Source organism: Ictalurus furcatus, chromosome 7, assembly GCF_023375685.1.
Source record: "Ictalurus furcatus strain D&B chromosome 7, Billie_1.0, whole genome shotgun sequence".
NCBI lineage: Eukaryota > Metazoa > Chordata > Actinopteri > Siluriformes > Ictaluridae > Ictalurus > Ictalurus furcatus.
In genome coordinates this window covers 22851576-22984075 of record NC_071261.1, presented here as the reverse complement: position 1 = coordinate 22984075, position 132500 = coordinate 22851576, and the positions used below count along the sequence as shown (strand labels likewise).

Sequence of the window (132500 nt, the reverse complement as noted above, 5' to 3'; positions counted from 1 at the left end):
CCGCTCTCTCTCTTCACCATTCTCTCTATCTCTCTTCATCTCCGTCTTTATCTCTTTGATTTCTCTTCTTCTCATCAATTACGCTAATCCAGTAAAATAATAACAAATGCAATTGCTTAATTTTTCCCAGCTCTTTGCTTATTCTGCCAAAACCACTTTCTAAAATATAGTTTTATTCCTATAATTTCCAAACTCCTCTCCTGGTCTAGTGCATAAATCAAAAAGTATGGCCAAGTGCAGTGCAAGAGATTAGCTTTCCACCAAGCAGCTTTCTAAAACATGTGGGGAATCAGGTATGCATTTATATATGGAGTCTGTTTAGAGACTATTATGAGTGTAATTGTGCTGTGTCTGGGGGTCTTAGGTCTGTGAACTGGAAAGAAAGGCGGGAAAGAGAGAACCTCAGAAAAAAAGATAGAAAAAAAGTCTCACTGTCTCACTGAACATTCACAGGGGTACACCTACCGAAAAACCTACAGAAAACTACTTCATAACTGACATAAACCTAAACATTAATAAATTATATTCCAATAGACAAGTATCACCTGTCATAAAGACCGATTATGGCCATTTTACATCATAGCTTTATGTTATGACACTTTCCAGACTGGCTTAAGTTCAAACATCATGACAGCTGACTTTCTAGGTTAGTACATTTACATTTATTCATTTACATTTCCATTTATTCATTTAACAGACGCTTTTATCCATAGTGACTTACAAATGAGGAAATTCAAGCAAAGCGATGTATCAAGCGGAGAACAATACAAGTAGTGCTACCATACAAGATTTTTTAATTGACTTCTAGAAAAGCAAAGTGTACAGAGTAGAGGTATAAGAGCGAGAGAAGGTTTTTATTATTTATTTATTTATTTATTTATTTTTTTTTAGGATAATGTGGGGTTGGCATGTTAGGGATTAGTTAAGTGTTCAAGGAAGAGGTGGGTTTTTAGCTGTTTTTTGAAGATAGTGACAGATTCTGCAGTCTGGAGTGAGGAGTGAGGTGTGAGGTTGGAAGTTCATTCCACCACTGAGGGACAGTTAGTGTGAAGGTTCTGGAAAGGGATCTTGAGCCACGCTGATTAGGCACTACTAAGCGTCGGTTGTTAACCAATCGCAGATTGCGTGAGGGAACGTAACCTTCAGGAGCGTGTTGAGTATACTTTAGATTATACTTTAGATTTATGAGTCACATAATGATTATAAAGTGACAAAGCTTGCCATTTTGAGGTAAATTGGAAAAATGAACAAAAGCAACATCACCAAATTATTCCTCACTTGGCAGTAATATAATATTATTCGTCACTTCCTCACTTGGCAATAATATAAACATGAAACCAGATGTATTGACAGAGTATTGCAGAGTAATGACAATGAGTTATGTATTTTTATCTGGCTCTTAATTAGAGGAGTTTATTCTACTATTTATAATAATAATTACTAATGACTAGATCATGATACACTAATGACACTTAGATATATTTCCCGTAACTAAAATGACTTTATTTTTACTATTTCTAAAATGTTTATAATAACTCATGACCACACCATGACACCATAACGACAGAGTTATCTATATTTCCTCTGAGCCTAAATTAGAGTGAGTTTGATTTTGACTTGTGCCACATGTCTCATCATCTCTATTATGTGACATACCAGAAATACACAAAGTTAGCTGTCATGACGCTCTATGAATGTCAATGAAAATTATGATGTCAAATTGGCAGCAAACTTAAAGTGCACCTATTATGGTTTTTCAAATATTACCTTTCTTGTAGTGTGTTATAGAGCTGTTTGTGAATGTAAAAACGTCTGCAAAAGAAGGAACCAATTCTGAACGGCTGAAATGAGACGTTAGTGATTCTAGACTTACTCCCTGTACTAACCTATGCAGGTTTCTAACAAAAAGCCCCACCTCTGGTCTTCATTGGCTGCTCACGAACAGATGGAACTGAAATCGTTATGGCAATAGGTGTTTCCTTTTCGACACACACTGACAGCGGTAGACCAATCACAACAGACTGGGACCTCTGACCAATCAGAGCAGAGTATGCTCTCTGAAAGGAGGAGTTTAGAATGAATCCTTTAGAACGGATCATTTAAGGAGTCGTTTGTGACACTGAGGGGGAAAAGATAATGCTGCAATTTAAATTATAAGCACATTAAAGTGTTTTTTGTACTTGGATGCATGTAAATCTATTGTATGAGACCTGTAAAACAAAATTAGGCACGTTTCAATACCATAATAGGTGCACTTTAACACAAGCAGGCTTTATGACTGGTGATGTCTGTTAGAATAAGCCTTTATTAATGTCGAGAGAGATAATTGTTCCACTTTACAGTCCTGTTGTCATGTATATGTATATTTATTCATTTAGCAGATGGTTTTATCCAAAAGCGACTTACAAATGAGGACGTACAAGCAAAGTGATATATCAAGCAGAGAACAATACAAGTAGTGCTAACATACAAGATCTTTAATTGAGTTCTAGAGAAGCAAAGTGCGCAGAGTAGAGGTGTAAGAGCCAGTGTACTTTTTTTTTTTTTTTAAATAACTTTAAGGGTTAGTTATTTGCTCATGGTAGAGTGGGTCTTTAGTTGTCTTGTGAAAATAGTGACAGGACTACATAAAGTATCTGCACTTTATGTAGTCCTATGTACTGTCCTATAGCATTGTTATGTGTTGCACCATGGTCCTGGAGAGACGACATTTCGTTCCAATGTTTACATGGAGGAATACAGCAGAATGACAATAAAAACCCACATGTAGCCTTATGAACACCACGCTAAGGTCAATACGAAATCTAATTGATTCTTTTGAATGAATGGCTATACCTGTTAGGTAACATACTTTAGATGTTGCTGTGTGTGTCTTCATAGTTTTCTCTATAGTTTCTCTGGTTTGCTGATTCTCAGGAACGAATGATGATGAGCGACACTCTTCTGCCGTATTTAAAACACACAAACATTAAAACACACAAACTGCTGCAGGCTTTAAAATCCAACACCATCGTCAAAAGTTCACTGTTCAAACCTACTTTCAGAAATGGGTGATTTTTACTGAGATAACATTACTCAGTAAAAGTTATACACACACACGCACATGTATGCATGCACACACTGCATTGCTTACCCTAATTCTGTTACTCTAACCACTTCACCCTGACCTACAGCTAATGGAGAGCCTGCTGAGTGATGCCTTAAAGAACTGTGTGTGTGTGTGTGTGTGTGTGTGTGTTTCTTTCAATGTCAAGCCTCTGGGCAAAGACTGTAGCCTATCCCACAATGCCTCTCTCTACCCATACACCCACCCATATAACCCTCTGCTCTGTCACCACAGTTAAATCTGCTACAGATCAGTTTGTCTGCATAAGAGAGTGTGGGGAAGAGAGAAAAAATGAGAGGAGAGAGTGGCAGCACTAGAGAGGCAGTGAATAAAATGATGAGGTCCCACTTTATATAACCGAGATAGTAGTGTAATATTTATATTATAGTGAAACTGGGAATTAAACATTATAAAAGATTGAGAGTGGGTGAAAATAATTCATCTCTTGTTTAATGTAGTAAGCAGATATGAAGGATGACCCGATGCACTCTGCATGTCATATTTTACAAACGGAATGCATTTGTTTGTATTTGTGCGTGCTCTTTATCTAAAAATAGATTAGATTTGCGATCAGATATAGTAACGCTATTTTCTGCCCAGATGCTTTAGAGTCCTCTACTGGAGCTGCCATCTACTGTACCACAGGCTATAAGAAACTCCTGCATTAAAGCAGCAGTTTGTAATTGTTTAGCACCATCTGCTGCCTGTGAGGTGAACTGCAATTGCAATGAAAACATTTACAAACTTTTACCTCGATCAACCCCGGCCGCTCTGTTGAGTGCTCTACACATGTCATGTAAGGGGGCAGTGCAGAGACGTTCAGGGCGGAGTGCATTTCAAAGCTAGAGAAATGTAAACAGAAGCCTGAAACAGTTAAAGGAACTAGTCATTGCCCAGCGATATTCTGAATCATAGTTGTTAAGTATTTTTGGAATTATATGATTATATTATGTATCTCTAGAATCACTTAAACACTACAACGTGCATATTTTAAACAATACCCACTGAATCCCATTTCCTAACTGCAGTCTTGTGACATCACATTTCTGAAAAATAATATGGCATTAAATAGTGAAAAACATGTTGACTACAGGCCCAGCTCTGCTAAGACCTGGGTCCTTAATATTAATAGACTATTTATAATTTATCTTCAGTAACAGCTTTATCCTAGGCAAGGTTATGGTGGATCCTGAGCCTATCCGGGGAATCCACAGGTGGGAATACACTCTGGATGGGTGCCAGTCCATCGCAGGGAACCATGTGAACACACACATTCACACATTCATTCACACTAGTGGCAATTTTGAGTTGCCAATCCAACTACATGCATGTTTTAGTAGGTTGGTGGAAATCAGAGAACTCGTAGGAACGCAGAGAGAAACCTGAGGTCAGGATTGAACTGGGGACCCCGGAACTGTGAGGCGGCAATGCTATGAACAATCTTGATACTGATAATAGATTTTATTCTGTGTGGATTGTGGTTGCAGATAAATTAATAATAGGTATATTTACCAAAAGACCAGTGTTCTGACATACCAATCAGAACATATAGCAATGTGACATGTTATTGCTTCTTAGACGAAGAAATCAGGCAGCAAAAGTAAAGTATCTACTGTAGGCAAAAGTAGCAGGGTATCTACTGCATTACTAACAGCTATTCTAAAAGCTTCTTTAGCAGGCAGTGAGTGTCGTGGGCACAGTTGCTCTTCCACAGCTGTGTTCACATTCTCACCCACTTAGGTTTGGTTATTTGCTGATGTACATCAAAACTGTAGATAAGGTGCAGTTTATAATGTTTTGTAGACTTGTAAATAAATAAATCTTTCTAAACCTATACTAATCATTTGCAATAATGGATTTATTCTGTTTACATTTTTACAAACCTAAAATTAGCTCTACCTCAGCTGGAACAGGTAAACTCTGCCTGTATTGGTTTATACTATTACTACTACTACTACTATTAGCCTACTACTACTACTACTACTACTACTACTACAATTAGTCTACTACTACTACTACTACTAGCCTACTACTACTACTGCTGCTGCTATTAGCCTACTACTACTACTACTATTAGCCTACTACTACTACTACTACTACTACTACTACTACTACTACTACTGCTGCTGCTATTAGTCCACTACTACTAGCCTACTACTACTACTACTACTACTATTAGCCTACTACTACTACTACTATTAGCCTACTACTACTACTACTACTATTAGCCTACTACTAGTACTATTACTATTACTACTACCACTACTACTATGACTACTTTTAGCCTACTACTACTACTACTACCTACTACTACTATTAGCGTACTACTACTACAACTACTACTACTGCTATTAGACTACTACTACTACTACTGCTATTAGCCTACTACTACTACTACTACTAGCCTACTACTACTATTAGCCTGCTACTACTACTACTATTAGCCTGCTACTACTACTACTGCTATTAGCCTACTACTACTACTACTACTACTATTAGCCTAGTACTACTACTACTACTACTACTGCTGCTGCTATTAGCCTACTACTAGCCTACTACTACTACTACTACTATTAGCCTACTACTACTACTACTATTAGCCTACTACTACTACTACTATTAGCCTACTACTAGTACTATTACTATTACTACTACTACAACTACTACTATGACTACTTTTAGCCTACTTCTACTACTACTACCTACTACTACTATTAGTGTACTACTACTACAACTACTACTACTGCTATTAGACTACTACTACTACTACTGCTATTAGCCTACTACTACTACTACTACTAGCCTACTACTACTATTAGCCTGCTACTACTACTACTATTAGCCTGCTACTACTACTACTGCTATTAGCCTACTACTACTACTACTACTACTACTGCTGCTGCTGCTGCTATTAGCCTACTACTACTAGCCTACTACTACTACTACTACTACTATTAGCCTACTACTACTACTACTATTAGCCTACTACTACTACTACTACTATTAGCCTACTACTAGTACTACTACTATTACTACCACTACCACTACGACTACTTTTAGCCTACTACTACTACTACTACTATTAGACTACTACTACTACTACTGCTATTAGCCTACTACTACTACTACTAGCCTACTACTACTACTACTACTACTATTAGCCTGCTACTGCTACTACTAATATTAGCCTACTACTACTACTACAAATATTAGCCTACTACTACTACTACTACTACTACTACTACTACTATTAGCCTGCTACTACTACTACTACTACTACTACTACTACTACTACTACTATTAGCCTACTACTACTACTACTACTGCTATTAGCCTACTACTACTACTAGTATTAGCCTACTACTACTACTACTACTACTACTACTATTAGCCTACTACTACTAATACCAATACTAATACTGCTATTAGCCTACTACTACTACTACTACTACTATTAGCCTACTACTACTGCTACTATTAGCCTACTACTACTACTACTGCTACTATTAGCCTACTAGTACTACTACTATTAGCCTGCTACTACTACTACTACTACTATTAGCCTACTACTACTACTACTATTAGCCTACTACTACTACTACTATTAGCCTGCTACTACTACTACTACTACTACTACTACTATTAGCCTACTACTACTACTACTACTACTATTAGCCTACTACTACAACTACTACTATTAGCCTACTACTACTACTACTACTACTACTATTACTGCTATTAGCCTACTACTACTACTACAAGTATTAGCCTGCTACTACTACTACTACTACTATTAGCCTACTACTACTACTACTACTACTACTAATAATAATATTAGCCTACAACTACTACTACTACTGCTATTAGCCTACTACTATTACTATTACTAACCTACTACTACTACTACTACTACTACTATTAGCCTGCTACTACTACTACTACTATTAGCCTGCTACTACTACTACTACTATTAGCCTGCTACTAATACTACTACTATTAGTCTACTACTACTACTACTAGCCTACTACTACTACTACTAGCCTATTACTACTACTAGTAGTAGTAGTAGTAGTATTAGCCTGCTACTACTACTACTACTACCACTACTACTACTAATATTAGCCTACTACTACTACTACTGCTATTAGCCTACTACTATTATTACTACTACTACTAGCCTACTACTACTACTACTACTACTACTACTACTATTAGCCTACTACTACTACTACTACTACCACTACTACTAGCCTACTACTACTACTGCTATTAGCCGCCTACTACTACTACTACTACTACTACTGCTACTATTAGCCTACTACTACTACTACTACTAATATTAGCCTACTACTACTACTACTACTGCTATTAGCCTACTACTACTACTACTACTACTACTACTACTAGCCTACTACTACTACTATTAACCTACTAATACTACTACTATTACTATTAGCCTACTACTACCGCTATTAGCCTACTACTACTACTACTACTAGCCTACTACTACTTCTACTAGCCTACTACTACTACTACTGCTATTAGCCTACTACTACTACTACTACTACTCCTATTAGCCTACTACTACTACTACTACTACTACTACTACTTGCCTATTACTACTACTACTACTACTAGCCTACTACTAATACTACTAGCACTAGCCTACTACTACTACTACTACTACTAATATATAATCATATACAAACAATCATCATCATCATCATAATAGTGAAGCATCATGAGAAAATAAGAGAAAGAATCAATAAAATCCAGAGGAAATTCCATAAAATTAGGCATGAGGGACGTACGTTCGGCGATGATGGTGAGGTAAATTGCCACTTCATTTTTTTTTTTTTCAATTCACCTCAAAGCGAACACAAGGTTCTAAAAATTATAAACTGCTCCTTTACATACTGACATTAGCAGAGGTTGAAGTGAAAATATTGGTTGGTGTATACTGATAGTTCTACACACACACACACACACACACACACACATTTAATCACTCACCATTACCACTGAGAATAACTACTACAACTATAACAGTATTACCAAACCTGAGTAGTAGGTCCAATCTGGTAAACCACAGCTGAAGTTTCATTTAACTGAAGGTGGATTAAACAAATGAACTGCTCAAACTGGCCTTAAAGCAGTCGTTTACAGGACCACTGCAAATTAGAGCATGATGGAAGGTCCAACAGCAAATCATGAAGCAATAGAGGAAGTAATAGAGGAATAAGATTGCTCTATGATGTGAGCTGTGTTCTTGGCAGGCGGGTTCCTTTTACCACATGGTTACATAAGCAGGCAGGGCTGCGGCCTCTCTGTAGCACTGTGAGGTGTGTGTGGTCAGCGGAGAGACTCCTAATGTGGGCCTGCAGCATCCAAGATCCGAGTTCATGCCAGAACAAGCAGCCGTCGCCAGAACACACGCACTACAAAGGGCAAGTGGAATGTGCAGAACAGCATTTAGGTGCAAAACACGGGTTACGCAAACATGCAGAAAAGAGTAGTGCTGTATTTATATTAAATAAATAAAATAATTTTTAAAAAAACACAAGCACAGGCACATGGTCAACCAAAGAATCACAAACCTCACTAGCTAGGGCTGAATAAACGTAGGTGAAGTATGCATCTCATTGACAGTATGAGCTAGCACAACAATGTGGCCAGTTTAAATCCTCTGGAACAGTTCAAAGTGCTCTGGAAGATAGAGTGTTTTCCACAGGCCTGCACCACTGGCAGACATCCACAGTCTGTAAAACTTCACTCGATCTTAACCGAGACCTGATTTCCGTATTATTGCTGTAAAGATGCAGCGTGTTAAGATGAAGACAAAAATGCTCCCAGATAGCAATGGCACCAGAGACAGCCTGTAAACATAAACCAAACTCTCTGAGTATGTAAACAAGACTAATGTGGAGGAAACAGTCTGGCTTGTTAAAGATGATGAAATATGGTTGAAGAGCTGCAGGCCCAGAGGTCTTCTATATTCTAAAGAGGATGAAGGCAATCTTGCAGACAATTCTACACAATAATGTGGTCCGTAAATTCAAAAATATATATATATAATTTTCTGAACACTTTTTTAAATTCTCCTCATTCTAGCAGCTGTCAGTACAATCTGATAAGAGGAAATACTCCAGTCTCTGTGGTACCCCAGGCTCTGTAAACAGGAGAAAACAGCAACTGACATGGACCACCAATGTCCAACCAATCAGGACAAGGATGTGTGATTGTCAATTTAGAAAGCTCTGTGTCTTGCACTAGCATTCTGACATTGTAGCATGTGAGGATATGGCTTCATTCAAAACAGCTAACCTCTGCCAAAGTTCCTCAGGCCGGCCTCTGGCTGCTCTTGAAGACTCATTTCGCGCTGGAGTAACTTTCAGGCAAATGGAGAAAGGAGTATTCTCTTAGTGCAGAGGGGGTTTGGAGAGTATTGTATGAAAAATAAAACAGAAAATGTTGGTTTGGAAGAATGAACAGAGATTACAATCATTTCGGTACAAACCGGAAATGGAAATACAGGTGGAGAGAAGGAAGGAGTGAAGAAACTCTAAGAAAACTGCATTGCTCACTGATGGGTCACATGACTGTATATTAATAAGAGAAGGGAGAGTGGAAAACATCTGCTGAGAATTATGGGCCACTTGGGGAGATCTCACACTTCTCACCTCAGGGAATGACAAACACCCCCCCCCCCCCCGCCCAAATCCTGTCCCCAACACCACACCACCCACCACCGCACCCTTCACACACACACACACACACACACATACACACACACATACGCACACGCACACGCACATGCACCAGTCAGCACAATACTCATTTCCTCTACTAAGGAGCAAAGTTGGGCCATCAGCACCATTCCTTAACTTCTCCTCACCTCACTCTTGCTCAACCCCTCTGCTTTTCTCCCTCCATATTTCACACCCTTATACGTGCAGGAAAGCTAAATAAAAAACAGAACCACAGTGAGTTGACCATGGTGGAAAACTATAAGGTTTTCATAATACGATGAGATAACCCGAACCGCTCTCATCAAATACATTTAAACCAGCGCTCCGATCAATACGAACTCAGAAAGATGGTCAGTACAAATGGTTTACGTGAAGAGGAGCGATGACATCACACCACATGGGGAAAGGAAGACAAGCAGCAGACCAGAAAAGTGCTTTACAGCTCTCATTACAGCTGTGAGACCATCATAAAAATCTGATTAGGGAGAGATTAAAATGTACAGTGAGACACCAATCACTCTGCTGATCACAGGACTGGATAGGAAGTGTAAGGTGTTTTCACTACTTCAGAAACATAAGTGGACCTCACTGATCATCTAACACATATTGAAAATTTAAAGGGATAATCCAGCACCTTTTTACCATAATCCATATTTATTGCATCTGCAGTCTACATGTGATAATGGCTGTTCAGATCGTTTGACACATTTCCCTGTAAAGAGAGAAGAACAAAAACATGTTTACTTTAAACTCACTTATAATAGAAGACTCAGAGCAGTTCTTGAGTTCCACCAATAAGCAAATATGCTTATACGCACTTAGACTTCTATTAATAGTGAATTTTAAGTAAACTAAAACATGTCAAATCCTTGTCCATGATAATCAGACATAAACTACACATTCGGTGGATAAAGACTGGGGTGAAAAACACTGACGTATTCCATATAATAGTCATCGTTCTTAATATTTAATACATTTCTTATGACCTTGCCATTGAATCCCTCTGAGCAGATTATTAGTCACCAGCCTCGGTTGGCATTTCCTGCAGTGAGTCCCTACAGAGCGGGAACAAGAGCCATCCAACTACGAAGCCTAGTTCAGGAACTGCAGGACACAAGCTGCCCTTTCTCACAAGCTAACACCACACCATAAATCCTCACCTTCATTATTATTAGAGAAACCTCACAGCACGATCAGGGGAATTTTATTAACATGGATACAAAAACTATTGGCAGGGTCGAAGGTGCAGCTCTCCCAGTATGCGCCTGGCACGACTCCTGTCCCCAGGAGCAAAACCACGTCGCTGAGAGAGCAGAACAAAACCTGCGCATGCAGAGTTACCTTCTCAGCAATCCGTGCTAAAAATAACACCGATAAACAAACAAACACAGAGCGAGCGGTCAGGTGAATCTGCCAAGTATGAGCTAATGTCACCACGCAGGAGGGCAAAAATCCTCAAACACACTTAGCATATAACATCAGGAGGTGTATATGAGTAATGCAAAATGTGTGGGTCCTTAAACTGATCCTTATGCAACGCGAACATTACAAAGATTTGGGCAGTGAGTGAAGCCGGACACCTCTGTGAAACAGGCAGAGCTCGAATCATTTAAAGCCTTTATATGAAACAGTTCCGTAACCAGAAACAAACTTTTAGTGAGGTCCACATTACAGAAATGTGTCATAGTTAATATATCACTATGCTGAATGCATACTACATCAACTGCTGTTTTTTAATCAATGTTATGCTATCCTTCTACCAATTGCTCTGACTCATCTTAGACCATATCATTTTATTGAGATAAATATTTTGGTTTACAAGCAGTTACTAAGTTACCAACATCTTAGAGCTTTTTACTGAGTTTTGCTTTCATATTTCTTATAAATAACCCAATGAATTGACTTCATATTAAAGGAACACAGAATAAGAGGTCCTTTCGATAGTAGACCATTTATGTCTAATTATTAAAAATGTGCTTTTTAATCAACCTAGAAATGGAAGATGTATCATTAATTCTTTCTTGCATATTTTACAAAATGTCACAGCAAACTGATTTCATATTAAAAGAACAGACTATTTAATCTAGTTATTGTAATAATAATAATAACAATAACATAACTGAGATGTTCTTTATTTTTTATATATATATATATATATATATATATATATATATATATATATAACTACCGGTCAAAAGTTTAGATACAATCATTCTTTATTTTTATTTTTTATTTTACACATTTAATTATAAAGTCATCTAAACTCTGGAATAACAAAAATGGAACTATGTGAATTATGTTGTTATAAAAATAAATACATAATAATAAATAAATAAAAATTAGTTAGTATTTTAGCATCTTCAAAGTAGACCCCTTTTTTGCCTAGAATTTCCAGAAATGTATTCTTGACATTTTCTCAACCGATTTCTTGAGGAATTTCCCTGAGATGCTTTTTAACCAGTATTAAAGGAGTTCCCACCTATTCTGGACACTTATTGGCTGCTTTTCAGAATATTTCTCTCCAAGTCGTCCATTTAAAAAAGATTTCTAATGAAAGAAATGAATACGTTGGGACAATTATATTTTTGTCTACAACACCGATTTCAAACAATTAATCATACACCTTCAGATCAGAACGTTTTTAAGATCATGAGAAACATTTCAGTCAAGTGTCTCCAAACTTTTGACCAGTAGTGTAAATAAAAAAAAGTGTAAAACAACTATTCTAGTGTCTATATTTTAACTAAAACAGAGCTGTATTTTTTTTCCCCCAAAGCACCTTAGTGGCTACTGTTAAACGATATATACGATCGCAAAAAATACCACAACATTCAGAAACTACCACAGTACAGACCTCTGTGTCCTCATAGCTAGTTATGGCCATGATATGAAATAATAGTTCACTGTTTAAACCATTGCGTTTCCCATTAATCTGTTCCAGCAGTGGAAACAGAAGAAGTGAAAGCATCAAAGAAGAGCTCAGTTGTAACACTGAAGACTAGTCCCTTGGACCACTATCAGACACATCCAAGAACCAAGTTTCATGAAATATGGATCAAGTGAAACACTTGCACTCCACCCAGGGACCCAGAAACATCCTGTTTTCAAAGAGCATTCGTTTACTAATGAATTAAAGGCTTCAGTGCTACAGTACAAGAATATTATTTTATCTAGACACTGCTAATACTCTTGTTTGCTTATTTGCAAATAAATAATACGTGTCACAAAAAAATTGAGCCACAAATAAATTGTAAGTCATTCACAAAACAAAATGAGATCCACAAATATTTTCATGTTTTACAAATATGTTTGGAATCCACAAACACGTTCGCCTATTATTTATTTGTACAGTGGCTGTATTTTTGTGTATTTTGGACGCATTTCTCATGTCAAATTGTACAAATCTGTCTATGAATATATGCTTTTTCAATTTAAACTTCACAGGTTCGCAAGGCTTGGTTGCCAGGCCAGGGAGAACATGCAAACTCCATGCACAGGGTGTAGGTGGGGTTCAAATCCCCAACCCCGGAGGTGCGAGGCAAGCATGCTAACCACTAAGCGACTGTGCACCCCAATTTATTTGCATATTATGCAACACAAATACTTACCTTACAGTCACATGAGTTATAGGAAAACCTACTCTATAAAGTAGAACATGTTTATTTTAAAATGAATAAAGATGAATACCTAGACATCCTTTTCAGCAGTGAAGGCGGAAGAATTCATAATATTCTGCTTAATGAAACATAACCTTTAAGTCTGGCCCTGTCATGTGATGACAGAAACAGAGCGACTCCATGCCCATAGGCCAAACGGCATGGCTGAATGGCTGAATGTCTTATTCTTCCATCCTCTCTTTCCAAAAAGAAGTGCAGATGTTGACTCAGAGTGCAGGCATGCAGGAAGACAGCACACACAGCTGAGTGTAAGGCAGGCATAAAGTTCAACAGTAACAAACACATCAGCTCAGCTGAAGATTCCTTCTGCGCTGGCATTCAACCAATTCAGCTAGAGTGTAAGCAGCACACCGCTTTACAATTCATATCACCACTTTCAGGAGACATGAGCCAGTTAACAACTATACCATGAAACTCAATATTTAATGTCCATATCTAACTATCTCCATTCCTCCAGTAGCCATACAGAAGGCAGCTGTATAGAAGCCTGTAGGTTGTCAGTAAACAGATATCACAGGGAACAGTTTGAAATTACAATACCAGTCAAAAGTTTATACACAATAAATATGTTTCAGTCATTTAAATATATGTAAAGATATTCTGAACTAAATTATGGTTGGAATTTTTACAAGACAAATGCATATAGTGAAGTTAAGGGCCAATGTATAAAGTGATTTCTGAATCAATATGTATATATATATATATTTTTTTTTTTTACTTAAAACAAATACAGTGCATCCAGAAATTATTCACAGCGCTTCAATTTTTCCACATTTTGCTCTCTTACAGCCTTATTCTAAAATGGATTAAATTAATTATTTTCCTCAAAATTCTACAATCAATACCCCATAATGACAACGTGAAAGAAGTTTGTATGAAATCTTTGCAAATTTATTAAAAATAAAAAACAAAAAAAGCACATGTACATAAGTATTCGAAGCCTTTGCTCAATACTTTGTTGAAGCACCTTTGGCACCAACTACAGCCTCAAGTCTTTTTGAGTATGATGCTACAAGCTTGGCACACCTATTTCTGGGCAGTTTCTCCCAGTCTTCTTTGCAGGACCTCTCAAGCTCCATAAGGTTGGATGGGGAGCGTCGGTGCACAGCCATTTTCAGATCTCTCCAGAGATGTACAATCGGGTTCAAGTCTGGGCTCTGGCTGGGCCACTCAAGGACATTCACAGAGTTGTCCTGTAGCCACTCCTTTGTTATCTTGGCTGTGTGCTTAGGCTCGTTGTCCTGTTGGAAGATGAACCTTCGCCCTAGTCTGAGTTCCAGAGCGCTCTGGTGCAGGTTTTCATCAAGGATGTCTCTGTACATTGCTGCATTCATCTTTCCCTCGATCCTGACTAGTCTCCCAGTTCCTGCCGCTGAAAAACATCCCCACAGCATGATGCTGCCACCACCATGTTTCGCTGTAGGGATGGTATTGGCCAGGTGATGAGTGGTGCCTGGTTTCCTCCAGACATGACGCTTGCCATTTAGGCCAAAGAGTTCAATCTTTTTGTTTCTCATGGTTTGAGAGTCCTTCAGGTGCCTTTTGGCAAACTCCAGGTGGGCTGTCATGTGCATTTCACTGAGGAGTGTCTTCCATCTGGCCACTCTACCATTCAGGCCTGATGGAGTTCTGCAGAGATGGTTGTTCTTCTGGAAGGTTCTCCTCTCTCCACAGAGACACGCTGGAGCTCTGTCAGAGTGACCATCGGGTTTTTGGTCATCTCCCTGACTAAGGCCCTTCTCCTCCGATTGCTCAGTTTGGCCAGGCGGCCAGCTTTAGGAAGAGTCCGGCTGGTTCCAAACTTCTTCCATTTATGGATGATGGAGGCCACTGTTCTCATTGGGACCTTCAATGCTGCAGAAATGTTTCTGTACCCTTCCCCAGATCTGTGCCTCAATACAATCCTGTCTCGGAGGTCTACAGACAATTCCTTGGACTTCATGGCTTGGTTTGTACTCTGACATGCATTGTTAACTGTGGGACCTTATATAGACAGGTGTGTGTCTTTCCAAATCATGTCCAATCAACTGAATGTACCACAGTTGGACTCCAATCGAGTTGTAGAAACATCTCAAGGATGATCAGTGGAAACAGGATACACCTGAGCTCAATTTTGAGTGTCATGGCAAAGGCTGTGAATACTTATGTACATGTGCTTTTGTTGTTTTTTATTTTTAAGATTTCAAACAGACTTCTTTCATGTTGTCATTATGGGGTATTGTTTGTAGAATTTTGAGGAAAATAATGAATTTAATCCATTTTGGAATAAGTCTGTAGCATAAAAAAATGCGGAAAAAGTGAAGCGCTGTGAATACTTTCCGATTGCACTGTAGGTTTTAATTAAAAAATAAATTGCATTCCCAAATGAGTAGTTTCAATTTACATCTGGGAAGAAGTTAAGAAGTGCTGAGCCTACTTGGGAACTTTACGAAAAAACATCATCATACAGCTGGTTGAGAAGATGCAAAGAGTGTGCAAAGCTTCCTTATGATTACTGTAAATTATCCATCCAACCATTTTCTGTACCACTTATACTACTATACACTTATACCACTTATACTACCCCTGGATGGGGTTCCAACCTTATCGCAAGGCACAATCACACACAGTGGACAATTTGGAAAAGCCAGTCAGCCTACAACGCACGTATTTGGACTGAGAGAGGAAACTGGAGTACCCAGAGGAAACCGCCAAAGCACAGGGAACCTGGAGTCTTTCAAAGGGAGCATCAGGCACAAGGCGTGCTACACCCTGGATGGGGTACCCATCTCAGGGCACGCTCAGGGTGGAGACAGGATTCAATCCTCCAACCCTGTAGATGTGAGGCAAATGTGCCAACTACTAAGCCAGTACACTTTGATATACAAATCAATATGTGCCATTTCATAGTGTTAATGCCTTTATTATAATTCTAAAATAGTATAAAAAAGTTATACTATGGATAATGGCACTGAAACATGTCTCAAATGTGACAGGTAAACACATTTGAAAAACAATGATTTTGTAATATTATAAACAGTGATAAAATGTTAGGCTGTGCATATATTAAAATGTCAATACACTCAAAAAACATAGACTTTCAATGGACTCATTTTACAATCACTATGATTACACAATTCATGTATTCTCAGATGCTGTACTGTGTGTGTGTGTGTGTGTGTGTGTGTGTGTGTGTGTGTGTATCATGGAACATGGGGCTGGATCATGGAACCTGCAACCTTTTTTAATCATAGTCCCATGTTTCCACTCATTTAACAGCTGAACTGTTTCATCATCAGATGTGCAAGTTTCCTAACGCACAGTGTAAAAATAACAACTGTGGAGGAGTTCACAAGTCATACGTTTGGCTTTGAGAACAGATTTTACCATCCACAGTCCAATCGTTCACCATCTACACACAGCACAGCGATCTCATCATAGACAATTATTACTGCCGAACTACAGGCTTTTAGCTAATGCTAGTAGTAGATTAGAACTCATGGCAATGAAATTATGAACTATGCTGGATTATTTGTTATTTCTTGAATACAAACGCTTTATTCATCTGGCCAGTCTACCAAAAATGGTCAACCATCATCCATTAATGACATCACAACCAATATGTCTACTAGCGATTACATTTCAGTCCCATTAACATATTTTTACAAATTAAAATATGGTCAGTGTCAATATTAGGTTCACACTCTATTAATTCTGAGTGTGTTACTGCGCAAACAAACTTTTGTTAGCATTGCTATTCAGTCATTTTCCTTTCTTCTTTAGACTGCTGATTCCTCACAACGGTTGATTCGTGTGTATATAAAATAATACAACTATGTTATTTTTAAGGAACCCTTAGAATACCTGTGACCCATAATATGCCAAGTAATGAATCGCACTAGCATCTTTATTTGAGGCTTCTGTTCGAATTAAACGAGCTGAGCTATGCCCATGGACACCCCCCCCCGCCCCCCCCGCCCCCCCCCCCCACACACAAACACACACAAAACCCCACCCACACAGAACAGCTGCTCAGTCCTACCCCCTTTTTTTAAAAAAATGCCATAACCATATGCAGCTGGTGGAGGCGGTGAGGGGAAGTAGTGAATGTCAATGTTTAATTGCAATTGTAAACTGAAAATTGCGCACTGCTCCTTTACTGAAGGTCATGTAGAGGTGTGAATACGTAAAATACTTCACGAGTCACACGTTCAACAGGAAGCTGTATCATCCAAATTTCCTCAAGATCATGTGAAGAAGAAAAGTAAATTCCCTCATTCTTTTTCTCTTTTTTTCAGAGATTCTTTGATATTGCCTGAAGAGGGCCCTTTCAACACACAACCTACTACACACATTATAGACTGAAAGTAAATCATTCATTTAAAAATCATTAGCATGTTTCTAATGCTAATTAACCACAATCTATATATTTAATCATTCCATGCTAAAACTCATTATTGCTATGCAGCTGTTGAACCTTGTAGAACATGAGATCGTTGTCTGAGATTAAATGCATATTTAAATGAGTTACATGGGTTAAATAACATCCAATTGTGGAATAGTCGGTTCCAGATCAGCAATGTTGGGGTTTTGGGATTTTTATTTATTTATTTATTTATTTATTTATTTATTTATTTTTTGGAGAATTAGCCATTTTGTGCTTGGAAAGTGTGATAAGAGCACCAGCAACAGTAGGGGTGTGTGTGTGTGTTTGTGTGTGTGTGTGTGTGTTGTGTGAATGATTGATCACCACTAGTACTTTGAATGAGCAGTGTCTACTCTTGAGACAACACATCAGTCACCACAGTGATATTAGTTACCACTTACAGAATACACACACACACACTCTAGCAAAAGCGCAGTAGTCAAAGCTATGAATCACTCATTTATGTTCTCACATGGATGCAACTACAGAATACCACCAGCTTTTTCTATATCAAACATCTCAATCATACACACTGGGACTAACATGTTACCTCTGAAGAATGGTGCGGTGAATGAAGAATTCGAACTCTTTGCTTCCACCTGCCTCCCCTGACCTGGAGATCTCCTCCGCTTCCACCGCATGGCTGTATGCATCCGAAAGCACACGCACGCTCACTCACAGCCTCGTTCACAGACAGAAACACATACTCACACACTAACACTGGCAGTTCATTTCCAATCTGCTCGATGTGTAGTCGGAAAAGAGTGTTTTATTTCCTCCTTTTTGCTCTGCAAAATAACAGAGTTTAAGTCACACAGCGAGGATGCTGCTGCATGCATCTCCCTCCATCCCGTTCCATCTCTCTCTCTCTCTCTCTCTCTCTGTCTCTCTCTCTCTCTCACTCACTCACTCAGATCAGCTTCATGCCTATACATACACACTGCAGCAAATTCTGCAGTATCAGTTCGTTGCCACATCTCTCTCACACATACACACACTCGATCACTAGTAAAGGCTGGGACTCTACTCCATCCTACAGCAATTTACAATCCAGTACAAAAGGCAAATATGCCTAAAGCTTCCATAAACACACACCAAGAGTAATTGCAAGGGTGCTTAGGGTCAGTGTAAAAAAGCTGACTCTCTCTCTCTATAGTATTATTCGCTACACCAAAGGCATATTGCTGCAAACTCTTGGTTTATATTAGGATATCTTACAAACATATACAGAGAAAAACAGATGATAACAGTTCTCAAGCTCTCGAATTTTTTCTTCCCCACTTTCCCTCCCCGAACACCCCAGAGACTGTAAATCAGCAGGGCAGGAGCGATTTACAGGGAACAAATTTATAGGCTCCAGCAGTGAGTGATTTTTAGTTTGAGGTTACGCTTCTCTTCTAGAGGGTAATTCTTAATGAAAACAACGAAATGACAAGGCATTAACAAACCAAAAGCTGAGCAGCGCTCGTGTCTTTGAGATGTTTACCAACAGATTTAGAAGGGGAATGTGGAGCTATGAGTGTGTCCATACGCCAGGTCCAGGCAGGGTGGGGCTGGGAGGCCTGGGGCGTGCTGGAATGCAGGGGTGCCTTCACACATACGGTCCCCATCATGCGAGCAGAATTAAAACTCAGCGTGAGCTTCAGAGGCGGCACTGTTTGTTCTCTTATTGCCCACTCACACCTCACTTCTCGTGCTGAGTAATGAAATCTGCCAACTCTGTGCAGCACCATAACCGCATCCATTCCATATTACGTCTAGTGTATAGAGACACGTTCCAAGGTATTCTCAGAGGTGTTTTCTCATAAAACACAGTCAGAGCATAAGATAAAATGGAATAACGCAGGTATATTAAATCAGAGCACCATAAAAAAGACATGGCTTCTATTTAAAGTACCAAATGCAGGCACTCATATAGGACTAATCAGAGATCAGACTGACCATGTTCCTCATCTCTCCTCTATTCTCCTCTCCTCTCCATGTTTCATCTTTGTTTTGATTTCTTACTCCTCCCTCCTCCCTTCAAACCATTCCTCTCTGAGTCCACAACCATCTGGAAATAATTCCCCAAATATTACAACAGGCAGACTTGGCCTGTTTGTTGATCTTGACAAGGAGTTATTCTCTAATTAAATATAAATTTCTTTCCCTGTTAATGGTATATTGATAAAAACACCCCCCCACAACCCCAACCCCACAACACACACATGCACAATCATGTCCAGTCATAAAAAAAAACCCTTTAATACTGAGTATTCCTTGATGGTTCTTTGAAAAGATCATGGATCTAGATTTCTAAAGCATGATATACTTGGAAACTTTTCAAGATGGGAAACCCTCTGCTGTTCATCTGTTCATCTATTCAATCAACTTCTAATCAATGTCTCATCCTCCAGACAGACTACTGAGCATTCGGAACGGTACGCATTATTTCAGACATCCTGCTAACAAAAGTGTTTTGGAAGTGAAATCACACTGAAGCTCTTTTTGCAGTTCAGGCATTTCAACTGCCATTCGATGGTCTATTTCCACTATAGATACAGGCATGTCGAGGTGAGCATGGCTGTTTTTTCATTCTACATAAAACCTGCTCAGCAGTTATTTCTGTTTGTACCCATGTGAGATATTTTCTTGTAAGCTTAAGGCCAACATTTCAATCTAGAAACCAACATTTTCTGAATATAGATAAATCTGTAGGAAATCTAACTATACTTGTAACTATATTTCACACGGCAATGGTGCTGCCTCTTGGTGGAGCAGCTTCTCCAGGGACAGGATTCGAGAAAATCTTCTTAAGGAAGGTGTTAAGAAAGTTCTTAAGATAAATTCTAAGACGACTGTAAGAATGTTCCTAAGTGCAAGTCTTGAAAAAAAATCTTAGGAAGTTCTCAAATATTTTCTTGAACACACAATTTTTTTTTCTTAAAAACAAATTCAATACTGCCAAATAATAAATATCAATTTATTTATCTTTTTTTTTTTTAAGTAGCAATCACTCCCTGATTATATAGTCGAATGTACAGGGTTTAAGATGTGTTCATTTAATGATATTAACCGTTATATTAGAATTTACTTGCCGTAAAGTGGAATTTGTCTAATCTGACATGGAGGAGAAGCAAATAAATAAAAACTTCAGTAGGCAAGAGCTAAAATTTTGTAGTAGTTATACATTATTTATTATATTGTATGTTACAAGTTTTATCATTTTGTAATGTTTAATATTTGAAAAAAACAATAAATTAATTTAAAATCTTACATTTTGGGGGATCTACTTTAAGAAGTTATTTACGAAAAAAAATAAGTACATTCTTAAGAAGAATTTTTGGGAGCACAAAAAATAATGAAGTTTTTTCTTAAGTTTGAAAATAAGAAGAAAATGGTGGTTAAGAATAATTTTTTTTTCTAAAGAATGTTTTGTGAATCTGGTTGCAGATTGTGCCATTGAATTGAAAGTATTTGATATGTTTCTCATTAGATGACGTGATTCTACATAGGCTTCCTTGTTTGAGACCACAACAAAAAATGTCAAATGCCAAAGCAATGCCATTTTATTTAAACGTACAACAATAAATGTGCACTTTTGCATATTACAGATTCTTGTTTACGACCGCTACATTGTTTGATGGACAGATAAGGTCCTCCTGTTCTGAAGGACTATGAAATCTTGGGCTTTCAAAAGTTTGTTTCTGTCAGCTTTCAGTAGCAGCTCTGGAGCGAGCCCTTTCATTGGTTCTTTTTCCCCAAAATATAACTGTAACCATACCATGAGATCCCAATGCACACATCTTCAGGCATGTACCAATAGTAAATTGTCTAAACATTTACTAAGGTTTATATTATCACAATATTTCTTTTAAAAAGTGATAATCATGTTGGGACAGCCTTGCCAAGCTTTTCATTCAGATGCCTTTCCTTGTCTTTACAGATGACGTCTTATCTTAAGTAAACATGTATAAATATGGTTTCTCTTATATTAAAGAGTAAGCTAACTAATGTGTCTATTGTGTCACATGATACTTGCCAACACAAACATGACTGTTAATCAAAACAGTAAAGGCAATATATACATGCTGTTCAGTTAATTAAGAAACATGCTTCAATTTGACAAATGACAAATGGCAAATTTGACATTTCTGTCCACCCAGAACATTTCCGTTTTCAAGAAATCCAGGAATTGCTTGTAAAGTGAACAGAATTATGGGCTTGTCTTCGCTGAGAAGACTACAGGAATGACTGCTTTCACAGTTTGCCAAAATAAAGTACAGCTGTCTTATGTTACATTCTAAATGAGATGGCCTTGATCTCAGAAGTGTATAATAATACTCTCTGAATAAAGCATGGTGATATTTTGTTAATATTTCATGATATTGTTACTGTGGATGAGACTGTAATTGGTGAAATGATGAATGTTCACAATAAGCGCATTATGCTTGGTGTCATGTCACGGCAAACTAGGACTCCGTTTCCCAGAATGCACCACAAACTATAGTCTGCACTTATACAGCGCTTTTTTAACCCTAGCGGTTCCAAAGCGCTTTTACACTGACTCTCATTCACCTATTCACACATACACACACTTGCAGAGCTGTCATGCAAGGCGCTAGCTTGCCATCGGGAGCAATTTGGGGTTCAGTGTCTTGCCCAAGGACACTTCGGCATGTGGAGTCATGCGGGCCGGGAATCAAACCACCAACCCTACGATTAGTGGACAACGCACTCTACCACCTGAACCACAGCTACTACAAACATGGCCGCCAACAACTACAACTCCCAAACTAACACACAGACTCTTTCACCTTCCCCAGAATACTAATCACACACACCTGTTCCCAATCACACCACACTTTAAAAGAGACTGATCATTCACTAAACCTTTGCGAAGTAAACGCTCAGTTGATCTGGTCTCTGTCTTTATCAAGCCATTCTATTGTGTTGTGATTCTGGTACTGATTCTGTTTTGCCCTTGACTCTGATTATCTGCCTTTACCTGCTCTAGTCTGTTTGCCTGATCATTTGACCTCTGCCTGTCCTTGTTGCCTTGCCCTTTGGATTATATTCTCTTCAATAAAAGCTCTTAACCGCACTTGCATCCATCCTAAACCTCATTACATGACACATGGTGACAGGGCGTGCTTGTTAAAGTGAAATAATCAACAACAGGGTGGCATGATATGTTACCACCTCAAAGTTTTATTTTCCTATAACAGTGTGCAATGAAGTGTTTTATTCTTCTTACACAACAGCAATTTACCAACGAGTACTAGTTAGCTCCTGTTATTGCTTATGTTATAATAGCTATAATCTGCCATCCCTTACATTAAATAAGTTAATAAAAGAAAATTATGTGACTGACTGCCAGCACTATTGTCATAGAAAATGACTCAACACATTCAAACCAATCAGATTTAGGAAATGTAGTGTTATATATTTAATATACTATGCCTCATGTTCAGCAGACGCCTTGTCAATACACACATTTTAAGAGCTAAGGCCAAAATAATACAGTTCACTGAGAAATGTGTACAGCATAGCACTTAATCTAATAGAATGTATCAACTTAAATCTAAGACATGTTTACGCAGAACCTCCTTTTAAAATCGATTTCTTTTTGTCTTTCCAAACCTATCAGCATGATGATATACATTACACATCTTCGTGCATCTTGCAGATGAACACTATATTAACACAATGGAGAAAACTCTGTGTTGGGGGGGAGGGGGTGTTGGGGGGTTCCTAAAGGAAGCATAAGTCTCATTCTGATGATAGAAATCTGAGGAGTGGACAGAGTAAACACTGAGCAGGATCCAATGTGTGAAAGTATGAGGTTTTCCAAAGTACTGTCAAAATATGTAGAAGGGAAAAATAAAGGAAACAGTATTTGGGAAAGTAACGGAAAATCTGATACAGAGATATATGGAAAGTACGCAAAACATTCCCGTCCACCTGACTGTTCTGTCCGCCATGTATTTTACGGTATGCGTAGTAAGACAGGACTAGAGCTGCTAGTCAACTAATCAACAAAGTAAATTTTGATTAAAAATAGTTACCAATTAATTATAAATATAAACAAATAAATGCCATTTGCTCCATGTTATGAATCACGTTATTGTGCATGCTATGTCAGTTCACACCATAAGTACTGAACCTAATTGAATCAATTAGTTTAAGTATCAAGTAGTTGAACCAATTGATTCAATTTTTTTCAGATTTTTTCTACTCAGTAGAAATATATTTTTTTATAAACAGTATGTTGTATGTCAAGACAACAAGTCACCAGCCTCAGGTTACTGGAAGTCGAACTTACAATTCCAAGCAGTGAAAACTTTAGAGCTAGCCAGTGAAGTTTGGTCTTTTTGAATCCATTATTTTTCTTTTGAATACAGGATCCAATAAATATGTTTGGTATACTAATGGATTATTCATTCGGAAATGTTCAGGGTTTCAGACAAAGTTTGACAGGGGTGCTGTAGTTTGTCTCAGACCCAACAGCTACTTCTATCTTTAAGACTGTATATTACAAGAGCATAACGGCAGTCTGTTACATTGTTATAGCAATGTGTCAGAGTGCGAGTGGGAAGACGGCTGTGTTACAGAACTACATGGTCTGTGTCATAATATGCAGAGCCAAAAACTGAGCAGCCAAGAGAATCTGAGGTACTGCCCAGAGCAGGAACAGGAAAACCAATCACATACTGCACATGTTTAACATAAAACACACACATGGTCTCCCGTCTGTAAAAACGCTTGCGATTGGGTGAATACAAGCTCACAAAGACTGGACTGGACACTGCCAAGAGAAGCGTGTGTTGTTATGAAACTGGTCCCTGAGGCGAAATGACTTCATGATCACACTAATGTGGTTACTGCTATAGTCAACATGAGAGTGCAGCCATGAAAAACCTACTCCCATCGTTCAATCCCAGACATGACTTTCCCACGGGATGCCTGAGAGAGAGAGAGAGAGAGAGAGAGAGAGATGTGAACCTGTTGCGTAACTGTTTCTTTTCATTTCAGCTTACAAATTGATTCCTTTTGTGCTTGCATCTTGTATCTTTGAACTGGACATCAGGAGAAGGGGAAATCCAAAATCACAGAATAGAGTAGCTGGGAGAGTTTAATGTAGCACTGCATTAACTTGTTCTTGAGACATTCCTGTGCACATGATGCCTCAGTTCAGCTTGACTGGGTTTCTCTTGGCAGCTGGAACTTTGCCACGACAACTAAACTCCCAGCCAAGAGAGCAACAGAGGCGCAAAAAATGATTTAAATTATAGAAAAACGTTCTGTGGCGCACAAGAGGGGACTCAGGCACACGGCCAAGGCAGGAAGTTGTTAATAGTTTCTTCTGGATTTCACCTGAATTTATCTTTCCCACTAGAATGATTTCCCTCACTCTATTCAGACGCTGCCTAATTTTCCCCTCTCTCCCTCCCTCTCTACCACTCCCACTGTCTCTCCTAGTCTCCTAGTCTTTCTTTCTCACTCTACTCTTTTGCTTCTCCTCTACTTTGCTCCATCTAGTATTTTAAAAGAATAGTCCCATTTTAAAACCTCAAAACCATATTCTATTGAGCGTTCAGAGTTGTTTTTCTTTTTCGCATTTTTAGTCAAATTCGTCAACAAATTATTTCCAGTAGACTCTAATAAATCATATATTAGTCGCATTTTTTCATTCATATCTTCCACCACTTTCTGGGAACCATCATCAACCAGGACCTCAACTGAGAACTGAACATCAGTTCTTTGCCTAAAAAAGCGCACCAGAGGATGTACTTCCTGCGGCAGCTGAAGTTCAACCTACCAAAGATAATGATGGTGCACTTCTACACCTCCATCATTGAGTCCATACTCACTTTCTCCATCACCATCTGGTACGCTGCTGCCATTGCCAAGGACAAGGGCAGACTGCAGCATGTCATTCGCTCTGCTGAGAAAGTGATTGGCTGCAATCTGCCACCCCTTCATGACCTGTACACGTCCAGGACCCTGAAGCGGGTAGTTAAGATTGTGGCTGACCCCTCTCACCCTGGACACAAGCTATTTGAATATAATAACTATTCGAGGCACTCCCCTCCAGCAGGAGGCTGAGGTCCATCGGACCAAACCCTCATGTCACAGGCGCAACTGGCCTCATTAACAATACTCAGGACCCACCATGGTCTCTTATCCACCTCCACAGACATTACACATTACATTAATGAACATCCCGACACTGTTGTTCCATATGCTTTACATTAACGCACACAACTCAGACTGCTATACTTTTTACTACAACTCTGAGCATTTGCACTGGCGCACTTTTGCACGTCTTGTACTAATGTACAGTTAATGTCTTTATTTTTATTGTCCTAAATCTTTATATTTTTATATTTATGCTCAGTTTACATAGTTTTTAATCCTTCTCATTTTCATAACTTTCTCTCTTGGTTATTCTATTAATATTATTTTATTTCTTGTATTTTACTATTATTGTTAAGCACCAGTACACCAAGAGAAATTCCTTGTACATGTAAATCACTGTACTTGTCAATAAAGGTGATTCTGATTCTGACATTAAGTTAAGCTAGTTCACATATTTAGAGAAAAGTGATGACATGCAGAAACATGCAGGTGCACAGCAGTACAACAATTCCAGGTAAATTTGTAGAATTTAGAACCATGAAATTAATAGCACAACTTTGGTATGTATTATGTGTATTACGTAGTTGCATTACCAATATCTTGAAATTTCGTCTGTGGTGGTGAACGAGAGGTCATTTCTGTTTTGTCTGTAACTCTAGAACATCATACTGGATTATTTTTCTTATTTTAAATACAGGAATACACTAAAGATTTCCTGACTACTGTATACATATATATATATACACACACACACACACACACACACACACACACACACACACACATAAACCACCAGAAACTCTGCTTAGCCAGACAAAAGTTATAGTAACACGTCTACATTATGTCCAGGCCTCCTGTCACATTTTAGGCCTTTTACTCCATGCATTATTAATCTCAAGGCTAGACTCTCTTTAAGCATGAATGGACTAAAAACTGTAAGTGCTTCAGTGTAATTATTCAAGGGAGAAAAACAATTTTTTTCTAAATTTCTAAATGTTACACTATAAGAATAATGAAGGCTTGCGCTGGTCATGGGACACTAGCACAAAGATATACTTTAGTACATGAAGAACAAATTTTCATATTAAAAGGGCATCTGCAATGGGTTGGCACCCCATCCACTGTGTCCCTTGCCTTGTGTCCCGAGTCCCCTGGGATAGTTTCCAGGCTTCCCGTAACCCTGTATAGGATAAGCAGTATAGAAAATGGATGGATGGATGTTATGGATGGATTAAAAGGGCATCTATATGGGTCAAAAATATAGTCCTGAGTCCATGATCTCGCAGTCATCTCTGCATGTACTGTATATATGGTTTGTTGGCATGATTTGGCTCCATTTGTCCCCTTAGAGCGAAGACTCACTGCAAATCATATAAAGTTCTTCAGCTTTATCCTATGAGGAAACATTTCTATCCTGATGGAACAGAGTCTTTCAGGTTGACTCCACCCCATCAACAGTGCACGAAGGCTCACTGAATGGTTTGATGAGGATGAAAATGACTTACATCATTTAAGCTATGACCAGTTCACAGTCACCAGAACTGGTCGAACCAATTCAATGCCTAATGGAGATTTTGGACAGAAGGGTTAGACAGTACTCTCCACCACCATCATTAAAACAATAACTGAGGAAATATCTTTTGGAAGAATGGCATTCATCGTTCCAGTATAGATCCAGAGATTTGTAGAGAATCTACCAAGAAGCTACGCCTTATTCTGGTTCACATTCCCTCTCAACTGCAACATGTTAAATGTAGTTTCACTACCACATGCCTTGCGAGGATACCTGATTCCAAAAAAAAATGCTCTTTTAAAATTGAAGACTGGAATGGTAAGAAAAATTCATGGTATGATAACAGTTGATTCATGGTATGATGACAACAGTTGATACATCAAGTTATTTCACAAAGAGGATTACATAAAATGACAAAAGACTGCTGCTGTAAAAGAATTCAAATTTTTTTGCCATGGGAAGTTGCTGAAATATTTTTAAGCAGTTAAAATATTTTTCTTAAAATGGTCGCTCTTCAGTAGTGAATGTATCAAAACAATATAGAAATACTTGTCCTGAAAAGAATGAAGGAAAACCATTTAATAAATCCTGGCGTTCATTTCAAAACGATTCTTTGACTCTGTCATCTGTACCATTATAGTGTAAGATTATTATTATTATTATTATTATTATTATTATTATTATTAATATCAACAAATATCAACACACCAGGAGCCCATCACACTCATAATAGTATCTGCTTGTTGCCACCCAAATAGTTCCTCCATGAATAAGCAAATGTCCCTAATATAGAAAGTGTTTTGCATCAACGTCAATGGCTAATCCTAGTCTAATAACACAATGTAAAAAGTTGGTTAATATTAAGAGTCTATCAGTTTGATAATGTCTGATATATTCAGTCAATTCAGCGAAAATGATTCTGCAGCTCTGCTCAAGGCTAAAGATTTCAACACAAGGCATATCATAAAAGCTTGCTCTATCAAGCATGATCTGTGTTGTGGTTGTGACACAAACATTTATTTGTGCACTTGGGAGCCATCTACCAAACACACATTAATCCTTATTTGAATCCCTGCCTCATTTTTTTTCCTATCATGCCCTACGTGGCTGTTTTTCTAGAAGGAATGACCAGCATCCGTAAAGAAGTACATTTCAGAGCCGTGTTTTTGTGTGTATGTTAAGGCTAAGTATAACATGAAGGGATAACTGGCTGAATTTAAGCTGCTCCTTCACCCCATGTCCTCGTCAAATGCTGACACGCACTCTCCAGTGGGACCTGAACTCCAGTTACCATGCTCTGATGAAAACAAATGTCCCTGCCAAATAATCTGCTGCCTTTCAGGAACTGCTTCAGTTATCTTGAACTTGTCAGAGCAAGGGAATTATCGCACAATTAGGCCACGATCCTAAGCAAATACAGGTGGGTTATATATTAACAAACCTAGTCTAGGCCTATGTACTAGAGAAGTTCGATAAGCTCATGGCGGGATTAAGGGCAAAGTTGGGGAGCTGCTTCCTCTGCTAAAACAAAAGGAAGTGGATAGAGGAAATATTCTGCTCTTCTTCAGCTTAGCAACACAAAGTAGCGTAGGAGGCGTCGTAGTGATTGCATGCCAAAACTGTGGAGCAGGAAAAGAAAAGAAGAATAAGCGCATGATTGATTTGACAGATGATCCTGATGAAGATGAATACATTACAAGGAACATCCCCGTGCAGTTTGTTTGCTGTTGATTATTATCTGACAAGAGTCCATTCAGCATGATTTCTGGATAGCTGTCCAGTGACCTCGCTGGCCACACAGATTTGTCTTGTTCATCTGGGTGAATCTCTTGCTTGTACTGAACTCTACTCCTATTCTAGGTCTAAATCTTTTGTGGACTCATAATACAGCCTTGTGGCATTTCACTCTCTTGGCCTGGAGATTAGTTACAATGGAAATCCCACTGGAGCCAATACATGTAAACAGTACAGCTCTTCATTTTCATTAACACCACTCTGTGACTGGACTCACCAGGTTGTTAGGACACTATTCATTCTGCTTATACCTCTTATATATATATATATATATATATATATATATATATATATATATATATATATATATATATATATATAAAGTGTGCCACAGAAGTAAAGCAGAGATACTTAGAACCATGGTTGTGAAAGAGGGGGGTCCTGCAATCTACTAATATTGTTAGTCAGAGGAAAGCCGTAATGAACAGTCATTATGCCTATAAATAATGTCAACTGTCAATGTCTAATGCCAATCTAAATGTAAAAAATGGGTTGTTTGTGGGGAAAGTACCAAAAGGTTGAGCTATTAGGGGTCCCTGACTGTAAAAGATTTGAGAACGCCTGACCTAGAGAGTGAGCTTAGTAGTCTTATTTAAGGGGAAAGAAACTATTCTGGTGCGCTCACGTGTAAAAATCTGTTTGAGGCAATAGAAGCACATACACACCCCTGTTAGTCTCCTTTATGAGTTCCCTTTCTCAACAGCTGTGTGAACAGTCTATAATAGATCAACTTGTTGGGGTAAGAGAGATAGTTATGTACTGCATATGAGTGCAACACAGCCCTGCTGAAAGAAAAAAACAAACAAACAAAAAAACAATAGAAACCCTCATCAATTCATTAAAAAGGGCTTTAATTGTTATAATAGGAAGTGTATTGGTTTTAATCGGAACTGTAATGGTCCCTATTGGTTTCTACTGGTAATTTGTTGCCTTCTATTGGTGGCGTGTTATGTCTAGTGGATACCATTAAGGACCAGTTTAATGGTTAGCTGATGGTTTATAAAGGTATTTGTAGTGGAAACCATTACAATTTCTGTAATGGTTTCTGTTGTTGTTTTTTTCCAGCAGGGAGACTACAACGCAACAGGCTCATTCTGTAAACAACAATTTGTAAACAGCAGTCATGCTGTACTGCCATAAAAGTCACGCGCACGCATACTTCTCCTATCTCACACGCCTGTGAAGGGAAGACATTTGACCAAGACAAAACCAACACCGACCTTGAACTCGGTTTAACGGCGTAACAAGTGATCCATCAGAGCTCAGAGGCGTCCGCAAACGCAAAGTAACAGAGCGCGGCTTACTTTGTAGCGGCGGCTTGCTGGCTGCGAGAACCGAGACGTGTCTTTGCAAGCTGAGAACTTTGTTCTCCAGTGTTCCCGAGCGATGGCAAATGGAGACGATCTCTCCTTCGAGTTCCTCCAGGATGCTGACGGACTGCCTGCATAAATCGGAGAGCTGTCTGAGGATGGAGCACAGGCTGAAGCCGCACACGTCCGCCAGGTCGGTGAACGGCGCTCCGCCGCTCCTCAGCGCGCTTTTGCACACGTCCTTGGGCGCGACGACGCGCTTGCAAAACGGCATCTTGTTTTCTTTGTGTTTACTGAACTGTTTTCAGTTTGTTGGAGGTCCGATCAGCGCGCGCTTTCCCCGCGCTCAACTCCGTGGCTGGCTCGCGAGTACAGTGCGGGCATCTTTCTTTCTTTTTTCTTTTTTTCGCGCGTTGCTGCTGATTGTCCACTGCGCGGAGCTCTGTTCAGCCTGCATGAGTCCAGAGAGGGAGAGAGAGAGAGGGAGAGAGAGAGGGAGAGGATTCAGAAGTCAGCGGCTTTACAGGAGGATGCAGTCCAGCTACAGGTACATGAGCTGCGGCCAAAAAACGCATACTACTAAACTAAATAGCATGTCAGGTTTCTGACCTCTGTAGTAGGGTATTACGCGGTTTTGGACAGCCACTGGAGCTGCTGTATTATTTTGACACTGTTTAATACGGTAGTGTGCGGTTTGGATGCACACACACACACACACACACATCTGAAACTGTGCAATAGTCCTCGGCTGCTTTTCATGCCCAATTGAACTTTGACTTTTTGCGCGCCGACTTTACGCATGCGCGAATCCAGGCTAAGGTGACTGCTACGTTGTCTTTCTGCTTCGTGCTTAAGACTGTAGATGTATTGTGGCTTACAAACACCACAAAGCAAACGTTATCCTGATTGTAAAGCAGATGTGCAGCCACAGCAGTGCTGTAAAGTGATGAGTCCTAGGGCCATGATGAAGGATTGTCAAAGAGAACAACAATGATCCAGAATGAGGAACCTGGTGCTTTTTTTTTATTAGATGGTCCACAATTCTTCCTGGCGCTCCTGGTTCAGACAGAAGAGTCCACATCTGCAATTTCACTCACACCTGAACAATTCTTTTTGAAGATCAGAAGAGTTTTTATTTTGGAACATTTTGCAGCACTCAATCTCAAGTTCGAGGAAAAAGTACGCTTTGGCGACTTTACGTTTTCACAGCTGGACTCCAAGAGTGTGAGTTCTAACACTGGTGGGGGAAAAATGCACCCAGGTTCAGCAGTAGGGGGAAAAAACAACAACCTACAATCCTTGCACTCCTTCCTCCAGTCCAGATGTTGGCCCCTCCCAAAGCTCACATCTGCTGCATGTGTGCACCCCCACCCAAAACCATAACTTGGCTCACCTACATGTTTTGTTCATCTATTCTTACATTTCCTAGACCTGAAGGCTGCAAAACGAGTTAAGCTAAACAGCACTGAAGAAGAAGAAGAAGAAGAAGTGGTGAAGGTAGGTGAGCAGCATATCATCCAGGTCCACTCAACTCATCAGACGTTTCCATCCATGCATGACTTTATGGAAGTCCGTCATGCAGCACTATTGATCAGAAACATGTGGGGGAACCATGTCTGGCTCCTAGTAAAACATGACTGTCTCCATTGTTCCAGGTCTCTCCACCCTATTACACACAGGCCAATCACGCAGGCAGAAATACTCCTAGAGGACCTTGATATTGACCCCCCCTCCCCTCCCCCGTTTCACTGAAATGTTTTCCCTCTCATCTGGTTTGTCCAACCTTTTTCTTCTTCACTCTGTTTGTGTGCACACTGGCCAAATATGATTCTGAAACCATAGAGCTCTTGTGTAATCAGATCAAAGTGCTGTGTTTTATTTTGCACCAAGGGGAGATGTGAGCGGTGCAGGGGCAGTGCTGGAGTCTGGCAAGCTTCATGTTTCATTTTTAAAGGGCGCCATTGCAAAAATAAATAAATAAAAAGACCACAGACTTGCTACAAAAAGCGTGTCAGGTCCATTTTGAAATTCTGCTCTCATAACAGATTACATCAATAATAATGATTACACATTTAGGACACAACATCCCAAGAGTAAATGTAAATGTGGTTGTGAGAACAAAGTATTGTTAAAGAATGAAACAAAAAGCCACCTAGAAGCAGAAGCATATACTGTATATGAAACTCAAGGACACGAGACACTGTGTAGGTGTGTGTCTTATTCTGGACACGAGCCCCAGCAGTGTGTTGGAGTGGGCTGATCCGAGCCATGCTGCAGCGCTGTGGACCATCAGGCCAAAGGCTGCAGGACAAACAGGTTGAAACCCAGCAGGACCCATATGGCCTGGAGAATAGCCACAGCCAAGTGGAACACACACATTCAGATGCAAGTATACATTCCTCCTGTGACGTAGCTCCTCGTGACTCGTTAACTTGGCACATACTGGGTCTTATCCAAAATAGCGTAGTAATAGTTCTCCATGGAATACGTAACGTGCATCCCCACTGATCTCGGAGAAATAAACACACCTAGATTCTAACTGACTCATACATTTTATGGTTCCATAAACCCATATATAATACATCAGTGTCCCTCTTCATCTGTTTGGGTCTACAGCGGGTCACATCGAAGTTCCAATGGAACATCACCTTAGAAAATGGAGTCTCTATGTGCATTTCATTCATTGTTGCCATGTTACCTTACCTTGTCTCACTTCCTAGCTGCTTGCTCTGAGGAAATGAAACGGACAAGAAGAATTGAGAACAAACATATCTGCTTTGTTCCCTGGAGCTGTTCAGTCATTCTAATGTGCCTCCACTTATTGATGTAACATATCTGCACTTCTGGGCCACAGGCTGAGGGATGTAGGATCGATGAGCCGAGGATTCAAATAAGCATGAGGGTTATTGTGAAACAGCCACTCATTACGCCCTATTCAGACTCGATCACTCGTCTGTGAGCAACTGCACTTGGTGATACCAGCACACATGAGCTATTATGTCCAAAACAAGATTCTGTATCATGTTGGGAATGGATGGTTGAGCTTCATTTACTCTGGCTAGTTTTACAGCTTTCAAGATGATGCCACTCTCTTGAGCACATTTAAACACCATTTACACCTCTCCAGATGTGCTCTCGACCTCTCAAGTGTTATGGTGACCCATTACTTTTTTTTTTTGCTTAATTGTAAAGTGATGTTATTGTAATTTAATTTTCAACTTATTGCACAATAGCAGTACAACTGTTTAATTGTGAGCATGACTTTTGGACTAACTTAAAATGTTGCTAACATTGATCTTGCTATCTTACCCAATTTTTTACTGCCATATTAAAGCACAAGCTCTTAATACTTTTTTCCAGGTCTATTCGGTTTATACTGTAGTGGTGGTGTATATACACACACATTTAAAGTTTGTTTTTATTTGAGAAATATATATTTTATAAATCCACTCAACATGACAGTAATTTAAGTGATCATATTAGCCACTACTATACAGCTCTAACTACTACTACACCATCCCCAAGTTTAGCTATGGCTCCATGTTGTGCACGCATCCTGCATGTAATGCAGTTAATCAATTTCAACAAGGAGCTTATTAAAATGAAATAATTGGTGGGTTATCCATCACTAGGAGATAATTAAACATGATTGACTACATTTACATGGACAGCAGTAATCTAATTATTGACCTTACTCTGAGTAAGACAATATTGTGATTAAGGTGTTTACATGAGTCGCTTTTAGAATACTCCTTTAAATGTACCCGTTCTACATGTCATAGAAACATAGTTCGATTAACAGCACACGTCATTACGTCACCGCGCCACACCGTCCCTCCAGAATTTCACATATCAATATACAGTTTTGGGTGTGTTTATAAAAAAAAATAATTTTTACGAACGCTTCAAGTGCGGTTAATTATTTGTCATGCTATATGTGCTAATAGACAACTGCTTGAAGCTGTGGGCTGCATCCCAAACTGTGTACTTACCGTCTAAATAGTAGCCGTGATGCATGTATTTCGCCTGCTATGGGCCTATAGTAGGCAAGTATTAGGTTTGGGACGCAGCCGAGCTCTCGTTTGACAGTTCGTAAAACAGTTGAGCACTGCCATGTGTGTACGTGTCCTGCCGCAAAATGCGGTCAAAACTCACACACGACGTTAATAATGTGATTAAGGTGTTTACATGTTTGTAATACACCTCGATAATGCGATAAAACAGGAGTAACCCACAGGTCTTAATTCGATTTGTGTTTAATTCAAGTATGACTTTAATTGGATTAGGGTAGGTAAAAATTGCTGTTTACCTGGTAGTTTCTTAATCAGAGTATCGTCTTAACCGGGTTAATATTGGATTATTGTTGTCCATGTAAATGTACTGATTGTGTCTATGAAGTTCCTTTAGTTACTCCTGGCTCGAGACAAACAACAACTCTCAAACTATTTAGAAAATAATGCTTATTAAATGAGACAAATTTTAATTACTCAAGTCTTCACACATTTAATGTTAAATAGCCAAACATTTGTGTTTTTAAGTCATTTTGTACTTAACTTCAAATACTAATCACAATTTAATCTGTAAACTATTATTGTTCGTTTCCCCTCTATTCCATGACTAAGCTGACTGGAGCACTAAACAGGAATAATAAAATGACCCTTTAAGAGAAATATAAACTCGTTTAACCGGTGTAGATCAAATGTACATACTTTCAAAATGACTGTACCTGCAATATGTTGACTCAAACAATTAAATTAAGTTTCATGGACCAAAACTATCACTACTGGATGCAATTTGACTTCAATTAATCTGGAAAGACTATGGCATATACAAGAGCCGTGTACAAGTCAGACTGGAAATTGCACAAATGCTTAATTTGAATGGCTTTTCCAGCCAGCTTTCAACATGTTCCTTGTCACCAGCACTAAAAGAAATGTGAATAATGCAATCTTGTGCCATTATTGTTGTAAATATTTTTTTTTATTTGAAACCAGGGTTTGGGGGAGCCAGTCCTAAGTGGACTTAACTGCTGCTCTGCTTGGCAGCCAGTCTCTTGTCTCTCTCCTCGGCAATGGTCAGACGGATACCCTTTCCACGAGGAATGGACACCCATGCCTTGTTACCCTGGTTAAGTGAACAACCACACAAAAGACATCATGTTTAAATCAGCATCAAGAGTTCATTGTTCACAGGGCTGTAGATACTAATAAGGTACTAGTTTGACATCACAACTGAACCTGGTTCTTTCATTTAATATTTATATATACACACATATGAGCCTTTTTCATGCAGGTCCTTAAAGTTGCTGAGTAGGATTACCCGTGATTGATTCTACTTTGAGAGTTGTTTACATTTTGATACCGCAAATATCAGCTCTTTTGCAAGTTTTAAAGTCTGATTAAAATCCATGCAGTGAAGGACATTAGACCAATGGGAAATCCACCAGCCAACAATAAGAATTTACAAGAAAGGATTCATGTTTCACTCTCCATCTGAAGTCCTTACTGAGCCAATTTTGTACAAGAGCAAATGTAAGCAATAAAATAAATCTCGAGTGTGACTACAGAGCATTAAGTAGCTAGGAGCAGAAGACGTGTCCGTTTCTTACTCACCTTGCCAATGACAAAGATGTTGGAGAGCCTGGTGGCGAAGCTGTTGCCCGTGCTATCCTTGACGTGCACCACATCAAAGGAGCCAGGGTGCCTCTCTCGGTTAGTGATGACACCAATACGACCCAAGTTAGCACCGCCTGTCACCATGCACAGGTTACCTACACACAGGAAGAGAGTTAGTACATGTGTCACTCAAGTAGAACATCAATGCATATTAAAGCTCTGTGGCTTTTACAGGCAAAGTTCACATCGAATAATTCTAACAGTGATTACAGTGCAACTGGTTGCTGCCACTTTGCACAAGTTTCCATTGGCTACCTGTATCGCTACTGTTCGGCTGCAGCACCCTGGGGGTTGGGGTTTAGGGAGAAACAAAATAGCTGTACTGACCGGTGTCAAACTTGATGAATTCTGTGATTTTGCCAGTCTCCAGGTCAATGCGGACCGTGTCGTTGGCCTTGATCATGGGATCAGGGTAGCGGATGGTGCGAGCATCGTGGGTCACCAGGTGAGGGATTCCCTTAGTGCCAATGAGGATTTTCTTCACCTTGCACAGCTTGTACTACACACACAGCGGGGAAGAAGGATTTTAATGCAAAATCAGAAACAAAAAGGTGGAAATGGTGGATCAGCTGTTAAGAGCAGTCAAGCTGCTTGTTGCCACTGTGGTGTCTTTTAGCAGGACCTTTAACTCTTAACTACTTAGTTGTATCCTGTCTCAACTGTAAGTCAAATTAGCAAAACGTTTATAAAAAAAAAAAAAACAACCAAAAAAAACAAGAAAGGAACTTGTAGGACCTCACGAAAAAAGTCAGCATGAGTTTACTTCCAAACCAGTTGTCAGAACTCAAGGCTGACATTAGAAGTGCAATTGGCTGTGTGATTAAGTTGAATAGCTCAACTGACAGGCAAATTCAATAAACACATTAGGCCTGAACACCCGACATGTTAAAGCTTTAACCCAGTTATATCCACACTTATAGCACTTAGTCTAAATGCTGTAAATGAAAACCAGGTTTGGGTTTACAGACACCCACAGTTGGCTAATGTTACACTAAACTAACTCAGAGCAGGGCTAATTGACAACACAACTGTCATCAGCATGGCTTAGTGTCAGTCAGGACTCGATTTCATGACCTTTCAATAAAGTAACCTCTTAAATAAGTCCCCGAAAGAGACCTTTTACCTCAATTATAAACAGCATCTTCCCCAATTTTGTTTCCCCCTCCAACATGAGAAACAGAGACTGCTCACCTTGGCCTCCTCGTTGGTGATGCGGTGGACGGTGAAACGGCCCTTCACATCATAAATCAAGCGGAAGTTCTCTCCAGTCTTCTCAATGCTGATCACATCTGCAACCCAGAATACAATACTGTAACAGTGTCTCAGCTGTTCATACAACCTGCTCAAAGTCCCCCACAATCAGCCCAGGCCTTATAGAGCAACGAGCTGGTTGCTGTTTCACAAAGCTTGGCATCGTGCTACATCACCAGGTTTTGACAATGAATCAGATCAGATTTAATATCCTCTTGGCAAATTTATCTGAACTCCCACTAGGTGAATGACGATGGCTCCATTAAAACACTCCAACATGTGCCAGCCTTGGAGGAAGGACAGCTAACAGCTCATCCATCTGTTAAACTGTGCTCTCAAACTCAAGCATTACACACAAACCATTGATTTCAACATGGCACCAACACATTGCTAAAATGTGTAAACGACTGCGAATGGATTATAAGTAAGAGTAAAACAGTAATCCTGGATCTGCAGTATCATAAAGCTACTCCACACCTCACTAATCATTAAACACCAACAGAGACTGGACAAATTTCAGACACCACTGCTGCACATATCATTTTTAATCACGGACGGATGCAAAAGTACTGCTATTTTAAATGAAACACCACACCCTCAACTACACGTTTACCTAATCAACTGCAAAATTAACTGATAAATATATTTAAACATCTATATGTAATACTTGAACTCTATTTGTTTCTTTTTCGCACTGCATTTTTGCTATGTTTATCATCGTTTGAATTGGATTTTTTTTTATGTTAATTCCCCCGCACACACCACTGGTTTGGGATTTCGCCAACAGAATTTCATCAAGTCAAACACAATGACAAAACTCTGAATCCAATAAGAAAGAACTAATGTTTCTGGGAGGATCTGAAGAATAAGAACAAAACCTCGTTTCCCGAAAGGACATTACATTATCTTTACCAACACCTCAATTCAGTAGGACATGCGTTGCCTGGGATAACTTCATCGGTCATTTTAAAGAAGACAAAACAGGACTTAAAAGTTTCCAAAGGAGTGCATGCATAGTCCTTTACTTCAGACAAGACTAAATTCTCAGACTCTTCAGTAATAATTACGATACCTCACCTCCACATGTAAAACTAGTCCAATCTGAATAAGTCTAATGACTTCTAGAGCAAATCTGAGATCTGACCTGTACATAACCACATAGAAGTTCAACTCTTCACAACTTCTACGATCTTACGAGACCGTAAGGTTCTTAAGGATACCATGGTTGGGCAATGAATTTAAATGAGTGCCTATCGCAATCCAAAGGGTGCTACTTGGATAATAAGTGAGGGATAGTCCACAGCAAGGTGTGCAATACATGATTTTAATGCATGACCTGGAGGCAGAGAACCACTTGCTGTGAAGCGGAGTGCATTAAAATCATGTAACGGAGTATCCTGCTTTTACCGCGGCCACCTGCCAGCATGGACTATGCTCACATGGACAGCAATAATCTAATTACTGACCTGATTCTAAATAAGACAATAATGTGATTACAATGTTTACATGAGTTGCTTTTAGAATATTCCTATCATGTTCAGGTTTTACATGTTAAAAAACATAGATCGATTAACGACACGTCATCATGTCCCCATGCCACCCAACGTTCCCTCCAGAATTTCACGCATCAACATACATTTCATCTTCGTTATGGTACCGTATGCAGTTTTGGGCGTTTCATTTTTAATTTTACAAAAGCTTCAAGTGCAGTTAATTATTTGTCATGCTATACGTGCTAACAGACATCTACTTGAAGCCATGGGCTGCGTCCGAAACCGAAACATACATGTAGATCTCCTACTATATAGTAGGCAAGTACACGCTTTTGGACGCAGCCATGCTCTCGTTTGCGGTTAAACGGTTCAGCACTGCCGTATGCGTACGTGTCCTGTCATAAACTGTGGTGAACTCCCACACAACATTAACAGTGTGATTAAGGTGTGTACATGTCTGTAACGCAATTCGATAATGCGACTAAAACAGGAATACTCCACGTGTCTTAATTCAATTTGTTTACTTCGAGTATGATTTTAGTCGGATTAAGGTAATCAATAATCGCTGTTTACATGCTAGTTTCTTAATCAGAGTATTGTCTTAATCGGGTTAATATCTGAATATTGTTGTCAATGAACGTACTGATTGACGAGTTAAAGCAGTCTTTGACGCTTGCAGTGAAAAATTTGACTGAAAGGATAAAAACAGTTCATTTTCATTGGTTATTTTATATACGGGGAAATCATACACAGAGATAAAGTAAAGTAGTGCAGCAAGACCGTTTACTTGAATTAATTATATTATATAGTTATTAAAGACAGATTGTGTGTGAGAGTGAATTACCGTTGTCTGTGCCCCGTCTCTGCTAATAAAGGTGAGAGTTTAACTACTGTATGTTACTACGGTTACAGCTGTTTATATACAGTGTGTTAATTTAGAACAGCGATTAAACTAACTGGAACTACAAACACCTTCCAGCCAATAAAACAAGTATTCAGACAGACCATGGAACACCACCAGAGATCAGGTACTTAAACTCTACACTTTTATTACCACCACCGCACCGACTCACCCATAAATCCAGCAGGGTAGGTGATGTCGGTGCGGACCTTGCCATCAACCTTGATGAACCTCTGCATGCAGATCTTCTTGACCTCGTCTCCGGTCAGCGCGTACTTGAGCCGGTTCCTCAGGAAGATGATGAGGGGCAGGCACTCCCTCAGCTTGTGGGGACCGGTGGAGGGCCGAGGAGCCTGGGAGTGACAAAACACAGCACCACATCACAGCCAGCTCATATTCCCTGCCCCGTTCAACCATACACACATCAATATGGTCCTGTAGAGCCGTGTGTGTGAGATGGGGAGACGAGAAAACTCACAAACACTCCAGTAAGTTTGTCGAGCATCCAGTGCTTGGGCGCTGCGACGCGCTTCAGGTGCTTCTTCGGTCCACGGGCCTTAAACACAAAAAACAAACATTTAATTTGCGTTTAATTTTCCAAAAGAATCTTACACAGAGAAAACCCCGGCTAACATGCTTAGCTCTCTTAGCACTACAAAGCTAATCTATTAGCTTCACACACACTAGCCGAGGCCTTCAGTGACAGACCAGAGCAACGCTCAGTACAATTACACTACATTCAATAATGGCTCGGGGTTTCTCTTCTTTACAGCAAGAACACAACTATTAAAACTCTCAAAAGTAACAAAATAAAACAAACAAATAACCGAGTTAAGGGTCTAAAACCCGTCTTAACGCGCCATGTAACGCCACGGCGGCGGCAGCAGCAAAGAGAGCGACTGTACACTGAACCCGAGCACTTTCCCCAAACATCTTTAATAGACCAATCTAACTAAACCACAATAATATAAGGATTTCTAAACACACGGCGAGTGAGAGTGGGATATTTTAGTGCTTTGATTGATTAATAAGGTGTAAAAAGTCTGATGATTGCGGATGAACTCTGAAGAGAATCGCTAAAAGAAATCTGCTCACCATGTTGGAGTCTGCGGAAAAGGGCCACCTACTTCCGGGGAAAGAAAGATATGTTGCGCTACGGCTAGTAAAGAGGGACAGATAGAGCGCAATGTGAGGACTGTACGCGCTTCTGCCCTCTAGTGGCTGGACTCAGAATCACACGCAAACTCAACCCACTTTTAATGAAGGATACAGTACTGTTTAAAAACGAAACAAACCGACAACGGAAATAAAAACACTCGTGGCTTCAACCTAAATTCGAAAAAAATATATATATATACATATATATACATGTGAAAAAAATAGTAATAACAACTGCCTCCTCTTGAATGAATCACAGGTGAAGTGTGTAGGAAATATTGTGATATTTTGCATAACTTACTTGACTCAAAAAAGACCAAAAAAAAAAAACAACTTTGTCTGATGTCAGTTGTCAGTGAGAGTGTAAAAAAATGAGGAAGAGTGTTGAATTCTAATATGGGATTTTAAAAATATGTATATTTATGGCATCTTGCCTCAGATATGTCAAGCAAGTGGTTTAACGTGTAATAGGTTTTATTTTTAGTCAGATATCTCTTCTTCATGAATGACAATCTCATTCAGGAAATACCAGGCAGTGGGACAGAACAGCTTTGTGTTTATGATAGAAGATAAAGTGGGTCAGTGACTTATCTGTTAACGATGGCCTGCACGTTTGACTACTTTCCTCATAGCTAATATGAGTTTTGTGTTTGTCTTCAGTGCTTCATGTGAAAGCTGACAATGCCACAATGCCACACACTTATATTCAGTATGTTATATACTGGGAGGTTATGTACTGTCATTTATGTAGCCTATACAGGTGAGGTCATAAGTTTATATACACATTGTAGAATTTGTAAAATGTTAATAATTTTAAAATATTTTTTTTTACTACTGCCCTGCCCTGTATAAGCTATTTCACATAATAGATGTTTACATAAAGTCCACAAGAAACAGTAATAACTGAAATTACGATTTGTGATAGTTGTTCATGAGTCCCTTGTTTGTCCTGAGCAGTTAAAGTGCCCACTGTTCTTCAGAAAAATCCTCCAGATCCTGCATATTATTTGCTTTTCCAGCATCTTCTACATATTTGAGCACTTTCCAACAGCGGCTGTATGATGTTGAGATCCATCTTTTCACACTGAGGACAACTAAGGGACGCATACACAACTATTACAGAAGGTGCAAACATTCACTGATGCACACAAAAAACAACATGATACAGAGGCAGGGAGGTGTAAACTTTTGAACAGGATGATTAGTGTAATTTATTTTGTTTAAAGATTTTTTTTTTTCATTTAGTACTGCCCGTCAGAAGCCACATATTTACACGTTTCCCAGAAGACAAAATAATAATGTGAAATCTGTTATGTGACATAACTTATTCAGGAAGTACTAAATAAATTACATATATATAGAGAGAGAGAGAGAGAGAGAGAGAGAGAGGAGATATTGTAGATTCTGCAAGGCGTATGTAAACTTAAAACCTCAACAGTATGTATGTATTTATATATAATATATTTTCAGTGGGTGAACTGCTAAATGTTTTCTTCTTCTTGCTTTTATTTATTTATTTATTTTAAACACAGCCTAGCGTGTGAGTGGGTGGCTAGTTTCCCTACAGTACACGACTAGATACAAAGCTAAAAATGTGCCATTTTCACTTTGCACTGAGATTGGACGTAGAAGATTCATTAATGTCCACTAGATGGCGCTATACAGTTTAACTTGAAATTTGTGAACGATTTAACTCGGGGTGGAACCGAGTAAAAATTTCCTGCATGATCATTAGTGCCTTAGTTCGTGGCAGGTATGATGCAGGATAGCTTTTTCAATGAGCTTGATAAATAAAACACTTTTAAAGCAGCATAAGTGGTCATTTGTGTTATTTTTATTTTAAGTATTGTTTCAAATTCAGACCAAGCTTTCAGCACTTTATCAAAAACAATTCAGAAACTCTAATTGGACTTCTTGACAATTCAGACATCATCTTTAGCTATAACAGTAAAGATTTCATATTTTATCATGGTATACCATAAAACTGGTACATCATTAAACCCATAATCTCACCAGAGGGGGATTCACCAATAGTGGTTCTCCAATTAGGCCGTGAGGAGTTTCATCAGTAGTGTGTGTTGTTTATTTTGCCGTTTTGTGCTGGGCCTCATTTTGGGTTCCATCCCATTATTATTTTTAGAAACAATAGAAATTACAGCAGGTGGAGTAAAAGGTTTGAATTCTGTACTTTTTATTTACGTATATTTTGCAAAACAAAAATAGCAGAGTACACTCACTTAAATATAACAGTAATCACATCTTTTGTAGAAAAATACACAAGACGGAAGGAAAGTGCTAAACAAAAACAAACAAACAAAAAAGCACAATCACCACTTATGATTCATTCAGGACTATTAAACCAAAATAAAGAGGAGATTACTCCATTATTTTATCAACACAGGTCTGCATTAGTCAATGCTAAAGACAGCCACAACAATAGAGTCTTTTAGATCGTTCTAGAAAGGTTTCTATTCTTATACAAGACAAAAACAGACACTTGATTAAACATGTACAAATATAGTGCTTTTGTAATAGGGTTCATATTCGAAAGTATTTAGTTTGCTTGAAATAATCCATCAAATTTCTGCTGCTGTTCACAATCTTTCTAGACTTAAAGTGGGGCTACCAGTGGACGAAATGGACACGTCCATCATTAATATATTTAACCATGGAAAACTGTCTGATGGATCAAATTACCCCAGTGGAAAGCAGTCTTGCGATGACATGCATTTTGGAAAAGACTAGCCTATGCTGGTTTCAGGATCACCTTCCATTACAGAACAGAAACACCACCCGGCTGCTCGTGTGGACAGAACCCACAGATGGCAGGTAGCAATAGATGAAGTCGATCCACTAGAGACTGCATGAATATCTTGTCTTTCAAAAGAAATGTATTGTGGAGTCACACAACTTTTATTGTAGCTTGGATTTCAGGTGGTGAAAATGACCACTGAAGTCAAAAAAGGAAAGAAAAAAAAAAAAAAAAAAGAAAAAAAAAAAGTCACATATCCATCCAACAATGTTACAAAAAATTGGCCAGTTCTGTAGTAGACATGAAGAAAATAAAAAAAACCCATGTCTGGTAGTGCTCGTGCAGGAGGTCTACTCCATATGTGAAGCTTATGACTTAACTCCATGTCTGGTGACTTGTGAGAAATTCTTGCACCACTTTGAAACCAGAGCTTGGAAAGGATTATAACAAGCAAGACCTCAGTGTGAATAGAGAGAGTTACCGACTTTTAGTTTCAAGAGAGCCTCTCTGCTAGAGTTGTCCAAGTAGTCTTTTGATTGTGAGAGTACATAGTCACCTATACTTCTGCAGCTTGAACTAGAAGAGTCTTTACACATGAAAAAGTGTCTTAAAAAAAAAAATTCTCACATGTTTCATGAGCCATCCAACAGTGTCTCAGGTGCAAAAAAAAAAAAAAGGAGGCAGCCAAAAAGTGATCGGGGATTTTCTTTTAGGAGGTCAGCACCCAGCAGGTACATCTGATATGAAGTCAAATTCATTCTGGCCCAGCCAAAGCTCAGGAAGTTCATTAGCCCTGTCCAAACCGAGCTCCACTACCAGAGACATCAGGACGTCCTCGTCCACCGGATCAGAATCTATGATTCCAGACCCTGGAGCATTCCCGGGGCCAGAGATTTGTGCTGGACTCATTGAAGCACTGCTGAAGCCCCTGTTGGGTCCAGAAGAGACCGTAGAAGAGGCGGTCAGGGTCTGATAGTGACTGTTGAGTTTCTGCAGCTGCATGGAGGCTATGAGGTGCTGGCTGGACTGCAGACAGAAGGGCTGGGACTTGGTGAGGCCTGGGGAGGGACAGTGGAGATTGGGAGGGGGGTACTGCGGGCCTGTTTTGCCAGAGTTTGTGTAGTGCAGGAGGGTCAGAGAGTCACGGTCCTTCATGCTTGAGCTGGAGAGCAGCAGTAAGCTCATTACCTGGTGACACCTGTGACACACAAAAAAGAAGTTGTGCAAATAGTGAACCAGGCAGTGTAACTTTTCTCAACACAGATTAACCCTAAACCAGAACTTTCAACATAGAATACTGGTTAACGCTGATATTTAGTCCATCACTAGACCAAGGTGACCAGAAATATGTCTCTTTTTTTAAATCCCAAAATGCGTTTGCTAACCAACAAGAACACCTAGCTGGTCAGTCGAGTCATTTTATTATAAATCATGCTTCATCAACTAATTTACAAATCACTCGGTCAACTCTGGTAATTACTAAGCTGCACCTGTACATCCTTAATGGCCAGCAAATTATAAGTCCCAATCAGAGAGATACAAAAAGGAGTATTAGGTAGAAATAACATTATTAGCACACCAATTAGATTTTTTTTATATACATTGTAGCACACTTTCTAGTACAGCTGTCATTTTTGAACAGGCTACCTATTAACATGTACAACCTGTACCATGTAGTGTGTTCATAGTCATGAGGCAGTCATGAAGCTGTTCAGGTAAACCCTTAAGAATCAGTCCCCTAACAATTCGATAGTATTATAGAACAGAATATGCTGGTGGACCATTTATGAGCCTGTGAATGTGGTAGTGAAGTCATGTGACCCTGTATCACTCAGTGTGAGAGTCATGAGGCTGACTTTGAGGCACTTAATCATTTAATCATTCACACTGCCCCATTTCCCTGCATTCCTCTTTAGGCTCATGTTTAGTGGAAAGGCATAATTGCAAAAGGCTGGCATGCAGCTGTAACAGGCCTCTAGCAAGGAGTGAAACACACAAGCACATCTCATCAGCCCTCCCTGATGCCGACAGCTGTGGGGCATTCAGCTTAGGATCTTCATGATAGAACATTGTGTGCATTATTCATTGCCTGGAAGCAATTACATATACGTTTAAGCCTACAACTTCATTAGCATTGCCCAAATAGACGTGTTGGTCCAGAGGGAAAATTTTTTTGGTCACTTGTCTGTCAAAGTCCTAAAATATTGCCTTCATTATAAAGCATAACATATAACCTTACTGTCAATTTCATGTATGTTAACATAATATTATTTTACTTCAGCACAGGTGTAGATTAATTGTGATGAGGGCTGACAAAACAATGCGCAATTAACTCCTAATTGCATTTCTTGTAGTCTTTTCCCGAAGGAAACAATTCATAGTGTCACAAGCAAGACATTGTTTTAAGAACTACTCTACTACAAGCCAAGTCTCAGAGTCAGTCTCTCTCTCTCTCTGTATCAATAGCCAATGAGATGGTTGGGATTAGCCAGTCATTAGTGGTGTCTATTACAAAACTAATTATGTTACAAGTTAGTTGAAGTTTGTTTCATTCACCCAACTGAGATGGATACTATTTTTGACCAATGGATTATGCAGTGAAAATTGAGAAGACCTACTAAGGAGGAGCAGTCTAAAAATTACACATGTAGTAAAATGAAACGTCATGACTTTTCTAACATATTCTTTCATCACCAGAAAACTTTTGCAAAAGACACTCTTGCATTTTCCAGCATCTTAACCTCTCTGCTTAGAGGAAACATCCTGATAAGATAAAGCTGAAAATTCCAACTGGCAAATATCTACAAACATAGAAAAGGTGTTAGATAAAAAAGTCAGCGCTTCCTCACAGTTTATTTCTATTTGTGAGAATTTACCTTTGAGAAAGTCAGCAGTGTCTCGTTTGCGCTTGTGGGTTCAATATCACGCCGGGTTCAAGGCTGGCTGCTGGTCATTAAATGATTAAATATCTGCTGGATAAAGAAATAAATGATGGTGGGAAATGCGTTGACAAGTTCATGTGAAAGATGCAAAGCGCGGTATGTAATCTCCTGAAGACTTGTCTCTCTTCCCTCAGCACGATCAGTGAGTCCTGCTCCTCAATCAAACGCACTAAGCCTAAATACACACACACACAGGGAGCGCATTCAGTTTAGTCGGCTCATTAATGCGGAGCGGATTCTTGGGACTGGACTGAAACCCCATGAACAGTTTAATTAGATTTAAACGGTTGAGCATATTGTTACTGAGTGCAGCCTATTTGGTTGATATTTGCTATAATTCTATCATTTAAATGATCAGTAAAACAGACTACATTTTCCATCCATCCATTTTCTGTCCCACTTATACTACACAGGAGCCTATCCCAGGGGACTCGGGCACAAGGCGAGGGACACCCTGGCTGGGGTGCCAACCCCTTCACAGTGTGTGATAGATGTAAATGCCTGCATGTCTTTGGATTGGAGGAGGAAACTGGAGTACCCGGAGGAAATCCTTGAAGCACAGGAAGTACATGGAGGCTCCACGTAGAGAGGGCCGAGGCAGGATTTGAACCCCAACCCTGGAGGTACAAGGCAAACATGCTAAATACTAAGCCTCCAGGCTACATGTGTGTACATGTAGCCTATTGAATTAAAGCGTATTCTATAGGCTAGTGGTTAGAAGCTAAATAGGCTACTCTGATTTCCATACTATATATTGTATCCAGGGCTCACGGTGCCTTAGTGGTTAGCACGTTCGCCTCACACCACCAGGGTCAGGGGTTCGATTCCCGTGGCACTGTGTGTGCAGAATTTGCATGTTCTCCCCATGCTGTGGGGGTTTTCTCCGGGTACTCCAGTTTCCTCCCCCAGTCCAAAGACATGCATTGTAGGCTGATTGGCATGTCCAATGTGTCCGTAGTGTATGAATGGGTGTGTGAATGTGTAAGTGATTGTGCCCTGTGATGCTCCCTGGGATAAGCTCCAGGTTTCCCCGTGACCCTGAAAAAGATAAGCGGTATAGAAGATGGATGGATGGATGGATGGATATTATATCCACCAGGGATATATCCAGTATCAATATATCCACTAGGGAATCATTGATGTAATCTTGTAGCTTTAAAACGTTGTTTGTTTGTTTTTTTGTTTTTTTTAATATTGCAGCCTTCTGGAATATAAATGCATATTGCAAAGGGCAACATTGCTATTACAATGTATGTGCGGCCTGTATGTGGTCCTAATTCTGATAGATGTTTGTGTATGTGTGCTTTAGGTTTATTTTTAATGATTGTTTTCATAGGAAAGATCGACTTTACAATATTAAATAGTATGACGTTGAAATAGTAATCCATGCCAATACAGATGTAAAACACTACTACATCTGACTTCAGGTTCAAAGTCCAATCCAGTGCTCTCTCCGTGTTTTCTCCTCGGCCGCTGTGAAAGCGAGCTAAGTGGACAGATGCTGGCTATTCACACACACACACACACACTCTCACTCCAGCAACGGCTCCAATAATAACCCAGTCAATAACTATAAATTCTCGAGCGACAAAACAAAAAAAATCTTCCGAACAATTCACACTGATTATACACTCATGCACTGTTTTGATGCACAAAACACTTTATAACGGTGGATTGTTTTCCCTCTCTCATTTGTATGCCTTGTTTATATCACTGTAACAAATACCCTACTCCACTAGAGCACTGGACTAGATAATGGGGTTGCAAAAATTAATGCAGCATCTATTTATGCATTATTTGCAAAATAGCTCCTAAACATATGATTATGTCACATCAAGGCATTGCTGTATTACTGTATTATAATGATTTTAAACAACTTGGTGAACTGGAACCTAACAGATTAGAGGTTATTATTGGGGTGGCAATCAGGGTGGCAAGGCTTATTTTACACTGTGGACACGCCCCTTGGACACAGTCTGATATCCAGAGTTTGAGGTAATCTGATGAGGATGCAGTTTATAGGTAGCTACATTTATTCCAAACTGATGAGAGACAAAAAAATTTTAAAAGAGGACGGCATATTTTTCTATTTAGAATTGTTGCTAAAGTTTAGTTTAGTTTAGTAAAGTTAGTCCTTTAGGCTCTGTCCCAGTTGCTGTGTAATGTATGTCAAGATAGTGTTATTATTAGAAACATTTAAAGTCAGATCTAAACTGCATAAAATCAGCTCTTGGTCGTTTTGTTTTCCCATAATGCATTGCATAACGGCTGTTTTGACCCAAACGGCACGTGCTTTTAATTGTTCTGAACAACCGTTAACTTGAATCAATCCTAATAGGGATTTCCCTAACCAACACTGTGTTTGGGATCCATCCTGCAGCTTGCACTTTGACTCCTGTAGTCCACACAGTTCACATGTAGATTAGGAGCAGAATGGGGTCTCCTTTAGGCTACTCCTAGGGGAAATGGGATGCAAATAAGAGAGACATTTTACCGTTTGTTTGTAAACGCCCAAGACGTGAGGAGACACACAGGACACTGGGCATAAAATCAGGACAGATTCTAGGAGAATTCATTTGTTTTAATCTTTAAAGCAAACTTCAGAGAAAAGAAAACAGGGTGTATGTGTTGTAATTGTTCTTGATTGGGCATAACTGAGCCTGTGTGTGAGAGAGAAACAGTTGATATGTGTGGGAGTAAGAGGCTGTTGCCCTGTAATAGAGCCAGATGAGCACTTTGCATAAACCCGTTGGGAAGTCAAAAGAAGAGCGCGAGCAGGTGCGCACAAATTGGTGTGTGTGTGTGTGTGTGTGTGTGTGTGTACAAAAAAAGAACAATGCAAACCTGCAAAATAAATTGCCATTAGGCAATGGGCTCATGCATATGTGGAAATTTAAGAGAGGGGGAGGACAAAAGCAAATAATATTTCAAAAAAATAAAATAAAACAAAGGCAATAAAGTATTTCAATTTAGTAACAGAGACAAATTTAGCATTCATTCCTTAACTGTCTCCATTTCATTTTCGTCATGACAAAATTAGGTCCTACTTCTTCATAGAAGTCATTACATTACTTCTGCTGTCTCTGTTTTCTGTAATATCTACTTTATTCAATTAGTGTCATGTCGTCGGGTTTATTCCAGTGAAAAGCACGTGAATTATGAGAAGTTGTTTAAAATTAGGATGGCATGGTAGTGCAGCAGGTAGCGCTGCCATCTCACAGTGGCCAGGGTCTCCGGGTTGAGACTGATCTCAGGTTGCTGTCGAGTGTGGCGTTTCACATGTTCTCCTCTTATCCATGTGGGTTTCCTTGGGGTTCTCCCATTTCCTTCAACTGTCCATAAACATGTTGTTGGGTGGATTGGCTATTCTTAATTGCCGCTATGTGTGATTGAGTATGGCTGGTATATCTTGGGTATATTCTGGCATTGGATCCTGAACAACTGCAACCCTTACTAGGATATAGATGTTACTGAAGAAAAATGAAATGAATGTTTGAAAACTGATTACACAGGTAGATGTTGACCTGCTGTGACATTACTGCCTGTCACACCTCCTCCTGTGCCCGCTCTTCCTTCAGCCTTGTCACCATGCCTAATGCAACCTAATACAGGCCTCCCCAGTGACTAAGGCTGTAGTGAGCCCCACTGGCAGCGTTAATGCATACTCAGTGCCACTGGTTCCATATGGTTTCCTCCTGTTATGCCTAATACCACTCAGACATGCTTGCCTAACACAACCAGAGCCATACAGACCTTCTCAGTGACAAAGGCTGTGACAATCCCTACTGGCACCATTAATACATGCTCAGTGCCACTGGTTCCATATGGCATAGGTCAGCTGCAGGGTCGTCAGCCGGTGTTTCGCTCAACAGTGTTTCGCTCCTTTAACCCCAGAACGTCTCCTGGTGGCGGAGCAGTGGCAGGGATGTCTCTCTGCGACCCCCTGCAACTAGACATTGGTTAGATGTTACTACCCCAACACTTCTCCTCTGAAATTAAGTAGTGGGTAGCACAGCTGCCTCACAGCTCCAGGGTCCCTGGCTGAAACTCAGGTTACTGTCTGTGCAGACTTTCACATGGTTTCTCACTGTCCAAAAACATGCGGTTAGGTGAATTGGTGACCCTAAAATGCCCCTAGATGAGAATGTGTGTGTGCATGGTGCCCTGTGATTGACTGGTGCCCCATCCAAGGTGTATTCCCACCCAGCACACAGTGTTCTCAGGATAGGCTCCAGATCCAACACAACTCTTAGGGTGAAGCAGCGGTTACTTAAAATGATCAAAGTGAGACCAGGGAAAAAAGAGATTTTTTAAAAATGGCCTTCCTTTGCTTTTTTTATTTTTATTTATTTTTTTTACACCATATGGTAAAACCGACTCAGTTAAAAAGGTCGAGAAAGTTAGGCTATTTTGCAGTGTAACAGCGAACTAGCTTCTGCACAATTCTGTGACGGTGAAAAATAACCTATCCCTCAGCAGGGAATGCTGACAGACATTTGTCCAAGATAATATGTCTGTAGACAGCAGACTGGTGGGTGAGTCTTCAAGCTGGACTGATGGGCATGAACCCATACATGAACTCATAGGCACACCCTTCATCTGTTTCTCTTTCATGAAGCACCCAGGCCTCAAAAGGAATTTTGTAAATGCTTTCAAAAGGGAATGTTTTCTCAAATATCCTGTCACGTTTGTTTAAAGGCGTGTGTCAGTTGCATTAATTTATATTAAAACAATCTAAAAGTGGCCAAAAGTATGTGGGCACCTGACCATCACACTCATTTATGCCTAATCCAAAGCCATGGGCATTAACAATGTTGGCAATCAATCAGGTGACACTTAAATGGAACTGCTAACAAGATGCTGGCACACTTTCTCCAGCTGGGAATGAATAAAGTCATTTCATTTCCTCCACAGTCCTTTTGCAGTTTAAGACCTTGAATATCAATGTATAATGAACAATGGTGCTTGTCGTACACTCTCAGAAATAAAAGGTACAAGCTGTACCTTGTCACTGTGGTGGTACCATCAGTGATACATCATTTGTACCTTTTGTGTTTATCTTTTCCCTAAAAATGTGAATATAATTTAAGGTACCTGGAGCTTAAGGACCATTCATGCACCTTCTTAGATAAAGATACACAATAAAGGTACAAAGCACGTACTCTTGATGGTACCACCATGTTGTAGGCTTTCATCATTTAATAGACAGACAATGTTAATTTTCTGCTATACATATAAATTACATACCTCCATAGTATTTTGGTAGTAGTTTGTATGTTAGTATGTTGTTTTTGAAAAAGGTTACTATATACATTTCCAGTACATAACTATCTTTGTATCGTTCCTCCTTTCAACCCAATGCCTCTTTGTCTTTCTTTTAATCCTAAAAAGTTGACCATCTAAAGTTGAATGTAATTCCATTTGTAGACTGTTTTCCTTGTGGTATTTCTAAAAGCAAAGATCCCAGAGGCAGCGAGTTGTAGTCTGCTCTTTTTAGCTGTTGATTCATTTACAGCATTGAAATGGAATAACGTTTCTCAGTGCTAATAAACAAGTTAATGAATCACACTTGCAGTGCCATTAAATGAAACCACAGCCACTGAGAAAACTATAAAGATTATAGGTGAGGAAAAGCAGTGCTGTTCCACATATGGCCATACCAGACTAACACACACAACGCTATGAGACAGAGAGGACGGTCGGACAGACAGACAGACACACACACTTAAGATTTTATTAGGAAAGGAATATTTACACTGCAATGTTAAAATCCACAGAAAATAATTCTTAAATGGGGACGACAGCATCAAACAGAATAACCACGTTTCATTGACCTACCCTCTTCAACCTCATCACTCTATCCTTTCTGTCTGTCTTCCAGTTTCTGTGAGTATGTTGGGTGGAGCAGTTTGTTGTGTTTTTGGAGAGTATGAGTGTGTGTTGGCAGCATTATATCTCAATGACTTCATTTCATCAGGGACCACTGAGAGGCATACCACTTAAAATAATACATAGAATACAAAAACAAGAGAATATCTTTGACAACAGCTTCACATACTAAACATGTCTTCCAACCTGAAGCACATTTCGGACGTGGATCCATGACGGTAACAAGTCCTGACGTTCTTTCTTTTAGCCTAAGTGTATAGGATTGGCCAGGTCTTGGTCAGGTTTTGTTTTGCAATTCAAAATATCAATGGAATTTTAAAAATATGATAAAACCCTGTGGACTGTTCACCCTGTGACCCACTCTGATTATGAGCTTCTCGCATGGGGCAACTCTGTCCAGTTCATTTTCCCATTAAACAAAAGTTCCTCGGAAACATTCGAGTAATGTTTTCCGATGCTCCGCTCCGTTCCGTTGATGGCTCCCACATACTGTCTTCATTAGGAGAGCAGGGTCTGATTTGGAAACATGAGCTTAGAGCCCACTGCTTAAACAACATTCTTCAGATTCCCTGCAAACAAGCAACAACAAAAAAATGAGATGGAGGATAAAGCAAAGTTACTGTAGAAAACAATGAACATGATCATGATTTGTTTTAATGTCACACCAACAGTGGTGGAATAGTCGTGAAAACACACACACACAAACGTTTTGTAACATAAGTACTTATTTCAGTTCAAACAACCTCTGAGGAGTTGACTCTTTGACTCCGTTTTTCTCCCCAAATGGAAAAAAACCCCATCTCATTCCAATGCTTTAATCCCAATGAAAGACAGACCAGTTCAATCATAAAGTAGGTTAATAATAGTTTTAAAGGTTACAGTGCTGATCTGTTACTTACAAGAATTACAGTATATAAGGAAAGACTATATGGTGACATTCTAGTTAAGCATGTAAACTGCAGTTGATCTTCCCTTATCTCACACCGACACTGTTTCAGAGCCAAAGTTCACACCTTGTCAGAATGGAAATATCCGGGTTATTACATTTCCTGGGGAGGCAAAAAGGCATGCAAATATGACTGCATGTAAATCGACACTGTTTGAGCCTCCTGTTTTGATTTGCATGATAACACGTATTGAAAAGGACATCCCTGTTGCCCTGGTCCGCTGGTGTTTTCATAACATTATGCCTGTCTAAGCAATGAAAGGCAGCTAACGAAGCTAATATGAAGTCCTGTGTTTAAAAAAAAAAAAAGGGAGAACACTTCCACATTTCTGACTGTGCATCAGAGGTGATTGGCACATCCTGTTTCCTATTACTCACAAGTCATCTTTGTGTAAATTTTTCAGGCGGCTGTTTAAGGCTACATGACATTATTGGTTACGCATGAGACCACAAATTCCTTCAGCTTGGATGTAACATTGTTAAAAGTGTTTAAAGTGTGCTAACCACACACTTACTTTGGTTTGGGTTTTCATTAGTTAGCTCAGTGGGGCTTTTAGTTCTTTGATTTGTCTGAGCCAATATCAGCTAAAAAAAAAAAAAGAAAAAAGTTTGGATTGATTTTTCATCTCAACTGCTTTCTGAATACTACAAGGAGTTTGTGTGCTTTAGTTGTTTTCTTCATTGTAAGTACAACACACTATGGATCAATTTAACTGTGGGAATAGACTGTTAAAAAAGGAAAGCCATAGAATTATAGTTTCATGTTTTTTTATTGGACACATTATTTCATGTTTGTTTTGCACAGCCAACATATCATTGGTCAGTCTTGTTGTTCTAGCTTATGCAAGGCCACAGTCAATAGGGATTTCAATTGCTCTAGCAATGCACTAACTGCGGATTAGCAATAATCAACCATGTGTGGTGTTTAAACGCTTTTTTGTTCCCTTCTCTCCCCCACCTCTCTCTCTCTCATATAGTGGAGGGCTCAGAATCTCATAAAAACGTTCCCCAGATGTGCTCGGAATCCCTGCTAATGCGTAGGGGCTGACGGCCGAGCCATTTATTACTGGTGTTAATCAATTGCAGTTTTTAAAGAATTGTTTGGCTATGTACAAAACCACTTAGTACCACACTAAATACATGTAGTTTGCCCAAAAATAGCACCAGAAGCATACTGTTTTGACATTTGTATAGTGGTTTTGCATTATTGGCCCCTTGGATGAATGAATAGCCTGTTTGCAGAGCATGTGGGCTAGTGGTTATCTCGTGCTGCCCTGCTGCGTGCACTAATCTCACGGGTTTATTTTCTCCTTCGCACTCCAGGAGGTGGTATTTCACGCCACCTTTGTGAATACAGCACACGCAAAATAAATGAGATAATAGATAATAAATAAATAAAAATTAAAAAATAAAATCCTTCTGTAGCAGAGGCAAATCACTTACAGATCTTTGTTTTCCCAAGAAGTGGTCATGGGACAGGCAGATGGAGTGATACAGAAGTTGGTAAAAACATGTACAAGTCAAAGTTTATTTATAAAGCCTGGAATCAAAGGCGATGGTGTTGCAATGCTGCCACCTCCAAGGCAACACCTTACACCACCCATGACAGGAAAAAGAAATAAATAAATTCACAAAAACATTTAGTGGAAGAAATGTTATGGAAGAAACTTTGGGAGGGGCAAACAGTACACCACAAACTGCTAGGCTCCAACCCTGACACTAACTCAAACTTCCATTTACTCCATGATCTCATTAAGCACACTCAACCACGTAATCCATTTCATTTTCTCCCCGACACAGTGTAGATTCCACTGCCATGCCCAGCACTGGCCAAGCAGCAGTCCATTATTCTTTAGAAAAGCTCTCAGTCTTGTTTGAGGTTTCTAAGGGCGGGGAGGCTCAAACACTGGCATGCGATATTGCCAACCTACTCTTAGCAGGGACACAGAGGCCAGCTGTTACACCACATTCTGCTTGCCTGGCACAGGAGATGTGTGAGAAACCCGGGTCCATACCCACATGGTGCAAACTGCATGACCTGTACAATCGCTTAGCCAATCAAGCTCTTCCACTCAGACTCACTCATTCAAACCTGTTAGGTGTTTCCCTCCCACACATAATCCGAGTATGTACTTCATCACTGAGGAAACTCACTGAGAAAATCTCATTAATAGCTTTGTATTTGACACTCTTCATATGCTCCATTTAAAGCTATCTAAATGGATAGATCCTACAATCAATGTATACATCTATCTATAGATACCCTGGTTAATTCAAAGCAGCCACAAACAGTCTAAATAGAAGACATGACGGCATCTGACTAAAGCTAGAACATGGCAATACTGCAGGGGCGTGCCCCAAAACAGACCAAAGATCAGCATCCAGATCTGTTCATATAGGATATGCACAACATGCCATTTCTAAAGCTTAAGAAAGAAACTGGAAAGTCTGCAGCTTAAGCCCTTTTTAATTAGTCTCTGGTGGCACGGCAGGGAGGGAGCACAGCCGCTACATTGTACACAAACCACATGGGTACTAAATATAAGCAGAGGCTGGCACTGATGAAAATTGGCTTTTTTTTTTCTTTCCTGATCGGAGTTTATTTTTGCTGTCTAATAATGCTCAAGCTTAGGAGCTAAAGTAGTAACTTCATCCATAGTGGATCCAGCTGTCTGAAATGTAAACCATACAACTGTTGATTCTACAACTTTTAGTTTCAGTTATAAGATTTTAAACAAAGCTTAAAAAAAAACAACAACAACAACAAAAAAAAACAGCTTAAAGTGATCTAAAAAATTCCGACAGTAATAAAACGGAGAGATTTGCCCCTTAGAGTTTGGTCAATGTCATTGTGGACTAAAAATAGCTGGGCCCAAAACATAATGCATAGATGTGTAACATACAAACATATCAATAATGCTAGTCATCACACAGGTCCAAGTGGTAATCTACTGCAAGTTCTTGAAGGTCAGCTGAAGTTTTAAGTGTGCCTGTGACCTCTGCATGACCTTTAGCTTAATAAGTTTAAGTAAGATCTAACCTGTGGGCAGACATTAGCCAGAAGTGAGCTGTGAGTGAGAGACAGAAATACAAAGGCATACAGTGTTTGGTTAAAGATGGGTCAAATGAAATCTATACTGAAGGTAAAGCAGATGATACCGTCACTGCTGAAGTTTGTTCTCAAATTGACTTTTACTGGCATAGACAGCCTTTCATTTCCATTTTCAGGCAGTTCAGATTCAAAGCCTGAACCCAGGCTACAGTCCAGAGTGGTTTAATTCCAGTCAGGCTGGTCCCATAGGGAGTGATGTGTTCAAGACAAAAAAGCATAATGATGTTTGTCACCCATCACACACACACACACACACACAAACATACACACACATTCCACAGGAGAAGACAAGCTGGAGCAGGCATTCCTTTCTCCTTTCTCACAAGTTAACCACAGAGCAGTGGTTCAAACCCAGCTTGGTTTTATACACCCAAAACACTCGTTCATGGAAACAGAAAATATCACGGTTTCAATTCTAAACATACACAACAACTATGCTGACCTTAAAGAAAGAAAGAGAACAAAAGAGATTTAAAAAGGAGTGCTTATGTTTGAATACCCTACTCTCTCTCTCTTGGTATCCTTAGGGTCTCACTAAGGGTAACATCAAGCCTAGATATTCAATTTATTTCCTTGATTGACCGACACCGATGGTCGTAATTGTGTGGGTGGCCATGGTTAGTTCAGGAGATTTAGAACAGGGTGGAGGATTTTTGAGTCAGAAGGGACAGCTGAATGAATGAATGGCATATGGAAACCGGCATTACACCGTTCAACCGAGCATCAGTGACCGTCCACATAAACAGAACAAACGTTCTGGACTTTAAAACCAATTCCTTTGAAGAGGCCAAAGTAATACCATCTGTAGAAATGGCACTGCTCTGAGGTGTGCAGCAGGGGTGTAGGGTGGGTCCAGAATAGTTGTGTTTGGTGCCATTCTGGTCGTCATCACAACAATTACCTTTGATAGTGCTGATGACCCGCTCCAACTGCTGGCTCTCGTTGCGGTCGGGTCGGCAGCTCGGGCTTATCTCCAGAGTATAATCCGGACCGTATTCCGTAAAGAACTGCATAAGGAGGGAAGAAACAAACAAACCAACAACTGTTGCTCAGAAAGCAGAACATTCAGTCTGAAAATCCGCTTACATGTTCATTCAAAAACCGTTATTTTATAAACGCTTCAGTATGACTGATCTGAGATCTTCACTGATGCTTTTCATGCTCCTCATAGCAGCAAGTATAAATGCCTCATGTATCTGGGGTCCATGTGTCTGTCAGTAACCCAATAGATACAAGCGTCTGCTTATATCTCCATTTCAGTTTTAATTTAAATATAAACTCTGTCTAAAATGATAACTTGTTACTAATAAAATCCAACTCTGGCAAAGTTGAACTAAACAATGGGAAGGAGTTAAGCAAACAATTATCCAACGGGTACCGAGATTTACATGTTAGAGTGTGTATTTCAATACCAGCCTTTTAATGGGATTTACGAAAAATAAACTCTTTTTTTTTTTTTTCCTTCAGATATCCCTTTGCACACAGATACCGAGAAACACGCACACATTCCAAATGGCCCGTAGATGGCTGTGCTCTTTGTCCGCTTTGTCTTGGAGATATATTTGGCATTTGTATTGGACTAGCAGCAAAGGTTGTGTGTTAGTTCAACTCTGCTTTCAATTATCTCCTGCTTGTTTATCCGGCTTACCTCCGATCCCAAGGCGCTTCGACATGCAAGGGATTATAGAACCTCAACAACGCACATACACTCACACAAAAGGTATGCACATACATGTGCAGACACACACACACATCATAATGTGCATACAAATCCACATTTTTATGAACACATACACACTTAAAATATCAAAAGCATGTTAATTTACATATATTGTAGCTATCCCCATTGCCACTTGCTAAACATGCACGTACACACACACACACTCTTGTATTTTCCCATGAACTCAAGCTTTCCCATGTAGATCAAGCTGAGACAACTCTGTCCACTTCACCGCTGGACTGTTTGGTTTGGACCACATCAAGACCACTTTAAAGAACAAGCCGAAGCACAACAAACACACATAGTATTTGCAGTATTTTTGAGTGAGAGTTACATTTGCTCCGTATTTGTGTCTGGTATTGTCTTTAATTGAGAAAGGCCTACAAAAGCAATAGCGAAAAATCAGTCATTTCTATCCATCTGTAAACCTTGACGGAGAAAAAAAACTTTCGACATGCTTCACAGGACACAGGTTCACGGAACACAACAAAGGTCAAGTTTCTCTTTTCAACAGGACGAGTCACACAGGAACAGCTATGGGGAAACCCACACAGAACCCAAGAACAATACATTTAGCATAGAGGTCAAAACCCTGCTCAAAATCTCATTGTCCCTCATACACTTGTGCAACGTGAAAGCTGATTTAATTATCAGCTCTTGGCTTTGGACCTCTAACCCTCGTATCACAACACCAGTCCTGCTCTGTAACTGACTTCCTCTAGACTAGTTTCCTGCATTTATCCCACTCCAGGAATTGTAGGAGCCAGCCATTTCCCTAACGGGATGGCAGAGCTTTCCAAGCCACACAGACCTGTGTGCAGATCTGAGGTCAGATGGTGAGCTACAGTGCCTTTTCTATTAACAGATGCGAATGGATTTACACATAACAGGTATTAAACACTTTAATGTACAGTCAAAGTTTACAGTGGAAACAAACACCTCAAACAAAAAAGCCTTGGAGGTGATCACATGGGTGTGATGAACATCACAATGTGTCAAGCTTCCTCTCTCCAGACAAGACCGGAAGGGGATTCAGAGAGCTGATTCTGACTGTCTGTTTCTTAGAGTTTCTTGTAGTTATCTAGTATTCACACTGCACGCGATACACGTAAAAATGTCTGAATAACCTAAGCAACTTGTGCTCCTTAAGTGCTTCCACCACAATTATGATTTAAGTAAACTTATGCCTGTACAAACTAGAACATCACTGAAGCATGGGTGGTGGGGACAACTTAAGTTGGGCCAGCTGTAATTGCAACACAGTTCACTTGAAAACGTGACACACAAGACAGTGGGACAAACAGAACCAACCGATTATGTGTCTTTATTCTAGTTATCCAGGATGGTCTAATGCAGGGGTGTCCAATCTTATCCAGAAAGGGCCGGTGTGGGTGCGGGTTTTCACTCCAACCAAGCAGAAGCCACACCTGAGTCTACTGAAAGCCAAGATCAACTGATTAAACAGGTGGAATCAGGTGTGCCTTCTGCTTGGTTGGAATGAAAACCTGCACCCACACCGGCCCTTTGGACAAGATAAGATTGGACACCCCTGGTCTAATGACTACTATTACTGTACACACTTTTCTCATAACACTGCAGTAGATTATGACTATTTAACACTACCACACTACTGGGGCGGCTGTGGTTCAGGTGGTAGAGCGGGTTGTCCACTAATCGTAGGGTTGGCGGTTTGATTCCACGCCAACATGACTCCACATACCGAAGTGTCCTTGGGCAAGACACTGAACCCCAAGTAGCTCCTGGTGGCAAGTTAGCGCCTTGCATGGCAGCAGTGTGAGAATGGGTGAATGAGACACAGTGTGAAGCCCTTTGGATAAAAGCGCTTTATAAGTGCAGACCATTTTCTGAATTCTCGATTCTGATTGATCAGAAGGTGTTGACTGATTTTCTATAGCAGCAACTCTTGACAGTAGTGCCAGCTATAAGGCAAATTACAGGTTTATTTTACTGCGTTCGCTCGAATAGGTTATTGTTTCAACATGAACAGGGATTTGGTGTACACAGGTGTATAGTGAACACTCCATATAAACATCAAACGTCACGTGCAGTTATTAATATGGTGACGTTTTCTGTAACGTGACTTTTATTTAAGATTTTTGGAAGGAGTCTCTAGTGTCGATGCTTTTCAGACACACAAAGTTTTCAGGACAGAGAACACTGCTTTCTGGTTTCTTGACAAGCTGCATTTCTTTGTCTTATTAACATCAAGTGAGGGGGAAGAAAAAAAAAAAGAGATGCTGGTGAGGCAATGGTGTGATAAACTAAGTAATAAGAGGAACTAATTTGTTTCAGTCATTCCACAACATTAAACATTACAGTAAATGGATAAAAAAAAATACGACATGTCATTCTTTAATAAATTAATGATTAGCGTTGGCAAAGTGCTGTGCTTATAAGCGGAATAAAACACTTCAGGAGATGTCGTCACTGATTATTTTCCTAGTACAGCGTTCTCCATTCTGTACAAATAAAGTTCATGTGTGTGACGTAAATCGATCTCTATGAAGAGAAAGACAACATAGTGAAAAAAATTAAATACACAGATTATCATTTTGAGGGCCACGTGGAGTCACGTGGACTGAAACACTGGTTGAATTGAAAGGCTAGCTGCTATGCGAGACAACTGCAAATGCTTGAGAAGTGAATTAGCGTTTACAACTGAATACAGATTCATGATGAAATGATATAACTATGTTCATGCCCATACCTTCCTGACTACAGAGAGAACGCGACACATTTCATCCTCACACCTGCAATTAGACCTGTTAAAATACGCTTTAAACTACTGCTGCACAGTACACTGTTTGTATTCGGCATATCCCACAGGTTTCAGATAATGTTTCTCTGGGTGTTACAATAAACCTCTAAAAACCAATAGATAGAAACGAATTATGATCAAATTATCACTGGCTAATCTTTGACTGTTGAGAGGCATATTGCAATAGCGATGTATGACATTACATTCATAGTATGCAATTCTTTTCCAGCTCTACTTTCTACATAAACCGAAAAACAGGAACTCAAACCATGTTTAAAGGGCTCCGACAAACGCAAAAACATCATGTCGTCTAGTCTTACCGCCTTCCTCTACAGCACCACCTCTGTGTGGCTGGCTGCGTGTTTGTGCGAGTGTGAATTGGCATGTGTACGACAATACTGTGTGGAGACAGACTGGGAGGTGGAGGAGCGGTGGAACCGTCACCAGAGCTTGGTGGAGCTCAGAAAAGACCAACCGCTGACAGAGAATGCACGCAAGCACACAGCCGCATGCACCGCCACACGTACGCAAGGTACAGAAATAAATGCTGAAATGTTATCACACGTTATATAAACAACTAAAAGAGGATGGTGTGAGCCTCTTTATATCAGTAAACCAAAACCTGGGACATGTTACTGCCATACTGTCTTCTTTATCTAACTGCATTCCAATTATTCAACACATCCAAATGTACCACGAGGGTAAAACGGTCAAAAGGATTTCTTTGTATCTGCAGCTCTCACACTCTATTCACACCTAATTCTCTTCGCCTAAGATCCAGCACAAACACTAGAAAGTGCGGTCTCTTTTATTCTGCGAGCTCATCCCAGGAGGGCCAGACCCCCCCTTCCAAATATCATTCACATGGGACAGGAGTGCTTCTAATCCATTTAGCAATGTTTGACTAGCATAGCCACAGCTGTCTTCCAGTGTGTGTGTGTGTGTGTGTGTGTGTGTGTGTGTATGTGTGTGTTGCATGTATATAACCTCAGCATGCATTTGTACCATGTGTGCTAACTGTATGGTTTTCTGTATGAGGTTGACTCCTCAGTCTTGTTAGAACACTGATTTGTGTGTGTGTGTGTGTCATAGCACAATAGAGGGAAATGGTGCGGATTGTCCAACTCCCGGTCTCCAACACCCTCAAACTTATATCGGACTCCTCCCAAACTCACCACAAAGTGAATGGAGAGAAAGCAAGAGCATGAGTGTGCGTCTGTATCTAAAAGAAAAGCAGAAAGAGTGTGTGTGTGTGTGTGTGTGTGTGTGAGAAGGACAGATAGATACGGGAAAGCAAAGAAAACATACATGAGTAAATGGTGAGGGGGAAACACAGGGCTCGCTGTTTGTTATTTCACTGGGCTGTGCTGGGAACAGCTCAGTGGAAACAACTGAAAACAAGGCCTAAAAAAAGGAGGATAGAGGATGTGCACACACGGACGGCCCGCTGAACAGCAACGGCCATTTCCACCCAGGGGTCACAGCGCAGTGCCTAACGCCACGGGGACAAAAACATTATCTGCTTCTCCCACTTATCACTGATAAGGATAGATAAAGACAAAGCCCTGTCGAAGTTTGCCTGGACGGTCAGTCAGCTGAGGCTTATTTTTAGACTGACCCGAGGAAGGCGACCATTTCCACGTTGTAAATTTATTCTAATTACAACCATTTAACCTCTTTCATTTTGTGAACCTCAAATGAAATATGAAAGAATCTAAGCTGAAGTTCAGGGAATAAAATAAAATGACAAATGGTGCCTCTAAAGACACCCTGGAGAGGGCAGAATCTTCTATCAGGGGACTTATTTAGGCTCATCGAGAGAAAGAAAAAAGAGAGAAAAAAAAAACGATGAAGGGAGAGAACTGGATTGCTGCAAAATTGAGACCTACTCAACAATGCTGCTTACTCAGGCCATATGTATGCAGAAAAGCATCCAAACATATCCAATACTGCCGCCTTCTGAGACCCTTTCATCTGGTTGAAGGCAGGATAAAGGCATCCTTCATTTTCCTACATGTCCCATAGACGTGAAGCCTAACTCGAACAGTTTCCTCACCATCATAGATATCAAAGTTCTGCCTTCTAGGACACCACCTTATAAGACAGCACAGGGAGTAAAGGATCAAGGCAGCTACACCTTCTGTTTTGGACACATCTTGATACTCCAGCTCTGCCATAGTTCAGATGCACATAGTGCATTATGGGAAGTGTCTGAAACAGCAGGGAGCCAGTAGGAGTTGGTGTTTGTTTGTTACAGGAATAAACTGATGAATTAAGACTTGACACTTAGAACTTACAAAAATGTTGTAAACGTTAAAGCAGACATTTGTCCACATTAACTTTAAACCTTAAAGTATGCGTGAGAAAATGCTTCATCAAACTCACGAGCTATTGCCTAAATAAAAGGAAAAGAAAAGACAGTTCTGTCCTCGGCTGGGGTCTAGATATATAACCTTCTGTCAGCCTTCCATTTGGTCATCTGCCTGAGTGTGTGGAGCTTGACTGCTTGAATGAAGCTGTTGTATTCCCTACTTGAGTATCTCTGCCTCTTATTGTTTCCACTGTTGGCAGGGCAAAACATAGGAAGAGTTTCCAGCACAGAAAGAAAGCCGAGCAAAGGAGCGTTCCATGCTCAAATAGAATTAGACGTTCGGTTAGTTCTTTACACTTTAGATCAGCTTTATAAAGTCTTTCTCTTTCACCAACTGTCCATCTGAACATCTTCTCTGAACTCATACCACAGCTAAAGAGTGTTTTGTTTGGCCTGGATGAACACACAATAGTGGCAGGGAGAGGGAGTCTGTGCATGCGGTGGGGGACTCTTGCTGTGATTTGAAAGACTGAAGGGAAAAAATAAAAGAGACTATGGAGGGGGGTGGGGGTGGGGGTGGGGGGTGGATTGGAAATAAGGAGAAGAGAGGAGACATTTAGACAGGGGTTAAAGATAGTTTAAGCAAAGGAAGGTCACTTCGAATGGGAAAACATCTATAGGGTTAAGGAATATTATAATACATATATAATGAGACATGAGGCTGGACTGTCTTAAAGGGACCGGGCTGAAATGTTTCCCAGGATACAGCATAAACCCATCGTCCCATCAATGTTTCTCGATACATTACCCAATAATTAATAAATTAATTATCTCGGTTGCATATTAGTGCTATAATGCTAATAGCTGACTATAACTTATAATGTCTTTATCAGCTGATCTTGAGATTTATGTTGAAATTGAATCAAGGTGGTTAATGGAAATTATTCCACAGCATTCAGTTATGATTAGTCAGGTTAATTTTCTACAACAGCACAGCGCAGCTCTGACAGTAGATCTGGCTGCAGGGTTTATATTAACGCACTAGTAATGCGTTATTGTTTCTATAGTAAGAACTTACCCAGGGACTTGTAAGGTTGATGTTCCACATAATATACATTTTTTTAAAAAGGAGTGTAATGATTGATCTGGTGAAGGTTATCTGTTTGTAGATGTTTAGGGAAAGCTGTTCCTGTAAGTTTCTCGATGCAGGAGAGTATTAGAAGACTTTGCCCTCTGTGGCTTCTTGTTAACGTGACAAGCTATGTTTTTTTGTCTTTTTAACTTTAAAGAAGAGGAAAAGCAGGGGCTGGTGAGGGAACATCTGTTTATAGCTGCTATAATAAGTAAGTGACAACAGGAACTAACTTGTTTTGTGGATGCACTACAACATTAGACATAATATAAATTAATTAAAAAGCATGATCCATCCAACTTCTATACTGCTTATCCTTCAGGGTCAAGGGGAACCTGGAGCCTTTCCCAGCAGGCATGGGACACAAGGCGGGGTACACCCTGGACGGGGTGCCAATCCATCGCAGGGAACACGCATACACATTCACACACCCATTCACACACTAAGGACACTTTGGACATGCCAATCAGCCTACCATGCATGTCTTTGGACTGGTGGAGGAAACCGGAGTACCCGGAGGAAACCCCCACAGCACGGGGAGAACATGCAAACTCTGCGCACACAGGGCACCAGTGGGAATTGAACCCCCGACCCTGGAGGTGTGAGGCGAACATGCAATTGTAATCAGTGACAAATCGATGTGGTTATAAGAGGAATAAAACACTTCTGTTACTGGGTGGGAACACATCACACCATTCCATCATTGATTATTTTTGGATAACAGCATACACAGTTGTGTTTTATTCCTTACATAGTCACATGATCGGGTTAAGCACATCAATCCCCAGATGATTTCTATTCCACTCCACAGTCAGTCCACATTTATGCAGTCAGAGGTGCTTGGCCAATAATGAGGTTAAAGGTCAACCTCTTGCCAGAGTTCAGGTTTGAAGAAACAAGAGCATCTTTTCTTCAGCTGACCATGAAAGCGCCCTCTATAGTGCAAAAAGACCCTCTTTGTGAGTGTGAGAGGGAGAGAGATATCAACCTATCACTGTACATTCAAAAAGCTCTTCCATCCAACTACCCTCCCCTACAAACACTCTCTCTCTCTGGGTCTCTCTACTGAAGAAGCAATTATGTGGGAATTTACAATCCTTCTTCTCCAAAAAAAAAAAAAAAAAAAATGCCCAGCCTCCCAAAAAAAAAAAAAAAACCCCTTCCTTTCAGTATGATGTGTGCACACACATGCCCTCTCTTTCTCCAAGGAAAGAGGAGAGAGGGAGAAAAAGGTTGAGGAAAGAAAAGCACAAGCCCCTCTCTGTCAGGCGGCAGGGACAGAGTGGTATTGTTAAGACCCCCTTCACACTGCGCACGCACACACACACACACCCCTCCTCTCTGAATCACATGAAAACAAATGCGTTTATTGAGAGGCGCTCTGACATCTTTGATTAGAGCCAGTGACTCAGCAGAGACAGAGTGAGAGAGTGAGAGAGAGATGGAGTGAGTGGGGATGGAGGGTGGAGGGAAGAAAGAAGATTTTCATGGAGTGTTGAAAGGAAAGAGGGCACGGGGTCTTACCTCATGGTCTGGTATCTCGGAGGACAGAGTCTGATCCAGGACTGTCCCTGTCAGATAGGTCCAGCAGCGGGCAGTATTGGCAAGGTTATACCCACCTGAGAGAGAGGAGAGAGAGAGAGAGCGAGCGAGAGAGACAGAGACAGAGAGAGAGAGAGAGAGAGAGAGAGAGAGAGAGAGAGAGAAACAGAGCAAGAGAGAGAAACAGTGAGAGAGAGAGAGAAACAGAGCAAGAGAGAGAGAGAGAGAGAGAGAGAGAGAGAGAGAGAGAGAATCTCAGCAAAGGGCCTTATTGTCCCGCTGTAATTACTACCTTTCTTCCAATGCTTAGTCAGGCAGGTCTGGAGTTCAGAGCTCCTTTCAAAATGGACTAAAATCACAAAGTTTACTTTCTTACCCCTGCATTTAATCACACACTAATAAACTTTTTGGCCAAGGCTTCAACCTGGCAACAGGAACAACAGGCAACCAGCAGGAACGGACGAACACACTCGGCGTCTGACATGAGCTCGTCTTTGAGCTTCTCTTACGCTTGATCAACTTGACTGCTTAACACTAGTGTACTTAAATGGACTTCCACTTCATCAACACAAATAAACACACTGTATATCATCATGTGATCGTGATGTGGTTCACGACAGTTAACTATGAATCACCTGCAAAGATTTCAGTGCCGTCTTGAAGCCCACTAGACCAGCTAGCGGCATTCAAACTGATGGACTCGCCTCCATTTTGGAGGTGCTGGGACAAAATAAGCAGACTGGACTTTTAACTGAATTTCTTCAATAACACAATTTGTTTTACGTGCTTATATTCTGTGTTGATTTGGTGTAGCTGGTACTTGAATGGTGGATGTATAAGGAATACCAGTGTACTAGACACACACTGACCTCCTCCCAGCAGCAGTGTAGGTAGCTTCCACTCCAGCACATGGCTCAGGCACTTGCTCACCCCCACTGGAGTCATGTTAAAAGAGCACATAGGGTCGCCAGCCATGGTGTCCGCCCCTAACTGCATCACTACTGCTTCTGGGTTAAACAGTGCTTTCACTTCCTGTATGACACTGTCAAAAACAAAAGTCTCAAGAGTTTTCCATAGCAGCTGCTCAATTCAATCTGCAGTTACATGCACACACTTGTTGATAAAATAGCACTGCAGTTCTCTGTGAGGAGCAGCAGCAGACCTGGTGAAGACCTGGAGGTAGCGATCGTCTCGGATTCCGTCCTCCAGTGGCACATTGACAGCGTACCATCTGCCCTTCCCAAGGCCTGTGTCGGACACATCACCTGTACCTGTGGAAACACTACTATTAACACTCACAGTGTATTGTATTGTGGAGCATACTTCCTCGATCACCAGTGGATGATGCTACTCTCGATCACACCTTTTCAGTGACATGTTTGTTTCCTGCACAGGCAATCACGTGTGATTACAGTGACGTTAACAATTACTATAAAGATTTTAAATCACAATATTCTACAGCGGTGCTTGAAAGTTTGTGAACCCTTTAGAATTTTCTATACATCTGCATAAATATGACCTAAAACAACATCAGATTTTCACACGAGTCCTAAAGCGCCACTTTACATTACTATAATATTTTGTTAAAAATTTCTTTGTTAAAAAAAGTCTAATTCGGTAGCATTTCAGGACGCTCTTCAATCGTACTTCACATCCACTGTGCTATCAAATTTCTTTCAAATGATAATTTCCTTAGAGCATTTTGTACTTGAAAGCAATGTTCCATTATCAATCAATCAAATGAAATGTGGATTTGTACTCACTATTTTTAAGGTTTTTATTTATTTATTTATTTATAATTATTCTGAAATGGAAATTTGTTCTGACAGCTGTATTGTGAACATGACATTTGTTTTCTCAAGTTACATAAAAACCTATCTAGGCACTTTAGATACTGCCTGATCATTTATTAAAGAGTGAGCGGTCTAACACAGAAACAAAGACTTGAAGTGTCCGTGATAATATTGCGAGCTGAAGACATGGTATAGTGTGCCATTATCAGTACAAGCATGCTGGGCATGATGGGTGGGATGGTTTATGGAGAATAGCATTGGGTTCAGATTATATTCTTTCCAGTGCCAGTGCAATAACATTTGGTAACTGAATGTAAGAAGAAAAAAAAACCCACATTAGCTCTGTGGCTGAAATGCTGGTGCTGGCCCCTGTTGCGCACTATTCTCCTCAAGTCAGCAAAGCCATTGTGTCGAACTATCGGATCGGTAATCAGACTCTACAGGCACTGATGTGGAGCTGGCTGCTCAGAGCTTGGCATCAGTTAAAGCATGCCTGTCAATTTAGTGAATTAAAAGGCAGGCTGATCTGCGCTGAAGCAAAAGAAGCATGCTGAACCAACCTGGGAAGAAGCCAGGCGAGAACTTATGCAGAGACACAGTCATCACTTTGGAAGTGAAGCTGAAAGCATCTTCTACGCCTGCACATCAGACCACAGATCAGATAATGAGGACACTGTCCATTAAAAAAAAAAGTTAGACTTACTGTTAAATATGAAACTTGAGTTAATTAATAACTTACACGGAGATAAAATTGTGCATATAACAGTGAGGAGTTTTTACCGTCACCATGGTGAAGGTCCACGTCTACATAAAGCACCCTCTCGTACTTCTCCCGCAGTTTGAGGATCCCCAAAACAGCATCGTTTACATAGCAGAACCCTGATGCCTCGTCCCTACACACACATACACACACACACACACACACACACACTTTATTTAGCAATGACCTGTGCCATCATTGCATGTTATTTTAGTGTTTTCTTGGCTTATAATTCAAGTCAAATGTTTCACTTTGTTAAATTTCAAAGATGTTATATGTTGATGTTTAACAATTTAAATGCTTATACATACACACACTAATATATCTATATATAATGTGTTAGAAGAAACAGTGAATGAAGTCATAGATGGCACAGGACACTGGCATAATATATGCAAATGGGAGACCTATACAGTATTAATGCACTTTATAATTTTAACAGTAACAGCTTACACAAAGATTTGCATATGACACAAGGCTCAGCACAGTCAGAGGTAAAGGAAATGTGTTTTCTGGCATGGGAAAATCTTCAGGATGCAAGGCTTTGCAGTTTCTCTGTAACCTAACAAGCTGCATTTTTTTTTTTGTCTTATTAACTTCAACAGAGAGAAATAAAAAGACAAAAACTGGGGAGGGAACAACTGTTTATAGCTGTTATAATGCAAATTAAACATTCTTAGCATTGGAAAATTGCTGTGGTATAAGTGTAATATATCACCTCAGGGTGATATATTATTACTGTTATTCAAAACTAATCAATGACGAGATGGGGTGATGCAATCGAATGCAAACAAACATACAGAGGATGGCATTCAAAAGTCTTAGTATCAAAGCATTTTAAATGTCTAAAGGTTTTTATGATTATCTCCAGACCTCCAAGTCTATAACAATTTCAAGACTTGATCTCCAAGTCTAAGACAAGCTCATGACAAAATGTAGAAAGTATTTTGATTAGAAGTCGTTGAATATGTTGTACTACACACAAAGACCAGTCCACACAGTCCACAGCTAGCACTTGAAACGTCTGAGCACTGTTAATCTTTTGTCTGAGTGCTGGAGAGCTCGCTGGGGCATCTCAGACCCGGTCAGCCAGGGCAATCAAATGACTGGCATAAATAAGCACAAATTAGAGCTTGATTTTTTTTCCAGCAAGAGCAAAGTAGCAGCGAAGCATTTAAATGGTGAGCTACAGACTTTACAGAGCACGTTTGAACTTTTAATTGGTTTTGACATTCAAAATAAAGAAATCTAGACATACATGTGAAAAATATCCATGGTCTTTACTAATATGCTAGGGAATACCGAATCTGTTGCCACAGTAATTGTTTAAAAGGTTAACAAAACAAGGCTTGCTGTGTCCTCTTACTTTTTGGCATGGTGCCAGCCTCCTGCCCAATTGATGGAAACTTCACACTTTCCATCCAGCAGACACTGAGCGGCCGTCAGAGTGGCTCCACCGACTGCAGCCGCGTACTCGAATATGCCCTCCACCACTGGACAATCATACCCTGGGGGTGGCAGGGAAACAATAACCACAGAGTCGCACTCAAACAGAAGATCTGGCACCTGTACTGTTTTTTCTTTGCTATAACAAAATTATATATATATATATATATATATATATATTTAAAGTTTCCATCCACACAATGAATATGACATGCCAGCATGTCAAAAATCTTAAGCACACATGGACAGCATCCAACATAAATTCAAACTGACTGACTTGAACTGAAAATGAACTGGTTTTAAAGTGTTTTTGGAGTATACTGCCCTCTGGTGTCTGACATGGGAAATCACACGATACCATGGATTTATTTTTTATTCATTTTCAATAACTACTTTGTCCAGGTCAGCGTTGCGCTGCGCTGGGTCTGGAATCTAAATGGGAACACTGGGCACAAGGCAGGAATGCACCTTGGATCACAGGAAGTTGCAGGGCAATACACACACACACGCAAAATTTACTAATTTACACCTGGAGAAATTATATGTTTTTAGGGGGTGGGAGGAACCCTGTAAACCTAGGGGAAACCCACACAGACACAAGGGGGAACATGCAAAGTTCCATTTAGATTGTACCTGGACCATAGAACTAACCCCCAGTCATCACCATGACAATCCAAATAACAAATAAAAACAGAAACATCCCAAATGAATAAAAAAATAAAATAAAATAAAAAATTGTCAGCGATAGTTTTTATTTCGCCTCTAGAGGTCGAACTCGCAATGGATGCAACCAGGAAATTCTCTGATGTGGATTTTTGAAGATAACTGATATCTCCAGCAGGCGGTTAACGGTGCCCATTAATCAGCGAAACCGATCAATTGGTCGGCCTCTAATTTCATCTATTGGGGTTAAGGTTAAAATGCAAACCTATTATATTATTAAAGCCTGGGACTCAAGACAAGAAAATAAGTGTCCTTCTTTGTCATGATGCTACAAAAATGCACCAAACAATAATGTCTAAATACATGGCCTTTGACACGGTTCCCTATTGACGTGACCGCTACCTTCCCATAGAACAAAAACACAACACCGACTGACAAATTAGTTCCAGAATCGCTAAGCAGATCACAAATATTTCAATATAAATATATTTAATGTGTTTCAGGGTGGAGTTTTCCTATAGCCCATCTACTACTAAGCACATTTCGTTATCCCCGTCTACCCTGTTCATTAATAAGTATGGTCCGGTGCTGATGAGATCAGGTTGATGGACAGGGCAGAGGACAGTCAGATTTGGCGAGTGGGTTGTTAGTACTATCTAAGACAGATAGGTAAAGATGTTCCAGACATTAAACAATACAGAATTTTTTTATTATACAAAATAAGTAAATAAATATGCATATAAATAGGCAGGATGTCTTACCCAGTCCAAAATCCACTGACTGAGGGTCATCATTGTCTCCATTCTGGCTGATCTTGTGTAGGTGCTCAAGGTAAGAGTGTGTATGAAACACTGCCATCTCCTCCATCGTAGCCACACGAGGCTTAACCACACTGTAATGTTATTCAGTATATTACAGATACAGGGTAAAGTGAGTTTATTCATCTCACACTGCAAAACAAAATGACATCTTAGCGAGTGAAAGTATCTTGAATATAGTCAAATGTATTAGATTACAATAAACCAAGCATAGGATCATTAAATGTATTTCTGGACATTATTACTCATTTCAAGCTTGTAGTTGTCTTACTCTATTGGCAGATTATTTTGCTTCTGCTTTAGAAATAAATGCTTAAAATGAGTGAAATGATCTGTCGATAGAAAACAAGACCATTTCAAGCTTGAAATGAGCACAAGTGGCTTGAAATAGGTTTCATAATCTTAGATTTGGTTTACCGTAATCTTATCATAGGAAATAGTTAATTTGACTATATTCAAGATTTGCTTGTATTTCCTCATTTGTAAGTCGCTTTTGGATAAAAGCCTCTGCTAAATGAATAAATGTAAATGTAAGATATTTTCACTCACTAAGATGCCATTGTTTTGCAGTGCACACTCAGTAAACCACGCATGAAATTGCTGTACCTTTCCTTATCACTGGTGTTGCTTTTTGTACCTTTACTGTGTATCTTTTTTACCTGCAAATAATTCATGCAGGGTACCTTTAAAATCCATCCATTTTTCATACCGCTTCTCTGACACAGGGTCACAGGAAGCCTGGAGTCTATCCCAGGGGACTTGGGGCATAAGGCGGAGGACACCCTGGACGAGGTGACAAATCATTGCAAGGCACAATCGCACGCACGTTTACACACTACGGACAATCTGGATATGCCAATCATCCTACAGCCAAGTCTTTGGACTGGGGGAAGAAACTGGAGTACCCAGAGGAAACCCCCAAAGCACGGAGAGAAAATACGAACCTCACGCACACAGGACGGAGGCAGGATTCGAAACCCCAACTTCAGAGGTAAAAATGTTAGCCACTAAACCACCATGTCCCCTCAGGTCCAATTATGTGTCTTAATGCATTTAAGGTACGCTACAGTCACTCTAAAGGTACAAAAAGGGTATCTATGACTGTAAGGGCAACACCCCCGTGACCAGGAGAGGCACTTTAGTACGTTTTTCTTTTTAAACAGAGCATGCACAGACTCCAAACTTAATTATACTAATGTTAATATTTCTAAATGAGATCATCAAAAATAATAATAACAGTACTGTTTTTAATCTATAACCAAAAAAACTAATACCAAAATGATAACACACTACACCTTCCAGTACAAACAAATCTGCACACTCTCACACACACTCTCATTCTCACACACACTCACTCTCTCACACTCTCACTCTCTCACACTCTCACTCTCTCACACTCTCACTCTCTCACACTCTCACTCTCTCACACTCTGACTCTCTCACACTCTCACACACACCTCATATGATTTAATAAGCCATAAGCTTCAATCAGGGAATGCACCATACTCGCCTGTAGAGAAAAACACAGAAAAACAACGTTATCCTTTTAAAAGTTTACACAGAACTGACAAACTAAACAATTATCAGCCTTCATGTACAGTATAAGCAACGTGTGAAGTTAGGAAGCTACATATCCTGGAGTCAGGAGTAATTAAGCTTGCATAGACTGCCTACACTCAACACTACATCAAAACTGGACGTAACTTATGACAACTCGTACTACTTTGGCGCACTATATAGTGCGGTGCGATGCGGTTTAGGACGTTGCCATGGTGCTCACAGTGAAGGGGTGATGAGATGCTACTCACTCGGTTTGGGACTTTTGATAGAGAGTCACAAGTCTCCACATAGTCCGGGCTGTAAATATACACCACGCTGCGTCTGGTGGGATTCCCATGATCTGAGTCACCGTTGTCACACATTTAACACTCAAAACTAGTGAAGTCAGGATTTTAAAAAGAAAGATAAATCGGTTGTTGTCTTGAGATGTTTAAATCGAATAGCATCAATTTTACCGACTTCCTGTAGGCAGTGCTAGAGGACTTCAAAATAAAAGCCAAGCATTTCTTAGAACGCAAAAAGGCTAAAAATGCTCTTTGGGCCATGCATGAAATGTTTCAAATGTACAATTTCTAACTCTAACTTTAATTTATAACTCAGTTTTTTTCTACTAATTTTATTATACACATTTTCCATAGTAACTTAATGTGTATTAATGCTAGATTACATTCAAAAGGCAACAAACATTTTAATCTATACTTTATTTTATTTTATATTTTTATAGCACTTTGTGGTCTAAAATCGGATGTAAACTCTTAATAACTAGATACACATTTTTTTCTGTGAGGGAATTTTACTTATTTATTTTAATTCTTAGGTAGCAATTTTAATGAAAGAATAGCACAATGACACGTGGTCAGCAATGGCTATTACTTTGCTGCAGGAAACGGACTACTTTTTTCTTCAATATGTACTTGAAAAATTTACTTTGCATAAATCTATAGGATTTATTTTCTATATTTGATTATAACCTTCTATTATTTCGTAATGTAAGATTCCCACTGTCGGTAGAGTATCTCATATTTCGGCAATTTACTTGAACTAGAACTAAGTACCCTCTATAGTTTGTATTAACAAGTTAGCGTCCATTTTAAGTGAAAAGACTGAATCTGGCAACCCTTTCCTCAGCCTACTGTCTGCAATGCGCACGCTCAGTTTCATTCTTCTTGGCTACTTAAGACTGTCGATGTGGCTGTAGTTTTTTTTTATACTCAAGTATTTATGATTTTAGTACTAAATAAAGTCGTCATGGAAGTTTTATGTTTATTTGTATTGTTTATGTTCAGCTTTGCAGAGGCGGAACAGGAAGAAAGGCTTCCAAATAGATGTGAAGGTACAACAACGACCTGCTGAGCTGCTTTCTGATCAGTAAGACTTTGAGATTGGAGTTGGTGCTGAAAGATGGAAATAGAGATATCATATTTTCCCACGAGGCACAGAGATTTATATATTTTTTGGTACTTAAACCTAACACGTACAGCAGTATAAGATTGTAAAACTTACAGTAGGTTTTGTAGTGATCTTATTTTGTGCCACAAGACCGTTATATTTTTATCTGCCTCCCAACTTCTTTCAATCTAGCAATACTCATTTGCTCTTTATATATATATATATATATATATATATATATATATATATATATAACTAAATTGTTTGACATCTTCAAACAAAATACAACATAAAACAAATGCAACCTGAGTAAATGCACAATACTATAGTTTTTATTTTTTTTTTAAAATTATTGAAGCAAAAAAAAAAGTTATCCAACACCTATCACCAATATGAAAAAGTAATTTCCCCCTTAAAATTAAAATCTGGTTGTGACTACCTGCTACAATCTCTCCCTATAGATGTCCCTCTTTCTTATTTCAAGCAATTTGAGAGTATAGCGAAGTCTTTTATTTGGAATGGTAAGCGTCCCAGGTTAAATTTCAATAAGTTACATAGGCCGGTTGACAAGGGTGGGCTAGGCCTACCCAAGATTCTGTTTTATTATTATGCATTTGGTCTCAGACATTTGGCTCATTGGTCACTTCCACCTGAGAGAGCCCCTCCCTGGTTCTGCATTGAACAAGTTGTTCTTGCCCCTATTTTGCCACTGCAAAGCCTTTCCATTAATCTAACCAGAGAAGTTAAATCACACCCCGTTATTTCACATCTGCACTGAGTGTGGACAAGAGTGTCCAGAGTGTTTGATTCTGATATTTATCTCAATGTTGCCTCGAGCCTATGGCTAAACCCCAAACTACGTATTAATAAGTCCCCTTTTTGTTGGTCAGAGTGGATCACGAGGGGGGTTAATACACTCTGTGATCTTTATGAGAGTGGTGTGATGATATCTTTTGAAAAATTGGTTCAACATTTTGGGATCCCCAGATCTCAGTTTTTTAGGTATCTTCAACTACTCCACTTGCTCTGTACTATTTTTGGGAGTAGCATGCACCCCCTAAAGCAGCTGATACTCTGGGAGAGGTGATTTCTGCTTTTGGAAGAGGGCATGAAGCATCAGTGTATTACTCCTTACTGATTCAGAGTCTAGGGGACGGAGTCTCGACCACTCTCGAGAGATTATGGGAGAAAGATTTAAATTTGGAATTGGGGGAGGGAGAGTGGGCTAGGATTTTAAAAAATATAAAAACTGCATCTAGAGACGCAAGGGTGCGCCTTATACAATTTAAGATTTTATTGAACCCCCTCTAAATTGTATAGGCTCGGTCTTAAAGACACGCCCACCTGCTGGTGATGCCATTCAGAAGATGGAGACACTACCCATGTTTTTTGGGGGTGTCGTAAGATCCAAGAATTTTGGTGGAAGGTTCAGAGCTTTGTATGTGAGGTGTTGAACACTCAGATCTCGTTTTGCCCTAGACTCTGTATTTTGGGAGATGGGGAGGTCACAAAATTGGAGGATAGGTAGAAAAAAGATTGGGTTTTGACCAGTGTGATGATTGGTAGACAGGTTATTTTAAGGGGATGGAAATCAGATGGAGCGCCCTCGTTTCCAGAGTGGTGTGTGGAGATGGGGAGGGTGGCTGCCTTTGAGGATGGGTCGAGCAGAAGGATTGGAGTTGGGAATTCCTTCAGGAAAAAATCTAGCAGTTATTTGCCGTTTTTGGGGGACTCTCGAGGAGGGGCAGTGGAGAGTATAATTTAGAGGTTAGTCTATGATTATACCTGATTATTGTATTTTCCTTTTTTTTTAATTGTGTGTATTTTTGTTTATTTTTTTTATTTTTATTTTTTTTTGGATACGTGAGTTTATATTCTATTGACCACAGGGATGTTTGTGGGGGGACCAGGGTGGGGTGGGAGGTTGGTAGGGGGAGGGATTATAGTGAGGATTTATGTTAAAATAGTTTGATTCATTATTTATGTTGTTTGTCTATCTGTGTTAACTTGTGAATCAATAAAAGTGTTAATTACAAAAAAAATCTGGTTGTGCCACCTTTAGCAGCAATAACTGCAACCAAATGCTTCCGAAAACTGGAGATCAGTCTTTCACTTACTTCTAGGACTAGGATTTACTCCTATGTTCTGGATCATTGTCTTGCTGCATAATCCAGTTGTGCTTGAGTTTCAACTTACGGACTGAAGACCGGATATTCTCCTTTAGGATTTTCTGGTAGAGCGCAGAATTCATGTTTCCCTCAATTACTGCAAGTTGCCCAGAGCCTGAAGCAGCAAAGCATCCCCACACCATCACACTCCCACCACCATGCTTGACCGTAGGTATGATGTTCTTTTTGTGGAATTCTGTGTTTGGTTTACGCCAGATGTAACGGGACCCCTGTCTTCCAAACAGTTCCACTTTCGACTCATCAATCCACAGAACATTCTCCCAAAATGTTTGAGGATCATCAAGGTGTGTTTTGCCAAAATTCAGACGAGCCTTAATGTTCTTCTGGGTTAGCAGTGGTTTTTACCTCACCACTCTTCCATGGATGCCATTTTTGCCCTACTGTCTGTCATACTGTCTTTCTGATAGTGGAGTCATGCACAGTGACCTTTATTGATGCAAGAGAGGCCTGTAGTTCATTTGAGGCAGTTCTTGGCTCTTTTATGACTTCCTGGGTGAGTAGTTGCCGTGCTCTTGGAGGAATTTTGGAATTTTCTGGGAAGGTTCACTACTGTGCTGAGTTTTTCCATTTGGAGATAATGGCTATCACTCTGGTTCTTTGGAGTCCCAGAGCCTTTGAAATAGCTTTGTAACCCTTCCCAGACTGATGTATTTCAATCATGCTCATCCTCATCATTTCTGGAATTTCTTTCAATTTTGCATAGTGTGTAAATGGGTAAGATCTTTTAACCAACTTCATGCTGTTGAAAAAGTTCTATTTAAGTGTTGATTTGATTGAACTGTAATCAGGCCTGGTTGTGTCTAGTCCAGCTGAACCCCATTATGAATGCAGTTCATACTAATATGGCATTAATACTGCAGTTCATACTAATACTTTGTGTAATACTACACACATATACATAAGTGCTGTGAAAAATTATCCTTATAATTATCTAGCAGAATTGTTTCATAATGTGTATCTTATTTGCACCCCTTACTTATAGTTGTATTCTTTGTCTTTGACAGTGTGCAAGTTTTTGACAGTAGAGCTGCAGGCGACTTTGGAAAAGACCGGCCGCTCGAAAGAGGTCCTGGAGCTTGGAGAAGTGCTGGACACTGGAAAACGCAAACGCAAAATTAAGTACAACACCTCGTAAGTGAACCATAGTGTCACTGTCTACAACCCCTGGCACAAATTATGAAATCGCCACATCACTTATGAAATCGCCGTCATAAAAGCTTGAGGAGGCGCAACAAAGTACTAATTGTGATTTTTTTTGTTGTTGTTGATTCCATAATTTTTTCCTCCCTTGATCTGGAAAAATATTAATTATAATTATTTCATTTAAATTGTTTGAAGTAGGTTTCATGAAGCCAGAATATTCAGCAATTAAACAAAAACTGTTTTGTGTCACATCTGTGACTTGTTTATTTGCTACGAAGTAAAAAAAAAAGCCGGGTGAACGTCCTCTTAAGTGTGTTGATTCCATAATTTTTGCTAGGGGTTGTAATGTGGAAAAGCTGAGGAAGCTCTGCTAGATGAAGGGCAGATAGATTGACATGGTTTTGGGTTGTTAATTACATCTATTTGTAATCTATACTGAAAGCATAAGAGTGTATTACTGGTGCTCATCTGTTGATTGTGTGTGTGTGTGTGTGTGTGTGTGTGTGTGTGTGTGTGTTTGTTACAAGGGAAACAAGATTAACAGAAGCTGTGGACAATATCTGTGAGGGAATACTGCAGTACAGTGTCCATGCTGAGAGACCTGGGAGCCTTCGATATGCCAAGGTGGTTTAACTCCTCTTATTGCCACATCCAACACAAGTTTATCTAAAATGTAAGAATTTGTATACAGCTGAGTCCAAAAGGCTGATACCACTAGTGAAAGTGCTTCTATTTTTGTAATTCATTCATTACAAATGTTATCAGGAACAACTTGAGTGAAAATTAGGATATTTGGTACATTCCTCTTTTTTCTTTAACGATAAAGTGTACCCCAACTGCTGTGGACTCCACAAGTCTTTGTAAAACCTGATGATGCAGGTTATATCAAATTCAGCAAAACATAATACTACAAGATATAATACTCGAGAAACATCCGGTCTTTTGTACAAACAAATGAACATTTTTAACAATATTAAAAACTGATATGCTACAGATCGAGTGGATAGAGATTGTTAAATACTGGAATATTCCTTTAAATTTGCAATCAACAGTCTGGAAGGCACAAAACAATTACAATCAGAGATAACGAAAAAGTCATTGATATTTTTATTTTATGTCAACAAGACTAAATTATTTAAATAGGAGAAAAAAAAAAGATTTTTTAAATGGATCGAAAGATCTCACAAAGATACTACGATACCAACAATCTCTCAGAAAAGTGTAATGTGACACAGTGCTCACAATAATATTGTATTGTAATATTGACGAGCCCTAGGATATAATTTTTCCCATACTGTCCTCCAATCAAATAGAAACTCTCATGACTCAAATAGAAACTCTCATGACTCAAATAGAAACAGCAGGTTTATATCATGCACCAGAGGTGACAGTCACTTTTTCATCTCCAGTGGGCGATGAAGGCTGATATAAACAGATGAGAGCCACAAAATTCTCTTTCCATCAGTAAGAGATAATGGATTTAAGAGTTTATGTGATGAAAGTTGTGTCATTTGTGTGTGTGTGTGTGTGTGTGTGTGTGTGTGTGTGTGTGTGTGTGTGTTGCACAGGGCACCAGTCAGACCATGAACACACTGAAGAACCTGGTTAATAAGGGGGTGAAGGTGGAGCTAGGCATTCCCTATGAGCTGTGGGATGAGCCGTCAGTAGAGGTGGCAGAGATGAAGAGACAGGTAATAACCAGCTATTGAAAATCCCTCAAGTGAATGTGTGTTTTAGTTTGTTTGAGAGTGTTTGTCTGAGAAATATGTGAAATGTAGAACAGGGTAGTGTAAGTGATTTAGTAACCCACAGCATGTGTAAGCTCCAATGTGACAGCATGAGATAAGGTTTGTAACCAACACTGTACATATTTCAACGTGAGACCGTGTTAGAAGGTGATGGGGATATGTAGAAGGTAACACTTGCTATTATGTTTCAGTGTGAGACCATGTTGGAGGAATATGAGGAGGTGGTAGAGGACTGGTACTTCAATCACCAGGGGGAGAGACTGGAGAAATTTTTGTGTGAAGCTCACGTCCTGACAGATTCAGAGTCAGGTGAGAGAACTACATACAGTAAACACACACACACACACACACACACACACACACACACACACACACACAGTGTATTGAATAACTGGGTGAAAAGATTTTGTATATAATACAGACAAATAAAACAACAAAATAGAGTCACTCTGGATTTTTTTTAAGCATGATGTTATATTTTGTTATTTGATTAATTATTCTGAATGATCATTTTGCACTTTATTTCTCTCTAAATAATTTTTCCATAAAGACGTTAAGACAAGTGAGATATAAGAGTTGAAGGATATAATATAATATTTAGGCATATAAATAGTTTTCTGAACTCCTTTTACACTGAAAATGCTATACAAAATAATATATATAATATATACAAAATGTAGAGTCAGACATTCGCAATTGACTTTTTTTTTTTTTTTTTTCTTCTGCCTACTCCACTCTTTATCAGAATGTCTAAAAGAGGTGTGGAAAGGAGACTTGGGTGTGAAGGGATCAACTGTAGAGTCGGTGAGCAAGCGAGAGGAAGATGGTCAAACACGCGATGCAGGAGAACTCTAACAGCAGAAACATGGCTGACAGACTCTGACAGCTGGGCTTTTCAGTCTTCCGTATAGAATGTGTCCTGAAAAAGAAAAGTCATGCCAAAAGACCAATGAACTGCGAGAAGTGTTTACAGGAACTTCTTCATATATATGCTGGCTACTAGTCAACACTACAGCGCTTTAAAAAAAATAAAATAAATAAAGCATCCACCTCAAACAAAGACAGTGACAGTGTTCTAGCCGGTAAAGTGCTATACCTCAGTGTGGCCACTCATTTGTAAAGCAAGGACTTTTGTTTATAAAATGTTTATCATGCAGTGCTGCCAATAATGAAGTCAATCCATGCATAATGCCTTTGTTATAAACTGACTCAGTGTTGTGTTTAAGATCTGAACATACACAACCCGTCATGAGGATTTGTATTGACTTAAGTGTGTAATCGAATTCTGTGTATTTTATGGTTTCAAATAAAGTAGTTTTTATCAACACTGTATACATTGTCTTAGGTTTTTCCTTGATAATTCCAGCTATACTTAAAAAATTCTATATAAATATACTAGAACACAAGTTTTAACTTCTTTTCAACCCTGACTGAAAGCATTTCTTTCTTTCTAAAATTTGTAATTGGTGACAAGGTTACATTTTCTAAGAAACTTCACATTTTTGGAAGGAGTCTCCAGGGTGCAGTGGCTTAGTGGTTAGCACGTTCGTGTAACACCTATAGGGTTGGGAGTTCAACTCCTGCCTCGGCTCTGTGTGTGCCCAGAGTTTGCATGTTCTCCCCGTGCTGCGGGGGTTTCCTCTGGGTACTCTGGTTTCTTCCCCCAGTCCAAAGATTTGTATGGTAAGCTGATCAGTATGTCCAAAGTCTCTGTAGTGTATGAATGAATGTGAATGAATAAATTGTAATTGTTTGCAAATTCATGTGATGTAAGAAACAAAACACTTTGGGAGGTGCTGTTAATGGAAATGTAAGGGTGGTAACACATGACTCAACCATCATTGATTTTTTTCCCCCCTATAACAACATGCTGTGTTGTGTTTTATACCTTTATATATCTGATCCTTTGTGTGTGTGTGTGGGGGGGGGGAGCTGAAATACTTGATGTCTCAGGTGAAACAGTGTGTTCAGTGTAGCTTTTGCACAAGTGAAAAGTATTTCGGAACATCCCTGCTATGTGCTTCTTGGCCACCAGGAGGAAGTAGTGTCCTAATGATTTAGAATAATTGCTCTATCATCTGATCCAGACAGTCAGAGAGCACTTCCTGCCACTTGCTGCTCCTGTGCATATGTTGGGGGAAGTGAGTAGCCTTATCGTGGGACATTTTATACATATAGAAGCAGACTGACACTCGACACTTCATGTCTAATGTATTGCACATTTGTGTTAATACATAGACACCTGGCATTGCCACTTGCCCAGATAAGCTTTCATTAAGAATAATGGGTAAGTGCATGGCATCTTTCAGCATCAGCTCTGATTAAAGCAACCTCTTACTGCTGAGAAATGATTTATTTGGAATACGAGATTCATGATGAATTTGAATAATTTTAATATGAAATTTATAGTAAATCACCTTGCTTCACCTATCTGGATGACTGTGTTCTCCGTTGAAGACAACAGGCTGCACTTTCAGGTTTCATTATACGGACATTAATTTCTTGGCTATTTATTCTTGAATATGCCTCATAAAATAAGATATAAGTACTTTATCGTACTTTATTCAAAGAAATGTTTGTGTCATTTTTTGTATAGATTTGTTTAAAAAATACATGTGTAGTTATAAATCAATAATAGGTAATACAAATCTAAATATTCGTTATAACTCTATATGTATAAACATCCTACTGACTCAACAGTAAAGCATTCAATGTTTAGGTTTTAGGAATCCTTCCCTGCAGAAAGGGTGCAGTCTGATTGCCTCTGGGAGAAAAGATTTACAGTACCACTTGATGTGCTTGCTTTTACTTACTGTCATTGAGTTTGCTCATGTGGAATAACATCTGCATCCTATTCATTGTGTCCTAGAGTGACACTTGCTCTTACATCAATGAAAGGTAGGAATATCATTTCAACATTTCCTGCATACCACTGAATATTTGTAAAAAAAAAAACAAAAAAAAAAACGTTCAGTTGAAATTTGAACAAGAAGTGTGGCTTCATCTACTGTTAAAACATTCCACTTTCTTTCGCTCAATCTCAATAGTATATTTTCTTCAGGTCACTCAATGTTATCCTTCAGGGACTGGGGAATTCCAGTTCGTTTTTGTGATGAATGAAGCTGAAATAATTTAATCCCTCACCCCCAGGGAAATCTGCTACATCCATCTCTCTAGACACATCAGTAATTTATCTACATAATACAAGTGACACCTGCCAGATTTGTTTTGGAATTAATGACAGGAAAGGACAGAATGATTTGCACTGATTGAGTAAAACCCTCACTAATCCTAACCATAGAGGTTTAGTCCTTTCACTTAGTGTGTGAATAGGGATATCATGAATGAGTCTCTAGAACTGGGACTGAGCAACAATGTGTTATGGAATGTGTTACAAAAGATTTCTTTGCATTTTCCTTTCTAAGCACACATTTAAACGGACTAGTGCTTAATTAATTGTATCAGTGTTGCTCATGAGTTTCACAGTGGCACAGTGGGTAGTGTTTGTGCCTCATAGCTTCAGGGTTCCCGGTTTGATCCTGAGCTCATGTTAGTACCTGTGTGGAGTTTCACATGTTCTTCCTGAATCTGTGTGGGTTTCCTCCAGGTTCTGTGGTTTCATCTCTCCCAAAAAAACAACAACATGCAGTTTGGTGTAATGCCTATTCTAAATTGCCCCTTCATATGACCTGCAATGGATGTATTCCTGTCTCATGTCCAGTGTTCCCTGGATAGACTCTGAATCCACAACGACCCTGACCAGGATAAAGCAGTTACTGAACAATAAATAAATGTTGCTCATAACTTTTAAGACTGCAGTGGAATGTAATGTGTTTACAGTTGAAAAAATTAACTTCTTTTTAACCCCTCTAAGATCAGGTGGAGATCTGTGGAATAACCAAAATGTATTTGACCTGTTACTACAATAATTTTGTTCAGATTAAGCCAGGTAACAGGGATGAGATGGGTGGTTGAGCCTTTTTTTTAGGGTTCTGATGGTATCTGACTGTATGGTATACCATAATGTCCTAACCAGAAAATGCTGAATCTGTTTCCACATGACTCCTGGACCTTTGGACCGAGAGTGAATACAGTATCTGTGTAGCATCAGTTCTCACATGGAGGCATTTGTAATTGGGTCTTCATTGTAGACAGAGTAAAATAGGATTATGGCAAATAGATTAAAATATAGATTTTTGTTGCAGCAGCACACTGTTTCTGCTCTTGTTACTGTTTTTAGAGATCTCTGGTTGGAGACCAGACTAAATGTATTTCAGTACACTCCAATGCCTATAACATAGATAGGCCTAGCCTCAAGTTATATGCATGAATTATAGGTGCTTATAAGCGAGAGGAAAAAAAGCAGTATTTCTGAATAGACAAAACACAAATTTCACAGTTAGAATGCTTAGATGCTTCTAAAGGGATCTCCAGGACTAATAATCTTATTTTCCCTTATTTTCTACATCCTCACTCTGTGAGCTGTGTTAATTTGCATCAATAGAGAAAACGTCGCATTTGATGCATTCAGTAATTATTTATACACCATAGTTTTGCATGTTTTTACTTAGAATAAAAAGGGCTAAAATAAATCATTACTGGCATGAATTTCTATGAGGTCTTCTTCATGTACTCACACTTTCTTGGAAACGAAAGTTGCATTTGAATAGAAGCAATTCACGTGCTCACTGAAAAAAAGACAGAAAGAGGAACTATCTTGAATAAACATAAACGTATCTAGCATTTCATTAACATTATGTGATTGCAGCAAGAACATTTATGTAGTAAGGATTTTATCATTTTTTCAAGCATTTACATCTTTACAGATGTAAATTGTTGAAATTTCAAGTTTGGAATACAAAAAATATTTGAAAATAAACTGAATAATCTTACATTTGTTTGATCATAATCTTATCATTAGACATTTGATATAAATTCAACTCCGTTCAAATTGATATATTTGGTGATGTTATTTTACAGTGCCGATGATTATTGTGGAATTGTACAACGTTTATGACAAGCAGAAAAAAACACCAACTGTCACCAATTGTCAATACTTTGCAAACCTACTTGATGTAACACAGCACATACTTTCTCTTTCTCGTATCAGCTGCGTCATTGTAATTAATAATCCTGTGAAAGTTGGTTTTACTGGACAATGTTATGTACAGTACAATTTCCAGTTCAGGGCAAATCCTACAGGAGCAGGAACAGGAAACACCAGCATATGACATTCATCAGCAATTAGCTCTGGCTTTCTCCCGTTTCCCTTTTTTAACAAACTACACTGGATCAGCTGTCCACTTTAGTGATTTACTACTCACTTAATTACAGACCTTAACTTCCATGTGTGATTAGGTGTGATTTTAATTGACTGGAAAGCTTTATTTGGAGGTGCTACTACAGCCGACTCGATTAACCTGCAAGAACACACGATTTCACCAGAATATGCCTGTTTTACACATATCTGCCACCCACTCAGATTTGTTCATGATGATGAAAAGTCATACCATCTAGAGTAGGCTATGACATGCTGCTGTGATGAGATCTTCTGTGAGTCAGTATGAATACTGCCTTTCTACACAAGTTTGTCTTCAGAAGAGAATGTACTGTGAAATGCAATTCAAAACACTGGGACATTGTTTTGTCAGTCTTCTGCAAAAAATAACACTAGAGGGCAAGCTACAGTACAAGCGCTTGCAAAAAAAAAAATAAAACAACCTCCCTTTAGTTTCCCTCTAGCAGTGTTTTTGCTTTTCTCCATTCTTCCTATACTGAGATCCTCTCCCATAGGCACCCTGTGTATCTGTACGGTCTTTTGGATAACGTTAAATTGGAGTTAGGACTGAATGCCAAGGTAATTGCTCTTAGATAATGTTTTCTTTGTCTAGGCATGGATTTGTTTTGATATCAATACTGTGGAATTTCCCTTCACATGTTGCATACTTTCACTGGCTGGGCTCGAATGTTGTGAGAACGTATCCATGTAATTAATACTAACATGCTTCACAATGCCACTCCAATAAGCAGCTGCCCGCTACAGATTCACGTTGTCATTTGCCGTAAAGAAAAATGAGGCTCTCAGTGCATTGCTTGTTCTATAGCTGCACCTTGTTAGGGCATGAATAAATTTAAAAACAAAATGGGATTGAAAAATGAGCATCACAAAAGGTGATAATGAGGTTTATAACAAAAAAAAGAGTAAGTGAGTGTTGGGATGGTGTTAGAATTATCTTATGAAATGAAATAAAGCCACTTGGAATTTTTTCATGAGATCTGTTTGGACCACTCACTGTTAAAATTACGCACAAGGTATTTTGGAGGCAAATTGTGCTGGATAGGAGAACCAGTTTTGTGATCACAAAGCTTTTCTTACTACACTGCTCTTAATATGTTCGGCTCACAGACCAGCTCCAAGAAAGTCGCGACGCTTGCCTTAAATATCTGGTGTTTAGTATCATAGTGACCACAGTAGCTTTCATCTTCACTTGTGCTTTCATGGTGCTCCAGACTTTCTCTGTCAGCCTCAATGTCTGGACTTTCTCCTGCTCTTCTCCATCACACAGTGCACCTTATTTCCACACACCCTGCACACTATGGCTTGAAGCTCTGCCTGGAACCTAGCTCAAGCTTAGTAACAGCTTCATGTGATGCACAATCAGCCTGCCAATTTAGCGCAGTTATTATACTTGTCTACTGTCCAAGGATATCAAAGTCTAAACTGCACTGCTCTCTCTCTCTCTCTCTCTCTCACACACACACACACACACACACACACACACACACACACCTGGGAAACAGTCCTCAAGGGAAGTCATCAATCAGCTTTATGAGACTGCTCTGGGAAAGTGGCTTCATCTCTCTTCTCTCAGTTCATTTGTTTCTTTTCCTCTCTCTCTCTCTCTCTCTCTCTCTCTCTAGTGTATGAGCTTCAATCATGTCAGCTAACTTACTCCAAGAATTGCACTGTTTGCTCAAGTGTTCTTTCAGTCAGTTGTGCGTTTAACTGACACCAGAATTAATGACCACGCGCCTGTCGCTTCAAAATCACGCCGTTGTGCCGTCCTTAAAATTAACTTACACACTTGTCCGTGAAATAGCTTCGGGTAAAGCGCAAATTATTCTCTGTCGAAGCTGGTAGCTAAAATTGCGCGCTTTTCGCGTCCACCTGTTTAAAACGCGCGCCTGCAACTACACAAGCATTAGCAAAGGGTGTATGTGTGTGTGTGTGTGTGTGTGTGTGTGTGTGTGACGTCACATCGACAGTAATGGGTTCGCCGCGCGCGTTGCTTGCTGTGGCACTATTGATCAAAGACCCTATGAGACGCAGGCGAACCAGCAGCGCGGCACATGGTAGGAGTCACTATTTTCACTCTTTTTCTTATTCCTTTTTTAATCACTAACAACTGCTGTAGCTGCTTCATGGCCGGTTATGGGCTTATAGCATTATAGCAGAGTAGAGACTTTAAATATAGAAGTGCAGGAGCGAGCATTGACCAGTTGATTGGTGGTGAAGCAGCAGTGGAGCTGAAGTGTCACCCTGAAGTGAATCTAACTCTGACAAAGACTTAGACATAGCAAGGTGGATACACAGGCTGGATGATTTAATTATATATATATATATATATATATATATATATATATATATATATATATATATATATATATATAAAATATTATTAATATTAATATATTAGATATATATATCAAACACTTTCTAACGAAGTATATGGACGTGGAAATCAGATGATTCTGCTCTGAATTATTGAAGAATCCTCGGATTCAATATAAACCTCGGATATTAATATAATCTTATTAACCTACTTATAAAAATAAATGTCTTTCAAATGTCTGTGTCGTTTTCATTGCGATTGATTTTAAAGTTAACAATACAACAACAAAACAATAACAAACAACAACAACAATAATCATAATAATAACCATACTGCTTATTATTATTGTTGTTGTTGACAAAAAATCGAAGCAACAAAGCCTCTCAAATATTATTTTTTACTATTCGCGTATTGTGAAATCAACAAAGCAAAACGTAGGCTTATAATTTGTATTAATTAAATATAATTCATAGTGATTGAAATGTGATTAATAAAATTAAAATGTGATGAATTATTCTGTAGGCTATGTTAAAAGGATTAGGCCTAATTGTTGTGTACAAACATCTGAAGGTTTTGATGGTTTCGCTTAATTTTGCTCTATAGCCTATGTATTTATTTATGCGTAACGGGCAAATTAGTTAAATGTGGCACCGATTATTTTTGGTTAAATGAAGCACTCTGAGACAAATGTGCAGGGTGTAGCCGTCATTTTAATGTTCATTTGTTTCATTTTAGACCTGGCAAATTCGTTTTCCCTAATCTCAAAATAGGAAGCACACGAGATAATTAAATACCTGTTTGCAAACTAGCATGAAGGTTATTTCGATGCTTTCTTCATCAGTAAACTATAATTATATTCTTAGCTTGATTTAGTGCCCTAATTATGAAAGAGTTGTTTGAAACTATTTAGAGTTTCTTGTCAGGAAATAACTAACCTCAAATAATTCCTGTTACATCAGATTAATGATGTTTGGTTTGGACACCATGTGGAGATTGTTTATATAATCTGATTAACTGTGATTAACTGGTCTCACTTTAAAACTATGGGATAAAAAAAAAACAACAACAACACACACATACACACAAGACAAAAAGCAGTCTTTGGCGACCTATGGCCTGTGTAGGTGGCCAGCTGCAAGAGGCTGATGTTCTTATTAAAAAGCGCAATTTCCGTTTGCCTTCCTCTGGCTCACTTTTCCACAACGACACATGTCGGGTCACCTGATACATCCGACTGGTTGTGATTATATAGCCATAAAGCTGAGTTTTTCATTAAATGATCATTATAATGATTGAGCAGAGTTACAGTTAATTCAAATCCCAGAGCAATATCAACGGTTAAAAAAAAAAAAAGAAAAGAAAAGAAATTGCTGTAAGTGTCTGAAGACATGGTTTTGACGGGTTTTATTGATGATGTTCTAGCTATTAGTCGGATGAGCTTTTGCGGATGGGTGTGATTCCACAGTTAATGATGCTTTTTGGAAAAATGTCCACAGGACCCTGTTCTGAGTGTTATTAACATTCAAGATCGTAACTAGCACATGTGCCTTTAAGCGTAAATGAGGTGGAACCGATGTGCAGGTCTGACAGCTCGGCCTGATTTCACTGTGGAAATGTTGTGCTTGGCATTTATGAAGGAAGCTCTAGGGCGATTTCTCGTGCATCTGTTTTTCAGTTTTTCAACAGTGACAGTGGAGCGAAAACTCCCAAGCAAATTTCAATGCCAGGGCGCCTAATCTAGCGTGGGAGACTGTGTGATCCTCTCTCTCTCTCTCTCTCTCTCTCTCTCTCTCTCTGTCTGTCTCTCTCTCTCTCTTCCATATGGTTTCTCCTTCAAACTTGAACCAGGCCTTTGTTTGGTTAAACTTATGAACAGTATAACTCAGTATATCGATGGCATATGCGGATTGAGAATAATATATGTGCCTACAGCAGATGAAGGTTAAGGGTTTGTCTGAATTAGGACTTGTGAGACAGCACGAGCATCTATTTGCAGGTTGTAGATTTATGAGTCTCATGTCTGGACTTGCCTATTAAGAACATGAAGCAAATCTGGATCCTCTATGAGGTTTTGGCTGATATGAGAAGTGTTGAAAGGGGGACTTAATTACAATCGACACTTTTCACCCTCCTAATAAGAGGAAAAACTTGGGTTTGCGGTTCAATGTGGTTGCTATTCAAACAGTATCAGCGCCGTTAATGCAAACCATTGTACCATTTATTAGGATCTGCTGAGGCCACAAGCGACGTGTGTGTCTGTATGATAGACAGGAGCCTCCAGCTAAAGATACGAGCGGCAATAATCCATTTTCTGAGGCCTGTCAGTTCTCTAAAATTAGATTAATGCACCTGATGCACAAAGTGGCCACTGTACTCGGACCCCGAGGTCCTCTCGAGTTTAAACTCTCCGAGGACAACTAAAACGATCAAAGGTGTTGGCAGCAATGTGCGTTTATTCATATGTTTAATTATAGAAGGCGTTCTCTCTTTTACATAGGCTATATTTCTATGTAGGGACTGCCATGTGCGGTGGCCTTCCTCAGTTTACCAGTCGTCAAATAACGACATGTTTCCCCCCTCATCCTTAAAACTTTAAAGAGATTTTTTTTTTTTTTTTAATGAGATGTTAATTTGGATCATTTGGCCTGAATATTCAGCCACATTAAAACGTTAGGCTCTGTGAATTCTCTCGGGGGGGGGGGGGGGGGGGGGGGGTTTGGGGGGGGGGGCATAAAGAAATGTACAAACGACTGCAAACGTCTGCATGCCCGATGGGTTTATGGGTGAACAGATGCAAAAATGTAAAAATGCACGCATGTTATGCAATATGTGTACAAAGACTTCCAGGAATCCAGAAATTAAAATGTGGGTGCAGTCTGTAATCCAAAACAATAATCCAAAACATAGAAAACAGAGGGAGGGGGAAAACATTGTTTGGAAAGTTCAACACGCTCCAGATCAGATTGTAAGAAAACTATGTAGGACATCTGGTAAAGTTTTAACAGATATATCAAGAGAATGGGTAAAGATGGGCAAATTAGGAACAGAGATGTCAGGACGAATCGAAGGCCAATGCTACAGTATAACGGAGAGTATTCATAAAATCTGCTCAAAGCAGGTGAGCATATCATTTATTAGACAATATTATATCGCATTACAAAATGTGGCTGTAGATGTCCAAAGAGATACACCAATAGCTCGGCGTTGTTTTTGTTTGTTTGTTTGTTTGTTATTACCCAATAATATCTGACCATATATTTGGGTATTTTATGTTATTTGTGATAATCGCGGAACACACGTGAAACCTAACTCAAAGTAAATGTCATGCTGCATGGTTAAATTGACCTAGTTATCTTTTTCATTTGCTCCTATAAAGTCTGCAAAAATAATAAAAAAATAAATAAATAAAAATTCACTCAGCTGAACTTCTGTTTTGCTCACTAAATCGGTGTAATAGGACTGAAATATGTCAATTATTCTTGTATGTATTTTTCTGTTAAAAAAAAAAAGAAGAAAATATTAAACATGCAGTGATGTCTTAGTACCAAAGTGTTTTTCCAATCCATCATCCAATTTGGAGCTTGCAGGACTGTGTTGCAACTCCCTCTCTGTCCCTGCGCTCTGCTGCCAGCACTGCGGATCAGCTCAGTGGCTCCATGACGAGTTATGTTAAAGCTGGACAACAGCGCCAAATCTCAGCAATCTGTCAGACAGCATGAGCTCCCATTTAGCATGGGAAGACCTGCAGAGAGCACGGAAACTGACAGGTATCCAGGTCTGTTCAAGTTCAGCCAAAATGTATGTAAAATCGATTTCAGGAAGATTGGGCAGGAGAGGGACTTGTGCAAGACCTCAATCTCGTAAATGAATAAAATAGCATATGTGGGCCTGAATGGAGCTCGTTAGTGGTCTAGAACTATGTAACCATCTTTAACTATTCTATAAAGTGGTCTTTAAACTCTTGAAGTTATGCCTGTAAGCCTCTGGCGAAAACGTGCTTTTGTATCAGGGTATAGGCTAAGCTTATAAAAGAAAAAGAAAAGAAAAGAAAAATAATGTTTATGTTTACACAAATAAATAAACTAGAATGTATTGTAGCATTAAATTAATCTTTTTTTTTTTTTCCTTCAAATAGCATGTGCTGGTTTATGGGTTCATAGGCCTATAGTCAAATTAAAGGCTGGGTAGAAAAAGAAAAGAAAAAAAAAACATCCAAGATGATTTTTAAACTCTTAATAAGCTTTAAATGCAAATCGAAATCAGTTCAACGTTAATGAAAATGAACTCTAAAACTAAAACAATCCAAACCATAGTTTGTAACACCATAAACAAACATGCCTGGTTTATGGGGCTAATTTTAGGCTTAACATGTGTGGCCGACATAAGACTTTTCTGTATGTCTGAAGAGAAACAAAACTATTTTGGCTAATTTCTCCTTGACGTCGTGATGACACTTCGTGGCTCTCCGGCTACAGAAGAAGCCCCTCTCAGCTTCAAAGTCAGCTTCGAAGTGTCTCAAGTATCTTTCTCCCGTCTCGCACAGAGTGTGAATTTATGGAAAGTGAAGGATAAATTGTTGAAACCACATCCGCACTGCTGGAATGGCCATCAGGCGAGACCATACTAAAACAGTGTGTATGTGGCCTTCAGGGAGTGCAATGAAAGTCCACACTCACACTGTTAGAGCACTACTAATCCATCGAGTCCACTGAGACTAATAAACAGTATTTCATTAATCAATCAACAATCTAATAGATCCGAGTACAGGGACAATATACACAATCATGCCCTCCACACATAGCCTACTGTACACCCGCGCATTATGTCAGCTGTGTACCTCAAGCCGTGAATAGCTGACATGTTCAGTTACTGCTCACTTTCTGTCCTACTCACAAGGCTGCAGAAACAGAGACGCCACTTAGATATCCGATAGGCCTAGTCAATTAATCAGACGGTCAATTAAAGGCCGATGAGTTTGGGACAGCGGTCTCGCGTGTTTCCCTCCGGCCAGGTCTCAGCACGACACATGCAGATGGACACTGTTGCCAGATCGAGAGGTTTAACCTAGTTTTGTTAACACAAATGCACAGTGTGTGTGTGTGTGTGTGTGTGTGTGTGTGTGTGTGTATATATATATATATATATATATATATATATATATATATATATATATACACACACGCACACACACACACACACACTTTGTGTACAGACGTTTTAATATAAATTCAGGATAAACAAGAACACCATTTCACCATCATCATCATCAAATAGTTTATATTAAGATAGTAATGTTGAACAAAAATTATACTGGTTTAATGCTTCAGCAATAGTTTGAATTTGAATTTGAATTTTCAAAACATAATATTAACATATCAGCTTCTGTAGAGGTCTCCGTTGCTGTTTATCCAAAAACATGCATATATACAAATTATTTAGCTGAAGGTGGTTCATTCGACCAGAGTCTAGATGCGTCAGCTCAGAAAGGAGAGGGCTTTAATAGACTTTCGTCATTTTTAAATTTTTTATTTAGGCTCTTCAGTCATGTTAGTTGATCTGGACTTTTCATGAAGCTGGACCTTTTTAAGTTTTAGTTTAATACCCCTGCTTTAAAGGTTTCTGTCTGAGTTATAACTAATCTGTAATCATTTGAATAATTGAGTCTGACAGGGTACTGTTAGAACTGTAACCCTTTTTTATGGTGACTTTTATTTTTGCATTGATTTTGACATTGTTTTTGATTGCTGATTGCCCTAAATAAGGTCAAACATCTGGCAACCATACAGATGTCGCACACACATTCTCTCTCTCTCTCTCTCTGTCTCTCTCTCTCTCTCCTACTGAGCCCGTTTACACAGGCCTGCTGACTCTGCTGTGAGTGTCACACGCTTGTTAGGACATTAACACCATTTAGGAATAGTCCAAGAACGATAGGAGCAGCTGATAAGGAAAGAAAGTGAAGAGAGAAATCAAAAGACCTTCGTTTTAACATAACTTTGGGGCAGTGTATTCAAAAATGTTCCAAAAATGAGGAATCAAATGACTTATTTTCTTCCTATCTTATATAATAAAATTATTATAAAATTAAAATGATAGGCATATATACCAATAATATCTTATTTTCTAACTACTTCTTTGAATGTTACAACTACGTCTTTGTGATTAGCTATTTTTGCTTGAGAAAATAAAATTGCACTGGGATATTTACAGCCAAACATAGATAATATATAAACCTTTGCCAGGAGTTCAGAGACAACAACAAATCTGGGAATTTCACAAAAGCAAGTATTACAGTATCAAGTTTTTTTTTTTTTTAATCAAAACGGGGAGATTCAGGACTCTCTCAGTTTTTAAATACTAATAATAATACCACACAACAGATATTTGAAATAATTTCTTGAGGAAAACAAATGTATAAAGTACACATTTAAAAAAAAATTGCACATGATTCTAAAATGTCTGAGAAAGTTGTATATACATATTTTCTTATAAAATAATAAATAATTAAAAATTATATTGAGAATTCCTAGTATTTGAAAAGCAGTGGGTAAATCTCTATGGAATTTCTAAGAAGTCTATTCTTAAAATATTAAATAAAACATCCACAATATCGGTTGGTGTCTGCTATATATTACATGTGCCTACCCTACGCAGGTTAACCTATAATGTTAAAATGATCTCAATTTGTATTATTCTGAATTTTTTAAATATATTTCATAAGCTTACTGTTTTATAAGCAGTCGCATAAAAAGTTTAAAGCAGTGTACAAAGAAGTGAACCATGCAGAAAAAGAACAGGATCTGACATACTGCAGTAATCATATTAAATGTTTACTATTTGATGTGTGTGTTCATCAAAATTGATAAAAAAAAAATTGATCAAGGCTGTACTGTTAAGTGTAAAACAACCAGTCGAGTAGTGGTTTGGTCTCAGACTAGTATATTATGGGAAAATTGGCTTCATTGTATGTTATACTGCAGGTGGTAAGTTCTTAACGAAATAAAAAGCAGGGATTTCAGAGTTAAGTAGGATACAGAGACTCATTTGCACAGAGACGATAACTGCACCATGTTCTGCTTTAAGAGGTGGTGCAGTAAGTCTTACATGCTTTTTCACATTGAGTCACTAAATCTGCCACTCAGTTTTCTCATTTAATATCCATTTCCCCTCTTTGTCCCTTGCTCCCCGAAGCCAGCTGTCCAAGTTCCGTGTTGTCTTTGCCTGTTACCATTTCCTCATTGACAGGCATTGCAAAACATTTTAATAAGGCATGGTAATATAACCACAACATCTTGAGAAAAGGACACCAAAATATGTCGACTGTATTCTTTCCAAAATTCATCTTAGACAGAGTAATTTAGGATTTTTGATATCAGTATATTATACTAATTCACAAGTTCATGTTCTGGACCTAGAATGTTAAACAAATGCCAGGCCATTTCATTGTCTCTGTATCCTGTGTTCATAAGTGTCTCTTATATTTACTACTTTTAGAATTGTCTCTGTTATTTAACCTTTTGCACCCTCTTTCTTTCTTGCTATCTTTTTACAGCTCCCATTTCTGTAAACTATTAAAACTCAGCCAATTTCTTACTTCCCCACTCAAGCATTCACTGTTTTCTACATCCCTTACTCTCTGTACCCCCAGGTTTGGATTCGGAATGGGAAAGTGACTATAAATTTGATGTATTGCACAGGGGTTGTGCTCGTAAGACAGCTGCTCCTTGTGCTTTTTGACATTTCTCACAGAAACTGCCTTCATGCCTCACACATTCGCTCGCCCTCATTCCTTTTTCATGGGATCTTTTTCCTGAAATGTCGAGTCAGATATAAGGCTGCATCAAACTAGAACCCACGATGCAGAAGGAAATGAGAGACGCCCCCCACTGACACACCGACCACTGATTGGTTGGTTAGCGTTTCCTGTAAAATGGTCGACTTCCATTTTGTGCCATGAATAGGGATGTTTTCAATTGGGGCACAGATGGTGCAGGTGGAGAAAATGGATGTCGTAATGCTCTCACTCTTATGGTTTTATTCTTCTGTCAAATAAATCCATTATAATCCTTTCCTATTATAATCTGACTTCGTCTTTGTTAAAGAAATCCCTTCTTTCTTCTGTTGCCTTCTCTGTTGCAGGCCTGATGACATCATGCTCCAGTATCACTCCCCTTCCTCCCTAGCCCTTTCTTTTCTCTTTTCCCTCTTTCTCAGTTTCTTCCCTCACTCATTTCTCTCCCCCTCCCTTTCTCAATCCCCCCTTCGCTGGAGCTCACCTCATGACCCCTGCTACCACCTGGATGGGCGTGCACGCCACTGCCTGTCCGATTTTATTAACGCTGCCTACGGTGTGCCTGTACGGGCTGAAGACCTGCATCAAGGGACAGAGAGAAACATCAGCACCCTGACTGACCTCCATAATCCCCATAATCTGACCTGCTGGAAAGCCTCAGAAGGTTCAGTCACTGGGGATTGGACCTTTACTGTTCCCCTAGGCAGACGCTTTGAGGTCACATACATCAGCTTACAATTCTGCCAGCAGGTGGAGCCCACTGATCCCTTCTCCATTTCTATCCTAAAGTCAATGGACTACGGACGCAGCTGGCGTCCCCTGCAGTTCTACTCCAGCGACTGCATGGGGAGATTCGGTCTACCTGCTCAGTCTGTCGCCCTTAGTAGACATCAGGAGACTGAGTCTCTGTGCTCAGATCCAAGGCCTTTGCAGAAACACCGTGGTGGAGTTGTTTTGGCTTTTTCCACTCTGGATGGACGTCCTTCCTCCTCTGATTTCGAATACAGTCCTGGTCTCCAGGACTGGGTGACTGCCACTGATATCAGGATAGTGTTTCATCAATCAAAGGGTAAATCAGTCAAGCAAGACAAGAAGCCAGATGAAGTGGGTGGGCTTCTGAAATGGCCAGTGAGGTCATTTGATGAAATGACTCAAAGTGAAAAGCAAAGATCAGAGAATGCATGGATTAAAAGTACTGAAATGAGGAGACACAGGAAAGAGGAAAAACTAGCAAAACCATCAAGAAGAAACCGCAATAAGAGTTCCTCACAAGAAACTGGCCACAATGTAACCCGCAAACAGACGGAGACTCAAGAAGGCAGAGGCAAAGGACGGGGCCATAAGAAAGACACACCTCAGTGGAAGCCATGCCAGGATGGTGTGTGTGATTGGATGATAGAAAGTCAGGGACAAAACTCTAAGAGAAATGAGTTGAGGAAGCGGAGAAACAATGCAAGACGTGAAAGGTCTCGTTCCAGATTAAGAAATAAGGTTGTCCATCACCTCTCACCATCTTCTCTCTCGACCCCACCCGCACTTCCTCTTGCTCTCTCTGATGTCCAGGTGGGTGGCAGGTGCAAATGTAATGGCCATGCGTCTCGATGTCGCCGTGATGATAACGGTCATGCATTATGTCAATGTGAACATCACACAGCTGGACCAGACTGCGATGTCTGTGAGCCGTTTTTTTATGATCGCCCTTGGCAACGAGCCACACCCACCCAGCCACACCCGTGCGTCCGTGAGTTATGATTGCTGTGTGTGTCTATGTCTTTGTCTACCATGATCTCGTTGATATTGGTTTACTGCTCTTTAACGTGAAAATCCACTAATAAGCTATATCAGTAACTCATTACCCTCCTCTCTCTCTCTCTCTCTCTCTCTCTCTCTCTCTCTCAGCATGTCAGTGTAATGGCCACTCCAATAAGTGCAGGTTCAGTATGACAGTTTTCCAGCAATCTGGCCGGGTCAGTGGAGGAGTGTGTTTGAAGTGCAGACACCACACAACTGGACGCCACTGTCAGTTGTGTCAGAATGGATACACCCGTGACCACAGCAAGCCCCTCAACCATCGCAAGGCCTGCCAACGTCAGTGTGTGTGTGTGTGTGTGTGTGTGTGTGTGTGTGTGTGTGTGTGTGTGTGTGTGCATGCCTATACAAAGCTATATTATGGTTAAATGATCATCATATAAACTATGCATGTAACAGAATACAATTACATTATTTGGAATTAACAGTTAGCATGTTCTACACAGATACAAATACAGATGCAAGATAGGAGGTGCACTATTCGGTTTTGTTTTCTATTTTTTTTTTAAAGAAATGTTCACATGGCATCTTGACTGAGATTAGACTTTCATGCAGGCGAACAGTCAGATATGTATGAAGCTCATGGATGCGAAAAACCACATTCATTAACATGAAAATAAACAATGCGTATACAACGATGCATTTACAGAGATGCATTTAGTCATCTTACTGACTGCCTGGTCAGGGTCACTGTGGTTTAAATTAAGTTATATTTAGTTTAGTCCTATATTCTGGGAAATAAAACCAACTAGGGGCGGCTGTGGCTCAGGTGGTGGAGCGGGTTGTCCACTAACCGTAGGGTTGGCGGATCGATTCCCAGCCCACATGACTCCACGTACCAAAGTGTCCTTGGGTAAGACACTGAACCCCAAGTTGCTTCCGATGGCCAATTAGTGCCTTGCATGGCAGCTCTGCTACCATTGGTGTGTGAGTGTGTGTGTGTGAATGAGTCACAGTGTAAAGTGCTATGGATAAAAGCGCTATATAAGTGCAGACCATTTACTATTTATCTAAAAATAGCACAGGCAGGTACAAACAAAAAGAATAACTTCACGGTCAAGATTAGAAAATGTCCCGTACAGATCTCAATTTTTTTTTTAAACGGAAACAAACCCCAGCCCACTTCAGGTTTAAGTCTGAGAGATACAAATACAGATACAGATATGAATAATTGGAGCACTAAACAGTTTAGGCCATACCCACTTCAGGCTGAAATCCAAATTCTGATACAGATGCGAATATTTGAAGCATTAAACAGTTCCATGCCCACTTTTGGTTTAAGTTCAAATACTGATACAGATACAGAACTATCTGGAGCAGTTAGCCAGCACAGATCGTGGCATTGCATTACCTGATGTTCAGACTTGTGTGTGTAAGAGAGAGAAAGCATGAGAGTTAGTGTCTATGTTATGGCTACACTTTGACTGCAGGAATGTGCTCTGACATTTGGCCTTTGCTCTCATGTTCATGGCATGCTTATAGGAGCTTTTAGTCCTAATATAACTTCACACTGTGGGAGGCCTTTGTGTGTAAACTTCATGTACATATCATGCTCCAATAGGTTCACTTCATAATTTAACAAGAAAACTCATCAGAGAGTTGCATGCAACATCTAAAGCATAGGCATGTATTTTTTTTATTTTACTTTTTTTTATTTATTTTCACATTGGATGAACTGGGTAGATTTACACTGTTGTACTCTTGAGGCTGGCCTGATTATTGAAAACACTTTACATTTTTGTGAGGCAGTTTGTTTGAATGAGTGCAGACTGACAGAGCTGCTTGGTTATGTCTGCTGTTTTTATAGCCACTTTTATTCCTGCTTCCTTTAGGTGGGTTTATGTTACATTGTTTCGATTTATCAATCTCCCACTTTTATATGACGCACTCATAAACTCCTTTCTTAGGAACGGAAATAAAATGTGGACATGTGGAAAAATATCTTATTGCACAAAGCAGGTCACATTTACACACTGCAGTCTCTCACATAGGGATGGGTATCGTTAAGGTTTTAACGGTATTACTACTCGGTATTACCGGTACTGCTTATCGATCCGGTACGTTAACAGTATTCTTATCGGAACTTTGTGTTGTGTTTTTTTTTATGAAAAAAAGAAACAAATTGAGAACAGAATTAACATTGCTTTATTTATTTTATATATATATAAAAATAAGTTTATAAATAATTTATTTTTAAAAAATGATAAATAAATAATTTATATAAGTGATATAAAAACCAGTGTGAAGGCATTTTTTTTAGTGTTTAAGATTTATATACTGCAGAAAAAAATACTTGAAAGATTTATATGTAGGCTATTTGTAAAGTAACTGAAAGTGATGTGCATTTAAGAGCCTAAATGTTTACATAGCCCACTGATTTATTTCTTTATTTGGGATTTTAAAAACAAGTAGCGAATACATTGAATGCGTCATGTCGTTTCACCCGAATGAAATCAACATAATTTCAACGTAAGGTAAGCAAACCAATTAGGACGATTTTACATTTATTGTAAATGACGTGAACAACGTTGATTCAACATGACTTTTAATGAGCAAAAATATGTTGGATTAATTAAATTTCGGAGATGAACGTTGTTTTGATGCCTCGAGAGACCTCGATTATGCAAGGATTATATGTCATTGTTATTTGGAAAGGCTGTTGGCACACATACCTGATATAGATGGGCCAACACAGACGAGCTAGCTAGGCAGTATAAAACTTTGCATTGCTCTGTCTGCACATAATGCACTTTTGAAAGATGCTTTGACAGATTACTTGTGTTTCCCCCCTTACAAGCATCAACTCTAATGAAGTGCAACCACACTTTTGAACGTTTGGTTCTCTCCACCATTGTCACTCCATGTATTAAGCAGGAGCTTTCATGTTGCGTGTGACAGACGGCCTCTGCGCACGAGAGATCTCACTTCTGGATTGCAAATAATGAAAATGCAGACAAATTTCTTAATATTATCGCAGATTAGAAATGGTTGGTGAGATGAAATGTGTAAGATAATGTTTATTTACCAATAATAATTAGGAAATAATTTTTCTTAATTTTCTCCAGTACCGAAAGCAGAACCGATATCGTCAGAGCGTATCGATAAGTATCGGTCTTTCATAATTTAGCACCGGTGCCTGTTTACACATAATGTCACATAATCTCCAAGGGAACAAATGTTTTAGTTTCGCAATCATTCCGGATGATTTGACTCTGACCTTTTTTCTGTCTCTCTCTTTTTCTCTCATCCTCTTCACTACTCCAGCATGTCAGTGCCATCCTCTTGGTGCAGTGGGCCACTGGTGTAATCAGTCCACAGGCCAGTGTCTCTGCAGGGAGGGAGTTACAGGACAAAGATGTAACCGCTGTGCTCCAGGATTCAAACACGGCCACTCACCTCTCCGGCCCTGCATTCGTAAGTGCCACATGAGCTTGGACCAAACCTATATGCTGTATTTTAACACAGGGCCAAGCTTTCACTGGATAGGCCCATATTTAAGGGGGACAATAGAGTTTTATCAAGTAGATTGCTGCCATGGTTGTTCCCAGCATACGCTCTTCTTTCAAATGACTTCGATATATGTGTTGACATTGACTGCTCTTGGCCTAATTAAGATAAATTGTTTAATTCATGTATTGGGCACCACATCAATATACTGTCATTATAAGACAGTATACTGTATACTGTCTTACCCTGTCGTTTGTTGATATGGGATATAAAAGAAATCCCAACAAGTTTCCTGTGATTAACTGTGATTCCAGACAAATCTCTAAACTTCCTCTGGCCTTTGTTAGTACGCCCGAGCTCCTCTCCACCTGGTAGTCAGCCTTTGCTGGATTTACAAACTCTCCATTCTTGCTAATGTTAGCCCAGAGAGTGATAATCTGCATGCATTGCTCTGCCAAAGCTGAGCAGTGGATGCGGCGACACTTTTAAATCTCCTCTCAGGTGACAAATACAGGAGGCACCTGTTGCAACACTCAGGCAAGCAGCCAGTGTCCCTTCTGGCTTGGCAGGCACATAATTCTTCACTAGTAAGGGCTCAGTGAAAGACAAGCTTGTTTGTTGTTTTACTGGGTAGGGTCCGACTGGGTTATTTATAACCAGAGGTCTTCTCTTAGGCAACAGCTAAAAACTAAGCTAAGGCCAACACCCATGAAACATTTGCCACTTAACAGGCAATGTCCTCATCGTTCAGCACTCGGATATTGACCTGAGCTGTATTATTAGCGTAACACTGTGGGGGGTCTTTATCTTGCATGCCAGTAGTTGTCCTTAAGCGTGCAGAACATTTATGGCACAAATCAATATGTGCAGTTTCTTGGTTTTTTTTGGGGTTTTTTTTTTACAAGGATGCAAAACCTCATTGGTGTAAGGCCACTGCTAGTGCAAGGGTCATCAGTAAATTAATTATATAGTACCTACATATTGAACTGAACTGACTGCATACACATCCTGTGTAGTGAATTTAGCCCATGGTGACATGAACGAGCAACTAGCAGAGGTTACAGTATGGGGGCCGAGGTGAGGGATAAGGTGTCACTGTCCCAGTTATGTCAGAGCTATGGGCAAAAGGACAAGTCTCAGTGATAATATATGGTTGGCCCAGAGTTGCAGGCCTTTTATGACTAAAGTGTATCAATGTGTGTGTGAGTTTGAGAGGGATCGCAAGAGATAGAGAGAAGCACACAGAGAGAATCAGCATACACACATCCTCATTCTGGCATCTGTGCAAAGACACAGACACATGAAGATGCATGATCAGTATGTACTAATGAGCCACCACTGGGATTAGAGAGCTCACACTCACAGACGAGGTGCAAAAAAGCTCAAAGACTAAATCAAAGGCACACAAATAAACTTGTCAGTGCTTGCTATAATGAGCCTCTCTCTCTGTCACCAGGCATCCCAGAAGCTGCTCCACCAACCCCAGTTTACCAGTCCCAATATAGCATAGGTGAGCTATATTTTGTTTATATTTGAATTGCTTAAGGATCATATGGATATATAAGTTTTGCTTAAGGATCATATGGATATATAAGTTTTGCTTAAGGATCATATGGATATATAAGTTTTGCTTAAGGATCATATGGATATAGAAGTTTTGTGAAATATATTTAGTTTGTTCTGTTGCTAGGTCTTTAATTAAAAGTCTTATTCATTATTAACTGCTGCCACCTTGTGGACTGAGTGTGTCTTCTTCTGTATGAATCTTTCACTCCATCTTTCTGTCTTTCATCCACTTCTATCAGCTGAAGAGTGCCTCTCTTATTGCCAGCCTTCTCAAGCCAAAGTCAAAATGAATTTAGAGACATTCTGCCTCAAAGACTACGGTAAGAGTCCATGGTTGAGGAATAAAACATGAAATTAATGAAAAACTATTTTTCTTAAGTATCAATGGCAATGGAACTCTCTCTCTCTCTCTCTCTCTCTCTCTCTCTCTCTCTCTCTCTCAGTGCTAAAGGTTCAGGTTAGGGCTAAGGAGCGCTCTGGTCCCTGGTGGCAGTTCTCCGTGTGGGTGCAGTCTGTTTACCGTGTTGGATTGTCTCAAATTAAAAGAGGTCTCCAGACCCTCTGGGTTCCTGATCGTGATGTCAGCTGCAGTTGCCCCACCCTCCAAGTGGGCAGGACCTTCCTCTTGATAGGTGCAGAGGAAAGCAGGAGGGGCTGGGCCCCAGGAGAGAGGCGACTGGTTGCTGATCGCTCCACCATGGCCCTACAGTGGCGAGAACACTGGAATCCCAAACTAAGGGGATTTCGTGGCCAGGACAATAGAGGCAAATGCCTTCCACACACAAACTCCACAACCCGGACACACTCCTTCCTACACACACACGAGGAATATATCCCACCACATCTTGAGAAAATCCAGCCCGAGAGGCTGCATATTCACCATCGACTGTCTGCAAAGTCTGAAGAAACTGCCCACACACACTCACACAGCAATGCTCCGAACACACATGAAGATAGCACAGATACACAGGACATACAAAGACAGCTTGGTCATGACAAAGACAAATTCAAGAATGAAGATACCCAGATTTTTTTGCAGGAAACACAACATCCTCCATCTGATGCTCCAGCACTACCTAGTCCATCTAATGAGCCTCAGCAGCTCCACACAACAAGTTTGCCTACATCATCACCAGTGCTTTCTGTTACACATGGACAGAAAGAACAAAGCTCAACAGAAACAGAAAGTGCACGTTAAATAACTATGATTGAGTTAGCTATACCTTGCTCAAAGAAATGTCATGTTGTCACTTTGGCTCTCTACTAGAAAGACCATTACTACCCCAATCCTAAAAGCTGGAAGACTCTTTAATACACAGGTTTAGTTTAGCATACATATAGTGATATTTGGTTAATTCATAGAGAACTAGGGTTGACATTTGTCTGTGTTTTAAAGCATATGTTAGACTGAAAGAATTTGGTGTGATATTTGATTTTATACCAAAGAGCTGTTGAATTCTTGAACATGTTTTATCAGAAGGTGTTGATTAATTTTCTATAACAGCAGCTCTGACAATAGTGCCATCTTTCATTCAAGTCACAGGTTTATATTAATGTACTTATTCCAAAACATTATTGTTTCACAGCACAGGGACTTGTATGGCAGATGTTTCACATAATCTAGACCTAGTAAAAATGCATTTAAAAAAAGTTATGTTCTTTAACAAAGACAAATCTATAATTAATGATATGGTGCAGCTTTCAGTAAGGAGAGTTAATTTAACATTAATTGAAATAGTCTCCAGTGTTAGTGCTGTTTTCCACCATGGGAGAATCTTCAGTACAGAGAACTCTGTGCTTTCTGGGTTCTTGCTAACATGATAAGCTTTGTGTGTGTGTGTGTGTGTGTGTGTGTGTCTTGTCTTTTTGTCTTATTTTGTCTTATTCAGGAGAGAGAAAAAAGAGAGGCTGATGAGAGACTGTTTATAGCTGCTATAAAGTAAGTGCTAACAGAAATTGACTTGTTTTTCAGACGTTCCACAACATCAAATGTAACAATACTGATAAAAATATATGTTCTTCAATTAATTGAAAATGTAATTGTTGGGAAATTGCTCTGATATAAAAGGAATAAAACACTTCAGGGTGTGCTGTTATAGGAAAATAATCAACTTTGGAGTGGTAACTACATCACACCATCCTGCAGTGTTTTATTACATATTACCCAGTATCAAATTCAAACTTGTAAGAATGCTTTTTGTGTTTCGCTTTGTTGCCTCAAGAGATATCTTGTGTCTTACTGGAGCCCCAAAATCAGCAGCCACATCTGGCAGGCCAGTCTTTTTATTTTTTATTTTTAATGAATAATAATGACAGCACAAACTAAAACATAGCTTTATGTGTGTTTATCAGGGTCTGAGTCAAAAATAGGAAGCTTTGGGGAACTACAAGAAGTAAAGTAGGAAGTGTGGGGAACTAAAGGGACTACTTAGATGTTAAGAGGAGTCCGATAGTCAGTGGGAAGGAGAAGTGTTCTTAAAGCCTTGATTACAATATCTGTCGTGTGAAAGAGATTTGATTTGCCGATTTACTAAAATATAAACAGCAAATTTAAAAACATTTCTGCCTTTTTCATGTCTTATTAACTGTGAAATCTCTCCAGTTAAATAATTCAGCTGGTATGCACTATAGTGGGTGAATGTGCCAGAATGTTTAAATTCTGATTAAACATTATTTATTGTAGCTATCCCCAAATAAATGTATACACTTAATATAAGCAGTGTGTAAGCCCTTAATACACCTGTATGTTAATAAAAGCTGTCTGCCTATGAGTAGCCTACTGTTACTTGTAATGTTAGCAAGCTAAAGGGACATATAAATTAATCACATACACATTCATTAGCAGTGACTTACTGTACATGTTGATACATAACACGTCTATAAATGTAATTTAGCATAAAACCAGATTGTCAGTTGTTAGCCCGACTCTGAGGTTGTCTTTTGTCCTTAATGTCCAAGAAGAACTCAAGACTGACACGCCAAAATGTACGGTGATAGTCACACACAGGGCCAAACCTGTATGTGACTTATTCGACAAGCCAGTTGGAACACTGAGATGCTTTGCTTGGCTTGCAAAATCACCAGACCTCAATCTTGATTCACAGGAATTATCTGAAGTCAATGGTGGCGTCGTTATCTGACAAGATTGGCACTGTTATTTAGGTGAGCTGAGACATAAAAAAGCATTAGGAAAGAAATTATGAGAAAGAAATGCCCAAGGAGGGTTTTTTTTTTTTCCTTCTAACTGATCTCACAGAAGCTATTCTTGTCTTGTTAAAAAATAATCTTGTAAACTGAAATTTGTGAGGGAACATGATGGAAAAAATGGACATAAATTGTAAATTAATCATGAAATATAAAATCTTGAAAGTTATTTTTGCATTTCAGGCTTGTCTTTTTGGTGGGGAGGCATTAGTGGCATTTCAAAATGGTTCACTATAGAGTTCATGAAATCCCCAAAGCCTCTATGTCAGTTTGAGAAAAAGCTTCCTTGGAAGTAAAACAACAAAATTCATAGGTCCTTGGTAAAAATCACTAAGATAACATGCAGTTCTGCATGACTTGGCATTTACAACGAACATATTCATCAAGATATATTCAAAGGAACATTTCACCCAGAACCTTTCTATTTGGCATGATTATATCTCTATCGTGCGAATTAGCCACTACTCAGTATGAAACATTTTTGGATTACAAGCTGTTATTAATCCGTAAGAGTGCACAATGTGACAGAATCTTTTTCTTTGAACATATGTAAAACACTACGTCACAATAAAAGATGCAAATACGCGTGTACACATGCTGTATGTTTCATCTGTTTATGTTTGGTATTCTTTCCATGTAATGTCTTAATTAAATTTGCATTAAATTGTTGTAGCTCATACTACAGTGTAAATCTAGCAATGGTACAGAGGAGAGTGAAAAAATACAGTCTAAAGCACATTGAATATGTTTCTATGAGATATAAATGAAATATGTTTGTATTGAAAGATTTGAGTGCAGTTATAATGATATGCCAGCCTAGTTACAATGATTTTACTAGGTGAAAATATTTAAATGATCGCAAATATAAGTGATTAGTCAGTATTATAAGTCAGATTAATGCTGTTAGCTCCTAAAAACAAAAGCGCAAGAGCTTCTTTACTTAGTCCCCATTTTCCATTGACATTAAATGTCATATCCTTTTGGAAGTAGTGGAGACTGCAAATGTTGGACTCAAAGTTCCAGAATGCAATGCAGCTACATGACACATTTTTACATATTTACATTTACCTTTATATTTATGGCATTTGGCGGACGCCCTTATCCAGAGCGGCCTACATTTATCTCATTTATACAACTGAGCAGATGAGGGTTAAGGGCCCAGCAGTGGTAGCTTGGCAGCCAGCACTGCTGCAACACTCTATTTAGGTAGACGTTAAGCGAGAGCTAAATCCCACTAGGACCACAAAGCCACAAAAAAGCCACAAAATACATCTTGGATGCCACGTTTGTGTTAATTATAAAGATTAATATGTACATCACGGTGGGTGTTTCATTTAAGAAAAAGACCCTATGTATTTGTCCAGGCAGCACCTGTCTTCACTCTGCCTATGATTAAGTTTTCTTAGCAGTATATACTTAAAGCTCTTTGCTCCTGGCACTGCACAAAAATGTCTGTTCAAGTATTATTCACACACATGCATGCTTTTACACCAACATGTTCGGTATTTTGTCTACATGCCAACTGTGTGTATCGGATAACACATACTTTGCACCAACTGAGCCCCCAAACATATACTTGACTATCATCAAGTGTGGTCTTTCAATGCTCTGTTTTCTGTGTTTGAACAAGCTAGAGTGTGTTGCTACAGACAGATGAACATGCCTCATTATTGACACCTACTTACTCACACACACAGGGAGGATGTGTGTGGGATAAACACCATGTTCTGAGCTCTATGTTTACTGCCTAGAAGTAACTTGCTCTCTCGCTCTCTCTCTCTCTCTCTCTCTCTCTCTCTCTCTCTCTCTCTCTCTCTCTCTATGACTGAAGACTGAATACTGACACCAAAAGTTAAACCTCAACATACTCTGACATCTTTCCCACAGTGTTTCGAAAACATACACTTATACTCAGACAGCCACTCTCCCTTCTTCATCCACAGACACACTGGGCTAACGCCCAGGGAACCAGATACACAAGCGGCTTCTGTTAACCCGAGAGCAAGGGGGTCAATCCACTTGATCCCAAGCATGAATACTGTTCATATGAATGTACTGCCTCCATAGCAACAAAACCCCCACCCATCCCCTGGCCCCCTCCACAAGCCCCACATAAACTCCAGTAAAAAAAGCAGGGCCATCTGTAGTTCACAATTTCCTACTTAAAAACACAGTGTTCAAATTAACCAGTACATTAACAGTTAATAGCCCCAAAAATATCAAGTCAAAAAAAAAAAATGGGGGCAAATCAAGGTCTCTACTTTTACCACAGCAGCTGCTTAGTAAATACAATTCAGGAACGTGACAGAAATGAATGTTAAGCATAAAGATGAAGACCAATGTGCCTGACAATTTCACTATATCTCTGCACAATGTTGATTTTTGTGATTTTATTGTGTTGGGGAAATGGCTACAAGGTTATACTGAATTGAAAGCTAGCACATGGTCACCACGTCTGGGGGCCATTTGTGTCTATCACTGTTCCTCTATTCTACAATAATCAGGTTTGATTTCATGAGCTAAACTCTGGTTTCTCTATCTACTGCCATTTGATCTCTTTTCCTGAGCTTACAAGAGCCTGTAGCAAGATAAAGCCAAGTTAATGGAAGCTTTGGTCATTTGTTTTTTCATTCCCATTCCCTCCTGCATGCTTGTAGTTAATCATAGAAACCATAGAACTGCTGATTTATGACGCATACTTTAATCTGACATTCATTGTTACCATGTCGATGGTTGGACCGCGTTTCTGTGCATATATGACACCAGAAGACTTTTTTCCTCTGTCTGGTGTTTTTGGAATTTTGGGAGCAGGAGAGTTTTCTGCCCCAGAGTCAGGATTACAGATCAAAGGCACAAGTGGAGGGAGACAAAACGGGTAGCCTACTCTAAGCAGGTGGTGTGTGCATGATGAAAGTTAACACCCTGCTGTACGAGCAGAGATGGATCAGTACAGATTCTGTTGTGTGTGTGTGTGTGTGTGTGTGTGTGTCCTCCAGATGTCTTGCAGGATGTAATTCTTAGCTTGGTCTTGTTGAAGTGAAACCATAGCAGATTGATTTGTTTGGATGGTGTGGGGAGATTTGTGTAGCGATGGTAGAGAGATTATTGGTGACTCAATAGTGTATATGTTGGACAATTGCCGTAAACCCTAGATCTGCAGCCTCTCAAAAGGCAAGAGTTTCTCTGTCCCACCTAGTGGATCAACTGTAGAAATGGGATTTAGTTAGTAGGGGAGCACTAATTTGTTCATGGGTGCCAACAATGTGGCATACATGGCAATTTAAGAGTAAAAAAGTGTAAGTTGAATTTTAGGTTTTAGGGATATAGCTTGATGGTATATTTAAGCCTAGCATGAGGATTTTTTTATTTAGATGGAAACTAGAAAGCACTTCTGTACATCGCTCTGTATAAGGACATCTGCCAAATGCTGTAAATGTAAATACATTATAAATAAACATCTTTCTACCATAAAGAGTTAATTACAATTAAGTATACCTGGATGATAGTTTCTGTTGGAAAAATACTTGTATGTTGCTGGTTTAAGCTGGGCAATATTGGTCTTATTTCTGGTTTAACCGGTGTTTCCGTTGAACCAGCTTGACCTATTGACCTTCAACTTTGGCTTCAAAGTAATATCAAAATATCTTCTTGTTGTTTTCTGGCAAATATACAGCACATGATAGCATTAAACTAGAACAATCAGAACTAGTATTTTATTTTATTTATTTTATTTATAGTTAACAGTTGTTTCTCTGGCCATTCATATCTTGTGAATCTTTTAGGGTCATTTCATCTCAAGTGGTCCAGTGCTGGTTGCTTGAGCATTTTTAATTTTCCAAATTTATTTGAGTGATTATATCTATATATTGGCATTGCAAAACCACCAATACTAATTATTTTTTACTTGGTTTAATTATGACGGCCATCTTTGTGTCATGGCACACAATAAATTTTGCTTTTACGGCTGTTTACCGAAACCTCAAGTGGCTAGGTTCAGTATGGTCTAGCTCCTTAGAACAAAGACTGATCTCCATAGAACACATTACAAGGTACAGATACCTTGGTACATCACTGTGGTGTCGTTTCTCCTGTGATAAAAGCACTAAATGACTTCTGAGCTGTAGTCACTTACTGCTTTTATCGCAGGAGAAGCAACACCATAGCTCTGTTTATGACACTGTTCAATTGTAAAACACCCAACTGAACACTGTACTGTATCAACATGATAGACCAGGCTAGTTCTTCAAATCTGGCCCTTGATGTCTACTGTCCTGCAGAGTTTACCTCCAACCTCAAACTCACAAATTTTACAGCAGAATGCTACTATAGGGGACTTATTTCTGTGAAAATTTCAGGTTTGTATCTGGTCCCCCAGCAGTGATAATCAACCCAAAAGTTATGGGAATTTTAAAAAATTGCACTCTCACCTCCATACAAAAAAATAAGAGAAGTCTCAAACCTGAAATGTTCTGCCTGCACACTATACCTATCTAGGTACTAAAAAATTAAGACTGATATTTGAACCCTTCCCATTATAAATTGACCCTAAATGTGGAACTGTGAGCAATCTTGAGCATTACATTTGGACTTAAGTTTAAGGAACAAGAAAGTGCAAAATGTGTATATATGTACACATACCTTGTGATGAGGAGCTAGGCCCATCCTGAGCCGAGCTATTGAGGTTTCTGTAAACAGCTGTATAACCAAAATTTGTTGTGTGCCATGACACAAAGATGGCCATTGTAGTTAAACGAAGTAAAATAAAATAAAAAAACTGGTGATTTTGCAATGCCAATATAGACATAATCACCCCCAAAAAACCTAGGAAAATTAAAAATGGTTCAGCAGCCAACTTTGCAATTATTGGACCACTTGAGGTGGAATGACCCTTTAATCAACTCTGTAGAATTGAGGCTCTGAGCAAGTTTTCCTCATTTGTAAGTCGCTTTGGATAAAAGCATCTGCTAAATGAATAAATGTAAATGTAAAAGTACGCTGTTAACTATTAATCAAGGCAAACTAACAGAATTTTTGGAATAACTAAAAATAATGAACTATAACAGGAAATACACACAATGGCAATAAGCTAGCCTACTTAAAGGTTGAGGCATATTTACATATTTTCTGTAACAGTCTGAAATATGAAACAGCAGGAAAGATGAATGAACCCCCCCAAATATTCAATTGATCATGGGGCTTGGTGAACTTTGGAGTTTTACTGCAGTTAGATATCTAGAGTTTGTCATTCATTTATCGAATGGAATTAATCAATGGATTTCAGAGTTTAATATTAATATTAGAAATGATTACGTTTCCGTTAAATTATAATGTGAAAGCTCTGCTCTACTTACCATTCCACAAGCTTCTAGCTCTGTCCCCTTTGTGTTAATGCTCAGAACAACCTCTAAATGCAATAACTGTTCTAACAGCACTATTAATCAATATTTTTTTTTATTACAAAAAAACAAGTTTCCTGTAATCGTACAGGCAGCATACAAGGTGTTACAATGAATCTTTTTCAAATAAATTATATAAATATACATAGTATATATTTCCGTTAAATTGCCTGTGAACTTTGACAAGAAGATACTGTGCCTAATATTTGCTTGCATCATGTATTTGTGTATGTTTGTATAACACATAGCACTAATTTAACGTTCATGGGTCTTCCTCAGTGTCCAGTGGTTCTGTAGTGAGAGCTTCTGGAAGATTCGGAATCTGGAGGTAGAAGTAAATCACGTGGACCTGAGGAAAGACACAAAGGCAAAGACTCCAGACATCCACAGTGTACTGCTTCTATTCTTCTAGTGTTGCAGACAACTGTAGTAAATTTCACATTTTGAGACACAATGGCAGCTAACTGACCTGAACATCAACCTCTTGAGAGATGTCCACTGGTGGAGCACACCGATCTAGACTGGCCACTGGGGGGCGCATGAGAGTGGGGCCAAACACTGTGGCCAGATTACTCAGAGACATTTTATTCAGTTCCTCCTTCACTGCAACCCTAATACACAAGAAAAGAAAGAAAGTGTGGGAGGGTTACAGAGAGTCAGAGAGTTAAAAGAAGAATGGTGGTGGTTGAGGAGCTGTCCCCTTCATACAATGTAAATCTCTTTGAGTGCCTACAAAAGCGCTATATAAATCTACGGAAAAATGGAATTAAATCTTTAATTTAAGATACTGTTTACTGACTAAACATGACAGGTCCCTGGAAGTGAAACCTAAATATCCACACAACCCGTACTCCTACTGCATTAATAAAATAAACATAGTTTTATAGGAGTGGATATAATTAGAAAACAGGAAGTTACCTTTTAAGGTGATGTAAGAGGAAGAGAAGTGTGTTGCGATTGACGTCAGGGAAGGATTGCAGCTCAGACAACATGGTGCTCGCTCTGAGATTTGGGTCAGTCAGATCTGTTTGAGGTACATACACAAATCAGTTTGTGTGTGTGTGGGAGGTGGAATGATTGGGGAAACGAGAGAGCAGGAAACTCACCCATTGCTTTAGAGAGACTCTGAAAATATGCAGCAGGAATAAGAGGCTCAGGCAGTTCTCTCAAATACAGCTTCAGCGTGCCAGATACTACATTCACATCCACATTTCTCAACTTACTCATAGCCTCCCAGTAATCTGAGGACAGAGAGAAACAGTGAAAGACTCGAGCAATGAGATAGAGGGACATAAAGGTTATATTATTGGACTCCCACATGGTTTTATCTAATCTATGAAAGACTGGTTGATATATTTCATATTTAACTTACAATGTCTTCTCACAAGCAAGTATCTCTACCATCAGGTATACAAATACATTTTCTATACTTAACTGATTTCTTGTTATCATTTCAGTGTACAAAATGAAGAATTCCTTTAGTTTTCTGTGCACAAAATAACATCTTAACAGTTTTTAAAAAAATATTTGTTATTTGGTTTTCTGGTGAGACATTTTGTGAGACAGAATTAAGTCTGTGATTAAAAATGACCATCATATCAAATGCCACCTCTTACATTACACACACTTACTGGTATTAAATGCATGTTTTAGACCCTGAATCTCATTGCTGGCTCCTGAGATTCTGTAAATGCCCTCTTCTTGCAGTCCTCTCCTCTCGACCTCGTCCACGCAGGAGCGCACTATATGAGGAACCAGCACACGCTCATGTCTGCAGTGGACAAACGAAGACACACACAAGTTTACATAACTTAGTAACATCTATGAACAAACATAGATAGCCCAAAAGAGGATTTTTGCTCAATAAATCATGCAGGAAACAAACCCTGAACATGACAGAAAGTGTACTTTTACTTTTTGCAGAACTTCCCATGTTGTAATTTTCCAGTCTTACATAACTAGACTTCCTTTCAGATTCATCACCGATCAGTCATCTCTCACGTTCTGTTTCTCCAAAAAGGATAAATGAATTGCTGTTCTTTCTCAATGGTGCACAGTATGACACAATCTGAGAAGATTAAGATTACGTTGTATGTACTGATTTTGTCTCTGAAAAAAACAGTGAGGCTCCATCTATTTTTAGGCCATTTCTGTATAGTTTTTTTTTTTTTTTCCCTCACAAAACCACAGCATTATCTTTCACAGGAAAACAAAATGACAACAGTTGGACCGTTAGAAAAGAAGAGAAAATTCCAACCTTGCTACATCTCCAATCAGCACACAGAATACAGGCTTGTGCTGGAGAGGGGCTGGGCTGGGCGGCTCAAGCGGATGGGGTGAGTATTTGATTGACAGCATCACCTCTATGGAGCCCAAATTCACGTTCATTTTCTTCCACTTTTTTAGCATATCAACAGGATTTAACTGGGACAAACATACATACAAATTCATTCTCATATTATATCGGGTGAGCCAAAACCCCCAAAATAATACAATTCTATAATATATAATACATAATTTATACTTATGGTCTGTGATTATGTTAAACAAACTGATCATAGCTCAATTCCAAAAGAAGCTACATCTTACCTGTATCATAGCTCTGCCCATAATGCTCTTCTCTGACTGCGAGACACACAGTAGGTGGAGCTTCTGAGCTCCATCCACCTTCAGCACCAGCTCCTTTCATACACACACACACACACACAGAGTACAAGGGGCCATTTGACCTGCAGCTTCATGGTGGTAAGACCAGCTTAAGGTCATACTCACTGTAATAGCGTCATCTGGAGGTTTCATGCTTTAGGGAAGCTCAGTGTTTTTCAATGCCTCATTTAAACTCATTTCAATCAGTTGTTAAGTGCAGATTACATAAGTCAATCAAACTGAAAAGAAAGGCAATGTAAAAGAATGCGGTTGTGTTTGTGCGCGTTAAATCTATACCTGATCCCACTGTGGCGTCAGACTATATGATGAAAGACAAGTCTGAGCTCTTCTGTCAAAAATCTCAAAGCCATCAACTTCTACACACACATAGGCACCTGTGGTCATGAAGATACATACAGACTTTACTTATAGCTGATTTTTCAACTATGAAAACATAATTATGGAAGGTTTATACGATTTCTTTAATGTTTATAAAATCATATAACAGTAGCAAAGTTTATAAAGCATTATAAAACTGATTATAAATGAACAACCTTGCTGCTGAGAGAATCTAATAAATATTCCCTCAAACATTATTCTAATATAAAAATGCATATTCTTGTTTTAAAAACCATAATACCGATACCTACAATATATAGTATGTAATATAATAATATTCCTTTCAAAATTCTGAGCTAGAAATTATTATCCATGACATGATTAGCTATTTTTCTGTAATTTATGCAGCAGCTAATAGTTCTAAATTCCATTTAATTATTATTAGTAATATTTACTTATTTAATAATGTTTGTAATTAATATAAAGAAAGAGACGAGTACTTATGACAGTTTTTGCTGGCAAGAATTTTTCATTCCTATTTTATATTTTCAAAATGCTTCACAGACCTCTGTGGATTAAAAAATGATTTCCCACCTCTCAATACACCAGAATTACCAAAACAAAACAATTATGGACTAGATTTCTTTTTCACACTTGTTACTCTAATTACTTCATACAAAACAGAGTTAACATATTTTATATGGCACAGTATGTGAAAAAGAATGAAGTGTTTACAAAAAACCCCCACAAATAATTCAATAAATATTAAAAGGAACAAATGCGAGTCACAGGTACATTTATTATTGGTTTAGGTTACTCGTTTTACTTCATTTAGGCAGACGTCTGATCTTTATTATATTATTATTTTAGCCACCACTCGAATGCAAAATGGCTGTCAATAAAAAAAAAAACAAGTTAAAGGAATTTGCATGCTTTAGGTCAGTTTGAGTAAAATGTGTTTTGAGTGTGATATTTGTTTTCAGAAATTGTGTTTAAGCTATTGAAAAAATGTTGTACACATCAGTGCTGTTGTGTTTGAACATGATTGTGACTATAAGAACCAAAACTTACTGGCTGGCTGATGTAGCCCACAGGCTGTATGCACAATCACACATACACTCCCACACATGCTGTTTACTTCATCGTCTGTACGAGAAGGGGGGGAGGGGGTAGAGAACTTGAAATTTCAGTTAAGGTTGCGGATTTGTGTGTCTGTGTGTGTGTGTGTGTGTGTGTGTGTGTGTGTATAAATTAAGGTACTGACCAGGCTGAAGGCAGCAAAGGGGCAGCTGTTGAGTCATTCTTAGTTTGACACAAGAGTTGGTGAGAGAAAGTAAATCCGGTGGCACTGTCTCTACATCTGAGATTCCCACCAAGCCACCCAAACAGACACACACACACACACACACACACGCGCGCGCGCACACACACGCGCGCACACACACACAGGGTATAACAATTAAAACTATATGATGCAAGTAAAAACACAGATATTCAGTATGACATTCTAGATGAAGTAGACCCACTCTCTGCTTTGCACTTGTTAATTGCTTCTCTCCACTCGTCCAGCTCATACAGAGAAGGCAAGTGAATGGTGTGACTCTGAAGGGAGAAAGAAATAGAGAAGTGCCTTAAGATACTGTTTAAAAAAAGATTTGCAGGGTTGTAACAACTTCATGCAAACTATAACGCTTGTGTATTTATATTAATTCATGTATGCGACAAGATCTCGCCTTGCTGCTGGGGCTGTGAAGTTCTAAGATAAAAGAAGGTTTGTGGGTGAGAAGCCAAATTTCACATGATTCGAGCTTCCTTCTACACCGATCCGCAGCACGAGAATCAGACCCTTTCTTCTCTTTCTGTAACACACAAAACCTTTAGAAATTCTGTACCCGTCAAAAAAATGAATCAAGAGCTTACTTAGATGGATGGGTGGATGGACAGACAGACAGATAGAAATACTTTACTTTATTTGATTGATTTAAAAGGAGATGTTGTGGATTAAAGTTGCTGTTGCTGTTGTTAGGGTTAGCATCACATGGAAAACCAACACAGTTACACCATATGGCCAAAAGTACAGTGCTGTGAACCATGTATTTTGTAGTGTGTATTTGCCCCTTCCTGATTTCTTCTGTGTGTGTGTAAATCTAAGGGTGGCTTCTGGAATCCCCTGCCTCTTCAATATTATATATATAAGATGAAACTGCAAACTTCATTTAACTGTAGGGGAAGGTACAGTTAAAGACCCAAGGACCAGTTCAGATGAATGAAGACCATTAGTCAAGAGATGCAATCAATTGAAGAAAATTTTACTGAAGAATAGTTTCATCAAGCAGAAGTCAGCTTCACACTCAGTACAGCCACAATGATACTTCACTCAATCACTAAGCTAGACATTATGTCAGGTTGAATGATTCTGATTGGTTAAGGCATATATAAATTTTCACATATGGAAATAGTCCATAGGCACATATGGATAGAGGCAGGGGATTCACCCAGAATCCAACCTTCATCTCATACTGAATAGTTTTAGATTTTCAAATGAAATACAACATAAAACAAAGGCAACCTGAGTAAACACTCAAGACAGTTTTTATTTTTTTATTGACGCAAAGGTTGTGCCACCTTTAGTAGGAACAACTGCAACCAAATGCTTCCGATAACTGGAGATCAGTCTTTCACTTACTTCTAGGACTAGGATTTTTCTTCTATGCTTTGGATCATTGTCTTGCTGCATAATCCAGTTGCACTTGAGTTTCAACTTACAGACTGAAGACCAGACATTCTCCTTTATGATTTTCTGGTAGAGCGCAGAATTCATGTTTCCCTCAATTATTGCAAGTTGACCAGAGCCTGAAGCAGCAAAGAATCCCCACACCATCACACTGCCACCACCATGCTTGACCATAGGTATGATGTTCTTTCTGTGGAATTCTGTGTTTGGTTTACGCCAGATGTAACGGGACCCCTGTCTTCCAAACAGTTCCACTTTCGACTCATCAATCCACAGAACATTCTTCCAAAAGGTTTGAGGACCATCAAGGTGTATTTTGGCAAAATTCAGATGAGGCTTAATGTTCTTCTGGGTTAGCAGTGGTTTTTCACCTCACCACCCTTCCATGGATGCCATTTTTCCCAGTGTCTTTCTGATAGTGGAGTCATGAACAGTGACCTTTATTGATGCAAGAGAGGCCTGTAGGTCCTTTGATGTTGTCCTTGGATCTTTTGTGACTTGCTGGATGAGTAGTTGGTATGCTCTTGGAGGAATTTTGGAAGGTCGGCCACTTCTGGGAAGGTTCACTACTGTGCAGAGTTTTTCCATTTGGAGATAATAGCTCTCACTCTGGTTCTTTGGAGTCCCAGAGCCTTTGAAATAGCTTTGTAACCCTTCTGAGACTGATGTATTTCAATAACCTTCTACCTTATAATTTCTGGAATTTCTTTCAGTTTTGGCATAGTGTGTTACTGGGTAAGACCTTTTAACCAACTTCATGCTGTTGAAAAAGTTCTATTTAAGTGTTGATTTGATTGAACAGAGTTTGCAGTAATCAGACCTGGTTGCGTCTAGTCCAGATGAACCCCAGTATGAATGCAATTTCATAGATTTGGGGAATTAGTAACTATGGGGGCAAATACATTTTCACACAGGCCCAATTGGTATTGGATAACTTTTTTGTTTCAATAAATAACATCATCATTTAAAAACTGTATTTTGAGCTTACTCTGGTTGCCGTTGTTTTTCTTAGATTTTGTTTTAATTTCTGAAACTATTTAGTATCAGATATACACAAAAACAAAAGAAATCAGCATACTGATACAAACACTTTTTTCACAGCACTGAATGTAGACTTCTGACCAACATATCCATATCTGCTTGCTGAACATCTCATTCCAAAGTTCCTCCATGCTTTTGGGAAGGCTTTCCATTAAATTCTGCTTGGATTTGTGCTCATTCAGTCACAAGAGTATTAGTGAGCTTGGGCACTGATGTCCAATTGGGCTTCCAATTAATCTCAAAGGTGTTCAGTGGGGTCGAGGTCAGGGCTTTGTGTAGGCCACTTGAGTTCTTCCACCCCACACTTGGCAAAGCATGTCTTCATGGACTTCGCTTTGAGCAAAGGGGCAATTTTGATTTTGGAACAGGTTTGGGCTTCTTGGTTCCAGTGAAGCAAAATCTTAAAGCTACAGCAGACAAAGATATTCTATACAATTCTGTGTTTTCAACTTTGTGGCAGTTTTAGGATTGCCCACATATGGATGGAATGATCAGGTGTCCACATACTTATGGCTATATAGTGTACTTAACATAGATACAGATAGCTCTAGATTTGAGTCATTAACAGTACCATGACATATTTCTTCAGTTAATGGCACCCTACATCCAGTTTGCCTGAATCATTTAGACCAGATTTCCCATTTTCTGATTACTTAGGTACCCTGTGTTTTCATTCATGCTACCCAATTTATTTACAAGAGGAAAGTGATTTCCTCAAACTGTGTTTAAATATATGAGATGAGAATGGCGAAAATGACTTAACATAGAAACACACACACACATACACAAACACACACCTTTCATGCGGACACAATCTCAAATACACACATTACCATGAACTGCCGGAATGCTCGCCTCAAGTGGAACACCTTCACTCTCATGTTGCTAATTTTAAGCTGAAGGTCAGTTGATGCTTCCTGCTCTGCAACCCAGTTCATCTTGAGTCCTGCTATTGGCATATACCAACAAAACCTGTAGTGAGACTGCCTCCTGACACACACACACACACACACACACACACACACACACACACACAGGACCAGTGAAAACCATTTGCTAAAAAGTGTTGAAAGCAACTAGTATTTAACAATGGTAATCTGCTTTTCTGAAAGAATTATATGTCTCCTTCACCCCATAGCTCCACACTTCAGCTTGACACACAGCAGTAGATCTGTGTAGAGAAAAAGGTGTCTGAAGCTCCGCCCACCATCACAGACATTCACCACAAATCCATCACGCACAAGTTGTCGTCTCTGTGAGAAACACACACCAAACATAATGTTCTTATGGTGCTGCTGTGGCCCTGTTTCTATCAAAACAAAGCAAATTTGTATGCTTCAAGTTTGTTTATGAGGTTTTAATCGTGTATGTGTGATCACACTCTGTAGCTTTTACACTGGTATGTAGCTCCAAAATTGAGTATTGTGCATGTTTATGTGAATGTACATTCAAAGAAACGGCACATTGATTTGTACTTGTAATGATACTCATAGTTATTTGGCCCGAGTTGTTTGACAGTATGTTTAAAACAATACAATTTTATGGAAATTAAATACAGGTATATTCATACATTCAGCATAATCTACTATGCAATTAAGACCTTGCATTCAGAAATACAGTCACTGGCCTGTTAAATAGGAACAGATATACCCCTGCTCATTCAGTGATCCAATCAGCTAATCATGTGGAATCAGCCAATGCATAACTATCATGCAGATACAGGTCAAGAGCTCTGGTTATTTTTCACATCAAACATCAGAAACAGGAAAAATATGATCTCAGTGACTCAGTGCTGAAGAGATCAGCAGTTTCTGAAATACTCAAAACAACCCTAAAAATGTTTTGAAAATGTTTGATTTAAATTTATATAGCGGTTTTTATTTTTGGGTCAAAGAATGTACATAGTGTTTAACATAATAGATTTAAAAAAGTAATTCTGATGAAGCATATTAATTAAATCCCTCCAGGATTGTGCAATTTTGCCATCCCAGAAATTAACGCAAAAGCAAGCAAATAATATTCAGAGGCGCTTGTAATTTTTCAAAATTATAGCATATTTACCGCAGATTTGGGCCAAGATGTGTCATGTGATTTCACAATGCCAAAGTCCACTTCGATTTACGTGCGTCAAGCATGAGTACAGCTAAAAGGTTTCATTTACCAACAAACATCACTGAGAAAGAGTGTCATTTCTCCAATTCAAGTCATTTTCCACAAAAAAGTACAAAAATATCTGCAAGTTGCATCACAAATTTTGAAAAAAGCTGCAGCAAAATCAAACATTTTTGGCCACAACAATCACACATACACAAAAAAAATATCAAAGAAATCCTGTATGGACTGAAATACATTTTAAAAAAGACCCACAGAGCAATAAAGCATTCCCACTGTTATTTAAAACACTATTCCAGAATTAATACAAGAAAAATATTTTCTACCAGCTGAAAAGGCCTGCATCACCCTGGATGAATAATCAGCAAGATATATCTTTACATAATCAGCAAGATATATCAGAGCTATACTATTTGCACATCAGAAGCAGAACCGTGTAATCAAGGCAAAACTGCATATGATGAGAATGCAGATTGAAGAAGCTTTGATTCACCCTGATGCTCTACTTCTGCTTCCACTCATTTTATTCTGTTTTGGATGGTCCAACATGGGAACCTTATAGGATAATCTCACCTGGATACTGTAGACTTATACCTAAGAAATGGTGCTGTAATCATAAACAGTGTCTTGTGCTCACCCCAGGTCGTTTCAGGGCAGTTTTTCTTGTCACTGTCACCTCTGATTTGCTCATTAGGGATCTAAATATAAATCTACATTTGTATTTCTGTAAAGCTGCTTTGTGACCATGTCTATTGTTAAAACAAATAAAAGAGAATTGAATTGAATTTATTTAGACTTGGGTACCATGGGGACAACAGCTGCCACACTCTGAGCAGAGTTAGCCTAAGGAGACAGCTAGTAACACATTGCACTAGTCCAGTGTAAAGATCATGAAAGCATGTGTTACTTCCTCAGCATCACATTATTTGTGTTATGTTTCTTGAATTTTTGAAATGTTACTCATATGGGACTCAAATGATTCGTTTCAGTGTTTACAGGTACTTAGCTGTCACTTTTGGTTTAGTAGAATTTGCAAGTTATTGATTTTGTGTGTGTGTGTGTGTGTGTGTGTGTGTGTGTGTGTGTGTTTGTATGTTTGTGTGTGTGCGTGCGTGAGTGTGCATATGCTTGTGTGCATGTTTGTGTACCTCTCCTCTGCTAAGAGTGACAGATGTCTTGCATTGTGATCCCTCATTAACCCCAGACAGGAAGCTGCTTGAGACACGTAGGGCTTCCTGTATCACCACACAGTCTTGATGATCAGCTGGAGTGTGTTTCAGCAGATCCTGTAAAGGAAGGAGAAACACATGAGACCTGAAAAAAGAAAGAGCACTGAACTACAGAAATAAGATCATATTTTAAGCATGGAATCAAGATTACATTCTAAGATAATTATAACCGACACTATACTTGAGATATAATTTTCTTACATGCAGTACAAGAGTAGTCTTAGTCACTCTGTCCAGAGGCTTGTATAGGAGAGCTGTGACATGAGACATGGTTGAAATTGACAACCCAAAATGATGGAATAACTGAAAAACAACCCTCATTCTTCTATTACCTTCAAAGGTGTACATAGCTCTGGAATTGTCTGATCCTTTGGTGGACTTCATGCTCTAAATAGCAGGGAAGTGAACAGGAATGTAATTTTGTTTTTCTGAAAGAGCATTGCAGACAGATTCACACATGCACACGCACACGCACACACACTCAAAGTGAAGAGCAGCATACCCACCTGGGCAAGAGTTCGGAATCGTGGGTCTGATTGGGTGCATTTCTTCACTATCTCTACAGCATTCTCATAATTATCAATGAATCCTCGATATACTCCTAACTGGCTCACCTACACATCATATGAAAAAATCATATTTTCACCTGATTATGTAAGTATTATAGTATTGTAAGTATTATATTCATGTGCAAAACATGTAAAAGCGTACTGTCAGGCCCATTAATATATTGATATTGACACAGTTATTGATATTTTAGCTGTCTACCACAGTATATTGGAGTTGAAATTAAATAATGAATATGACGGACCAACCTCTTGGGCCAGGTGTGTGACTCCCTGGTAATTTCGTAAGTAATCAGATAAAAGTTTTAGAGATGATTTTGCCAGTGGTTTGCTTCACAGTTACTGCCAGTGAAGAAAGCCATCATTAGGCTGAAAAATCTAAAGAAACCCATCAGAGCGGTATGGCCAAATTAAGTATTTGGTATGCTCGTAAAAAGAAAGAATACATGGGTAAGCTTAGGAACACCAAAATGCCTAGAAGACCACAGAAATTAAGTGTGGTGGATGACAGAAAAATCTTTCATATTCAAATTCAGTTGGCCATATCAAGAACAACCTCTAAGAGGTAGGCGTATCTGTGTCAAAATCAACAATCAAGAGAAGACTTCAGCAGAGTAGACACAAGGATTTACCATAAGCTGGAAAGATTTGAGATTACCAAAAATATTATATATATAAAAAAACATCCTATATACAGACAAGATCAACTTGTACAAGAATGATGGGGTGAGAAAAGCATACCACTTCTTCTTGTGGAATTGGTTTAATTTGTATTTATTGATGATGTGAATGCTGACAAAAGCAGCAAGATGAATTCTGAAGTGTATATTTTCTATATTATCTGCTATCGGCCAAATGCTTCAAAATCCATTGTATGGCACTTCCCAGTGCAGATGGACAATGACCTGAAGTATATTTCAAAAGCAACCAAAGGCATTTTTAAGGCAGAGAAATGTAATGTTCTGCAATGGTAGGTCAATGACCTACAACAATCCAACTGAGCATGCTTTTCACTTGCTGAAGGTAAAAACGCCCCAAGAGCAAACAGGAAACAAGCTGAAAGTCTGCACTTCGAGCTCATATTCTTTATTTAATTCCAAGCCCAATGCACTGTGGTAGACAGCTAAAATAACAATTTATTATTATTGTTATAAAATATATTTATGGACCTGACTGTAAACACATGATCATATGTGAAAATTAATGAAATAATGGGGGGGGGGGGGGGGTCACATGAAAAATAATACCAGATGCCTTACATGTGGATAAATTATTGTGAAAATCAACTGTGTGTAAAAATCAAATGTTAAAGGAATTATCTGAAACATCACCTGTGAAAATAAAATAAAAAAAATCACATGCTGTACATGTGAAAAGTCCACTACATGTGAAAAATGTGTGAAACCCAACATGTGCAGTCAAAAACCCAGTCCAACTTCCCCATTCATGATCAACTGTTCTGTAAGGGGCTCTCGGACTGAGACAAAATGCCTGCTGAATGAACAAGGAAAAAAAATACAAACTCACAAATTTGATGAAGAGGTCTCCCACGGACAGGTCAAGGTTCTCATGGCACAGCTGCAGAGGAAGGCCCAGGTCCAGATCTAAATACAACTGTAGTTTAGCTCTGAGGCTGCTATAAAACTCTGTGTGGAGATCTAAGAGCTCTGGCAGCTGGTAGAACACTGTCTGGACCTGCTCAATGGACAACACAGGCTGGGATGTACCAGCTGAGGCCCTGAGAGCCTTCAGGGGCTGGGAAAAAGAGAAAGAAAAGAAAGACAGAGAACTGAAGAGAAGTGTGCAATGTATACCTGCGATAGAATCTTCAGAATCATGGTAAGGAACTGACAGCAAAATAGTAGAGCAATGCAAGAGACTATATCTTGGTAGTGGGGGCCTGATAGCCAGTAACTGTATGCCTACAAAGTTTGTCTATATAATAAGTTTCCTAGATAAAATGACAAATTAGTCTAAATAGAAGAAAAAGTGTACGTCATAATGTGGCAATTGAGTGTACATCAGATGGCCTGTGGGTGGAGTATCTCAAGCTAAGCCCCAGTGCTATTCATTCTATTTAAAAGATTAAAGATAGTCCCTTCCTCTCATGCTAGAGACAAGTGAACTGAAACACAGGCATCGCCTTGCTAAGTGAAGACGCAAAAGACAACAAGCATTTTGGAAAGAAACATATATTAGAATTTACAACTATTTAGCAAGTTTACAATGGTGCGCTCTCTCATCATTTACAAGTTCATAAAAATGATTTTTATCAAGGCCAGTATTATTGCTCTTACACCCATCCTGTTCAGTATGACACGAATAGAAACAAGTACTTCACTTTCTACTTATGACTGTTAGGAAGAAGAAGTTTGACCATGGAAAAACTGAAAGGGGAAGAAATTTGTTTTTTCTTCCATTTATCAAGTATACTACTGTGGAGAATAAGCATGAGCTAAGCACTAAGCAAGCAGAGTACTAATAATATAATGGCTTCCTGGACATGTATTTATAAATTCACACCCCACTAAAAGTAATGAAATGGCAAGGCTAATTTTGCAATTCACTAAAGGCATTTGTGTTTGAGATCAAAATATAAACATGAAAAGTTTCAGTTTTCATTTCCTGATATTGCTGATGTTTTTCCAGGCTTGTACCACAGATTCTTTTAGGTGTTCTTTGTTTTGGGTGGTTTCTGCCTTCAGTCTTCTCTTCAGGAGGTGAAATGCATGCACAGTTGGGTTAAGGTTTGGTGATTGACATGGCCTGTCTAAAACCTTCCACTTTTTCTCCTGGTGAAATTGTTTGATGTTTTGGCAGTGTGATTTGGGTCATTGTCTTGCTGCATGATAAAGTTCCTCCCAATTAGATTGGATGCATTTTTTTCTGTAAATTAGCAGACAAAATGTTTCTGTAGACTTCTGAATTCATTCTTTTGCTACCATCATGAGTTACATCATCAATACAGAATAGTGAGCCGGTTCCATACACAGCCATGCAAGCCCAAGCCATGACACTACCTCCACCATGCTTGATTGATTAACTTGTATGTTTTGGATCATGAGCAGCTCCTTTCTTTCTCCACATGTTGGCTTATTCATCACTTTGGTAGAGATTAATTGTGGCTCATATCTGTATTTCTTTGCGAATTCCAATCTGGCTTTCTGATTCTTACTGCTGAGTAGTGGTTTGCATCTTGAAAAACATCTATGTTTTTGCACTCAAAGTCTTCTTTAAATGGTGGATTGTGATATCTTCACCCCTGCCCTGTGGAAGTTATTAGTGATGTCACTGACTGTTGTTTTTGCCACTCTCGCTATGTTTCTGTCATCAACTGCGGTTGTTTTCATTGGCCGACCTATTTGATATCTGGTTGTTAGTACACCAGTGGTTTCAACACTTCCAGATTATTGTATTGGTTATGCCCAATGCTTATGCAGTATTTGCAGTCTATGTAGGGGACAGTATTAATGCTTGTTTATTACTCACTCATTTCAGTAAACATTTTAATCCTGGTCAGGGTCATGGTGGATACAGAGTCTATTCTGGGAATCTATCCTGGGCATGAGGCAAGAACACACCCTGGATGGGATGCCAGTCTACTGCAGGGAACCATGCACACACATATTCTCACACTCATTTACACCTAGGGGCAATTTATCTTAGCCAGTCTACCTATTGGCATATTTTAGTAGATGGAAGGAAACAAGAGAACCCAGACGAAACCCATGTGGACGCAAAAAAACCTTTACAAAAACTCTGCTCAGACAGTAAACAATGCTCAAGAGTGAAAGGGCTACCCTGGAGCTGTGACATGGCAACTCTGCCTGCTGCACCACTCTGCCACCTCACTTAATTATTATCTTCATTGAATAGCATGATAACATTGGTACATGCCTTAAGTCAGAAATTCAGCTCTACATCTACATTTCATGTAAAGCTGCTTTGTAATCATATCTATTGTTAAAATTACTATACAACCCGTGTCAGCATGGGTTTCAACCAGGTTCTCCAGTTCTCCTCCCTTCCAAAAAACATGCTAGTAGGTAGATGGGCCACATTGCCCATAGGTGTGAGTGAGAGTGTGAATGTATATATGCATGGTGCATCCCCTCCAGGTTGTATTCCTGCTTAGTGTTGCTGGGATAGGCTCCAGATCCACCATGACCCTGACCAGGATAAAGCATGAAGGATAAATAAATAAATAAATAATGAATGAATGAATGAATGAAATAGTAGAGTCTACAAGTTTCTACTTGTTGGTGTTTGTATTACCATAAGCAGGGTTTCCAACTCATGCAGGTAGGTCTCTTCACTGATTAAAATCTCTCTGAGTAGCTGCAGTCTCCTGTCCAGCATGTCCTCTGGGCTTTTACAGACCTAGAACAATCGATAATGAACCAATGACAGTCATACTGAGAACTATTGATATTAATACTAATACTGAGGAGTAAAGGTATACAGAAATATAGATCTCATGAACTATTGGGCAGAAAAACAGCAGACTAAAGATTTCTTGAGTGTCTGCTATGCTGATGACACTCAACTCATTCTCTACTTTCCTCCCTCAGATACTCATGTTTCTGCATGGATTTCAGTATGTCTAGCCAACATCTTGTCATGAATGGCAGCTCATCAGCTGAAACTAAATCCCAGCAAGACTGAGCTGCCACACATTCCTAGCGATGCTTCCCCATGTCAAGATGTTGTGATCTGCCTGGGGTGCAGTCAACAATCCAACTCATCCTAAAGGTGTCACTGGGGATGAGGTCAGGGCTCTGTGCAGGCCCCTTGAGTTCTTCCACTCCAAACTTGGAAAGCCATGTGTTAAAGGACCTCGCTTTGGGCATTGTCATGTTGGAACATGTTTCGTCCTCTTAGTTCCAGTGAGGGGAAATTGTAATGCTACAGCATACAAAGATATTTTAGACAATTGTGTGCTTCCAACTTTGTGGCAACAGTTTGGGGAGGAACCACACATGGGAGTGATAGTCATGTTTCTACAAACATTTGGCCATATTGGGTCATTTCTGAAGCCAGAAAATATTTTATTCCTGAAATTTCCAATGACAGAACATATTAAGTCAAATTTGTAGGCTGTGAGGTTTGGGTTCAGCCCATTCCGATGTGTCCAGTTACACCGGCTAAAGGACTCGATAATAAGTATAAATACTTTGATAATCCTGGGTTGTTATCTCTATCACTGTAACAAAATCAAAATGAATAACGGACCCTACTTTGAGAGCCACTCTGACAGATGATCGACTCACTGGTGTGTCTGGAAATGCCTCCTCGGTGTTGTTAGGAATCCAGTCGTTCTCATCCCCAAACACATCGTGAGAGAATTCTGAATCCACGGCTTCATTTTCCTCCACTACCAATACAGTCAGAACAAGATGTACATCAGTGTTTGTTGTTTTTTTTTGTTTATATATACTTAAAACTCTTTATTGATTGCATGTTTAATATTGCACTGCTAGCAAGAAAGAAGCTTCAACGTGAAAAAACACTGACCAACAGCCTTCCTCTTTTACTAAGAAACTCACAGCCAAAACAAACAATAAACAATAATAGTTTATTTGTGGAAATAAACAATAATAGATAAGCCAGAAGTGGTGGCAAATCCATAAAAAAAGAGAAAGAAATAAAGATATATAACTTAACATGTCTCAGTTTTAACTTTTAATTACAAACCATTTTTCTCTGACAGATGTTAAAAATGAAATTTAAAAATCCTAACATAGATGGCAATAAAAAAAATAAAAAAAGAGAGAAGAACAAAAAAAAAAAAGAAAAAAACTTTGACAATAATATCTTTCAGAATAAGATATCTCAGGATTGCAGACTGTAGGCACTGTTATTCAAATAGGCTACCAAAGGTTTCTAAGCGGAGCAAACCTGAATGCCAGGACAACATTAAATGGTGTACAGTATATGATGTGTGGATTTTGAAACCGCGAACCTACCCGGTATACCGGAGGATATGAGATACTGCAGCGCCTCTTCAAAAAGCTCCATCAGCAGTCAGCAGCGACGCAGCGACCAGAGCCAGCAGGGAACTGAGAGAAAGTGTGGATCCAAACCAATCTTAACTGACTCTTCTCATTCCTGTCAAGACAATATAAACCGTTCTTCCTGTTTCTCTGACCAGAGAGAGAGAGAGAGAGAGAGAGAGAGAGAGAGAGAGAGAGAGAGAGAGAGAGAGAGAACAAAAACTTAACTCGGAAGTGAAAGTGGCGGTTATTCTTCTTCTGCGTAAATGATTATTATATGGATGTCCTCCTTACTCTGTCAGATAGTAAAAGCCCATTTCATTCTGATTTTGTTATATCCTTATGCTATAGGCCTAGATGAAGTAGATTAAATCATTTGTGCTTGTTTGCGATGGACTGGTGTCCAAAGTGTACCTTGCGCCCTTTCCCGAGATCACCTCACCGGATCGATTGGATCCACCTCAGCCCTGACAAAGCAGTGACTCAATGAATGAATGAATGAATGTTTTTAACCAAGATTATCGGATTATTTTCGGATTATTAAACAATTATTACGGCGTGTGTAATTGGTTAGGCAAGAGTTGATCTCATCCACACCACCCCTCTTCCCCCCCAAAAAAAACCCGGAGAAAAGCCCCACTGCCAAAAAGAGGCATCGGCTTAACAGATGCATGACAAAGAGTAAATGAACATAAAATGTCTTAGTAAGATGTTGGACCACCACAAACCGCCAGAACAGCTTCAGTGCACCCTGGCACACATTCTATATGATGGTGGTGGCGGCGGTGAAAGCATCGTTTAATACATCAGTCAAAAGATCTGCCGCAGGTGTTCAGTTTGATTGAGAACTGCTGACTGATGTAAAAGGCAACTGGACAACTGGAGGATAACTGGACCCTGAAACCGATCTACCCGTTCAGTGCGTTTTCGATTTTGCGCATTGATTCTCGGAGAGCTCGGAAAAATCACATAAGGAAGTTTCAAGAGGAAAAATTTCAACAACACTGATTAATAGCTATAAACTGAAGCTTAATGGCTTTTTTTTTTTTGCCTTTGAAGAGCACTGAAGTTATTCAAAGGGGCAGTGACTTGTGAAAAAAATGAAAAGTGCAGGTTTATTTGGGATTGTGTGTATTTTAATTCAGATTTTTGGCAAATCAAAAATACCATATTCATCTGTGTAAGTCTGTATGTGAACCTAGGCTGGATATTTAGTTCAGTCATACTATACAACCCCAATTCCAAAAAAAATGTTGGGACGCTGTGTAAAATGTGAATAAAAACAAAATGCAATGATTTGCAAATCTCATAAATCCATATGTTATTCACAATAGGATATAGAAAACATATAGAATGTTTAAACTGAGTAAATGTAGCATTTTAAGAAAAAAAAAGAAGGTAATTTTGAATTTGATGGCCACAATACACCTCAAAAAAAGTTAAGAAAAAAAGTCTCCTTAGTTCCCAGGTGTATACAGATTGTTGTTAAAAGAAGAGGGGATCCTACACAGTGGTAAACATGCCCCTGTCCCAACTTTTTTGAGACATGTTGCTGACATCATTTTCAAAATTACCTTAGGTTATTTATTTCCTTAAAAATGGTATATTTCCTCAGTTTCAACATTTGATATGTTTTCTGTGTTCTATTGTGAATAAAATGTGGGTTTATGAGATTTGCAAATCATTGCAGTCTGTTTTTATTGACTTTTTACACAGTGTCCCAATTTTTTGGAATTGGGGTTGTAATAAGGAACTGTTCGAGACAGTTATTCACCACGTCTTTACCATATTTAAATAATTTCATTTTCTGTGAGTTACATTTATTGCATTTAATGTCTTGAATCTTTAGTACTCCGTACTTTGACTTGTGCTACCCTGTCACCTAGTGTTTAGAAGCTTATATTGACATAAAATAAATAATGTAGGCTAGTTGTGACTACTTTCCCAACGGGGTGCAAGAGAAACAGTAAGAACGAGGCAAAGTGGTGAAAGATGCACACCATGCCCCACACCCTCACTGCCCAGTTGCACTAGGCAGTGGGAACATATAAAAATATAAAGTAGTAAATGTTACATAAGTAGTAAATGTATTTGTTGTGACCGTCTCGATGTCATTCGTGGTTTGTGCCCAAATGTTTTGGCAATGCTTTTCAGATGGTATGGGGTCGAACAAATTATGACTGAGGTGTGTGGGATCTGACATGCTTTGAGCATTCCTCATATGTCTCTTTGCTATTGGTTGGGGCAATTTAACAAATAAATGAAAATTCTCTATTTTTTCCCTTTCATTGATGAGAGCCTATGAATTCAATAAAATGGAATTTATACTATATACCATCGTCCCTTAACTCCATGCTCAATTTCACATTCTATAGTACCCAGAACCTTATCTTGTCACCGAACCTTATTTCCAAATCAGGTGAAAGTACACAAATGCCAAAGCTACAAAATGAATCCTATCATGGTATTAAATTGTCTTACAGGAAAATATGCTCATGTTTGTGGGGATGAATGTAAAAGTCTTGGGCAAAGATCGGTTCCAGAAAGTAGGACAGAGTATATTTGTCATTGTTGATTAATGGAATTAAAATCACTATGGGAATTACATTTACAGTTACATTTATATAGTGCTTTTCTAGACACTCAAAGCACTTTACATAGTATGGGGGGGAAACTCCTCAAGCACCACTAGTGTGTACATAATATCATCCACTTGGATGATGCGATGGCAGCCATATTGCACCAGAACACCCATAAATGTTATGTAGCCAATTCAGAGATGGGCATTATTAGGGGGTCATGATAGAGAAGGGCCAATGGGGGAATTTTGGCAGGACACCGGGGTTATACCCCTACTCTTTTACCATAAGTGTTCTGAGATTTTTAATAACCACAGAGAGTCATTACCTTGGTTTGACATCTCATCCTAAAGACGATGTTGTTTTTACAGTATAGTGTCCCCGTCACTATACTGGGGCATTACACACAGACCACAGGGTGAGCACCACCTGCTGGCCTCACTAATACCACTTCCAGCAGCAACCTTAGTTTTCCAGGAGATCTACCATCCAGTTACTGGCCAGACTCACCCTAGCTTCACTTCAGTGGGACACCAGGTGAGAACTGCAGGTTGATATGGCTCTGGCAGTCTCGTGTTGCCAGACATGAATTGCCAAATGACATGAGGCATCAGCTGAACGTATTCCACAGCTATTTGCACAATGCAAATTAAGCATGTGTTTATCCAAAGCTGAACACAAGATGATGCTGATATAAATCACGTGATCATATCTAATAATAAGGAAATGAAACAGACCATACTTCAAAAACACAGAAGTGAACCAGTGGTCAAGAGGCAGTTAATTGTGTGTGTGTGTAGTCTCCCTCTAAAGATTCTGAATGACAAAACTCTTGAATCAGAAAATGTTTAGATATTAGGTTTAACAGGGGGAAAAAACAACAAAAAAATGTATGGAAAGGAAGTTCTTTGACTTTGTCACACATGGAGCTGATACTGGTAAATCACAGCTTATTAAATGTATCTACATGGAATCATCAAAGATACTTTGCAAGCTACCCAGAAATTCAGAGGAAAATGACATGTCCATGACCACTATTTTACTCACAGTGTTCACTAGCATAACAGCATTTAACATCCAAGGTAAAATCCTACATACCAACTCCCAAGAAGCCTAAAGCCCTGTTCACAACAGGACAATTTTAGCAGCGTGAAAAATGGTCAGTTTAACACCCCAGTGTCTGTCCATGGGAGTGTTCACACTCAGATGTTAAACATGTGGCATCAAAGCATCAAAAAAAAATTTCATGTTGTGGGCATTTTTTTAAAAAAAACCAAAAAAACAACAAAACTGGCCAACCAATGAGATTCGTGTTTTGGTTCACATGCCCAGAGCTGCTGAAGTTGCATAAACGTACAACTTGATGGCACTCAAGTACAAAACTGTCTTACCAATGAAGAAGAAGGGTTAAGAGTGAATTTACACTTTCATTCATCGTGTCGCCTGCGTTGAACGCCTGGGTGTGAACACAAAAAAACGCAGCGAAAAACATCCCGGTGTGAACAAGCCCTTAATCCATCATATCAAGGATTGGCAACTGAATGATGACATGAGAGCAATACTTTCTAATGAGATAATCATGATGAAGTGTCTATGGTCTCAAAGATATTCTTTGCTTATATCAACTGGAGGCTGCAAGACATCAAAGGTAGCAATACAACTTTTGAAGGCATGTCAGTTTTAGCAGTGAAACATGCAAAAAGCAGCATTAGTAAATGCTCCTCAACCACTACTCAACTGTCTCCCAGTATTAAATTCTCCTTTTTTCACTCTTATTCACCACAACACAGTAGGACTTTCTTGAGATGTGCCTTGCAGATATTCTGTGCTTCACTGAAACTCACCCTTTCAGACCCCTTTGTCCCTGACAATATCCAATTAGGCAACTATCAAAAAACATACATATTTCATGTTTCATGACAACTTCTTCTCAACCAATTCTGTAACCTGTCCAACAGAAATGGTAGTAGTCATGTATACAAATAATAATATTCAAGCAAGTCACACATCGTATATACAGGGCCACCTTGATTCTTTGGTAGTAAAAGTTATACCAATTCAAGCATTATTTGCAGTAATTGTGACATCTATTCCGGACTATTCTTTTCACACAAAAAGGCACCCACCCTTGAATTCTGACTCACAAGGACTTAAATGTCATCGTGAAGACGTTCCTCTGTGTTTGACCTGTTTGCCCTTTACTTATTTTTGCCTTTGCCTAGTCCCTTTGTTCTGAACCTGATCTGATGTTTGGTATTTTGAGCCTGTCGTCTCTGATGATTCTATTTTTGGATGTGTTCGTTGTTACTGGTAATTTGTTTACCACAACTTTTTTGATTCACCACAATAAGCCTTGTGCAATGGATCCTTACTTTGTGTCTCTGAGCCCTCCATTGCTATAATATTCAGATTATAGTACTAAACAATTTTTTGCCTAATCTTTGTTTGGATTCTCAAAAAATCATAAGCCATTGTCTGTGGAGATTTCATTGATGATCTGCTGTCTGGCAGAAAAAAGACCATATTTGACTTGTTCCAGTCCAGTGGTTACACACAAATGATTCATGTTACTTTTATCAGTGGGAGAATTATACTAATTGTCACTTCCACGTAAAGTGAAACTTCACTGTGTATTTGAAACTCCTGT

The 132500-nt window shown here is 39.2% G+C and overlaps 7 protein-coding genes across 11 annotated transcripts in view; 2 read left to right on the top strand and 5 right to left on the bottom strand.

The window, feature by feature from the left end:
• Window positions 1-31354, bottom strand: part of nhsl2 (NHS-like 2) — an 89506-nt gene extending 58152 nt beyond the window's left edge. The window contains exons 1-2 of one of the 2 annotated variants that reach the window (XM_053629303.1): window positions 31285-31354; window positions 30670-31126 (exon numbers count right to left, since the gene is read on the bottom strand). In XM_053629303.1, coding sequence (XP_053485278.1) covers window positions 30670-30949 — 280 coding nt within the window. In that variant the 5' untranslated portion in view covers window positions 30950-31126; window positions 31285-31354. Of the gene's footprint in view, window positions 1-30669; window positions 31210-31284 lie in introns of those variants that run through there. The other variant, XM_053629304.1, reaches the window with a different exon arrangement.
• Window positions 31355-35633: 4279 nt separating this feature from the next.
• rps4x (ribosomal protein S4 X-linked) lies at window positions 35634-41205 on the bottom strand. Its single transcript, XM_053629307.1, has 7 exons — window positions 41091-41205; window positions 40474-40551; window positions 40168-40348; window positions 37542-37639; window positions 36678-36849; window positions 36288-36445; window positions 35634-35799 (listed from the first exon to the last, which is right to left on the bottom strand). The coding sequence occupies exons 1-7, from the start codon at window positions 41091-41093 to the stop codon at window positions 35698-35700; spliced, it is 792 nt and encodes a 263-aa protein (XP_053485282.1). The 5' UTR covers window positions 41094-41205; the 3' UTR covers window positions 35634-35697.
• A 1962-nt stretch (window positions 41206-43167) lies between these two features.
• cited1 (Cbp/p300-interacting transactivator, with Glu/Asp-rich carboxy-terminal domain, 1) lies at window positions 43168-47219 on the bottom strand. The gene is made up of 2 exons (XM_053629305.1): window positions 46782-47219; window positions 43168-45103 (listed from the first exon to the last, which is right to left on the bottom strand). Exon 2 carries the CDS (start codon window positions 45088-45090, stop codon window positions 44623-44625), a length of 468 nt encoding a protein of 155 aa, XP_053485280.1. The 5' UTR covers window positions 45091-45103; window positions 46782-47219; the 3' UTR covers window positions 43168-44622.
• Window positions 47220-52557: 5338 nt separating this feature from the next.
• Window positions 52558-73811, bottom strand: hdac8 (histone deacetylase 8). Of its 2 annotated transcripts, XM_053629301.1 has the most exons (11): window positions 73567-73810; window positions 73216-73268; window positions 71702-71832; window positions 70198-70339; window positions 68852-68964; window positions 68632-68709; window positions 67441-67549; window positions 67148-67320; window positions 66261-66355; window positions 57696-57801; window positions 52558-53305 (listed from the first exon to the last, which is right to left on the bottom strand). In XM_053629301.1, exons 1-11 carry the CDS (start codon window positions 73678-73680, stop codon window positions 53283-53285), a joined length of 1137 nt encoding a protein of 378 aa, XP_053485276.1. In that variant the 5' UTR covers window positions 73681-73810; the 3' UTR covers window positions 52558-53282. The 2 variants fall into 2 exon arrangements, with proteins under 2 accessions (XP_053485276.1, XP_053485277.1); XM_053629302.1 differs by lacking the exon at window positions 57696-57801 and having other exon boundaries at window positions 53218-53305; window positions 73567-73811.
• Window positions 73812-74430: 619 nt separating this feature from the next.
• Window positions 74431-81135, top strand: cnpy4 (canopy FGF signaling regulator 4). 2 transcript variants are annotated; one of them, XM_053629299.1, is made up of 6 exons: window positions 74431-74651; window positions 77901-78027; window positions 78567-78663; window positions 79608-79730; window positions 79979-80096; window positions 80533-81135. In XM_053629299.1, exons 1-6 carry the CDS (start codon window positions 74540-74542, stop codon window positions 80640-80642), a joined length of 687 nt encoding a protein of 228 aa, XP_053485274.1. In that variant the 5' UTR covers window positions 74431-74539; the 3' UTR covers window positions 80643-81135. The 2 variants fall into 2 exon arrangements, with proteins under 2 accessions (XP_053485274.1, XP_053485275.1); XM_053629300.1 differs by having other exon boundaries at window positions 74522-74686.
• A 1067-nt stretch (window positions 81136-82202) lies between these two features.
• On the top strand, window positions 82203-105799 carry ntn5 (netrin 5). Of its 2 annotated transcripts, XM_053629296.1 has the most exons (8): window positions 82203-82264; window positions 82657-82685; window positions 95540-96933; window positions 97092-97280; window positions 100266-100415; window positions 101905-101958; window positions 102254-102334; window positions 102458-105799. In XM_053629296.1, the coding sequence occupies exons 1-8, from the start codon at window positions 82223-82225 to the stop codon at window positions 103210-103212; spliced, it is 2694 nt and encodes an 897-aa protein (XP_053485271.1). In that variant the 5' UTR covers window positions 82203-82222; the 3' UTR covers window positions 103213-105799. The 2 variants fall into 2 exon arrangements, with proteins under 2 accessions (XP_053485271.1, XP_053485273.1); XM_053629298.1 differs by lacking the exons at window positions 82203-82264; window positions 82657-82685 and adding an exon at window positions 87015-87140.
• Window positions 105800-110656: 4857 nt separating this feature from the next.
• Window positions 110657-127485, bottom strand: si:dkey-33c9.6 (active breakpoint cluster region-related protein). Its single transcript, XM_053629295.1, has 22 exons — window positions 127248-127485; window positions 126552-126655; window positions 125557-125661; window positions 122809-123036; window positions 121222-121329; window positions 121048-121102; window positions 120917-120969; window positions 120635-120772; window positions 118506-118627; window positions 118208-118364; window positions 115333-115458; window positions 115126-115201; window positions 114864-114959; window positions 114671-114745; window positions 113558-113655; window positions 113204-113296; window positions 112872-113038; window positions 112246-112385; window positions 111721-111855; window positions 111533-111638; window positions 111084-111225; window positions 110657-110963 (listed from the first exon to the last, which is right to left on the bottom strand). The coding sequence occupies exons 1-22, from the start codon at window positions 127297-127299 to the stop codon at window positions 110877-110879; spliced, it is 2463 nt and encodes an 820-aa protein (XP_053485270.1). The 5' UTR covers window positions 127300-127485; the 3' UTR covers window positions 110657-110876.
• Window positions 127486-132500: the final 5015 nt, after the last annotated feature.

Bases quoted from the DNA above. Each gene is read 5' to 3' on its own strand.
- rps4x (XM_053629307.1), bottom strand. The intron at 37,640-40,167 runs GTGAGTCGGTGC...TCTGGGTTGCAG, and splicing joins CTACCCTGCTGGATTTATGG to ATGTGATCAGCATTGAGAAG. The intron at 36,850-37,541 runs GTGAGCAGTCTC...CTGTGTGTGTAG, and splicing joins TCACCAACGAGGAGGCCAAG to TACAAGCTGTGCAAGGTGAA.
- cited1 (XM_053629305.1), bottom strand. From the start codon at position 45,090: ATGAGCTTACTGCTGCTCTCCAGCTCAAGCATGAAGGACCGTGACTCT.
- hdac8 (XM_053629301.1), bottom strand. From the start codon at position 73,680: ATGTGTGACAACGGTGACTCAGATCATGGGAATCCCACCAGACGCAGC. The intron at 70,340-71,701 runs GTAAGACATCCT...TGCCACCCCCAG, and splicing joins GTCAGTGGATTTTGGACTGG to GGTATGATTGTCCAGTGGTG. The intron at 68,965-70,197 runs GTAAGAGGACAC...ATGTGTGTGTAG, and splicing joins GGCTGGCACCATGCCAAAAA to GGACGAGGCATCAGGGTTCT.
- cnpy4 (XM_053629299.1), top strand. From the start codon at position 74,540: ATGATTTTAGTACTAAATAAAGTCGTCATGGAAGTTTTATGTTTATTT. The intron at 74,652-77,900 runs GTACAACAACGA...TGTCTTTGACAG, and splicing joins GCTTCCAAATAGATGTGAAG to TGTGCAAGTTTTTGACAGTA. The intron at 78,664-79,607 runs GTGGTTTAACTC...TGTGTTGCACAG, and splicing joins GGAGCCTTCGATATGCCAAG to GGCACCAGTCAGACCATGAA.
- ntn5 (XM_053629296.1), top strand. From the start codon at position 82,223: ATGACTGTGTTCTCCGTTGAAGACAACAGGCTGCACTTTCAG. The intron at 96,934-97,091 runs GTGAGTTATGAT...TCTCTCTCTCAG, and splicing joins CCAGCCACACCCGTGCGTCC to CATGTCAGTGTAATGGCCAC. The intron at 100,416-101,904 runs GTAAGTGCCACA...CTCTGTCACCAG, and splicing joins ACCTCTCCGGCCCTGCATTC to GCATCCCAGAAGCTGCTCCA.
- si:dkey-33c9.6 (XM_053629295.1), bottom strand. From the start codon at position 127,299: ATGGAGCTTTTTGAAGAGGCGCTGCAGTATCTCATATCCTCCGGTATA. The intron at 115,202-115,332 runs GCGAGATCTTGT...TTCTCCCTTCAG, and splicing joins TTCACAGCCCCAGCAGCAAG to AGTCACACCATTCACTTGCC. The intron at 113,656-114,670 runs GTAAGTTTTGGT...TCATGACCACAG, and splicing joins TGGGCTACATCAGCCAGCCA to GTGCCTATGTGTGTGTAGAA.